The 144,179-nt window shown below is 41.9% G+C and overlaps 1 protein-coding gene across 5 annotated transcripts; it reads right to left on the bottom strand.

The window, feature by feature from the left end:
• Positions 1 to 62,221: 62,221 nt before the first annotated feature.
• On the bottom strand, positions 62,222 to 143,964 carry LOC121282291 (complement component receptor 1-like protein). 5 transcript variants are annotated; one of them, XM_041195935.1, is made up of 22 exons: positions 143,672 to 143,963; positions 139,951 to 140,142; positions 136,656 to 136,752; positions 134,496 to 134,569; positions 133,237 to 133,419; positions 123,697 to 123,888; positions 120,402 to 120,498; positions 118,242 to 118,315; positions 116,982 to 117,164; positions 107,452 to 107,643; positions 104,157 to 104,253; positions 101,997 to 102,070; positions 100,761 to 100,943; positions 93,325 to 93,516; positions 90,031 to 90,127; positions 87,872 to 87,945; positions 86,636 to 86,818; positions 74,967 to 75,063; positions 72,810 to 72,883; positions 66,556 to 66,591; positions 64,255 to 64,278; positions 62,222 to 63,351 (listed from the first exon to the last, which is right to left on the bottom strand). In XM_041195935.1, the coding sequence occupies exons 1-22, from the start codon at positions 143,724 to 143,726 to the stop codon at positions 63,296 to 63,298; spliced, it is 2,526 nt and encodes an 841-aa protein (XP_041051869.1). In that variant the 5' UTR covers positions 143,727 to 143,963; the 3' UTR covers positions 62,222 to 63,295. The 5 variants fall into 5 exon arrangements, with proteins under 5 accessions (XP_041051869.1, XP_041051870.1, XP_041051872.1 ...); XM_041195936.1 differs by lacking the exon at positions 86,636 to 86,818 and having other exon boundaries at positions 143,672 to 143,964; XM_041195938.1 differs by lacking the exon at positions 93,325 to 93,516 and having other exon boundaries at positions 143,672 to 143,964.
• Positions 143,965 to 144,179: the final 215 nt, after the last annotated feature.

Genomic DNA, 144,179 nt, shown 5'->3' with positions numbered 1-144,179 from the left:
TGATATAATATCAGTCTTGCAAAAGACGTTAAAATCTCTGCTGTTTAGCCATTTCTCTGCACATCTGATTGCTGGAAGTAGAAGCATTTACAAGTGTTCCAAAATTGCCAGTATTAAAGAGCTAAAGATGCTTTTGTTACAATTACGAGGTTTATAATATTAGTACATTTTGGGACTGTAGCTTCAAAAGTAGGGTAAATGAAGGATGTCATGTGACCTGTTCTAAAGTCTTCTGAAGCCTGGGTGGTTTGATTGTTAGAGATCAAAGGAAGGCTTAGATTGATTTACTGGAAATAAGGTGCAAGGTGTTTATGCTTTGAGACAATGAGTAAATGCAGTCTTCCAGGATCCCAGAAAGTTGTTGTGGATATCAGGTTGTAAATAGTTGTGCTGTAAACCGTCTATTTACTTCTAAGATGAAAGAAATGCAGTCAAAGATAGCTAATTAGCATTTCCATCTGAATACAAATTTAATATCTTTCATGTTGCCATGGGGAAGAGGGCAGAGGAAGCTATTTTTCAGATCAGATTACAGGCTTCCCTACAAATCAATGAATATTAATGATAGCAGGTTCTGTGTGATCAGCAGAGAGAAGAGAATGCTTGGGTTTGCAAGTTACCATAGCTAGATGCAGAAGGGAGATGGCTCTAGTCAAAGAGACACATTCTGCAGCAATCTAGGGATTCTGTAAGATTTGTCGAGGCATGGCCAGGGGAAGGAATTATCAGTACAAGTTTTATTATTGGTGATGTGTTTGAAGAGCTCTTGGAAAACTGAGAAACGAGCCTGGAAATGGCACACAAAAGTTACTACCTGGCGGAATGGGATACGAAATCTGTTGGAAGGCGGGATCAACTGTGGACTGTTTTCTAAAAGATTTGTAATTCTGTGGAGAGTGCAATGGATGTAAGCATATAAGGGGAACATCACTTTTTGTAGTTTGAAGTATAATTTGCCTACAAAAAGAAATTGTGTTTAGTCAATGTTTTCTTAGACATTTGTTGCAGTAAAAGTTTTAAAACGTGAAATCTTATTCTGTCATTCTTTCGGATAGTAACTGGAAGTTCAAATCTCTTTTTAAAAGTTATCAGTCCCTAAAAAGATTGTAACGCTTTAAGTATAGCTTTCGTATCTCTAGCCACATTTCTCCCGCTGTCAAATTTGAAATGCTTTTTGCAGTGGAGATTCTCCCTAAAAATGTGAAGGGTAGAGAAAGATGAGGTAAGAGTACAAAGGAGGTTGAGGAGAGGGATGAACTAAAGACGAGGCAGGAGAAAGAGTGCAAGAAGGTGGGAAAGACCAGTGATAAAAACAAAAACTGCGGATGCTGGAAATCCAAAACAAAAACAAAATTACCTGGAAAAACTCGGCAGGTCTGCCAGCATCGGCGGAGAAGAAAAGAGTTGACGTTTCGAGTCCTCATGACCCTTCAACAGAACTGAGTGAATATTAGGAGAGGGGTGAAATATTACCTGGTTTAAGGAGTGCAGGGGTGGGGGGGAGAGAAGTTGAGGGGGGGGGTGTGGTTGTAGGGACAGGCAAGCAGTGATAGGAGCAGATAATCAAAAGATGTCACAGACAGAAGAACAAAGAGGTGTTGAAGGTGGTGATATTATCTAAACGAATGTGCTAATTAAGAATGGATGGCAGGACACTCAAGGTACAGCTCTAGTGGGGGTGGGGTGGAAAGGCTAACAGGGCATAAAAGATATAGATTTAAAAATAACGGAAATAGGTGGGAAAAGAAAAATCAATATAAATTATTGGAAAAAAAACAAAAGGAAGGGGGAAGAAACGGAAAGGGGGTGGGGATGAAGGAGGGAGTTCAAGATCTAAAGTTGTTGAATTCAATATTCAGTCTGGAAGGCTGTAAAGTGCCTAGTCAGAAGATGAGGTGCTGTTCCTCCGGTTTGCGTTGGGCTTCACTGGAACAATGCAGCAAGCCAAGGACAGACATGTGGGCAAGAGAGCAGGGTGGAGTGTTAAAATGGCAAGCGACAGGGAGGTTTGAGTCTTTCTTGCGGACAGACCGCAGGTGTTCTCCAAAGAGGTCGCCCAGTTTACGTTTGGTCTCTCCAATGTAGAGGAGACTGCATTGGGAGCAACGAATGCAGTAGACTAAGTTAGGGGAAATGCAAGTGAAATGCTGCTTCACTTGAAAGGAGTCTTTGGGCCCTTGGACAGTGAGGAGAGAGGAAGTGAATGAGCAGGTGTTGCATCTTTTGCGTGGGCATGGGGAGGTGCCATAGGTGGGGGTTGAGGAGTAGGGGGGTGATGGAGGAGTGGACCAGGGTGTCCCGGAGGGAACGATCCCTACGGAATGCCGCCAGGGGGTAAAGGGAAGATGTGTTTGGTGGTGGCATCATGCTGGTTTCATCAAGCCATTGTTTCCAGGACTGCCACTGACCTCATCTCCTCTGGAGATCTTCCTCCCACAGCTTCCAACCTGATAGTTGCCCAACTTCGGACAGCCCGCTTCTACCTCCTACCCAAAATCCACAACAGAACTGTCCCGGTAGACCGATCGTATCAGCCTGTTCCTGCCCCACGGAATTCATTTCTCGTTATCTTGACTCCCTTCTCTCTCCCCTTGTCCAGTCCCTTCCCACCTACATCCGTGATCCCTCTGACACCTTAAGTCACATCAACAATTTCCAGTTCCCTGGCCCCAACCGCTTCCTCTTCACCAAGGACGTCTAATCCCTCTACACCTCCATCCCCCACCAAGATGGTCTGAGGGCCCTTAACTTCTTCCTCGAACAGAGGCCCGAACAATCCCCATCCACCACTACTCTCCTCCGTCTGGCTGAACTTGTTCTCACACTGAACAATTTCTCCTTTAACTCCTCTCACTTCCTCCAAATAAAAGGTGTGGCTATGGGTACCCGCATGGGCCCCAACTATGCCTGTCGCTTTATGGGGTATGTGGAACATTCCTTGTTCCAATCCTACTCCGGCCCCCTCCCACAACTCTTTCTCCGGTACATCTATGATTACTTCAGTGCTGCTTCACACTCTGATCGTGACTTGGAAAAATTTATTAATTTTGCTTCCAATCTCCACCCCTCCATTATTTTCACATGGTCCATCTCTGACACTTCCCTTCCCTTCCTTGACCTCTCTGTCTCAATTTCTGGTGATAGACTGTCCACCAATATCCATTACAAGCCTACCGACTCCCACAGCTACCTCGACTACAGCTCCTCACACCCCACTTCCTGTAAGGACTCCATCCCATTCTCTCAGTTCCTTCGCCTCCGTCACATCTGTTCTGATGATGCTACCTTCAAAAACAGTTCCTCTGACATGTCCTCCTTCTTCCTTAACCGAGGTTTTCCACCCACGGTCGTTGATAGGGCCCTCAACCGTGTCCGGCCCATCCCCTGCGCATTCGCCCTCACACCTTCTCCTCCCTCCCAGAAACATGATAGGGTCCCCCTTGTCCTCACTTATCACCCCACCAGCCTCCGCATTCAAAGGATCATCCTCCGCCATTTCCGCCAACTCCAGCATGATGCCGCCACCAAACACATCTTCCCTTCAGCTCCCCCCCAGCGGCATTCCGTAGGGATCGTTCCCTCCGGGACACCCTGGTCCACTCTTCCATCACCTCCTACTCCTCAACCCCTACCTATGGCACCTCCCAATGCCCATGCAAAAGATGCAACACCTGCCCCTTCACTTCCTCTCTCCTCATCGTACAAGGGCCCAAACACTCCTTTCAAGTGAAGCAGCATTTCACTTGCATTTCCCCCAACTTAGTCTGCTGCATTCGTTGCTCCCTATGCAGTCTCCTCTACATTGGAGAGACCAAACGTAAACTGGGCGACCGCTTTGCAGAACACCTGCAGTCTGTCTGCAAGAAAGACCCAAACCTCCCTGTCGCTAGCTATTTTAATACTCCACCCTGCTCTCTTGCCCACGCCTGTCCTTGGCTTGCTGCATTGTTCCAGTGAAGCCCAACACAAACCGGAGGAACAGCACCTCATCTTCCGACTAGGCACTTTACAGCCTTCCGGACTGAATATTGAATTCAACAACTTTAGATCTTGAACTCCCTCCTCCATACCTACCCCCTTTCCGTTTCTTCCCCCTTCCTTTTGTTTTTTCCAATAATTTATATAGATTTTTCTTTTCCCACCTATTTCCATTATTTTTAAATCTATATCTTTTATGCCCTGTTAGCCTTTCCACCCCACCCCCACTAGAGCTGTACCTTGAGTGTCCTGTCATCCATTCTTAATTAGCACATTCATTTAGATAATATCACCACCTTCAACACCTCTTTGTTCTTCTGTCTGTGACATCTTTTGATTATCTATTCCTATCACTGCTTGCTTGTCCCTACAACCACACACCCACCCCCCCCACTTCTCTCCCGCCACCCACACCCCCCACCTTAAACCAGCTTACATTTCACCCCTCTCCTAATATTTACTCAGTTCTGTTGAAGGGTCATGAGGACTCGAAACGTCAACTCTTTTCTTCTCCGCCAATGCTGGCAGACCTGCTGAGTTTTTCCAAGTAATTCTGTTTTTGTTTTGGGAAAGACCAGTGGGTGGGTGAACAAGAGTCAGCAGGGTGGTGAAAGAGATAGGGAAAGATACTTTGCGATGAGGGGAGGACAAGGGAAATGAGAGGTTTGGAAGACAGAAACAAAGGGAGGAGTAAGCAATTACCAGCAGCAGAAAAAGTGGAGAAAGGCACAGAAAAAGATTCCGAAGAGAGCAAAAGAATCAGATATCGAGGGAATGGTTCCATGGTGGCAAAATAGCAAGTGGCATGGGGACTGCCAGTCAGGCATGATTCCATAACAACAACTTATTTTTATATTTATATAGCTCTTAATGTAATAAAATATCCCAAGGTGTTTCATAGAAGCACTATGCAACTATCAAGGACAATTTAAAAGGTGTTTCCACAAAGTCACTCATGAACAATGTATTTGTATATGAGTGTGTAAAAGAAAAAGGCAGTTTATCTCACGCTGTTGCTCTGGAACTTAAGAATAGATAAAGCTACTAACACACGCACACACTAAGAGTAGCTATAGATGTCACAACTATGTGACATATGCCATGTGGAATATTAATCTTTAATTTCATCAGCTGGTCAGATATATATTGAATTTCTTTAAAAGAACCTTTACCAAGCAAAGACACCGAGTTTTTTTTTAAAAGCTGCTAATTTGTGTCACTGTGTAGCCATATTCCATTCCATGAAAATGGGAAAGATTAATCAATTTAGCTTCCAATTTCCACACCTCTCTCACCTTCACAAGAACCATCTCTGACACTTGTCTTCCCTTCCTTGATTGCCATGACTCTGTTTATGGTGACAGACTGCCTATCAGTATTCATTACAGGTGCAGTAACTTCCAATGCCAAACTCGACTACACCTCACGCCCTGCTTCCTGTAAGGACTCCATTCCATTCTCCCAGTTTCTGTACCTCCATTGCGACTGTTCTGATGATGCTACCTTCCACAAAGTCACTTCTGACATGTCTTCCTTTTTCTTCAGCTGAGGATTCTTCCCTACTGTGGTTGACAGACCCCTCAACCATGTCCAACACATTTCCTGCACTTCTACCCTCATTCCTTTCTCTCCCTCCCAGAACCATGATAGGGCTCACCTTGTTCTCACTTTCCACCCCACCAGCCTCCATATTCAGAGGATCATTCTCCACCATTTCTGCCAACTCCAGCATGATGCCACCACCAATCTTCCCCTCACCTCCTCTGTCGGCACTCCAAAGAGACCATTCCCTCCATGACACCCTGGTCCACTCCTTTATCACACCCAATAGCTCATCTCCTTCCCGTGGCACCTTCTCATGCATTCACAAGGGGTATCACATCTGCATCTTTACCTCCTCCCTCCTCACCATCTAGGGCCCCAAATAGCCCTTTCAAGTGAAGGAGTGAATTACTTGCACTTCTTTCAATTTAGTCCACTGTATTCACTGCTCACAATGCAGTCTTCCCTGTATTGGAGAGGGCAAATACAGACTTTGCGGAACACCTTCACTTAGTCAGCAAGCATGACCTTCCTGTCACTTGCCATTTTAATTCAACATCTTGCTTTCATGCTCACATTTCTGTCTCACGGCCTGCTGCAACGTTCCAGTTAAGCCCAGCACAAGCTGGAGGAGTAGCAGCTCATCTTCCATACATGCACTTTACAGCCTTCTGGAATCGACACTGAGTTCAACAACTTCAGACCATGAACTCTGTCCTCCGTTCTGAATTTTCCCCCCAAGTGCCATCTTCCAATGTTTTTGCTTTTAGACAATGCTGACCCCTTTTCTGCTATTAACACATTCTGCTATTTTTCTTTCAAGCAATGCTGATTTTTATTCTGCTATTAACACCTACTTTAAACCAAAGCTTTAATCTTTAATACTATCATTACCACTCCCTTTGCCTAGTGTTCCATGACACCTTTGTCATTTAAACTCTTCTGTCCTCTAACCTACCCCTGTCCTTCCATTTTGCTCCACCTGGCCCTCCCCACTTTCTAAACAGCATAAAACTAATCACATTTTCGCCTCTCTCCAGTTCCGAAAAAGAGCCATATTGGACTTGAAACGTTAACTCTGTTTCTTTCTCCACAGATGCTGCAAGACCCACTGAGGTTTTCAAGCATTTTCTGTTTCTGTTTTGGATTTCCAGCATCCACACTATTTTGCTTTTATTCCATTCCACGCAGATAGAGACAAAATACCAACATAGATAATCAATTTGGAGAGGTGTTGATGCTTTTCTCTTTGTTTTAACAAAGGTTCCATCTTTGAGCAATGACTCATTCAAGGGTTGATTAACTGAGGCATTAATATTCAATCACTCTATGACTGTCCCAATGGTTAAACAGGATGAAGGAGATTAATCATCTGTCCTGCGGGAGACCTCCCTTGATATTTGGAACTCAATCACTGTCAGGTGGGTCAACGCTATTATCTTTCTCTTTGGGTCATGGCTTTGCAGTGAAGGCCAGTCATATAACACAGCAGATATCTTGCCTGCTGCCAGAGGTATGGAAAAAGCAAAAAAGTAGAATGGCAGTAACAGGAGACTGCAGAATATAACATCACCTCTCTCTCTCCCAGCTATTCTCAAGTTTGGGACTCTGTCTCTGTTACATTAATAGAACACAGAGATGGAGAATTTCAATTGCCATAGCATCCACTTTGGAAAAAGACAGATCAATGTAAAAGAGAATATCTCCAGGAAAAATCCAGATTAGCTGCAACCCCATTGGAATTTCAAGACCAATGAAGAAATGTCAGAACATATATTTCTTCATTTTTTTAAAGGAATTTAAGTCATCATAACTTGCTCTATTTAGTAGGCTAGTGAGTGTGTGTGTGCGTGTGTGTGTGTGTGTATCATGGGTTTCAGGATGTGTTTTTATCTTTGTAATGAATCTTACACTTTTACCTGAGTGAGTTTGTAACAGTAAGACATAAGTCAAGTACAAACAGAATTGAAAAAAAACACAACTTTTTAAAAATTCAAACTCTGTTATAGCCAACCTCAGGATTGGGAAAGAAGAATTTATTCAACCCTCCAGACTTGGCCATAACACAGTTAAAGATAAAAACAATACTTACAACAGTTGAATCAGTTCAGTTTCTGTTGTATGGTGCAGGCCTGGTAGCTTTGACATAGAGAGGTTGCGTTGCCTGAAGTGAATTGGATTGTCTCTGCAACTGCAATGGCTTCCACAGTGACATTGCTGTAGGTTGCATTAACAGGTAAGCTTAGTAGATGGAACCACGTTTACAGAAAGGAGAGAAGGGACCTTACATCTGGTTCTGCATGCACGGCATTTTCAAACAGTCCAGTTAATTACAACAGGACTCTTGGCTGTTTCTGGATGCCTTTTTCTGTCTTCCTCGTTTGCAAGCAGTTTCCTTTCTGATGCTCTGGGGTTGTTTCAAGGTGGATCACCGTGATGGCTATAGGCAGCTTGCTGCCTTTTTCAATACAGCATGATATAAGATGGCTGCTGTCATGCTGAACCACTGTTCTGTATAAGACAAGTGGTAATTCCAGTTAGCAATCTGAAGTCTCCTTACCACTTGCAATGTCCAAAAGGGCCAAAACATTTCACACCTTAAATACCTTATCAGGTAATGCCTTTGTGTTTGAAGGACAGCCACCAAGCTAATGAGTTTCTTTTTATTCTTTTGGAACACTCATTGAATACTCATTCTATTTTTATGTCTGAAAATTCATTCTTGTCTCCCCCTGAGGTAAGAAAAAGATGGTTGAAATCCACAAGAGAAGTCATGTGACCTCAAAGTCTATTTTGACTTACAATCTGTAGTCAAATTTGAAGTTTTTTTTTACAAAGTCTGTAATACCATAACTACACATTGTAACACAAAAAAGTGATAATGAGCCACATAAGGAAGTCTTAAGTCAGATGATCAAAAGATCTGTCAAAGAGGTATGTTTTAAATAGTGTCTGAAAGGGGGAAAATGAGGTAGAGAGGGAGGGAAGGAGAGGATATTCCAGAGTTTAGGAACTAGGCAACTGAAGGCATGGTCATCAATGGTGCAGCAACTGAAATCTTTAGTGGGGAGAATTAGAGCAGCATAGATATCTCAGCAGGTTGTGGAAATGGAGGCAATTACAGAAATAGGGAGGGGCGAGGCTATGCATGGATCTGAAAACGTTGAGAATTTTAAAATCAAAACCTTGCTGGATCATGAACTAGGGTAGATCAGCAAGCACAGGGATGAAAAGGAGACAGACGTTTGTGTGAGCTAAGACATGAGCAGCAGAGTTCTGGATGACCTCTGGTTTATAGAAGGCAGAATGTAGGAGACCAGCCAAGAGTGCATTCAAACAGCCAAGTCTAGAGATAACAAAGGCTTGAAAGAGGAATTCAGCAACAGATGAACTGAAATAGTCCTAAATCGATGGTGTTACAGAGTTGGAAATAGGATGTCTTAGTGATGATGTGCTTATGAGGTTCCAACTCATCTCAGGGTCAAATGTGACACCAATGCTGAGAACAGACTGGCTTAATTTCAAACTGTTGCCAGGGAGAAGGATATAGTCTGTAGCTAGAGAATGAAGTTTGGAAAGGGACCTGTTATGACATGGTAGATGATGTGTGCCAGGTGGATATAACTGTTTTATTTACGGATCTTTTTGCTGTAACTCTACCAAGTGTCTTGAGCTAAACGCCTCAGTTGCATTCTCCCCCATTCTTTTTCTGAACAACCTTACCAAAGATAGTTGTCAGCAAATTGAACTGCAACACATTTTCCCTGTCTTCTAGTCTCCTCCTGTCTCAACTTATGAGTCTGTGATCATGTTACCACACAGTCTGGAAACAAACCAGTCTTTCATATTCCTTGGCTATGGGAGTGGTGTTAGAGCACTATAGGCATGCAAATATTGTATCAGTTACCAAACAATTCCAAAAAACTCAAAAATAGGAAAAGAGACAAGTTAAAGAAAGTTGTTGACAAACCAAAATCACTAAAAATGTGATCAATATTTGAGCCATAATTTGTCCTGTAGATAAAAATTTTGAACAGTTAATTGTGGACTTTCCTCAACAGAGAGATTTAGTTTTACAAATTTGAGTCAAGGTCCACCCACATCTTGTAGTTTCATCCTCAAACTCAAGAAACAGCCACTCACGTTCACAGGTCGGTAGGTGCTGGCACAAATGTGTTATTTTCACTACATTCAATAACATTCTTTCCAACCCTTTTAAAATCTTTATTACATTGATATGTGATAGTGTCCAGATATTTGTATGAAGGCTGAAAACCAGTCACTATCCATCCATTGCTAGGTGTTTCAGGGCGATCACATTGAACAACTACAAAAAGAGCAGTTCAGAGAGAGAGAAAAGATTGAATTATGCAGCGGACTGTTGTCCTTCTGGAATGTGCCTTTTCAGAGAAGGTCTGGAGAAAGGTGCAGTAGTTTTGGTCAAGGTTCATCCCAAGCAGTTCTGTAATGCAGAATTTTGTGCCCTACAGGGCTGTTCTCAGGGACGCTAACAAACACATCCAGCTGCAGCATTATCTTAACTTGGTGAAAGACACTCTTTGGACTGCCCAAAAAACTTGGGTCTTCCAGTGCAAAGAATTGTCCATGACAGTGTTGCAGACTGGCATATTCCAGAGCTCAGGACTATGTGCCAAGGGATGCAATAAAACTTGGGGCAGCCACTGCAGAGGCGCAATGGGGAAAGGTCTTTCTGAGGCCCTTCAAGGGGCTGGAAATTGTATAGAACTCCTTGGGCTATATGATTCGCATTGAACCTACACAGTATATATTACATGTGTCACAATTCAACTACGAGTGTGAAGCATGATCTAAGTAAAAAATTTAAATATCACTGCACTCTGCACAAAATATTTCAAAATGGTTAATGTTCTTTTAGATATTTTTCAAAATAGTTTTTTCATAATCAGTCAGATCTCTATCACAGCCCAATGACAGATTTGTCCAGTCATAATACCTTTCCCACTTACACAGGCTGCTCTCCTTTTGCTATGTTCACAAGCAGCTGGGTGAACTGCCTGCTTAGACTCTTGCCAATTCATAATAGCACAACATAAACTTGCCATGTGGAGGTCATCTCCAGAAACAATTATCATAAAACTCCATGTTGATTCACCACTATTAGGATTGACTATGCAATCACATTAACAATTTTTGAAGTACTATTGTAATATTTCAAAAGTGGCCACACCCAGGTGTACATGCTGATGAGTGTTTCACATTCTGCGTGCAATTGATTGTCTCTATAGAAATAAATATAAGGCACAAGCACACCAATGAACCTGGCTACATAAGGAACAGATAATTAAAGGCTCACAACTGTGAGTAAGCATGCCAATTCCTCCCCATGCCTCCCCATACCCACCCACACCTTCCTCCCATCACCCCCACCCCCACCCTAGGACTAGCATGTAGAAATTAACATGCCCAGTTTGCAAATTGGTGTATGCCCAGTGTCACAAAAGCTAAATAACAACAGTGATATTGTCTATCTGGTGAGAACTTTCAGTTAATTGGAGTTAGTTTTGGCTTGCCTGATGTTTTAGGTGTCAGTATACTTGAAGGTTTTACTTGCAATACCACTGTTCTTCCCTTAGATTTATATTAAAAACAAAAGGGTCCAAAAACTGACCTCTGAAACACAACTATACCTTCCAATTTCTGTCTTAAACCAAATTTCCATCTAGCACAGCATTTTAGCATCTGTGACACTATTCGATTATTCATCAATGTAGAACCATATATTTGTATTTCAGAAAGATTTTGATATCAACTGCATTTGGCCATGTCCATTATATCTGGAACATCTTCAAAAATTACAATTTAGTTAAAGTGAGCTTCGCTGCGGAAAGTTGTGTGTTTCCTCTAACATTGACTCTCCATAAAATTAATCCCATTAATTAGATGCTTGGGAGGCTGAACCATAATGCTCGATTAAGTGTCTTTGAGAAGAGTCACTGGTACCATTGGTGTTGCTGACCCACCCAGATGCCCATGGACCTTAAGGAATGGAAGATGAACCTGGGTTTTTTTTGTATTAAGCTTTACACCTCCTTCGGTCCTCATTTTTACATTCTAATGAATTTCAAACCAACACTTTTACTAACTGTAGTAACTGCAATTTAGAATGCAAAGAAATGGAGTTGGTTGGAGCATAAAAAGTTTCTGTGTAGTACAGGCTAAACAGTTGCAATATATGGGACAGAAATTTATGGTATGTTTTGTGCACACTTAGTTTATAGACATTAGGTGAATTTGTACACCAATCACAAAGCGAGATGCCACCGAAGAGAAATCAAGCATCTATTTTGGGCACATAGTATTAGGTTCAAGCACTGCAGGGCCAAGTCTAGGTCAAGATTCTTCCCCAACATTCGATCTGGTCCAATAATCTATTATAACCTATTTCTGAAATGTTTGATTTCTCACACCAGCCATCCTAGCACATATTTAGTCATGTTGTTAAGTAATGAGTATTCATCACTCAGAAGGTCACAACTAATAGTATCCAACACACATCCAAAGGGATTAGGCTTTCCTTGTCAATCTCACGGGTATCACCTAGACTGTGCCTTCGGCCAGATACAGTTCAATGCACAAATAAGATGATTTGGTAGCAAGGAGAAAAGAAATAGGTCTGAAATGAATAGAGTTTACTTGGTTGACAGGAGCAGAGGGATCTTGATGTGCAGTTTTATAGAGACAAAAGTTGGCCACATAAATAGATAAGACCATAAAAAAGACATTCAAAAACCCTTTGGGCAGGACTCCCCCCCCCCCCACCGTCGTGGGGGGAAGTTGATGGGCACATGCACTTCCGATTGGTACCCCCAATCGAAGGTGTGGCACCATTTTATGTGGGTGGGCCAATTAAGGCCCGTCCAGCGTGATATCCGCAGGGAAGCGCTATGTGCTCCCTGTGCAAGCGGGGGGTTGGGGGGATCCCAAAATTGAGAGAGCACTCTTTCGCGCATTCGCACGAAAGAGCGCACTTATCTCCCTGAGGCTAAGTGCTGCCTCAGGGAGATCGCCTCTACTGTCAACAATACTAAAAATAGAAGAAAAAAAAATGCCCTAACATGTCCCCTCATGTGACGATGTCACATGAGTTGGGACATGTTCATAATTTCAATAACAACTTTATTAAAATTTTTAAAACCTTACATGAAACCCCATCCCATCGGTGGATCAGATTTCATGTTTTTTCTAGTTGCTGCCAGGGCTCCTGGCCTGCCCAACAACCTTAAGGTTGGACGGGCAGGTCCACTAATTACTTTAATTGACCTGTCAATGGCCTCAATTGGCCATTGATAGGTCGGCAGGTGCGTAGCTGATTTTGCTGTGCCCCTACCTTCCTGAAAATTCAAATGAGACACGGTGATGTTGCGAGTTTTGCGTATCATTTTACGCGTCGGCGAGAAGGCCCCGTCCCCTCTTGCTGATGCTAAAATCCTGCCCTTTGTTTTTGTACATAGCGATGTACAATACAAAAGCAAGGAGGTAACAAATGGAGGTTGGGAAAAACTCCGGCAAAAGGTCACCACAAAAGATGCCCTGGGAGCTGGCTAATTGCTTTAATTGATTCCCTCCATTCCCCTGGCTAGTCCTCCTTCACTCCATTGCTTCAAAAGTAGATTAAGTAATTAATGGACTAGATAGTCAGAATGGAATGTAACTATGTTTTAAATTCTAAAAAGTACATTACCCAATACATTCAAAAAGTTTACAGACGGATTCAGATAAAATTATTTAACCAGCTGCCCCCCTGGATTTTAAAATCCCAATTCCTGGCACTCAGTAATCAACCTAGCTTCCATTCCAAGTTGAGAAGCCACAAATAAGAAAATTAATCATTTCACTTCTCCTCTGCTCAACCTTGCTTAACAAGTAACAGATTCTAATGTGGCCAGTTCAGTGAGAAATATACCACTGACATACATCTGGGTTTGGTTGGATTTTAATAGGGTAATAAAAAGCGAAGACAGACTAGGAACAGAAGGGGTATAATTTACCTAAAGGACCATCAAAACTCTTCTTGGTGACTAAAGTTAGAAATGAACTATTACCATGGAACACCCAGTAATTTGACAATGGTAAAGACATCCAAAAGTAAGTCACCTTTCTAGTTTCTGTTTGATTAGTCATTGGTAATGGGTGGACAAAAGGCATATGAAAAGCTTGTTTTTCCATTAACAGCACCCCAATACTCCAGTGTTAGTAACACGCAGAGTAGAACACTAGTGGTTCACAATTGCTGATTAATATCCAATGACCCTTGCTGTATGTTGGGTGAGAAAGTGTTCAAAGCCAAGTTATGTTGCAGCCTATGTTTGAGGCAATCACCATCACCCAATCTCATACAAGAATGGTCACTTGGATGTAGTAATACAAGGCTGCTCGTCCACATGAAAATGTACCCCAGCACAAGTCATTGACTATGAATTAAAATGGACCCGGGGAAATTCAAGCAGGAGGGCAAGGGAAGAGGGGAAATAAAATTGCTCATTACTTATGTCCACAAACAGCCCGCAATGGTGACCAAGTTGAATTTACCCCGCAGTCTTAAATCCCCTTCCTGAAACACATAACTTCAGGAACACGTGTAAGTAACTTTAGTACCCACAGCAAAGGTAGTCAGAGAAATAAATTTATCAGTTAGAGAGCCATTTTCCAATATTGGATGCTTGCTACAGTCACCTTTAAAAAAAAACATCAAGTTCATACTTTCAACAAGTCTCTCTTCCAGTATATCAAGGTCACATGTGGAAGATATCTCCAAATCTAAACTACCTCACATCTTTCAGTCTAATACTAGCATTTGATCTTTTAAACTTGCATTTTGATTTTCTGACCAGTGTCAAATTCACAGATTTTTTTGTTAGCCCCCTTCCTTCTTCATAATGGCATTCCCTTCTATAAATGAGGCCAAATTTACGATTCTCAAGGACCAAAAATAAAACAAGTATGAAATACGAATGATGGTGGCGATGTCCAATACAAGCACTCAAAAACAAATTTAAAAACTTCCTGTGAACACCAAATTACTCATTTAAAAAAAAGTGAAAAGATGATTTGCAAAATATAGTTTCCCAGGAACTGAGCCAGGGAAAGAGAGAGAAACAGAATGGGGAATTTTAATCCTACATACAAGATGGAATCCAGGTGTACAGCAATTAAAATTGCCCTGCAGGCTTGCTCAGATGCAGAGCTCAGTTCATTTGGTCATTTAATTTAACTTGGTCTTTTGCACAGGTGGAAAAAGACACTTTTCTACAACTGCCTTGCCAGTTTCTGAGATTTATCCCAATTCTATCAGGACCTGACTACAAATTTAACTGGCAATCTGAGCCAGAAATCTAGTATGGTATTCTTGGCAGGTACAGTTGTGAAAAGATCCTTTGGGGCTAGAAGTGACCAAACTGGAAAGTTTCATAGTGGGCTTTGGAAAAAAAAATGTTTTTAGGAGGCCAGGAGACATGCTCCATTGGACACATAAGAAATGATCCCATGCTTTTAGGTGTTCTCTTCCTGATCAACATACACTTGCAGAATCCCAAACAGAAGACACAGTACTGGCAAATTTAGCCCTGGCCAGCTGCCACCTAACATTTGCTCTCTCAGGGGACAGCTATTACCCTCCAAGTGTTAACAAAGAAAGAAAGCAAGTGTCTTTCTTTATCCTAATTTTCACCTGGGAGGCAAATATTATCCAGAGTAGGAAGTGAGCAGATGACCTTTGAACAAGCCACAGTTTACAGACAAAGCAAATGAGTTGCCAACAAGGAAGACTGGAGAAATTAAATGTAAACAGTGTCCATAAGTGAGAAAAGCATCGATAGGGTTGAGGGGGGAAGTGGGGGAAGGTAAAAAAAGGGTGGTAGGGCAGAGGTCGGATGTAGTCTTGGCAATGGCTCAGACGTGGGCTTTGGAACATAATGCATCAAACACAATGTTAAGGCTTCACAGAATCTGATTCAGTCTGATTGGCTGATTGGAAGGGAGGAATCCGTGGCAAAAGTAGAGTTCATTCAAGTGAACAGCAACAATGGCCAGAATTTTCTGGCTGACATGTGGATGGCATAGCCCGCACATCAGCACGTAAACTGACGCATGCTGACATCGCGCGAATGTGCCGACGTCAGCGTGTGCCATCACGATATTTTGGTGGGTAGGCGCGATCAGTTTGCCCGCCATTAATTGAAGGGCTCATTAAGCCCCTTAACTTGCCAATTCTCCAGGATTTTGAGGGGCCCATGCAAACTTCAGGTCGGAGCACGGGCCCAGCGAGCAGGCAGGTAGGAGATTATTAAAGAAAACTTTTGCAATGTCAGGATATGTGGACTCAGAGGGGTTGTTCATATTTTACATGAAGTTATAATTGATGAAAGTATTTAAAACTTGCCTGTGTGATTGTTAGTAGTTCTCATCGATGTCCAAGAGGTTTTTGTGTAATTTGAAACCAGTCTGTAGACAGCATTCTTTATCGGCCTTGCAGCTTTCCGGAGGCCTCTATTTAGCCTGGGGCTATGGGTTCTGACCTCTCCAGTGGAGGCAGCTCCCCTGAGGAGGAAGGGAGGGATAGAATAAGGAGGAGGCCAGGACTGAACAATCAGCCTCCAGGGGAGCCACCTTTGGGTCTCCAGGCACAGGCCCAAGGGGCGCAGGGCCAAGAGATTGTCCAAGGTGCAAGGGGCCGCAGACGACGCCACTATCCTGCTGCCAGGGTATACAGGCGGTGAAGCAGCTACCTCAGTACGACTGAGGTGCAGTGCCGAAGGAGCTTTGACTCTCAAGGGAGACAGTCAACTATATCTGTCAGATGATTGGCCCTGAGATCTCTCCTAACTGTGAACCTCTAACTGTGAACCTCTGAAGCTCACAGTTGCCCTCCAATTCTATGCCTCTGGCTCCTTCCAGACTCAGTGGGTGATCTTTACGGTGTCTCCCAATTAGTTGTCCAGACTTGTGTCAAGCAGGTTACAGACGCTCCGTTCAGACAGGTATTGACCTTCATCCATTTCCGCTGCAACCAGGCAAGTCAGGCACAGTGAACCAGAGGCTTTGCAGCCACTGCTGGCTTCCCCCATGTCCAGGGTGCTATAGACTGCACACATGAGGCGATCAAGGCGCCAGCAGGTGAGCTTGGTGCCTTCGTCAACAGGAAGGGCTTCCACTCCATGAACATGCAGATAGTGTATGATCACAGGATGCAGATTTTACAAATCTGTGCAAGGTTACCAGTCAGCTCCCACGATACCTACATCCTCAGACACTTCCAGGTGCCGGGGCTCTTCAGTTCTCTGGCTCGGCTGGATGGTTGGCTGCTGGGTGACAAGGGCTATCCCCTGCGAAGGTGGCTCACGACGCCACTACGCCATCCAAGAACAGAAGCTAAGCAGCAGTACAATAGGAGCCAGAGCACCACAAGGGCTGTAGTGGAGAGAGCCATCGATCTTCTCGAGATGCGCTTCCGTTGCCTTGACCACTCAGGGGGCGCACTTCAGTACCCCCCAGATCACGTCTCTCTGATTGTGATAGTCTGCTGCACCCTGCTCAATCTTGCGCTGGAAAGGGGGGATGCAATTGACAATGAAGACCTTGACACTCTGGATGAGGCTGCACATGATGAATCCAGCAGTGCCTCAAAGGACGAGGAAGCACAGGGCGATGATGAGGGGCACAACGACGACCCGCATTTACACCAAGGAGGCAGGGACACCCAGGACAATTTAATCCAAAGAACCTTCAGCTAGCTCCACACACATGGGTCAGCAGGAACAGCATTGCCGGGAACTTCCACATGTGGCACTTAGGTGCTACATCTTCCACTTTATCAGCTGCAAATAAGGCCTTAGTACAGAAACATCAATCTCCACTCAAGCACTCATGATAATTATACAAAAATGAAAAAAGCACCACAATGAAAAGACCCTCAGCCATGGTAACAAAGGTGGACTTTAGTGTGTCCAAAATTAAAGCACACATGATTATTTCACAATGACAGGAAAATGGGTCCCAATTCTAAGGCCAACACAAAATCACCAGTGACATACCCGGGGAGTGCCTAAGGTGCCTTATGCTTACGTTTCCAGGTGCTATGTCTACATGCCGCCCCATTGCGTGGAGTGGCTTGTGAGACAGCCTGCTGACTCTGCAGTCCTATTGGCCTAGATGACCTTGGCGGGCGTCCTCTGGCCTTTGGAGCCTATGATGGCCCCACCTGGGAGGGAGTGGCCAGTTCCTGAGCTGGCACCTCCCCAGTTGTCGCAGCCTCAACGGAAGAAATGTTGACTGGCAGAGGGGCGGAGGAGCGTAACCCAATCATATTTTGATACTTTCGGTTAAAACCCCTCTCTATAGGAATCGCCAATCTCTCATTGAAGGAAGCCTGAAGCCCTGCCCTGAGGGTGGAATCTTCACATGAACTCTGCCTGGACTCCTCCGTCACAGAGAGCAACTGAACCATTCCCTCATACAACCCTGCCAGATGCAATCGCACTTCCTGCTGCCTGTCCTGCAGCTGCTGCAATGGGGACAACTCCAGAGGCATGTCATCAGTGCCGGACTCAGCATGTGCCTTGTCCCCTGCAGCCCTCTGGCTGCTGGAGCCATCAGCGCTCTCTGCCCCTACCATCTCCTCCAGCGATCATGATGTGCCCTCTCCACTGTGACACGGGACACTAGCCAATGGTAAAGTCCCCACCGAGGTGTGTGTGTCTGCGCTGGTACCTGGCTGGCTGAAATGATGTGCTACAAGTTGCACATGTTGCCCCTCAGGTGTGGAGGGGGGGCGGACATGTGGGTCGCTCTGGTGGTGATGCTGAAATGAATAAGGACAGTGCACCAGTTAGCGTTCATTCACTTCAATCTCTCATCCCTTTCCCCCCCAGCCTCATAAGTCGTTCACCCTTAACGACCCTAACGTGAAGAACATTGGTGAGGTGGAAATGAGTCAAGATGGGCCCCAACCTTTAAACGCACATGCAGACAGGCTGGTCAGATGGCCTCATGAATGCCACATGGCTTGTTATGAACCATAGGAGTGGGGAGAGAGTAGGGGTACCTGATGTGGATGCATTGTTGCCTGGATAGTTACGGGGCTAAGAAAACATCTCAAACAGTTGTGACATTTTCCGCCGAACAGAGAAGATTGACAGGTCACATTATTGACTTTCATACCGTAAGGGGGCATAGAACGGGAGGTCAGAAGGCAACATTTCCCCTTGGCGCAGGAATGAGTAACGTGGTAACATTCATCTAAGTTGAGTGCCATGAGGTTCACAGCTAAGGTGCTGTGGACCTTTTGGGCAAAGTAATGTGGGGCGCACTGGCTGAAAGGGTGCAGGAGGTCCCAAGCCCCCTAGAATGGAATAAGTCTTTGGCTGTGCAGCAGCGATCCAATGGCATGTCAGACCATGGTGATAGTGATCACAAATGCGATACGGTGACTTTGGAAGGTGGTGGAGACGCTATTCCTCAAGGGGACGAGTGTCCCTTCTGTATGACCCAAATGTCAGAATGTCTCATTCTGTGAATGAGCATTGTTGCAGCATTAATAATTGCAGCAACCATCAGTGGTTTGAATGGTGGGCAGATAGAGTAGATGGGACTGTGGACCTCAAATACCTGCCCACTGGACCCCAGCTTAGCCGCCCCCAGCCGCCCTGGCCTCCTGCCCAGCTCCATGGCCTGCTCCTCAAAGGGTGCGAGGCGCTGGAGGAGGGGCCCCGCTCGTCAACAGGGAAATCCTGGCCAATGTTTCTTCAACATTTCGTTCAAACTAAAGTATACGGTGGTGTCAATTGTATTTCATTTACTCCAAGCAGAGGGTTCTTTAAGAAAATTTTATGGTAATGGAAACGAGATGCAAATAGTGAACTTTAGCTGTTGGCTGTTTGTCGGGAGTGACAATCAAGCATTTACCAACATTTCATTCTGGAGCTGCACAGCTCAAATCACACTCCAGCTCATATTTCACTTAATGCAGTACTGAGGGAATGCTGCATCATTGGTCCAAGTAACTCCAAAGCCTACATTTTTAAAAATATTTTTCATTGGACATGAAGCCCTTTTGTGTCAATATGACAGAAAATAATCAAGTGATTTATTTAAGAGCCACTTATTTTTCTTTGTAATTATTTTCAAGTACAGCTAGATGAATTTCAGTATATCATGCATTGCATCATGTGCATATTTGAAAATTTGTTGCTATTGTTTGACTTGTTTAATTTTTATAAAATAAAAATCAGAAGAATTGAACAAATATGGAATGTCCTGAGTACCCATAAAAATGAAGATACCAAACAATTCCAAAAAAACTCAAAAATAGGAAAAGAGAAAAGCTAAAGAAAGGTTGCTGACAAACCAAAATCACTAAAAATGTGATCAATATTTGAGCCATAATTTGTTCTTTGGTTAAAAATTTTGAACAGTTAACTGTGGACTTTCCTCATCAGAGGAGATTTAGTTTTGCAGATTTGAGTAAAGGTCCACCCACATCTTGTAATTTCATCCTCAAGCTCATGAAATGGTTACTCACGTGATTCACAGGTAGTGGTGGTGGCATAAATATGTTATTTTCACTACATTCAATAACACTCTTTCCAACCATTTTAAAACCTTCATTACAGCGATACGTGATAGTGTCCAGATATTTGTATGAAGGTTGAAAAACAGTCACTATCTGTCCATTGCTAGGTGTTTCAGGGCGATCACATTGAACAACTGCAAAAAGAATAATGCAGAAAGAGAGAAAAGATGAAAGTATGCAGCAGGTAATATGACAAGAGCAGATCATCACAAACAATGAGAAATACAATCTCGCATTTGCACTTACACAGCGCAGCTATTTGCATTTTCAGCTCCTCCAATACATTTCTCAACCTTAACCATCAGAATCTCTCAAATATTTAAATCCATTGAATAATTTGGCTGAAGGTTAAGCATTATGTGTGATAACCTTTATTTGAAAACAATGAAACGATTTAGATAAGCTAACAAGTCCTCCTTCAACATCCCTTTCTCCAGACTGCAACACATTTTCTGATCCGTCCACAAAGTTCATTCCTTTTGCATTTGGAACTATTCTTGTTGCTCACGTTTGAATCTGTATGAAGTACAAGCAGCACGGATGAGACAACATTTTACTGACTGTAACACCCAAGTTCTGAACGAGAAGGGATCACCTCAAGTAAACGTCTGAATATTTATCATACGAACAATGAAAAGAGAAAACATTTCAATTTTTAAAAAAAACTTGTTGAAAATGGTGATGTCAGGAAGGATAAGCAGTTTGACAAAGCAGAAGCTGGATATTTGACAAATGGAACCATCTTTACCCATGTCAATCAGTAAAATGACTTGATGCATAAAAGCTGGAAGCTTTTCACACTTGTGTTAGATCTTAGAATGGCTTCCCCCTGCCACATAACCCCATCTCCTTTATACATGTTTCTCTCTTTAATGTAAATTCCATTGTTCCAAGGTGTCTTTGCAACTTTAATCTTCTCATAATATAAATCTTTCATCGTAGTAATTATCAGTAACCTTTAGGAAAAATAAACACCTGTTTGGCTTAACTTATTATGGCTAGGCGTATCACGTCATCTCTTTCAAATTCAACCTATTCTGGTTTATCTAGAAATGCAAGGTTTCCTCACGTCTCACATGCTAAAACATCAGCCATGTTTACGTGTTTAGCATTTCAAACCTATACTGAAAAAGAAAGAATTAGCACAGACATCTCAGGGCAGAGGGGCAAAAAGTTAACATATCATCCACTCTCTGGATAATTTGCTATTCCTGCATGTTAACTCAGTGACAGCATTTCCCAATCTCTTCCCTACCAAAATAAATAACTTGACATTTCTCCGTTATATTCCATTTGCCACAGCCTTGCCCACTCACTTAACATCTCCAAGTCGATCGGGTGTTGCAATCTAGTTAAGGACAATTAACATTTAAAAAGAGATCCAAATACCTTGTTTTAACCAATAGAACTATACCACGAGATTTCTTGTCTTAAAAACAAGAAATCAAAGCTGAAGAACCCTGTTTCAGAAACAACGAAGTAGACTTCATAGTCTTGAGTATATTAACGGCATGTCTTTATTCCCAACTTATAACTATACACATTGTTTATAGTTATAAACTGTATATAAACATACAGTATAGAGGGTATAGGTATGGAGCAGACTCCATCCTAGGTCTTACACATCCCTGTCCATCTCTAGACAGACCCTGGCTCATGTGCCTTCTTGTACTATGGCCTGCACTGTACTCAGTCCCACATCAACCTTTTATGTACCAGATCCTACTACTACAAAACCTTTTCAAATGTAAAAAGGATTAAAACAAAACAAATATACATGTTATGCATGCAGGTTTACTTTTCATTCCCAAGCATTTGCTCATAAATGCTCATCAATCTTAAAGGTGGGGACTACCCATAAATTATGCCAAGGTCCTCTGCAGAATTTACCCTCTCTTAACTGTGGCTGTCTCAGCCCTTTTCCAATATTTCCAAGCTAACCTAGTGGTTACTTGCTTATTGCAATAAGACACTTAAGGCCTACTGTAGCTGCTCCCGCTGGCTTCAAAACAAGCAAGCTTGCAAGTTCTGTTCCCTCAAAAGATTCAAACGAGATCAAGCCTCACCCACATTCCACACCATCAATTTTGACTTTAATTTATTCTGCTTATAGTGCAGGTCTATTCTAACTGTTATTTACTCTGGCTAACTTCCCTCAGAGAGCAGCACACTACATGGATGTCCAGACGGCGACTATACTCAGCAACCACCCAGATAAACTGAAACCAGAGAACTTCCCTGAGCTCCTCCCACCTCCATGACAACATCGCCTGCTCTGGGCTGTCCTCAAAATGATCAAGTTGCTCATTTACAAATTCTTTGAGCTGAAGTAAACACATTTTCACAACCTTTCAAGGTATACTCAATGCTTTTAAATTAATTAAACTCCACCTCCCAAAACAAAACCCTCTCTCTGGACTGCACTACTTTGCAAGCACTGCAGACATCACATCTCCAGTTCTGAAGTAAGCCCAGATGCTGTTTTATAGCTTTCTCTCTCTCTCTCTCCTGACTTAAACTAAACAAAAATGGGTCTCCTCTTGACCTATTATTTACTAATTGCAGCAATCTCCCGGCTTTCAGCAGAGTTGACTCATCAGAGTCTCAGCTAGTAGAAATACAGGGCTCTCAGCACAGATTGCAAATGGAGTGTGGCTTGGCCAGAGTGAACAGCTAGGAGTTTGTTGACTGAGGGAACTTAAATGGTCAAACTCTTTCTAAAAATCTAGTTAAGTACATGCTAAACGCAGACAAAAAAAATGACTATTTAAGTTTAAATTTATTCTGTCTTAAGCAGAGGTAAAGAAACTATTAAAGAGCAACTGTATTTAGCTAATTAGGTAACTGGCTTAATCGAGTTTCTAGCAGACTTGACTCATCAGCGGCTCAGCTAATATAAATACAAAGGTCTCAGTGCAGCTTTGACAGAGTGAGCAGCTTGGCATTTGAGCTAGGAGGTGCTTTTTCTTTTTCCTTTTCTAACTTTTTCAGGTTCTTACTTAGGTACAGAGAAAGAAGCTGACTGGTGAGTAACTGCTCAGTTATTCTACATATAGTAAATAGTTTGTAAAGTTAAGGCATGACAGGGCAGCTCGGTCAAGTGGAATGTATCTCCTGTGGCATATAAGAAGTCATGCACGCACTATGTGCCCTACATAATCACATTTGCGCCAAGTGTCACCAGCTGCAGAAGCTTGAGCTCCAGGTTTTGAAACTTGAGTAGAGACTGGAGTCACTGTGGTACAACAAACAGGCAGAGAATTTTGTCTATAGCACATTTAGGGAGTGGTCACACCACAGGTTAGGAGCATACAAGCAGAGAGGATATGGGTGACCGCTAGGCAGATTAATAGAACCAGGGAGGTAGTGCAGGAGTCTGCAGTTGATCTCACTCACTAACAATTTTCCATTCTGGGTACTGGGGAGGGTGATGGTTCCTCAGAGGAGTGCAGCAAGGTCCACATCAGTGGCACCTCAGGCAGCTCAGCTGCACGGGTGCGGAAGAGCAATAGTGAAAGGGAATTTGCTGGTTAGGGGAACAGGCTTCATGTCTGTGGCCATAGACATGACACCAGAATGGTATATTGCCTCCCTGGGGTCAGGGTCAAGGAGTCACAGGATGGCTGCAGAAACTTCTACTGGTGGAGGATGAACAGCCAGAGGTCGTGGTGCCAATGACATAGTGGGAAGGGAGGATGAAGTCCTGAAAGCAGATTTCAGCGAGTTAAGAAATTAAAAAGGTGATCAAAAGCAATAATCTCCGGATTACTCCCAGTGCCACGTGCTAGTGAGGATAGGAAAAAGAAGATTGAGCGATTGAACACACGACTGGAGAATTCTGTAGGAGGGAGGGCATCAAATTTCTGAGGCATTGGGGCCAGTTCTGGGGCAGGTAGGTCCTGGACAAGATGGACAGGCTGTACCTTTGCAAGTCTGGGACCAACATCGTCACAGGGATATTTGCTAGTGCTGTTAGGGAAGGTTTAAAGTAGAATGGCAGGGAGATGGGAAGCCAGGAGGAAGCTCAGATTGGATAGAAGCAAAACTGGTAAGACAAAGTAGAAAAGTGGTAAGCGAAACTAAAAGGCATAGAAGTGAAAGCAAGCATCAAATAGGATTAGAATGCAAAATAGTGTTAAAAAGACAAAGTTAAAGGCACTCAATGCACTCAGCATTCGCAACAAGGCAGAAATGAGGTGAATGCGCATCACTTAATTGCCATGAGAGGCACGGTTACAAGGTGGCCAAAGTGAATATTCAAAGATATTCCTCATTTCGGAAGAATAGGCAAAAAGGAAAAAGGAGTTAACGTTGTGTTGTTTATAAGGCATCAGTGCATTAGTGAGACAGCGTCTTAGAACAAATCATCACTGTCCAAGGACCCAAACACTCCTTTCAAGTGAAGCAGCATTTCACTTGCATTTCCCCCAACTTAGTCTACTGCATTCGTTGCTCCCAATGTGGTCTCCTCTACATTGGAGAGACCAAACGTAAACTGGGCGACCGCTTTGCAGAACACCTGCGGTCTGTCCGCAAGAATGACCCAAACCTCCCTGTCGCTTGCCATTTTAACACTCCACCCTGCTCTCTTGCCCACATGTCTGTCCTTGGCTTGCTGCATTGTTCCAGTGAAGCCCAACGCAAACTGGAGGAACAACACCTCATCTTCCGACTAGGGACTTTACAGCCTTCCGGACTGAATATTGAATTCAACAACTTTATGTCGTGAGCTCCCTCCCCCATCCCCACCCCCCTTCTGTTTCCCCCTTCCCTTTTTTTTCCAATAAATTATAAAGATTTTCCTTTTCCCACCTATTTCCATTATATAATTAAAAAAAACCCCACTAGAGCTATACCTTGAGTGCCCTACCATCCATTCTTAATTAGCACATTCGTTTAGATAATATCACCAACTTTAACTCTAACACCTATGTGTTCTATTGTACTATTGTCGTTGACATCTTTTGATGATCTGCTTCTATCACTGCTTGTTTGTCCCTACAACCACAACCCCCCCTCCACATCTCTGTCTCTCTATCTCTCCGCCCCCCACACACACACCTTAAACCAGCTTATATTTCAACTCTTTCTTGGACTCGAACTCAAGTTCTGTCGAAGGGTCATGAGGACTCGAAACGTCAACTCTTTTCTTCTCCGCCGATGCTGCCAGACCTGCTGAGTTTTTCCAGGTAATTCTGTTTTTGTTTTGGATTTCCAGCATCCGCAGTTTTTTTGTTTTTAACTAATGGGTCAAAGGAAGTGGCTCATAAGGTTGCCAGAAGTGCTAAGCCCAACGATTGGGAACAATTTAGAATCCAACAAAGGAGCACCAAGAAACTTGTAAAGAAAGGGAAAAGAGAATGTGAGTGAATGCTAGTGAAAAACAAAAGGCTTATTGTAAAAGCTTCTGTAGTTATGAGAAAAGGAGAACTTATAATTGGGAATAGGGAAATAGCAGAGAAACTAAACAAAACAGTCACTTTGGGTGGAATCTTATGGCCCTGTCATGGTGGAAGCAGGGCCAGAAAAAGCAGTGAGCTGCTCAAAAGTCCATGGACTTTAGCAGGACCGGAAAATGCTGCCAGCAGGAGGGGCTGTAAAATTCCACCCTTGTGGAAAGAAAGATACAAAAAATTACCCAGAAATACCGATGGACTTGTGAAAATGATGAACTGAAAGAAATTAGTATCAGTAAAGCTGAAGTACCCAAAATTAATTGGATTAAAGGTAGATAGATCCCCTGGACTTGGTGAGCTACATCCAAGAATGTTGAAGGAGGTGGTTATAGAAATAGTGTATGCATTGGTGGTTACCTTCCAAAATTCTGTAGATTCTGGAAAGGTTCCTTCAGAGTGGAAAGAAGTAAATGTAACCTCACTACTTAAGAAAGGAGAGAGAAAAAGGGGGAACAACAGACCTGTTAGTTTGACTGTCAGTAGTAGGGAAAATGTTAGATTCCATTATAAAGAATGAGATAACTAGGCAGAGTCATATGAGTTATGAAAAAGAAATTATGTTTAATAAACCTGTTGGAATTTTTGGGAAGATGTTACTTGTACCATAGATAAAAGGAGAACCAGTGAAAATGGTGTATTTGGATTTTCAGGAAGCTTTTAATAAGCTCCCACACAGGTTAGTAAACATAATTAGACCACATGGGTTTGGGAGTAATATACTGAATTGGTTAACAGACAGAAAACAGTAGGAATAAACAAATCGGTCTCAGGATGGCGGCCTGTTACCAGTGGGGTACCACAAGGGTCAGAGCTCAGACCACAACTGTTCACAATCTAGATCAATGATTTGTATGTGGGGACCAATTGTAATATTTCCAAATTTACTCTTGACAAAACTAGGTGGGAGTGTAAGTTGTGAGGAGGATGCAAGGAGGCTTCAAGGGCACTTAGACAGGCTTAAGTGAGTGGGCAAGAACATGGTAGGTGGAATATATTGTTAACAAGTGTGAAGTCATCCAATTGGTTAAAAAAAACAAGAAGGCAGAGTATTACTGAAATGGTGAGGGGTTGGGAAGTGTGCTGTCCAAAGCAACTTGGGTGTCCTTGTTCATGAGTCACTAAAAGGCTTGCAGGCAGGTGGAGCAAGCAATGAGGAAGGCAAATGGGATGTTGGCCTTCATTTAAGGGAATTTGAGTACAGGGGTAAGGATGTCTTGCTGCAATTGTATTGAGTCTTGTGTATAGTTTTGATCTCCTTATCCAAGGTAGGATATACTTGCCAAAGAGGAAGTGCAACAGAGGCTCACCACACTTATCTCTGGGATGGCAGGGTTGGCTCATGAGGAGAAATTGAGGAAACTGGGCCCATATTCTAACATTTCGAAGAACGAAAGGTGAGCTCACTGAAATTTACAAAATTCTTAGTGTGTGACAGGATAGATGCAGCTAGGATGTTTCTCCTGGCTTCAGAGTCTTGAACCAAGGGACAGAATCTCAGAATAAAGGGCAGCCCATTTAAGACAGAGATGTGAAATTTTTTTCACTCGGTGAATCTTTGGAATTCTCTACCCTAGAGGGCTGTGGAAGCTCAATCACTGAGCATGTTCAAGATACAAATTGATAGATTTCTAGGTACGAATGACATTAAGGGTTATGGGGATGGGGTGGGAGAGTGATGTTGGAGGTAGATGATCAGCCATGATTTAATTGAATGGTGGAGCAGACTCAAAAGGCCAAATGGTCGACTCCTGCTCCATTAGTTCCCATTTCTAAAGCCCAGCATTTTAATTACCTTACATTTCTAGCTGTTATCCTCTTAAGCCACAAGCTTTAATGCAATAAGCTCCAAGCTTGCTTGAACTGCATTTACCCCATTTTCAGTTCACTTTTAGCTTTAGGAATTACAGTTTATATTCTAAAACACATGAACTATGAACTAGACATATTCGCAACACTGGTACTACACAAGTATCAGTCCTTCTCACAGGTTTTCTACAGGTCCAAATAGAGATAGAATTCCACTTTCCATTTTGTTTTCTCTTTGCAAACAGCTCCAAAAGTCAAAGAAGTTTGTAAAGCAAAAGTTTCACATTCTAAGCCTGTGATGACAGTCTCTTAGCACTTACATAGCAATAACCTAATCTACATTCTGCCCACTATTGGATCTATAATTGCCTGTATCAAATTTATCTCTATTTCAGAAAAGTTCCAGGCTTGAAGCTTTTACTTGATTGCACTGAATACACCTAGTGCAGTTTGCCCAAAAATCAACATAAACAGTGAACAAGATTGGGAATTCCAAGCACAAATTATGTGCTAGTTTAGAAAAGCTAAACATCACACTCAAAGTTGCCTCTGTACACCATATGGGAAATGTGTAGAATTACTTACCATTGGCAATTTCTGCTAATTATGCTTGTTTGCAGGACTAAGGAGGCTTTAAAAATTAAGCTGGATCTTCTGAGCACAAGGAAGCCTAACCAGGTACATTTTAAAAGATCCTAAAAGTATCAAATATCACACCAACATTATTAATAGGCTGATTCAGCCTCAGACACTTGTCAGGGGGAGTGAGGAGTCAGAGACACAGATCTCCTGCCCAATATCTACAGGCTGCATTTAAAGAGGTGATATAGTTTGGCTACAGTAAAGGTACATTCCTACAAGGGGGGAAGAAAAAGTCAAAAACAACCAACAGCAAAGTAATGTGAAAGAGAGGGAGAGATGAAGCAGAAAAAGGGTGCTTGAGGTCAGAAGAGAGATGAGGCTAATGAGGTTATTCTGGTGGACATGGATTTCCAAAAAGCATTTGATAAAGTGCTTCGAACAGGCTTGTCAGCAAAGTTAAAGCCCATGGAATGAAAGAGAGAGTGCAGCATACAAAATTGGCTGAGTGAAAAAGTAGAGGGTAACTGTGAGTGGTTGTTTTCAGACTGCAGGATGGCATGCAGCGAGGCTCCCGGAATCAGTATTAGGGCCACTGCTTTTCTTGGCCTTTATTCCATGACCTAGACTTAGATAAGGGTGTGCAGCGCACAATTTCAAAATTTACAGATGATAAAAATCTTGGAAGTATTGTGAACTGGTGGCTGGAGAATAGTGATAGACATCAAAAGGATGTAGACAGGATGGTTGAATGGGTGGGTGTGTGACAAATGAAATTTAATGCAGACAAAGTTGATAGCGGCAATATGTAAAAACAGCTAAAGGTGCAAGAGCAGAGGGATTGGGGTATATGTGCAAGAATTGTTGAAGGTGACATGGCAGGTTAAGAAAGGTTGATGGCAGTTCATCAACATACATGTGGAAGCAGCAACAACACAAGTCAGTTGAGGGCCAACACGCAGATGAGAAATGGAGGGCCCCAAGGATAGATCCTGAGCTGGTACCGGAGATAATTGTGCAGGACAGACAAGGGAAGTTATTGCAAGAAGGATGGCCTGGTTGGAAAAAGTTGTGGAAGGTATAGCCAGCTAGGACGAATACACTTCAGGGAAGCAGCATCACCCCTCCATTAGTTTTCCTTCAAGGCCATGATGATAATCCAAATCTCCACAATGAGATCATGGATGGCAAGGGCCTTGCTCATAAGGGAGCGGACAATCTGTAGGAGGTGCGAAGGGCAATGGTGATAGCTGATCCACTGGCATTGTGGGGGGTGTTGAAAGGAGGAGATTATCCTACAGTGGGACACACTGGGCAGGAAACACCATGCATTGATGGAGTTAGAAAATAAAATGCCAGTTAGGACTCTGTCTGACTTGTATAGGCAACATCTCTGGCTCCAATTGAATGCTGCAATGGAGTGTAGAGGGCTTTTGGGGAATTCGGGATAGATGAACAATTAATATCACTAACAAAATCAATTGTAAATTCAAAGAAAACCATTCTATTGATAAAACTGCAAATTATTAAAACAGTAGCTTTTAGTGTAACTGGACAATAAACCTCTGATATGCTCAAACTTCTCATTCTGCAACAAAGATGACAATTCTGATCTATAGTTCTGTACCTTGACATCTTGGTGGATCCTTCTTCCACTCTCCATTTGCTGTGCAGGTGATGGTGTCTTCACCAATCAGTGAGTAGTGCCCATTACAGAGATAACTTGCTACACTTCCAAATGTCCTGGACTCTCCGGATGGTGATGAAACTCTCCCATTACTAATATAGGGAGGATCGGGACATGTAACAACTAGAGAAAAATGAAATTCAGTCAGACTGTCAAATCAAATGTCGCAGTGGCAAAGTATTCTAGTTCACCAACACAAATAGGTATTTTCACTTCTTTTCCACAAGCCTATAATGGACAACCAATATTATGTAGTTTGGCTATTGAGGGTGGGGGTGGCAGCAGGGGGTTATGAAGGAATTCCAGCTGCTTTTATATGGTTTCATTTCATATTTGAGATCATTGGATGTGAGCCATCTATATTCTGCTAAAGCAAAGGAGGAAGATCAAAATAAATCTTTTTCATGAAAGCTTTTCCACAGCAAATTAGAATATCCAAACCAACTGCCAAGACAGACTGATGCCTAACAGCAAATGAATATTTTAGACATGGCCCTTCATCAGTTCTCTCATGTGCTGAATAACGTACCATCCTTTTTCAGCACTCTCCTAATTTGAGTTGATCAAAATACCTGACAGTTGTAAAATTTGAACAGTTTGCTCACGAGAAAATTAGTTTCTGAGACACAATAGGATATTTGAATGCCAAAGAAATTCCTCATTGGAATTTACAGTGGTAACTGCACTACTCCATAGCAGAGATGGTGTCACAACTGTGCAATTGGAAACAACCTGAACTCTTAAAAGGTATAAGACTGAATCCAGGTGACAAGTTTCCTACATCAAAATGCATCAGGTTTGGTTTGGCTTGTGTAGCTTCTAAATTCAAGAGGTATAATTCAGTAGTTGCCAAAAGGTTACTGCAATACTCTTGCTTACACAGTATTTCTAATACTTGAAAAATGCTTTTGCTTTTTGTTCCACTCCAGCCAATAATCACTGTGGTATTCAATGACCCTTGAAAGACTGCTCTTGCAGAAGAGATTAGTAAAGAAGCAGAGTCCATACGATAGCAGACTGAATAACAGTTAAGGTACTAGCTTGATTAATTGAATGGTTGTTTCTTCAGATTAAGAATGAAATGTCAAAAATCAAAGTACTAATTATATTGCTGTAGCATAGTTCAATCCTTGGGCACAGAAAAAAACCAAGGCAACCATTCTGTGCCATTTAGAAATCCGAACTTACGTTCACAGTTTGGAACCTGGCCATCCCAACCATCAGCTGTACATATCCGGTAGTCCCGACCAATCATGATGTATCTGGAAAAGGAAAATAAATCAAGAAACTGCTGCAGTAATATAAAAATTTACCCAATATCAAAAACAAAACTGATTTCTTCTGCTCACACCACCTATTCTAAAGGTTATATGGATTAAGATTAATAATGGTAAATAAAATGCTAATTGATTAGCAGTGGAGCAGAGCGGAAAGCAAAATAACTTGCATGGTTACTACAGAACTCCAGCTGGACCATCAGCAGCCTACGTCCCAAGCACTTCACCCCTCCCCCGCACCCCCCCAACAAAACCTTCTACTTTTCTGCCTCAATCCCTTCACCTTTCAGTCAACTTCATTGATGAAACTCTTTGTCAGCTGCCCCAATATCCCCTTTCCTTATTTGACTCAGCAATAAATTTTGACTGGTAATGCTCCTGTGAAGCACCATGGGAATGTTTTATTACAACAGGTGCTGAATGAATGAGCATTGATGTTGCTGGTTTTGTGAAAGAAATCATGTTTGACAGATGTTCTTGAGCATGTAACAAGTAGTGTAAAGGGGAGTCAGTATATGTTGTGTATCAATATTTCGTAAAGACTTCCGGTGCCTCAGTTTCCTCCTGAAGAACTCATAGCATTGGAGGTGATATCTTCGCACAGGTAGAGAATTGGCTAACTAACAGGAAACATTCAGGATAAATGGGTCATTTTCAGGTTGGCAAAATATAACTAGTGGGGTGCCACGGGGATCAGTACTGGGATCAACTATTTGCTACCTATATTAATTACTTGGATGAAGGGACAAAGTGTATTGTAGCTAAATTTGCTGAAGATGCAAGGTAGGTAGGAAAACCTTTGAGAACAATATAAAAAATCTGCAAAGGAATAGTAATAGGTTAATTGAGTGGGCAAAAAAATTGGCAAATGAACTAGAATCTGGAAAGGTGAGGTTGTCCACTTTTGTGGAAAGAATAGAAAAGTAGAATGTTAAATAGAGAGAGACTGCAGAATGCTGAATTACAGAGGCATCTGGATGTCCTTGTACAGTTAGGAAGGCAAATGAAATGTTGGCCTTTATTGCAAGGGGAATGGAGCATAAAAGTGGGGAAGTCTTGCTACATCTGTGCAGGGCATTGGTGAGACCACACTTGGAGTACTGCATACAGTTTTAGTATCCATACTTATGAAGGATATACTGCATTGGAAGCAGTTCAGAGAAGGTTCACTAGGCTGTTTCTTTTGGATGAAAAGGCTTGTCTTAGGAGGAAAGGTTGAGCAGGTTGGGCCTATACTCACTGGAATTTAGAAGAATGAGAGGTAATCTTATTGAAATAAGATTCTGAGGGGTTTGACAGGGCAGATGCTGGGAGCATGTGTCCCCTTGTAAGGGAATCTAGAACTCAGGGTAAAGTGATGGTGGCAGGCAGGAAAGTGGAGTTAACACTACAAACAGATCAGCTACAATCTTATCAAATGGCACAGCAGGCTCAATGGGCTACACCTCCTATTACTCATGATCTTATGCCGGATTTTGGCAGCTTATCATGGAAAGAGTATTCAAGCATCTTGACTCAGTTGAACAGTAGCATCAAATATTTTAAGGAAGTAAGCACCAAGTTTCAATTCTGAACCCTCAGATTTCCTTTTAATAAATTGTCACAGTATCTAGCTGATGAGATTTGGACACTCGATTCAGTAGTTATTGGGTGAAAATATAAGCACATTAACTTTTCATATTGTAAAAAGATAAGACAACCAAGTTATAGAACAGGAAAACTTATTCAAAGACAACACAGGAAATCACCAGAAATAAACTAAGCAAGTGGTTTCCTTCTTGGGGAAGCTACCACGACAGACCTCAACTTAAAATCTGAACAAAATATAATCTTTTACAACAGAGTGAACAACCTCATTCGGTGATTGATAAACTGGACACTTACCCTTCATTGCAATAAAAAGTAACTCTACTTCCAAAAGTGATACTTGATGCATTATAATATCCATTCTGAATATCTCCAGGATTGCCACAGTTTCTTGCTAGAAAAAATAGATGTTAAAATACACCACATTCTCTCATGGGTTTTGAATGCAATTCACAGTTTAACTTTATCAAAACCACTGCATGGCTTAGCTTCAATTATTCTAGGATTTATATTCAAGTTTTCACAGCAATGGAAATTAAAGGTCCTGTCCAATGATACAAAATTTGATAATGTCATGACTTTGCTTTTAATGAAAGCTCAAGGCAATCTCACAAAGAATGTGTTTTACCAGTCAATCCAAACTCAATGAATGATCCTGCTTTATTTTAATAATGGTTGTATCTATTAAGGCCATGGTAGAATATGGCCAGATTAATAAAGAAAATCGCAGATGTGCAGAAGTTCAGCAATTTCCTTGGCAAATTTGTGATCAAGACAGGTAAAGAAATTTAGATAGCCTGTCTTCATTTTTTGTATGAGGGGCAGAATTTTCCCATCAGTGATTTAGGGGCGGGGCCCACTCGCCGACAGGAAAATGACACGGGATGACGTCGTCCCAGTTCATTTAAATATTAAGGAAGGCAGGCGGACAGCAAAATCAGATGTCCGCCGCCGACCTGTCAATGGCCAATTAAGGCCATTGACAGGCTAAATAAGATGATTAAAGAGCCTGCCCATCCAATCTTAAGGCTTAACTCAGTGGGCTCCCCACAATACATGAAACTTCATCCACTGGCAGGATGAGGTTTCATGTCCGTTTTTTTAAAATTTTAATAAAGTTTATGTCCTTTTTATTAACATGTCCCACTTCGTGGGATATTGTTACATGAGGTGAACATGTTAATAATTTTTATATTTTTCTATTTTTAATGTTTGTGACATGGTCAGTAATCTCTCTGAGACAGCACTTAGTCTCAGGGAGCAGTGTGCTCTTACACGCGCATGTGCAAAACATCGCACTTTGACAGAGGGGAATCTCTCATCCCCACCAGCACAGACCGCTGGGCAGACTCAAAACATGGCGGACCCCATTTCGGAGGAGGAGTTCGGCTGCCCACCCACCGCCGAGCCGGTGGGGCCCGCCCGCCCATCAAGGTAAAAATTCTGGCCAAGGTTTCATGTATTATCAGAAGCCCGCTGGGGCTCCTGGCCTGCCCACCAGCCTTAAGGTTGGACGGGCAGGGTCTTTAATTATCTTAATTAGCCTGTCAATGCCCTTAACTCCTCAATACTTAACTGGACCAGGATGACGTCAGGGGTTCCTCCCAACATCATCCTATGTCATTTTCCCGTCGGCGAGCGGGCCCCACCCACAAATCGCCGACAGGAAAATTCTGCTCCCTATTTCTGATACTCAGTAATTAACCTAGCTTCGACTCCAATTTCAGAAGCAATGAAAAAGGAAATTAATCATTTCACCTCACTGCTGCTCAAATTGATTAACAAATGACAACAGATTCTAATATAGCCAGTTCAGCGAGAAATATACTATTGACATACATCTGGATATGGTTGGATTTTAATAGGGTAATGAAAAGGGAAGACAGGCTAGGAACAGGAGGAACACAATTTACCTTAAGGTGACTTCTTGGTGACTAAAGTTAGAAATGACCTATTATCATGGAATAACCAGCAATTTCATGATGGCAAAGACATCCAAAAATATATATATCCAGTTTCAATTGTTAACAGGCTTTTTGTTTGATTACTCATTGGTAGTGTGTAAACATAAGACGTACAAAAGACTTGGTTTTCAAATAACAGCGCCCAATACTCTGATGTCATTAGCACCCAGGGTAGAACACAAGTGGTTCCCATTACTGATCAATATCCAGTGATCCTTGTTGAGATTTTTACTGCATATTGGGTTAGAAATGATTCAAGCCAAACTATGGTGCCGCCTACATTTGAGGCACTCAGACTCACATACAAGAATGGTCACTTAGCTTAGTACCAAAAAACTGCTAGTGTCTACAGAAATGAACCTCAGCACACGTCATTTCCTTTGAGATAATACAGATCAAGGGAAAAAAAGTGAGAGGAAGGGAAGAGGGGAAAAAAAATTGCTCATTACTTACATTCACAAACAGCCCGCAATGGTGACCAAGTTGAATGTACCCCGCAGGTAATATGTCTTGAACCCCCTTCGTGAAACACATAACCTCGGTAACATCTGTAACTAACTTTAGTATCCACAGGAAAGGTGGTCAGAGAAATATATTTATTATCATTTTCCATTATTGGAGGCATGTCACAGTCACCTTAAAAAAAAATCAAGTTCAGTGTTTCAACAAGTCTCTCTTTCGCGAGAGGAATTAGTATGTCACGGTCACATAGAACCATAGAACACTACAGCACAGAAACAGGCCATTCAGCCCTTCTAGTCTGTGCTGAAATATTATTCTGCTAATCCCATTGACCTGCACCCAGTCCATAACCCTTCAGTCCTCTCCCACCCATGTATCTAACCAAATTATTCTTAAAACTTAAGAGTGAGCCCGCGTTTACCACATCAGATGGTAGCTCGTTCCACACTCTCACCACTTTCTAAGTGAATAAGTTCCCCCTAATGTTCCCCGTAACTCTTTCCCCTTTCACCCTAAAGCCATGTCCTTCCGTGTTTATCTCTCCTAATCTAAGTGGAAAGAGCTTACTTGCATTTACTCTGTCTAAACCCCTCAGAATTTTGTAAACTTCTATCAAAACTCCCCTCATCCTTCTACACTCCAAGGAATAAAGTCCTAACCTGCTTAATCTTTCCCTATGACTCAACTCCTTAAGACCCAGCAACATCCTAGTAAATCTTCTCTGCACTCTTTCAATCTTACTGATATCCTTCCCTAGTTGGGCGACCAGAACTGCACACAATACTCCAAAGTTGGCCTCACCAATGTATGATACAACCTCACCGTAACATCCCAACTCCTATACTCAATACTTTGATTTATGAAGGGCAGTATGCCAAAAGCTTTCTTTACAACATTTACATTTACATGCGAAATATATCTCCTTAAATCTAAAATACATCAGTATTTCTTCTCACCTAATGCTGGGATTTTTAGGATCTTTTTAACTCTGCACTTTGGATTTTAAAATGGTAAGAAAAATCACTGATCTTTTTGTTTTAACCACTTTCCACTGCTAAAGAGACTAACTTGTGACTCTACACATTATTCAAAAATAAGACTACAACAACGTATTCATATAACACTAAAAAAAATGCCCCAAGGTGCTTCACAGCATTATTAAACAAAGTGCGACACGGAGCCCAACCAGGAGGTAGTGTTTTAAAGGAAGAAAATGAGATAGAAGGAATAGGGGGATGTAGCGAAGGTATTCCAGAGCATAGGGCCTAAGCAACTGAGAACACAGTCACCAATTAAAACAAGGGAAGGAAAGAGGTCAGAATTAGAGGAGCGCAGATATCTTGGAGAGAGTTATTGGGCTGGAGGAGATTACAGAGAAGCCATGGAGGAATTTAAATACAAGGGTAAGAATTTTACAATCAAGAAAATGCTTGATCAAAAGCTAACATGGGTCATCGAGCAGAGGTGTGCTAGGAGAATAGGAAAATGTGACTTCGTGCAAGACCTTGAGTTTATGCAGGGTAAAATATGAGAGTACGCATGAATGAGGATGGCTAATGTCCAAAATAAAAGTACTTCAATTTTTAAATTTAATACATTTCAATAAACAATTAGATTGTGTTTCTATCTTCAGCATCTTTTAATACCTGAGATATAGTTAGAAAGGGAGACAGAAACTGAAGGGCTCATTTCAACCCAAGACAGTGTAAACAAGGTGGACAGTTAATTAAAATTGCCCTGAAGACTCATCCACTGATTTAGTGCTCTGTTCCCACTGTCTTCTAATTTAAGCTGCTCTTCTGTGTAGGTGGCAAGGACACCCACTAGAAACTGACAGGTCTTTTTTTAAGAAAAGTACAATATGGGTTGAAAAGGTTGGCAGAATTTGACTTAATTTTTAGGTTGCAACCCAACAGAAAGTCGGTATGGTTTTTCTGCCAGTTAAAGGTAGTTAGATATGGACTTGGGGATAGACATGGTCCAAACACAAATCTTCTATGTGAGGCCAAGAGGAGCAAAAGTGCAAGTTGAAGTTTGCACAGATCAAGAATGGGAGGTCAACAAGCAAGACTTTTGAGAAAAAAGCAAAATACTGCGGATGCTGGAAATCTGAAACAAAAACATAAAAAGCTGGAAAAACTCAGGTCTAACAGCATCTGCGGAGAGGAACACAGTTAACGTTTCGAGTCCGTGACTCTTCATCAGAACTAAAGAAATATAGAAATGTGGTGAAGTATAAGCTGGTTGAGGGGGGGTGGGACAGGTAGAGCTGGATAGAGGGCCAGTGATAGGTGGAGGCAAAGAGGAGATTGCCAAAGATGTCATAGAGAAAAGGACAAAGGGATGTTGACGGTGGTGATATTAGCTAAGGAATATGCTAATGGTGACATTAAGGGTAGAAAGCAGGACAAGCTAGTGGCAGATGGCCCTGGTGGGAAGAAGGGACCGAAATGGGCTAAAAGGTGGACATAAAACAAAAGATTTAAAAATAGGTGGGAAAAGAAAAATATATTTAAAAAATAAAAGTTATTTGAAAAGGGGGGGATTGGAAAGGGAGTGGGGATGGAGGAAAGAGTTCATGATCTGAAGTTGTTGAACTTAATGTTAAGTCCAGTAGGCTGTAGAGTGCCTAGTCGGAAGATGAGGTGCTGTTCTTTCAGTTTGGGTTGAGCTTTACTGGAACATTGCAGCAGACCAATGACAGGCATGTGGGCTTGAGAGCAAGGTGGTGCTTTGAAATGGCAAGCGACAGGGAGGTCTGGGTCATGCTTACTGACAGACCGAAGGTGTTCCGCAAAGTGTTCACCCAGTCTACGTTTCGTCTCTCCAATGTAGAGGAAACCGCATTGGGAGCAGCGAATGCAGTAGACTAAATTGGGGGAAGTGCAAATGAAGTGCTGCTTCACTTGAAAGGAGTATTTGGGCCCTTGGATAATGAGGCGGGGGAAGTAAAGGGGCAGGTGTAACACCTTATGCAGTTGCATGGGAAAGTGCTGTGGGAGGAGGTTGAGGTGTAGGGGGTGATGGAGGAGTGGACTAAGGCATCCCGGAGGGAACAATTCCTGCAGAATGCTGCTGGGGGGGATGAAGGGAAGATGTGTTTGGTGGTGGCATCATGCTGGAGTTGGCAGAAATGGCAGAGGCTGGAGCGGTGATAAGTGAAGACAAGGGGGGACCCTATCACGGTTCTGGGAGGGAGGAGTGAGGGCGGATGCGCAGGAGATGGGCCAGACACGGTTGAGGGCCCTGTCAACCACCCTCAGTTAAGGAAGAAGGAAGACATGTCAGAAGAACTGTTTCAGAAAGTAACATCATCAGAACAGATGCGACGGAGGCAAAGGAACTGAGAGAATGGGATGGACTTCTTACAGGAAGGGGGTGTGAGGAGCTGTAGTCGAGGTAACAGTGGGAGTCAGTAGGCTTCTAATGAATATTGGTGGACAGTCTTTTTGAGAAATCAAGTTTAAAGCTGACAAAAAATTAGGTGGTAGGGAGAATAAAATACATTTATAAGTAGCCTTGGCAACAACTAGGATGTGGGACTTGAAACTCAGCACCTCAAACAAGACTCCAAAGTTTCTCGCAGCCTGATTCAATGCGAATGACAGCAGAATGCGATGGAATCAGAAGTAAAATGTCACGTTTATTGCAAATGTCAGTAACAATAGTCTTCCTGACATTAATACCAAACCCCACACTGTGTAGAGTGTAGAGCTGCTCTATCCCATTGACATTAATACCAAACGCTACACTGTGTAGAGCTGCTCTATCCCATTGACATTAATACCAAACCGTACAGTGTAGAGTGTAGAGCTGCTCTATCCCACTGACATTAGTACCAAACCCTACACTGTGTTGAGTGTTGGACTGCTCTATCCCATTGACATTAATACCAAACCCTACACTGTGTAGAATGTAGAGCTGCTCTAACCCATTGACATTAATACCAAACCTACACTGAGTAGAACTACTCTATCCCATTGACATTAATACCAAACCCTACACTCAGTAGAGCTGCTCTATCCCATTGATATTAATACCAAACCCTACACTGTAGAGAGGTGCTCTGTCCCACTGACATTAATATCAAACCCTACACTCTGTAGAGTGTAGAACTGCTCTATCCCATTGACATCAATACGAAACCCTACACTGAGTAGATAAAAGCAAAATACTGCAGATGCTGGAAATCCGAAACAAAAACAGAATTACCTGGAAAAACTCATAAGGTCTGGCAACATCGGCGGAGAAGAAAAGAGTTGACGTTTCGAGTCCTCATGACCCTTCAACAGAACTGATCTTTCTTTACAAGGAGAGGGAAATATAAGCTGGTTTAAGGTCGGGGGGGTGTTGTGGTTAGGATAGGAGCAGATCATCAAAAGATGTCACAGACAAAAGAACAAAAGAACACAGAGGTGTTGAAGTTGGTGATATTATCTAAACGAATGTGCTAATTAAGAATGGATGGTAGGGCACTCAAGGTATAGCTCTGGTGGGGGTGGGGGAGCATAAAAGATTTAAAAATAATGGAAATAGGTGGGAAAAGAAAAATCTATATAAATTATTGGGAAAAGAAAACAAAAGGAAGGGGGAAGAAACAGAAAGGGGGTGGGGATGGAGGAGGGAGCTCAGGATCTTGGACAGTGAGGAGAGAGGAACTGAAGGGGCAGGTGTTACATCTTTTGCGTGGGCATGGGGAGGTGCCATAGGTGGGGGTTGAGGAGTAGGGGGTGATGGAGGAGTGGACCAGGGTGGCCCAAACACTCCTTACAAGTGAGGTAGCATTTCACTTGCATTTCCCCCAACTTAGTCTACTGTATTCGTTGCTTCCAATGTGGTCTCCTCTACATTGGAGAGACCAAACGTAAACTGGGCGACCGCTTTGCAGAACACCTGCGGTCTGTCCGCAAGAATGACCCAAACCTCCATGTCGCTTGCCATTTCAACACTCCACCCTGCTCTCTTGCCCACGTCTGTCCTTGGCCTGCTGCATTGTTCCAGTGAAGCCCAACACAAACTGGAGGAACAGCACCTCATCTTCCAACTAGGCACTTTACAGTCTTCCGGACTGAATATTGAATTCAACAACTTTAGGTCTTGAGCTCCCTCCTTCCTCCCCACCCCCTTTCTGTTTCTTCCCCCTTCCTTTGGCTTTTTTTTCCAATAATTTATATAGATTTTTCTTTTCCCACCTATTTCCATTATTTTTAAATCTTTTATGCTCCCCCACCCCCACTAGAGCTATACCTTGAGTGCCCTACCATCCATTCTTAATTAGCACATTTCTTTAGATAATATCACCAACTTCAACACCTGTGTTCTTTTGTTCTTTTGTCTGTGACATCTTTTAATGATCTGCTCCTATCCAAACACCCCCCCTCCACTTCTCCCCCCAACCAACCCATATCAACACCTTAAACCAGTTTATATTTCCCTCTGCTTGTAAAGAAAGATCAGTTCTGTTGGAGTGTCATGAGGAATCGAAACGTCAACTCTTTTCTTCTCCGCTGATGCTGTCAGACCTGCTGAGTTTTTCCAGGTAATTCTGTTTTTGTTTTACTACACTGAGTAGAGCTGCTCTATCCCATTGATATTAATATCAAATCCTACACTGTGTAGAGTGTAGATCTGCTCTATCCCATTGACATTAATACCTAACCCTACACTGTGTAGAGTGTAGGGCTGCTCTATCCCATTGACATTAATACCAACCCCTACACTGTGTAGAGTGTAGAGCTGCTCTATCCCATTGACATTAATACCAAACCCTACAGTGTGTAGAGTGTAGAGCTGCTCTATCCCATTGACATTAACACCAAACCCTACACTGTGTAGAGCGTAGAGCTGCTCTATCCCATTGACATTAATACCAAACGCTACACTGTGTAGAGCGTAGAGCTGCTCTATCCCATTGACAATACCAAACCCTACAGTGTGTAGAGTGTAGAGCTGCTCTATCCCATTGACAATACCAAACCCTACAGTGTGTAGAGTGTAGAGCTGCTCTATCCCATTGACATTAATACCAAACCCTACACTGTGTAGAGTGTAGAGCTGCTCTATCCCATTGATATTAATACCAAACCCTACAGTGTGTAGAGTGTAGAGCTGCTCTATCCCATTGACATTAACACCAAACCCTACACTGTGTAGAGCGTAGAGCTGCTCTATCCCATTGACATTAATACCAAACGCTACACTGTGTAGAGCGTAGAGCTGCTCTATCCCATTGACAATACCAAACCCTACAGTGTGTAGAGTGTAGAGCTGCTCTATCCCATTGACATTAATACCAAACCCTACACTGTGTAGAGCGTAGAGCTGCTCTATCCCATTGACATTAATACCAAACCCTACAGTGTGTAGAGTGTAGAGCTGCTCTATCCCATTGACATTAATACCAAACGCTACACTGTGTAGAGCGTAGAGCTGCTCTATCCCATTGACAATACCAAACCCTACAGTGTGTAGAGTGTAGAGCTGCTCTATCCCATTGACATTAATACCAAACCCTACACTGTGTAGAGTGTAGAGCTGTTCTATCCCATTGACATTAATACCAAACCCTACAGTGTGTAGAGTGTAGAGCTGCTCTATCCCATTGACAATACCAAACCCTACAGTGTGTAGAGTGTAGAGCTGCTCTATCCCATTGACAATACCAAACCCTACAGTGCGTAGAGCTGCTCTATCCCATTGACATTAATACCAAACCCTACACTGTGTAGGGCTGCTCTATCCCATCCGGCCTCTTTCAGTAAAACCCCGAGCACTTGCTGTAAATCGGCCCCGTCACTGATCTAAAACCCCTCCTGAAACAGCAGTAAGGAGCCAAAGCGCTGCTTACCCGTCACCCGGGCCACCCAGATGGCCATTAGAGCGAGGATCAGTCTCTCCGCCATTCCCCAGTTCTCTCGACCTTTAATATTCGGGGAAATTTTCTCTCCGCCGGGGTGAGAAATTTAAAGAAAGCTCTAGAATGTTCCCTCCCGTTAGACTTTAATCCGGTTTATTGACCTTCGTCAAAAGTGACGAGGGTCCCGCATGCATTAATGTGCTGAGGTTTTATTAATCGCTCAGTCTCCGATCCGTTAATTTTCCGTTGAATTTTCACTCTCCTCGTGCCGGGAATCTCCCGCCATTTCCCTGGCAGCTGACACGCATGCGCGCGCCCAAACTGCCAGGGCGGCCTGTGCAGGTCAGCTGGAAGCTCAGAGCTCATGTGGAGAAACAGGTCCATGGGAATCAGGGTAACCTTTCTCCCTCATGTGCCTTTCCAGCCTGCCCTTAAAATCATCTATATTATTTACCACAACCACTCCCAGTAGCCGAGAACCATATTCTCACCACCTTCTGGGTAAAGGAGGTTATTTTGAACTCCTTATTTGATTTCTCAAACGTCTTTTTGGAAATCCATGTACACCACGTCAACCACATGAACCTTGTTAGCCCTTTCTGTTCCTTCACAAAACTCAAATTATTTAAACAGGATTTACCCCTAACAGGTCCAAACTGATTTCCTTAACCCACATTTGTCCAAGTCACTGCCAATTTCGTCCTGGATTATTGTTTCTATTGCTTCCTCACCACTAAGATCAAACTGACTGGCCTGTGGTTGCTGGATTTATCCTTACACCTTTTTTTTTGAATAAGGAAGTACCATTTGAAATTCTCCAGTCATCTGGCGTCAGCCCTATATCTGAGGAAATTTGGAAGATTAAGGTAGGCAGCCTGATGTAGCTGCTATCAGACTATCAGGACAAGCAGTGATAAAGCCTCAGCAATCCCACCAGGGGAGGTAGGCGCTTCTAAGCAAGGTCGGTGAGCAAGGGAGCACCTCCAACCATTGGAGTCGTATGTGAAAAATTGAAGATAGTAGAGGATCGATTAACAGACAGGAAGCAGAGGCTGGGGATAAATGGGGCATTTTCAAGTTGGCAGGCAGTGCCTAATGGAGTGCTGCAATGATCAGTGCTATTTACAAGATACATTATTCTTGGTCTATTTGTCTAAGTTTGCTGACAATACAAAGCTAGGTGAGGAAGACAAAAAGAAGCTGCAAAGAGATGTAGACAGGTTAAGTGAGTGGGGAGTGCAAGGTTGTTCAATTTTGTCATAAGAATGGAAAAGTAGAATATTTTTTGAAGGCATGAAACTTGTAGATGTTGATGTTCAGACGCACTTGGGCATACTCGTACAAGTAAAACAAGGTGAGCATGCAGATACAGCAAGCAATTAAGAAGCTTTATTTCAAGAGAATTGGAGTACAAAAATAAGGAAGTATTGCTGAGATTGTATAGGGTTTTTGTGATGCCATACCTGGAGTAATGTATGCAATTTTGCTCTCCATATTTGAAGCAAGGATATACTTGCATTTGAGGTGGTGCAGCAAAGATTCACTAATTGGTGCTGGGATGAGGGGGTTGTCCTTTGACAAGAGGCTGAGTAAATTGGGCCATTACACTCTGGAGTTTAGAAAAGTAATGTGAACTCATCAAAAATTACAAGTTTCCAAAGTGAGTTGATAGGGTAGACACAGAGGTTGTTTCCTCTGGCTTGGGAATCCAGGATATTGTGGTACAGTCTCAGGATAAGAGATTGATCATTTAGGACTGAGATGAGGAGAAATTTCTTCTCTCAAAGAGTTGAGAATCTTTGAAATTCACTATCCCAAAGGGTTATGGATGCAGCATCGTTGAATATATCTAACATAAATAGATTTTTGGCGTCACAGTGAATCAAAATATATGGGGAGCAGGTGGGAAATTGGAGGTAAGGCTGATGATCAACCATGAGCATATTGAATGGTGGAGCAAGCTCAAGGGTCTCTATTGTCGACACCCACTCTTATTTCTTTTTTGTGTTCATTGATGGATTTGGGTGTCGCTGGCTTGGCCAGCATTAATTACCCATCCCTTGAGAAGGTGGTGGCGTAAGGGAGGGAGTTCCAGGATTTTGACTCAGCGACAGTGAAGGAACGGCAATATAGTTCCAAGTCAAGATGGTGTGTGGCTTGGAGACGAACTTCCAGATGTTAGTGTTCCCATGTATCTGCTGCCCTTGTCCTCCTAGATGATAGTGGTAGTGGGTTTGGAAGGTGCTGCCTTGATGAGTTCCTGCAATGCTTCTTATGGATAGTACATACTGCTGCCACTGTGGTTGGTGGTGAAGGAAGAAAATGTTTGTGGATTGGGTGCCAGTCAAGTAGGCTACTTTGTCCTGAGATGGCGTCAAGCTTCTTAAGTGTTGTTAGAGCTGTACTCATCCAGGCAGGTGGAGAGTATTCCATCATACCCCTGACTTATGCCTTGTAGATAGTGGCTAGGCTTTGGGGAGTCAAGAGGTTAGTTACTTGCCACAAGATTCCTAGCCTCTGGCATGGTCTTGTAGCCACAGTATTTTTATGCCTAGTCTAGTTCAGCTTCTGGTCAATGGTAACTCTCAGGGTGTTTTAGTGGGGTTTCAGCGATGGCACTACCTTCGAATGTCAAGGGGCGATGGTTAGATTCTCTCTTGTTGGAGATGGTCATTGCCTAGCACTTGTGTAAGGTGAATGTTACTTGCCACTTGCCAGTCAAAGCCTGGATATTGTCCACATCTTGCGGCATTTGGACATGGATTGCTTCAGGTGCTGAACAATGTGCAATCATCAATGAACATCCCCACATCTGACCTTACAATAGAAGGAATAGCAGCTGAAGATGGTTGGACCTAGGAAACTATCATGAGGAATTTCTGTAGTGATGTCCTTGAACTGAGAAAAGTGACCTCCAACAACCACAACCATCTTCCTCTGTGCTAGGTATGACTCGAACCAGTGGAAAGTTTGCCCCCTGATTCCCATTGACTTCAGTTTTGTTAGGGCTCCTTGATGTCACACTAATTCAAATTCTGCCTTGATGCCTGACGCTCTCACCTCACCTTGGGATTTTAGCTCTTTTGTCCATGTTTGAACCAAGGCTGTAATGAGGTCAGGAGCTGAGTGGCCCTGGCAGAATCCAAATTAAGCATCAGTGATCATGTTATTACTAAGCAAGTGCCGCTTGATAGCACTGTTGATGACCCCTTCCATTACTTTACTGATGATTGAGAGTAGACTGATGGGGGGAGGACGATAATTAGCCAGGTTGGATTTGTCCTGCTTTTTATGTGCAGGACATACATGGGCAATTTTCCACATTACTGCGTAGCTGCATGTGTTGTAGCTGTACTGTTTTTATGTTCTTGAAGTCACATGAACCAAGCAAACAGGCACCTCTCGAAGGCCTTCCCTGCCCACAAACCCATTTGGGACAAGAGGCTTACCACTCCAGTGACCACCCACCAAACCCACCCCCACCATGGCTGCAAAAAGTTCACCTCCATGAAGCTGGTGACCAGCCCACGTTCTGGAAGAATCGCCCCTAATAGTACTGTAATTATTTAATTTGGCTGTCTTCCTTTGTTCCCGCCATTGGGAAATATCCACTGTCATCAGGAGAAGTAATTGTGTATCCCCTCACCCAGAGTTGAGACCACAGTCAGATCAGCCATGATCTTATTGAATAGCAGAGTAGGCTTGAGGGGCAAAATGGCTTACTCCTGTTCTTAATTCGTATGTTTGTAGGGCCCATTTCTGCACTGTATATCCTATATAATCTTATGTAAAGTAATATTCTAACCAGAAAGCCTAGAAATTATATCTGGCATAAGATGCTCACTGATAACAAAAGTATGAATTTTCCAGACCCAAACAATAAACCCTGGTAGAAAAGACAAAACGAGCAATGCAGCAGAAACCAAATTTTAATGCAGTCAGAGGCTATAAATTACAATACTCCCACATGGCTCCCAATTGACAGAAAACAGATGCTGGAACCTATCCAGAACTGTCCTCTTCCCTTTCTGTCATACCTCCACTCTCCTTCCCTTCCCTCATATACTTTCACCCCCATTCTCCTGTCCCATTCCTGCCCCTTTTCTGTTCTCCTCTTCCTAACATTAGTTGGGTTTAAACAAACATTAATAGTTTAAAAATCATGGTAACAGCTGATTCTTATTAGAGTTTGAACAGCAATGTGGAATGAGCGTCTTTTCAGATTAAGTTTTTAAATTGGACCTCTGACATTAAAAGATAAGTCAGCCACAGACTGCTTCAGTTTCTGAGGAGTTGCAAACAATACTGAACATGATGCAATTGTCAGTGAACATGCACACTGCTGCAAAACAAAAACAGAATTACCTGGAAAAACTCAGCAGGTCTGGCAGCATCGGTGGAGAAGAAAAGAGTTGACGTTTCCTTGAAGAAATGCACGCTGCTGACCTTATTTATGATGGAAGGAAGCTCAATGATGGAACAGCTGAAGATGGTTTAACAAAGGTCATTACCCTGAGGAACTTCTGCAGTGATGTCTTGGAACTCAGATGAATGCCTCCAACAACCGCAGCCAACTTCCTCTGAGCTTGATATGACTCTAACCAGTGGAGTTTTCCCTTGATTTCCACGGACTTCAATTTTGCTAGGGCTATTTGATGTCACACTTGGTAGAAATGCTACCTTGATGTCAAGGTCAGTCATTCGCACCTCATCTCCACTGTTTCCATGTTTGGAAAAAGGCTGTAATAATGTCTGGAAACAAGTGGTCCTGGTGGAACCCAAACTGAACATCGATCAGCAGGTTATTGCTGAGGAATTGCCACTTGAAAGCACTATCAACAACACCAGCTATGGCTTTGCTGATGATTGAGAACAGGCTGATTTGAGGTGGGGGTGCTGGTGGGTGTACAGACAGGTCATAGCTGGGCAATTTTCTACATTGATGGGTTGATGCCTGTGTTTGTGTCTGTTCTGTTCTCTAGAACTCTTTCCCCTGGTTGGGAAGTCTGGAATCTGGGGACACAATTTCAAAATGAGGGGGAAACTGTTTAAAGCTCAGAAGAAGAGATTTTTTATTTACTCAGAGAGTTGTGAATCTTTGGAATTCTCTACCCCAGAGGGTTGTGGAAGATCAGTCATTGAATATGTTTAAAGCAGAGATTGACAGATTTCTAAATACCAATGACATAAAGGGATATGGGGATAGTGTACGAAAAAGGCATTGATGTGGATAATCAGCCATGATAAGACTGAGTGGCAGAGCAGGTTCATGGGCTGAATGGCCGCATCCTATTCCTATGTTCCTATTGGAACAGCTTGGCTTAAGATACAGCTAATTCTGGAACTCAGGTCTTCAGTAGAGTAGCTGCTATGTGTAAGGGCCTTCAGCCATTTCTTGATATTATTTGGAGTGACATTGAATTGGCTGAAGACTGGTAGCTGTGATGCTGGAGACCTCAGGAGGTCAAGATGGATCATCCATTCAGCACTTCAGACTGAAGATGGCTGCAAGTGCTTCAGCCTTATCTTTTGCACTGACATACTGGGCTCTGCCATAATTGAAATTTGGGATGCTTGTGGAGACTCCTCTTCCAGTTAGTTGTTTAATTGTTCACCATCAGTCACAACTGGATGTGATAGTATTTGGCATTTGGAAGAGATTCTACTCCCTCAACGTTTAGTTCTGTTTTCATCACCTGAAGGTTATTGTGCATATCTGTGCAAACTAACATGAAAGCTACCATGATTCCTTCATTCTGTGACAGTCACATATTCCGTAGGTTTTTGAATTACCACATAGGTTGAGTGGGTGGTTCCTTGGAGGCAAAGGCTATCCCTGAGAATCTAGCTAATGACTTCTGCGAGGAACGCTACCACTGATGCAGAGAAGGGGCGCAAGAAGAGCTGCATGACCTCAGGTACAATTATTGAGCAAGCCATTTGGTTACTGAAGTTGCAATTCAGGTGTCTGGACAGAACTGGGGATGTGCTGAAGTATGCCACAGCAGTGATCTCCAGAATGGTTACAGTCTATTGTGCCTTGCACAACATTGTGCTGAGAGAGGAATGGAGCTGCAGGTAGAAGAATTGCAGAGCACTCCAAGAAGTGATATGTGTCTTAAGGCCTATGCAGCCACTTTCCATCCATCTGACCCAGATTTTGCGGTCAACAACTTACACTTACTCACCAACTTTTTATGTGCTTTTGCACATGAACTTGCTATGATTAGAAATCCAAAATGAAATGACACCTTCGACATCTTCTGGGACTTGTGTGAATAGAGCAAGAAAATGTACATCTCCTTACCCAGACTGATTGAAGAATTACTACTTTAGGCATGCAAGACTGAACCTGTAAATGTCAATTGGAATAGATAAATGAATGCTGAGTAATACAAAGAAAGTAAAATAAAGAGGGAAAATGAGATGAGATTAAGCAAGAGAAAGAAAAGGGACAGAGTTAAAAATATCTACATTTTAAATTTTTTTAAATATCCAATAATAATCAAAGTTTGAAAGGATGAGACTTCATACTGGTAAAAGTTAATTTTCAAGGCCAGTATTTAAGACTGATCGGAATGTTAAAAATTGAATTATACCAGAATGGAGTAGAATCTTAAAACCTCATAGCGCTGCAACTTTCAGAGACAAAACTTTAGAGCAACCTGATTGGCTTGAGTTGTTGATCACAGATTGATAAATTTGAGAAAAATATACCATTTCATTCATTTCCTAAACTACTTTGTGTGGCATCATCTCTTTCCTTCAAAAGGTCAATAGCAGGATGTATCCTAGGTTAATGAGCGAAATAAGAGTGGAAATTGCAGCAGTTCCAGCCACAGTTGTCCAATACTCCTTAGATATGCGAGAGGTGTCACAGGAATGCAAATGCTACACCCCTGCTCAAAAAAGGGGAGAATGACAAGCCTGGCAATTACAGGGCAGTCTGTTTAATGTTTACAGCATGGTGGGGGAAAGGTTGAAACATTGGGTAGGATATTCCCTTCGTTGGTTGGGTAGGGCAGGCGGGCCCTGAAACGGACTGCCGCCCTTGATCGGGCCTGACCATGATTTTGTGTGACCAGCGTTAAACACGGCTCTGCATTGGCCGGGGAGGGCCGAGCAGGGACAGGGGCCTGTTGGCCACCCCTGACAATGGAAGACTACCGGGCATCATTTGCACTTGCATCACACCCACTCGCTGCGCAGGCGCCAGTGCAGATACCAGCGCCTCGGTAGGCATTAGAGCAGCAGCTAGTATATCGGTGCACATTGGTGAGGGCACTTCACAACCGTTTGAGGTGCAGGCGGAAGCTGAGAGTAACCAGGGCAACAACAGTTGCAGATCTGCTGGGAATCAGGATAATGTTCCATCGAAGGCTGATGATGAGTCTCTGGAATCATCCGTTAGACGGCAGATGCTGGATGTCCAGTGAGATGCACGGGAGGATCTGCTGGAGAGCCATGTGGGTCTGCGTACCATGGTCGCCTTGATGGAGGAGTCCATGTGGAGCATAAGCACTGCATTGACCGTCATGGCTGAGTGCACTGCCTTCTCCATGGAGAGAGAGGCGACTCTCATGGTGAGGCAGCTCCAGGGACATAATGAGGGGTTCCTGAGTTTGCACTCAGACCTGCAAGCCCTCACACAGGCACTGACCTCAGTTGGTCAGGGTCAGTGCGGGAGATGGATGAAGCACCCAGTATCCCAGTTAGGTGCCCATCCATCAATGGTGAGCAAGGACGTCCATAGAGACCTCAAGTTGGCGCATGAGCTGCCTGTTGTCTCTGCAGGCTTGTCTCAGGGCACTCTAGATGAGGCAGCAGCTCCTCCACCCCTCTGCCAGTGACCATGGCAACTGATGAGGCTGCGGTGACTGGAGAGCTGCCAGCCACGGCACTGCCGCTCCGTCCCAGGTGGGGCCAGCACAGGCTCCACTGGCCAGAAGACCACCGCCAAGATCATCAATGCTAACAAGACAGCAGAGTCAGCAGGCTGTCGCCAATGTTGGTGTCAGAGAGGAGGGAACAACTAGACGTAGCACTTGCAAACGTAAGTTAAAGGCACCATGAGCAGAAGAGGAGTGGGTCATGGGTGATTTTATGTTCATTTTTGTTAACTTTATATATACTGGTCCAATGTTGCATACCAGAAACATTTCTGTTAACATTATTGAATTGTCAGAATGATATAAATTGTGTTTTTGTCTTTATGGCCTCAGTATGCTTCACCTTTTTATTTCATTGGTGTGGGGAAAGCCAGTATGTAATGCTGGACGTGGGTGGTTCTGAACTTTATTACAAAGGCACTGAGTGTTCTTTGTGTTCAAATGAAAGGGTCCTTTTGGACATCCAGGATGGAGGCAACAGCCCTGGCATGAGTTTGATCTTTGGTAACCTAGCTGAAGGAGGTTTGGATCAAGGCGTCCCAGGTGTCCCTACCTCCCTGCAGGTTACTGAGGTCTGGGTCCATGCCCTCAGCGTTGTCCTCACCATGCTCCTCTTCAGACTCACTACTGGACTCATAATCTGTTTTCTCTGCAGCTGCCTCAAGATCCTCTTCCTTCAGTGGGTCGCCCCCTTGCTAGTGCCAGATTGTGGAGAGCACAGCATGCAACCACAATCAGTGTCACCTGCTCTTGGGGATATTGTAGTGATCCCCCTGAATGGCAGGATAATGGCATCTTCTGTGGCTCCTACATCTTGGACTAGCTGCTGGCCCTGCGCCCCTTGTGCCTGCGCCTCTCCTCCCACAGTTCCCTCCACTGGAAGCTGCATTGGGACACCTGGCCTCCTCTCCCTCTGCCCCTCTCTTCCTCCTCAGAGGAGGTGTCTCCAGCAGAGACCCCAATTCCCGTTACCAGGGTAAGGGAAGGCTATCTGATACCTGAAAGGGTCCCCACAGTCTGAATCCCCCGGGAGCCTGGCAGATAGCAATGAGTCTTGAAATTAAGCCTGGAAATGTTAAGAATGAAGCCCCAAACAGGGATGAAGTTAACAAGTACCAATAAGCAACCTGCTGCAAACTATCCCCAAAACTCCTGACTACTCACAGAGGCAATGATGCTGACCCTTTTTATCCCACCCTTGGATGAGGTTTATGAAATTGTCGGCTGGCCACCTGCCTGTTTTGCCTCTGTGATGAGCATAAAGTCGCACAGGCAAAGAAAAATCACAGTCAATTGGACTGTTAAGGACCTTAAGTGGCCACTCAATTAATGGAGGATGCAGCTCTGGCCCGTGCATACTGGCCGAGTGAAATACCGCACGAATGCGCGATGACACCGGGACGCTCACCTGACGTCATGGCGCACTATTTTACTCCCATTCGGGTCGGGCACACAGGATGAACATTTCTGCTCATTAATACAACACAAAAGTAATTGGCATTTGGAAAAATATGGGTTAATAAATGAAATGGAATTAAGTAATGTAAAACCAATCCGGAGAGGCAAATCATATTTGAATAACTTGACTGAGTTCTTTGCTGAGGTAACAATAAAATGTTGATGAGGGCATTGCAATGATTCATAAGCAACTGCAGTTTGGGAAACATGTACTTCTGGATCCCCCTTCCTCTGCCACCAAACACAACTCTGATGTAATATTGGGGCCTTGGAGTCCAAAACCATGGAAGTTACAGTAAACCTTTATAAATCATTATTTAGACTTCAGCTCAAGTATTATAGCCAATTCTGGGCACCGCAAGTTAGGAAGGACAAAAAGACTTTGGGAATGTTACAGAAGAGATTTACTAGAATGGTACCTATGATGAAAGACTTCAATTACTTGGAGAAACTGGAAAAACAGGGGTTGTTCTCCCTAAAGTGAAGGGAGATTTATTAGATGTGTTACCAAAATCATGAAGGATTTTGGTATAGTAAATAAAGAGAAACTGTTTTTGGTAGCAGAAAGGTCAGTAACCAGAGGACCTAGATTTAAGGCAATTTGAATAGAAAACAGGCAACATCAGGATAAGAATTTACACAGCAAGCCATCAATAACCTGAAATGCACTATACAAAAGGGAGGAGGAAGTTGCAAGTTGCTTGTGTATTCCTCAATTGGGATTACTATATTCAAAAGCTATATTCCACTACACCATATGTACTTTTGATGATTGAACACTGTCAGTATATTTACTTCTGGATTCTTCTCCTCCTCGAATTTTCTGACCATAGGCAGGTCTTTGGTGATTATTTGCTGAATGGTGGCAAAGTGCTGTGACCTTTTTACTACAGATAAGGCAAGGATGCAGGCCCCAGGTCCACCTCAACCGTAATGGGAATTGGAACCCGTGCTGTTGGTGCATTAATCTGATCTACGTGCTAACCATCTAGCCAACTAAACTAACTGTACCCCCACCCCACTATGGATTAACTCATAAATTATGGAAACTTTAAAAATAATTTCTTCATAACTAACTTCATTCATTCATTCAAATCTGAGAAGACTAAAGTTTGGGTGATGAAAGCTTGGGTAGCAAGATCAAATGTTACGAATGCAGAAGCAAAGTTTATGCAGGCAATGAGTTTAGTATCCATTCTTTATGAATTCCACTAACAATCAATTGATATCCTAGATGTGATATATACATTTTAAACTGTGGCATGGATTACGTGCAAGACCTTTAATTAGAAGCAACTTGTATAGTACCTTTGTCATGCAAAAACATCTTAAGGTGCTTCACAGGAACATAGACAAAAATGGACACTCTTAAAAGAAAGAGATATTAGGAGGGATGTTCAAAGGGATTGTCTTTAATGAAAAAAAGGTGAACGGAGGTTTCAGCTAATGAAATCCACAGCATTCAGCAAAGACAGATGAAAGCATGACCGGCAATGTTACAGCAAAAGACCATAAGACATAGGAACAGAAATTAGGCCATTCAGCCCATCGAGTCTGCTCCGCCATTCAATCATGGCTGATAAGTTTCTCAACCCCATTCTCCCGCCTTCGCCCCGTAACCTTTGATCCCCTTACCAATCAATAACCTATCTATCTCGGTCTTAAATACACTCAATGATCTGGCCTCCACGGCCTTCGGTGGCAATGAATTCCATAGATTCACCACTCTCTGGCTAAAGAAGTTTCTTCTCATCTCTGTTCCAAAAGGTCTTCCCTTTACTCTGAGGCTGTGCCCTCGGGTCCTAGTCTCTCCTACTAATGGAAACATCTTCCCCATGTCCACTCTTTCCAGGCCTTTCAGTATTCTGTAAGTTTCAATCATATCCCCCCTCATCCTTCTAAACTCCATCGACTATAGACCCAGAGTCCTCAAACGTTCCTCATATGTTAAGCCTTTCATTTCTGGGATCATTCTTGTGAACCTCCTCTGGACCTTCTCCAGGACCAGCACATCCTTCCTGATATACGGGGCCCAAAATTGCTCACAATATTCTAAATGTGGTCTGACCAGAACCTTTTAAAGCCTCAGCAGCACATCCCTGCTTTTATATTCTAGTCCTCTCGAAATAAATGCCAACATTGCATTTGCCTTCCTAACTACCGCATCAACCTGCAAATTAACCTTAAGAGAATCCTGGACTAGGACTCCCAAATCCCTTTGCACTCCAGATTTCTGAATTCTCTCCCCATTTAGAAAATAGTCTATGCCTCTTTTCTTCTTACCAAAGTGCATGACCTCACACTTCCCTATGTTATATTCCATCTGCCACTTCTTTGCCCATTCTCCTAACCTGTCCAAATCCTTCTGCAGCCGCCTCCCCCCCACCCCCAGCCCTTCTCAATACTACCTGTCCCTCCACCTATCTTTGGATAATCTGCAAACTTAGCCAGGATGCCCTCAGTTCCTTCATCTAGATCATTAATGTATAAAGTGAAAATTTGTGGTCCCGACACTGACCCCTGCGGAACTCCATTAGTCACCGGCCGCCATCCTGAGAAAGACCCCCTTATCCCCACTCTCTGCCTCCTGCCAAACAGCCAATTTTCTATCCATGCTAGTACCTTGCCTCTAATACCAGGGACTCTTATCTTACTGAGCAGTGTCCTGTGCGGCACCTTGTCAAAGGCCTTCTGGAAGTCCAAGTGGATAACCTCCATTGGCTCTCCTTTGTCTAACCTACTCGTTACCTCCTCATAGAATTCTAACATAGTTGTCAAGCATGACCTCCCCTTGATGAAACCATGCTGACTTTGCCCGACTTTACCATGCACTTCCAAGTATTCTGAAATCTCCTTAATAATGGACTCTAAAATCTTACCAATGACTGAGATTAGGCTAATCTGCCTGTAATTTCCCATATTTTGCCTCACTCCTTTCTTAAACAGGGGGGTTACATTAACGATTTTCCAGTCCTCTGGGACCCTCCCTGACTCCAGTGATTCCTGAAAGATCACCACTAACGCCTCCACTATCACTTCAGCCATCTCCTTCAGAACTCTGGGGTGTAATCCATCTGGTCCAGGTGATTTATCTACCTTCAGACCTTTCAGTTTTCCTAGCACCTTCTCCTTGGTAATGGCCACCATACTCACCTCTGCCCCCCGACTTTCTTGAACTTTGGGGATATCACTCGTGTCTTCCACTGTGAAGACTGACGCAAAGTACCTATTTAGTTCCTCCGCCATTTCTTTGTTCCCCACCACCACTTCTCCAGCGTCATTTTCCAGCGGTCCAATGTCCACTTTTGCCTCTCTCTTACCCTTTATATATCTAAAAAAACTCTTGCAATCTTTTTTTATATTACTAGCTAGTTTACCCTCATATTTAATCTTCTCCCTCCTTATTTCTTTTTTAGTTGTCCTCTGTTGGTCTTTGTAGGCTTCCCAATCCCCTGGTTTCCCACTGCTCCTCGCCGCATTGTATGCTTTCTCTTTAGCTTTTATGCTGTCCCTGACTTGCCTTCTCAGCCATGGTTGCCTCATCCTCCCTTTAGTATGCTTCTTCTTCCTAGGGATGAATTTTTGCTGTGTCTCCCAAATTACTTCCAGAAACTCCTGCCATTGCTGTTCCACTGTCTTTCCTGCTAGGCTCATCTCCCAGTCAATTCTGGCCAGCTCCTCCCTCATGCCTCTGTAGTTGCCTTTATTCAACTGTAATACCGTTACATCTGATTCCAGCTTTTTCCTCTCAAATTGCAGGGTAAATTCTATCATATTATTGTCACTTCCTCCTAAGGGTTCCTTCACCTTAAGCTTCCTTATCAAATCTGCCTCATTACACTTCACTAAATCTAGAATTGCCTGTTCCCTAGTGGGCTCCACCACAAGCTGCTCCAAAAAGCCATCTCGTAGACATTCCATGAATTCCTTTTCTTGGGATCTACTACCAACCTGATTTTCCCAGTCTACCTGCATATTGAAATCCCCCATGATCACTGTAACCTTGCCTTTCTTACATACCTTTTCTATCTCCTGGTGTATCTTGTGCCCCACATCCTGACTACTGTTCGGAGGCCTGTACATAACTCCCATTATGGTTTTTTTTACTTTTGCGGTTCCTCAACTCTACCCACACAGGTTCTACATCATCTGACCCTACATCATTTCTTGATATCAATTTAATTTAATTTCTTACTAACAAAGCAACCCCACCACTCTGCCAACCTGCCTATCTTTTCGATAGATGTATATCCTTGGATATTTAGCTCCCAGTCCTGATCCCCTTGCAGCCATGTCTCCATGATGCCCACTACATCATACCTGCCAATTTCAATCTGCGCCACAAGCTCATTTACCTTATTTCGTATACTGTGTGCATTCAGATACAACACCTTCAGTCCTGTATTTCCCGTCCCCTTTCTCATTGTTGTCCCTTTATCTGATGTGCTTGAAGTTAGATTCCTAGCCCTTTCCAAACACTCTGTCCTATTTTGTGTTCTGGAGACTTTAATAACCTCTCCTGGGTTCTCCTTTCTTTTCAGTTTTTTCATAATTTTCCATGAAGTTGAATCCACCCCCCCACCCCCGCCCCCGCCACCCCCCCCCCCCCCCCCCCCCCCCCCAACCCCCAACCCCCCCACACGCTAACCTGCTGCTTTGTTTCTCATTAGTCATACTTCTTGGAGTTTTAGCCTTCCCTCTCCACCCCCCGACTTTCTAGTTTAATGTCCTGTTGACCACCCTACTTACCCTTTTCGATAGAACATTGATCCCAGATCGGTTCAGCTGGAGACCATCCCACCAGTACAGATCCCTCCTGTTCCAATACTGATGCTAGTGCCCCACGTAATGGAACCCCTCTTTCCCACACCACTCCTTTAGCCATGTGTTTACTTCCCTTATTCTTGCGTCCCTATGCCAATTTGCACTTGGCTCACATAGTAATTATAACCCTTGAGAACCTGTTCTTTAATTTAGTTCCTAGCTCCTGATAATCCCTAAACAGGTCCTCTTTCCTAGTCTTACCTGTGTTATTTGTCCCGACGTGGACCACAATAACTGGATCCTCCCCCTCCCTCTCCAATAATCTTTCAAGCCAGTCAGAGATGTCCTTCACCCTGGCACCGGGCAGGCAACATACCATGCGGGACTCTTGAACCTGCTTAGAAAGGAAGCTATCAACTCCCCTAATTATAGAATCCCCTACAACTACCACTTGTCTTTTTGCTACCCCCTCGTGAATGGCCACCTGTGTCACGGTGCCATGGTCAGCTGTCTCATTCTCCCTACAGCCCTCTTCCTCATCCACACAGGGAGCAAGTACCTCGTACCTGTTGGGCATGGTCAAGAACTGAGGCTCCTCTGTTCCTGAACACAGGATCCCTCTACCTGCCTCACTTGCAGTCACACCCTGCAGAAGGAGGCAGAAACACGTAATAGGCCATAATAGGAGCCTTGGGAGAGTTGCAGAATTGGATGAGATTAAAAAAGATTTAAAGGCAAAGATGAGAATTTTAAGTTAGAGGATTTGTGGGGCTGAAATAGACTTAAAGCCAATGAAGACAGGAATGATGAGTGATTGGACCTGTTGTGGAATAGGATATGGGCGACAGGATTTTGAGACCTGAAAGATGGAGGACAAGAGGCTAACCAGTAAAGCATTTGAATAGTCAAGTCTGTAGATGATGAAGGGGCAGGTGAATGTTTTGCAAGCAGATTGCCCATCTCTGCCTCTGTTTCAGTGTATCTTACAGGGATTGAAGTTGGTGATCCTTGTGGCAGAGAGGATGTGGTTAGAAGCTGAGTTCCGGATCGAATAAGATGTCAAGTTTGTCTGGTTCAACCTGAAACTGTAATCAGTGAGAGAAATGGCATCATTGACAAGAATATGGAGCTCATTGACAATAAAACCCCATCATTGCAATTTGGTCATTGCACTGATGGGTGGCTATGGGGTTTGGGGAGGTATCTACTATGGAGCCATCAGTTGATGTACAGAAATTTCTCCTTTCCCACTTACATTGCTGTTAGGAACTCGCTAAGAAGTCACACTTTGTTCAATAAGGTGTAATTGGATCCTTAACAGTGAGCCCAGTATCTCTTAAGCAGGAATGGCTCTGGGAAAAAAAGTGGTGTCAAATATCTCCATCATAATTAATTACTGGATTTTGTGTCCATTTCCAAATTCACCCATGTATATATTCAAATTTTTATTTGTATAAAATGCTTGTGATTTGCTTTTCCTTTCATGATTACCCATTTAGACAGCTTGATGAGATCACTGCAGCTCCAAACTGGGTATTCCCATCAAAAACACAGCAATCTACTGCACCGAGGGAATAAAAGTCTCACCACAGATAACTAGGAGCTGTAACTTCTGGCAGAGAGGCAATGGAGTCAGATTGTCACTCTAGTCTTTGATTCTTACCATAAAACGAAGCCACTCCTGTGTCACCCAGCCTTCCGACTCAGGCCGGGCAAGATCACTCCAGGGCAGCAGATTCCTGAGGCCTATAGCCGAGGGCAGTTCAGTAGAAGGTAAGCACGCCCACGTCTACCTCCTACACTTTCATTGAAGTTTAACATTTTACTTGAGCATGTTACAGCCTTCTGCAGACATAATTGCAGAGCTTAACCTCTGCCTTCACTTTTTTTTTTGGATGGCGGCTGTTAGCAATGATTCTACTGTTCCATTTACAACTCTGAAGTCATCTTTGTTTCTTCAGTTGCCCTATTATCATCTCATTTTGCCTTGCACCATGATCCGTCTTGTTATTTAACCTCTCCTGCCTTCCACCCTACTAGACTATCCCTTTTGTTATTTTCCAACCCATCCCTTGGCTTCTGTACCTGCTCAACTAATTGGAAGTGTTAACTCTTTCTCTCTCTCCACAGATGCTGTCAGGCTGGAGTATTTCTAGTGTTCTAGGAGTATCCTGGAAATTTACTTAAGTCATTAGAAGCCTTAGTACCTTTTGAAAAATGATCAGCCTTTTTTCATTTATTGTGAATGGATTCAAATAAAACTACATGAAGTGTTAGGAAATAGAGATAGTTAAGTTATATTGGGTGTTAGGAATGAGTTTTAGCTTTAATGTTTAAGCTTGATTTGTATTTCTGTATTTGTGTATTAAGTCAAATGAAGATTTAGTTTCACTTTAACAAGGTGCTTGCATTTCTAATGAGTTTTATAACTACTAAAACAAATAAAAGTTAGGGGGGAGAATTTTCTCCCCGTTGGGCAGGCTAAGCAGGAGCGCAGCCGATCACCGCCCGTGATCAGCGGTGCGCCACCATTTTACATGGGTGGGCCAATTAAGGCCTGCCCAGCGTGACATGCACTCAGCGGACAGGAGGAGGGGGGTAAGAGTCGGGTCCTGAACTGCCTCGGAGATTAATTCAATTGTTAAAAATGGAGAAAAAATATTATTCATACATGTCCTCTCATGTGACAGTGTCACAGGAGCTGGGATATCTATGAATTTTAATAAAATGTTTTATTAAAGTTATAAACCCTTCATGAAACCTCATCCTGCCTGTGGATGAGGTTTCATGAGAAATACGAAGGCCGCCTGGGCTCTTTGCCTGCCTGCCAACCTTAAGGTTGGACTGGCAGCCCAGACAGTTTAATTAGCTAATTAATAGCCTTAGGCCTTTGACAGTTCCGACTTTGGTGCACATCCGCCGAACTGAAGATCGGACTGACGTGCGGTGACACCGGGACGAATGCCCAATGTTACCATGTGTCATTTTACGTGTCAGCGGGCGGGGCCAACTCCCATACGCTGAATGGAAGATTCTGTCCAGGATCCATCAAGCTGGGATCAGACTTGTCCAGGTGTAACCACAGCTGGGGATCATAACAACTTCTAACTTAATAGAAAAATCAAAATGCAATTTATTTTTCAAGTTGGGTTATTTCACACAGCACCTGCTTTGAGGTGGTGCATGACTATAGTCTGAATGTTCAAAAGGTAATTAAAACAGACATTCCATCATCTGATGACTGTGTTCAAACTGGTTGTAGTAACACCCATTGCCCAGGCCATAATTTTCCCCAGCTGTTACTACTGGACAAGCCTGATCCCAGGTTGGAACCTAGCTTCATAGATCCTACCTTTTATTGTTTTTAAGATATGTGGAGAGTGGCCACTGAACAGATCCACAGTCAGCCGATAAACTTTCAACAAAAGAATAAGACATTAAACAAGAAAAGATGAATTGTATTACAATACTCCTTTACCCACAACTATAGAGATTTGGAAGGATAACCCAAGTTGCAAAAGCTATCTTACACTTTAATGTTCACAGTAAGTATATAATCCATGCAAACCAATAGGCAACCTGTGGTCAAGCACACCACACTCTGAAACCAAGTGACGGATGCCACACATCTCAACTACACCGCCCCCCAACCAGATGCTTGTTACACTGAGCCAACCAGTCTCACTGAACTCAGTCTTTCTTACGAGGGTTTCCAATCTCCACTCTCCAAGAAGTTGCTTTGGAATCTTCTCCCACACCAATACTTGCTCTGGGACGCATTTCGCAAGGGTCCACCTCCAGGGTTTCAAACTCTGCTTCTGATGTTCCTCTCCCCTGGATCACCATGTGCATTCAAGCTTCCTTCCACACACTGACTCAGCCATCAACAGGACACCGCTGCTTCACATGCACATAGTAAAAAGTACAGAACTTCAGTTGCCTCCTCGAACATTCTGGCTTCTCTAATCCCTTTAAATCTGCTTCTTGCAGCTTTCTGCCTTTAAGGCTTAAGTTTGGAACTTTCATCTCTGCTCCTGTCACTTCCACAGAACAGGACCTTTTCCAGACTCCTGTTTTTCCTTTGACTAGAAAATCTTCTTGGGGTGTCTCCTTTTTATCTACTCCTTATCTTGAGACCTTTCAGTTCTTTTTGGGAAATCTGCTCTCTGCCGTTCCCCCTCCTAGCATCCAGTCTCTCTGGAATCTTAGCTTCAAGTTCAGTTTGGAACTTGCTATCTATCCCCCTGCTGTGCAGTCTCTTTAGTAGCTGCTTCCAACTGAACTCAAGCAGCTTTTTTTGTTTTTTCTGTCTGTGTGGGAGTGGGGCCTCCCTGTTGCTAGGCAACAGCAGTTTTTTTCTCTACGCTTGTCGGCTTTAACTCTCCTTCACGAGTTGTAAAAATCTCATTAGAAATGCAGGTATACAAATAGAGCTTTAGACCTGCTGTCTCCACTCAAAAATGAAACTAGATCGCAGGTGTTATCTTTTGACCCACAAATGGAAAAAATATAAATTGAACTTAAACTTAAAAGATATACTTTATTTCTAACACACCCAAGTACTCATAACTTACTTAAACTCTTCTCTGTTTCCTAAGTTTCCTGAGTTTCTTCCTCAGTTCAACTGCTTATGGCAGCATCTCAGTATCAGAATCTGCATCCTGGCCCAACCACAATTCAAGTAGGGTTGGGCACCATCAAAAAATAAATCTATAGTCACACTTACTATACACAACAATCATCATTGCATGTTTTGTAGTGACAGAGGAGAGAAAATTGTGTCACATCAACTGTGTCTTTATTTGAGAACAGAAACAATTTAAATCCATTTCCTGCAGCATTTAACATGGCAAGTGTATTTGCAATACCATTTGCATTTTATAATCAAATGAAGAATACAGGAAAGAGATCCTTAAGGCACAAAGTACATTATGGTTATTTTGCCACTTGGCTTTTGAAGTATTTATTACTATTTAAATATGCTCATTATCAGTGCAACATTCAAAACATAGATTTGTCATCTACTGTCTTACAGGGCTATGACCATTTAAAAAATATTATAATTGGACACAATGCAAAGATGTGTGATTAGCTGAAGCTTTCCAATTACAAGAAACCGGGTTAAAAAAAATTCCAATCATACAGTTCTAAGAGTGCATATAATATATACATTTTAATGTTCAATTCTGACTATTTCATAATCGTTCAGGTTCATTAAAATTAATGAAAAGTCTCAACTGTAAATATTAAAAGAATAAGTGACCACATTTTGATTTGTACAGAATCCAAAAGAAGGTTCTGTTGTATTTGGTTCAGGATTGCACACAAGACAAATACACCAGAATTGATCAATGTGAAGTGCGAAAACTTGAATCTAGCGACGCTAAAATACTGACTTTAGCAATAGAATACAGCCAAAAATCAGTCTCTGGGCAGCAATAGTAGCAAAACACAAAAATCTGGGGCAGAATTTTGCCCTTGATGGGCGGGCGGGCCCTACCGGCTCGGTGGCGAGCAGGCAGCCGATTGCGGCCACCGAAACGGGCCCCGCCGCCATTTTGAGTGGGTGGGCCAATTAAGGCCCGACCAGCGGCCTGCCAAACGGGAAGTGCTATGTGCTTCCTGTGCTTGGTGGGGGTGGTGGGGGGGAGGGGGGCAGAGGGGCGGAGATTCCCCAACTGTCGAAGTGTGAAAGAGCGCACATCTCCCTGAGACTAAGTGCTGTCTCAGGAAGTGCTCTGAAAGTCTAAAACTTCAAAAATAGATAAATAAAACAATTATTAACATGTCCCCCTCATGTGACAATGTCACATGAGATGTTAATAAATATCACAAACGTTATTAAAAAATTTTTAATAACTTAAAAATGAGATCTCATCCCGCCAGTGGATGAGGTTTCATGTATTATCAGAAGCCAACTGGGGCTCCTGGTCTGCCCGCCAGCCTTAAAGTTGGACGGGCAGGGCCTTTAATTGGCTTAACTACCCTGTCAATGGCCTCAAGTGGTGGGCGGACAGCCGATTTCCCTGTCAACCCGCCTTCCTGAATATTTAAATGGTGCGGGATAACGCTGGGGGGTTCCCCCGATGTCATCCCACGTCGGCGAGCGGGTCCAGCCCCCAACTCGCCGATGGAAACATTCTGGCCCTGATGTCTGCTGAATTGATAAAATTCAGGCACAAAGGGGAATGTTAAAATGAATTTGGTATTTTTAAATAGCTAAAAACCATGTATCCTTTCTTCATGTCCTTAAAACTGAAGCATGAATTGCCTTCAAAACAATAAATAAGTTAAATTGGTGTGAAAAGTAGTTACAGACAAGTTTATTCTTTCTTAAAATGTGCAAAAAAAACCTGAGAATATTCACTTTAGTAAAGAATTACCCTATGCAACACATTTGGATCCACAGTAAAGATCAGTTTAACTTCCAACATTGATAAAAATCAACACATTCCCTTCATTTTCCCTCTTTTAAAGGGGCTTTGAACCAGTTACATTCAGAAAAAAAGCACCAAACGTGAATAACTGGTCATACCTATTTGCACTGGATAACCCATTTCATTAGCTTCAAAGTTTTTCCAAATTTACATGTTAAGCAGTTGTATTATTGTTGTGGTGAGTGAGCATAGTGAAGGTGAAATTTTAAAAAGACAATACCATTTTAGGTTCTCATGTTAGTTTTGATGCCTTTTATAATATAACTTTGTAAGTGGAAAAATAAATTGGCTTTTAAATTTTATGATTAGGTTATCGGTATAACAGGTAGGCCAGTATAACAGGCAGGCTATTATGAATGCTTTCAATCATTTTTACTTTGAGAATTGAATATACATGAGTAGAAATTCAAATGATGGATCACCTACAGATGTTTAAACATACTGTACAAAGACTGATCAGGTATCATTACTTAAAACCTGAACAATGACTTAAATTAATTAAAACAAAGCATTCTCTTAAATCTCATTCAGCTCAACTAAACCAAGTTCCAGTACACATTAATACAGAACATTCAGGTGTACAAAATTAACATTAGCTCAACTAAACCAGGTTCCATTACACATTACAGAACATTCAGATGTACAAAGTTAACATTAGCCAGTAACTCTGAAGTTACTTAATTTAAATTAGAATAGACTCTACATTTTTTAAGCATTAAATACAATTGCTAAGTTTGCTTCAGTTTTAATAACAGTCTTTTTTAGAAAACCCTAGTCAAGTGCTCAAATATACATAACCTGTATCCATCCAGAGGACATTTTTGCAGCATAGCATCCACTTCACTGATTTCCAAAATTAAATCAACTGAGATTTTCCCACACATACTGTACGAAGGCTGATCATGAGAAGTGCTTCGGTCCAGTTCCTTTATAGGCAGGACCAAATTAGGACATCAGAAATACAATGAAACCCAGGACGAGGAGCAGTTCAAACTGTTGACCTACAAAGGAAATTTGAAGGTTAAAAATTCAGACAAATAACAAAATTAGTCATTGGTGCCTTTTTCTAAGTGATCAATATTTAACCTTACAATTGTTAAAATGACAAAGTTCACCAGTAACTGTTAGGATTCTCATTTAATTTTTGTACACGCTAAGTTCACTCAAGCTTCTTTCAAAAATATTGAAAATTGTGGCTAATTCTGCCTATTAGGCAGAACAGCAGGATGGCAACACTTCCAATTAAGGACTGCACTCTGGCTGGCAAAAGATGCTGCTCAATTTTTTAAAAAATAAATCTCCAGCAATTGCAAAGTTAACCAAACAGATCAAGTACTCTTTAAAGACTAAAGAAACAAATAATTGGAGAAAACAGCCCATACAACATGCATTTATTAAAGCAAAATTTGGATGCAAATTGATAAATTTGACCCAGGGAAAATTATTCATACTGACGGTATATTGAGGGTTTTAGAAGTAAAAATCCAGGGATGAGGAGGGAGTTAAAGGTAACATACTGGTAAATAAGTTTTTTTTTGCTGTGTGCCTGGGAAATTGGCCTACAGTGATAGTTCAAAGGAAAATAGAGCAGATACTCATTACATCAGGTCCCTATTCCTGTTTTGCATCCCTTGGGTTTTTCTCACCCAAAGCATTCATGGGCCTCGAACTGTAGTAAGATAGGTCTAGTGAGGGCCATCATATTTGTAAACCTATTTGGTTGCATTAAACTGCATAACATACAATGAGCATGAACTATTTGGTGTACCCATTATTTTGAATATTTGGAATTTTGTTTGCATTTACCATTTAGTTTTTAAGTTAGAAAATGCTAAAATGAACTGTACAAACATTTGATAATATCAGCAAAAAAAAGTTTGTACGACCCAGTTCTCCATACTCACCAATACTTCTTCCTACAGATCCGCCTGTTGAGAAATTAAACAAATTAGAAAAAACTTAAAACTGGTAATGCACAAAATCACAATGTACATAATGTACAGCATAGGGCAGTTGAATCCTTTAATCACAAGAGTAACAAGTCTCCCTAGTAAAGAGGAAGCTTTTTGAAAACTCTACCAAAGGGGTAGAAGAGATGGAGGCAACACTTCTACTTTGACTTTTGAAATGTTTCCTTTCGCAAAATTTGACCACAAGTAATTGTTGGGATTGGTCACTGATGATGTTGTGTTCCTTTATAAAGGATAGCTAGGGCCCTTTGACAAATGCAAAATGATACATGCTGATACATAATTAACAGAACATGCTTACTAACATTGATTTAAAACTAGTTTGAGTCCAACAATTCCTCAATGAAAAACATTCATGCAAACACAGTTCAATATTTCTACTCAAGAAATAAAATTTGCATTTAGAATCATTCCATCCATCAGGGAGTTGTAATGCACTTATACACTCACTTAGGACTTTTGAAGCTTGGTAACTGTTATCGTCTGAGTGACCAATGCAGCCATCTTGCATATAGAAAATGTCCCACAACCATTCTGCCAGTGACCTCTGTTGCAAGTTAAAACTGACCCTAGAGTGTTTTATGTCATATTGTTGTGCCTACAGCAACAGATACAAGACTAGAAACTTGCTGCTTACATTTTAGGGGCATTGATAGTTCAGAATTAAAAATTTTGCTTTTCAAATTGAAGGTTCTATTCAATTCTTGGCTAGAGGAGGAAAGCAGTTTAAGGAGACGAGAAGTAAAATTGTTATTGACAGTGGAAGTAGAAAGTTGAATGGCTGAATGGCCTTCTATGTTCCAAGCTTTCTGATAAGTTCTAAGTTATTATACATTTAAATTCTTAGTTCTGGCAGGAAGTGCAAACTGCATTGCTTTATAGAATTTGGTCGACCATTCATCCTCCATTTTTAAAATAATCACCAATGGGATCACACAGCTACAACAGTTGTTAGATAGGAGCACCAAATCTTCAAATTCTACATACAAAACTGTTTTAAATGGTATAATACATTTGTCTAGTATAGAGATTGGAGAATAGCAGCAATGGCAGTGGGGGAAAGGGGGGGCAGGGTGCTAAAGTTCAATTAACAGCATTGATCCTTTTGGAATTTAAAAGGGTCCATACAATGGCACAAGCATCACTACAAGCGCATGCCCCACACCTCTGAAAACACTGGTTTTGGTGAATTCTTAGGATATTACATAGCATGCAAGAGGGCAAGATGTTTTCTGAATACTCCACCCTCCCTCCGCATGGGGAGTGAGTAGTCAATATGGTGGATTTTTTTTTGTAAACTTTTAGTAGTCTAGACCACTTTACTGGTGCAAATTGGATCTAGCTATTTCAAACGTATTAGGAGTTTCATCTCTCAGGAGATAACTTCCTTTGAAGACAGAATTTTAGCATCTCAATTCCAGCACTACCACCTCTTGCGTTTGCTAACTTCCATGCCAAGGATTTTCCCACAGCCATTCTTGACCTTACTGTTCATTCGGATCAGACACAAATCTGAAGTAAGCTATTTGGTCCTGTGAGTCTACTCTACCATTCAAGCTAAAGGTTGATTTTCTACCTCTAATCCACCTTGCTCCAATAGTCCTATATCCCTTAGTATGTAAATTTTATCAACCTCTTATCTTGAATATACTCAGACTGCGCATCAGCGCTCTCTGGGGTGAAGAATGCCAAAGATATACAACCCAATTTTTCATCTCCATCCTAAACAACCAACTGCTAATTTAAGCCTGTGATCCTTAGTTTTAGACAGGGGAAAACATCCTCCCAGCATTTTTTTTTCTAAATATTTGCTCATGGGGTGTGGGCGTTGCTGGCTAGGTGATCATTTATTGCCCATAAGAAGCTGGTATGCAGAGATACCCACCTAAAATGAGCAATTTTAACAGTTAATGGGATTTGGCAAAATCTCCATTGCTATCAATTTCACTTGGAAACACAAGATACTAAAGATTTTTAATATTAAATGTTACAATGGGAAATAAATAGTACGGTATGCATGATGTCAGAATGTTATTTTGGAAGCAAAGTGAACAAAGGTGTATACAATTTCCCCTTCCTTTGATAGTAAGCATGACCCTGAATAACTGAAGAGTGACTTTATATTAAACGTGGCATAAGACAAAGAACTCAGTGGTCTCCTTCATACTATGAAGTAGTACACATGAATGTTTAAGGCCATAACTTGAGGAACTTTAAGGCATAGTAAATACTTACCACTAGGAGTAGTAGAAATGATGTCAGCATTTCTGGCTAATGGGAAAGAAAAAAAAAATGTTCAACTGACTCAATAGAACAGCAACTATAAGAATGCTTCTCAAAGTATGGGCCTGGTATAATGAAAATGCATCCTCCAGTACATGAATTCAAAAGAATGTGCATACCAATAGTAATAGAGCCAATTACGGTGTTTGCAAAGCAATAATATTGTTAATCACCAACTCAAGGGAAATAATTACTATAAATAAAAAATCCACAAACCATGGGTCATCCGCATGAATAGGCTAAGTAAGGGCAATGCTCTGCTTATAACTTAATTTGCGTTATTGCAACAAATGTAAAGAACTATGTTTATCTGAGTGGTGGGCTGCAAAAGTTTGTTTTTAAAAGTAGGACACAACCTGAAACAGTTAGAGAACAATTGCTGTAAAATAAACATTACAAGCTTACTTACTCCTGTAAGATGTTTACTTGTTTTTGGAGAGTCATGGCTGGTGTCTAAAAGCATAGCTCATGACCACAAAGGGAATGGCAGTTAAACACTGTCAGGCACGTACCCACATTTGCTTTATGATATATCCAATGTTTGATGTCTCAAAAAAAATTAGCGGTTCAGATCACTCAAAGATGATATGCAAAATGAAGTGCTCAGACCACTTAGGCTGAGAGAGTTCGCTATCCTCAAAGCACCTATAATCACCAAAAGCTGCCTTTCAACAACACCCAAAAAAAAAATCAGGGAGGCAAGATATTCCATGGCCAGAATTTTCTGTTTGGTGTGCGGGGGCGGGACCTACATACCGATGCGCAAAGTGGCACACGGTGACGTTGGGCATACGTCATTCCGACCTTCCATTTGGTGGGCACACACCGGAGTCAGCTGCACGGTTACCAAACTGTTATGGCCATTAATCAACTAGTTAATCTAATTGTCAGGGCTGCCCGTCTAACCTTAAGGTTGGCGGGCAGATGAAGAGCCCAGGCGGCCTTCGCATTTTTACTTCGCATTTCATCCCACCCCTGGATGAGGTTTCATGAACGTTTTATTAACTGAATAAAAATTTGCATGAAAATTCAAATATGTCCCAGTGTCTGAATTTTATTTTCCCCCCCGAAATTTCATTGTAATCTTAAATCCGAGGCAGCTACATGCATCAGAGATTTCTGCACTCTTTCGCATGCATGTGCGAAAAAGCACAGGCCCGGACTTTCTCCTCCCGCACAGGTAGCGCTGAGCACTACCGGGCACGTGTCACACTGGGCGGGCCTTAATTGGCCCACCCACTTAAAATGACAGTGCGCAGCCGATCGCAGGCAGCAATCAGCTCCACACCTGCTCCCGACCGATGGGGAGAATATTCTGCCCCATGTTTAACCTGAAGTGATTTAACTGTATCCTCAAAGTACTATATACACTTAGCTATATTCACTTTATTAAACACTGCAATTACTTGACTGTTAAACATCTGAGGAATAGACAGAACATCTAGATCAGAAATAACTGCATCTTCCAAAAGCGGTATGTCTATTTGAAGTACAGTAAGGACTACCGCATAAAGTATTCCAAGGATAATATGAATTTGTAGAAAAGTTGGGTATGATAATAATTAGTTTGTAGTTTGGTTATGGTAAGTCACATGACTAGGCCCCTGGTAAAACTGTGAAGCAACTGCAAGATTCCATACAATTAGTCAGAACTAGCTTAATCTTTTTAACTTATAGTATTATAAATATGTAACTATCTTTGGCTTTAAGTTTAGAATCAAATCCTGTAATCAGTTTTTGTGACTTGTATTCTTTATGAACCTGTGATGTATTGGGCTATACCTTGTATCTGTACATGTTACCTTAAGTTTAACACAACTGTCATCTTTAGGTACAGATTTTTATACGTATTTATGTAGACTTTATGCAATATCTGTAAGACTATGCACCATTCTGTACTTTTGCTATATTTTAGTTACTGCTTATGCTTTGTACATGTTAAGAATTATAAAAGACACCGAGACATCAATAAAACATTTGAGTTCTGAGCCTAAATGTTAATCAATTGTGCTCTAAACTCGAATAATCAAACACTGAAACTAAAAGCAGACAAATGAGATAATAGGAAAGGCTATGCATAATTAATACAATTAGATAATCATCCATCACCCAAACCAAATCAGAAACTGATTGAGCACCACTCGAGCCAACCAAATTCCAAAAACAGGAGAAGTCATGCACATGGGTTACAATTTGGAAAGAGTTAAAAAGTAACAAGTTTGAGGGAACAGGCATGCTGAATCTGAAACAAAAGCAGAATTACCTGGAAAAACTCAGCAGGTCTGGCAGCATCGGCGGAGAAGAAAAGAGTTGACGTTTTGAGTCCTCATGACCCTTTTCTTCTCTACCGATGCTGCCAGACTGCTACGTTTTTCCAGGTAATTCTGTTTCTGTTTTGGATTTCCAGCATCCGCAGTTTTTTGTTTTTATCTATGTTTTTGTTTTTATATTTATGCCGAATCCGAAGATTGTTTTCCAGCTCGCGCAGAAAATCACAACACTCCAGAGATAAAAAGAGAAGACCATGTGTTGCTTCATGCTTCCCAATTGAGCATAGGGCAAGAACCTTATTAAGTTAGTAAAATTGCTGCCTAGCTTTGTTAAGTATCAATTTTCTTGCCTGTTTCCTGTGTTACATCACTAGATTTGTGTCCTATTGTCTGAATGGTAGTCACAAAAGAACAAATTAAGATTGAGTAAGTGGATTTAGAGCTTAAACACCCCCAAAAACTAGTCTAACTACTGCATTGTAAAGTCTCGCCTGGAACTTGGGAGGTTTATAACACATTTTTGTAGCCATACATCCAAATCATTTACTTTTTAATTGTTTCCTATATTGCAAATATTGGCTGTGACAGATATGTCACTAAAAAGTTCCTTGAACAAATCGTTTGTGATACACACACGCTGTTCATTCTTTCTGCTGACATGCAATATCCTGCACTTGTAAGTAATAATTATCATGTCCCAAGTCCTTTTGCAAAAATGTAAAAGTATCTATATCTGTTGCCCTATTTAAATATCAACAGTACATTTTATACCCTTACCATCAGTTTCTGCACCAGGTAATTTATTTTGTTAAATAAAGGTCCTAAACACCAAGCTGCTGTATGACACTTCACCCAACAGGCACGACTATACTCAAGACACACACACAGATTTACATTTGATCAGCAGTCATGTGGCAACTTAAAAAGGTTCAAGAGAGTTCTGCCTTTTCTACAATATTCCCAAAATTCAAAAACATTTGTTAAACAGTTTTCAAGTTGTAAACCCACATTGGCAGTCTCCAAGGAATCCATTATTTTAAACTTACAACTGATGCTACCTGAATGAGTTTACAATTGGCTTGACCATTTGAATTTCCAGGACCATTTTAATCTCCAGGCTCTTATCATACCATGTTTGTTCATCATTATTTCTACATAATTTTTCTTGAAGAAAGTGAATGTTCTGTATCCCATTAACATGTTGAAAGTCAGTGCCCTACAGGTTTCATCCATAATCTCTTTCCACACACAAGAATGTAGTTATCTGGCCCATGAATGCATCTTCAATCCACTTCACAAGTAATTTTTTTGTGCCCATCTCAAAATCCTACAGGGGGCTGTGCCTACACAATTATTGTGGTACCATCTAGGTATGATTAGCCAAGATTTTGAAACATCACCACCATGCCATTGATTTATGTGCAGACTCAAGTTTGTGCAGCAGAATCATTTAACAAAAGTTGACCCTGATGAACAAGAGAATTTCCACGAGAGCTCCAGTCTACATATTTGCTATGGCAACATTCCACACACACAGATAACCAAGATAAATACATATCTTTCCTGTACAATTTTGACTTTGCAAGAATAGAGTTTAAAGAATACAAAGAATAGAAAAGACAATCTGGATGATGGCTTATTTAAATGAAGAACCAATGAAAGATGGACCAAATGAAGAAATAAATGAATTTATCAAAAACTTCATAGTCATGGTCTGGATTTGGTAGCCATTTAAACTACTGGAAAGGATAAAAAACATTGCCATATGCAAGTATTCTGCATGATATTTACTTGCATTAGAAGGTTTGGCCCTTGTTTACAGGTAAAAACAAACATCATAGTCCACAAAGATATCTGGTTGGGAAATGGAAGGGAAAAAAGAAAAATCAGACTGGTACAGTAAGGGATACTGCACCAAGGTACACAGTGTCCTAGGGACACAGAAAAGGGAGCCTTATAGTGTATTAGACCATGGTTGGTAACACTGACTGACATGTGTTCACTATTTCTATTTTGTATCCAAAAAGTGTAAGCCAGCTGGGCTCTGATAGTGAAAATACCAATTGGATGCTACAATGGAGGACATGGGGAGACTGTGGGGAATTCTGGATACATGAAGAAGTGAAATTGCCTTGGTTATCTGTAATTATCTTGGGATCTTGTAAATGGGTCTAGAAGATTTATAACGTAGCTGAAGCAATAATAAAATGCTGAAAACAAACAGCAGATCGGTTAGCATCTGAACAGAGATCAGACAAATTGTGCGTTGGTTGTAGCCCTTCAGGACCATGGACAAGCCAACAGCTTCCACCATTGAAGTGAAGCTCCAACTATAACATAGGGAAACATGACAGCCAATTCACACACAGAAAGATCCCACTAATAGCAATGAAATAAAATTAGCTCACCCACTCTAACCTGTCTCTTTCTGAACTTGCCGCACTCTATTCTCTCGGGTCCAACCCTGACTTTGTCATCAAACCCGCTAACAAGGGTGGTGCTGTCATTGTCTGGTGCACTGACCTTTACCTCGCAGAGTCTGAACGTCAATGCGCAGACACTTCCTCCTACCTCCCCCTGGACCATGACCCCACCACTGAACATCAAGCCATTGTTTCTAGGACTGTTACTGACCTTATCTCCTCTGGAGATCATCCTTCCACAGCTTCCAACCTGATAGTCGCCCAACCTTGGACGGCCCGCTTCTATCTCCTACCCAAAATCCACAAACAGGACTGTCACGGCAGACCGATCATGTCAGCCTGTTCCTGCCCCACGGAACTCATTTCTTGCTATCTTGACTCCATTCTCTCTCCCCTTTTCCAGTCCTTTCCCACCTATAACCGTGATTCTTCTGACACCCTACATCATATCAACAATTTCCAGATCCTTGACCTCCTCTTCACCATGGACATCCGATCCCTTTACACTTCCATCCCCCACAAGGATGGTTTGATCGTACTCCGTTGTTGGAGCTAATATTATGTAGATTGGTTATTAAGGGTGGGGGTGGCAGCAGGGGTTATGAAGGAATTCCAGCTGCTTTTATATTGATGTGATTTCATTTCATATTTGAGATCATTGGATGTGAAACATCTATATTCTGCTAAAGCAAAGGAGGAAGGTCAAAACAAATCCTTTTGATGGAAGCTTTTTCCACAGCAAATTAGAATATCCAAACCAACAGTCAAGACAGACTGATGCCAACAGCTAACCCTAACCCCTATTTTAGACATGGCCCTTCATCGGTTCTCTCATGTGCTGAATAACCTGCCGTCCATTTTCAGCACTCTCTCCTAATTTGAGTTGATCAAAATACCCGACGATTGTGAAAATTGGACATTTTGATCACGAGAAAATAAGTTTCTGAGACACAATAGGATACTTGAATGTGAAAGAAATTCCTCATTGGAATTTCCAATGGTAACTCCACTACTCCGTGGCAGGGATGGTGTTAGACTGTGCATTGCAAACAACCTGAACTCATTAAAAGGTATATGACTGAATCCAGGTGACAAGTTTCCTACATCAAAATGCATCAGGTTTAGTTTGGTTTGTGTAGCTTCTAAATTCAAGAGGTATAATTCAGTAGTTGCCAAAAGGTTACTGCAAAACTCTTGCTTACACAGTATTTCTAATATTTGAAGAATGTTTCTGCTTCTTGTTCCACTCCAGCCAATAATCACTGTGGTATTCAATGACCCTTGAAAGACTGCTCTTGCAGAAGAGATTAATAAGGAAGCAGAGTCCATATGATAGCAGAGACTGAATAACAGTTAAGATACTAGCTTGATTAATTGAATGGTTGTTTCTTCAGGTTAAGAATGAAATGTGAAAAATCAAAGTACTAATTATATTGCTGTAGCATAGTTCAATCCTTGTGCACAGAAAAAAAACAAGGAAACCATTCTATGCCATTTAGAACTCTGAACTTACGTTCACACTTTGGAATCTGGCCATCCCAACCATCAGCTGTACATATCCGGTAGTCCATACCAACCATGATGTATCTGGAAAAGAAAAAGAAATCAAGAAACTGCTGCAGTAATATAAAAAATTACCTAATATCAAAAATGAAACTGATTTCTTCTGATCACACCACCTGTTGTAAAGGTTATATGGATTAAGATTTATAATGACAAATGACATGCTAATTGATTAGCAGTGGAGCGGAGTGAAAAGCAAAATAACTTGCATGGTTACTACAGAACTCCAGCTGGACCATCAGCAGCCTACGTCCCAAGCACAACACCCCTCTCCCGCAGCCCCCAACAAAACATTCTACTTTTCTGCCTCAAACCCTTCACCTTTCAGTCAACTTCTTTGATCAAACTCCTTGTCAGCTACCCCAATATCCCCTTTCCTTATTTGGCTCAGCAATAAATTTTGCCTGGTAATGCTCCTGTGAAGCACCATGGGAATGTTTTATTACAACAGGTGCTAAATGAATGAGCATTGATGTTGCTGGTTTTGTGAAAGAAATCATGTTTGACAAATGTTCTTGAGCATGTAACAAGCAGGGTAAAGGGGAGTCAGTATATGTTGTGTATCTATATTTCCTAAAGGCATAAGGTGCCTCAGTTTCCTGCAGAAGAACTCATAGCATTGGAGGTGATATTTTGCCATAGATAGAGAATTGGCTAACTAACAGGAAACATTCAGGATATATGGGTCATTTTCAGGTTGGCAAAATATAACTAGTGGGGTGCCACGGGGATCAGTGCTGGGGTCAACTATTTACAAGCTATATTAATGACTTGGATGAAGAGTATTGCAGCTAAATTTGCTAAAGATACAAGATAGGTAGGAAAACCTTTGAGAACAATACAAAAAATCTGCAAAGGAATAGTGATAGGTTAATTGAGTGGGCAAAAAAATTGGCAGATGAACTATAATCTGGAAATGTGAGGTTGTCCACTTTTGTGGAAAGAAAAGTAGAATGTTAAATAGAGAGAGACTGCAGAATGCTGCAGTACAGAGGCATCTGGATGTCCTTGTACATGAATCACAAAAAAAATTACTTACCCTGCAGGTACAGCAAGCAATTAGGAAGGCAAACGAAATGTTGGCCTTTATTGCAAGGGGAATGGAGCATAAAAGTGGGGAAGTCTTCCTACATCTGTACAGGGCACTGGGGAGACCACACCTGGAGTACTGCATACAGTTTTAGTATCCATACTTATGAAAGATATAATTGAATTCCAAGCAGTTCAGAGAAGGTTCACTAAGCTGATTCTTTGGATGAAAACGGTTGTCTTAGGAGGAAAGGTTGAGCAGGTTGGACCTACAATCATTGGAATTTAGAAGAATGAGAGGTAATCTTATTGAAAGAAGATTCTGAAGGGACTCGACAGGGGAGATGCTGGGAGGATGTGTCCCCTTGTAAGGGAATCTAGAACTAAGGTTGGAGTTCCAAATTTGGACATCTCATTTAAGACAGATGAAGAGGAATTTCTGATCAACAATCAATGGAATTCTTTGCACCAGAGAGCAGTGGAGACAGAGTCATTGAATATATTCAAAGCTGAGGCCAACTGATTGTCCAGGGAGTCAAGGGTGATGGTGGCAGGCAGGAAAGTGGAGTTAACACTACAAACAGATCAGCTACAATCTTATCAAATGGCACAGCAGGCTCAATGGGCTTCTCCTCCTATTACTCATGATCTTATGCCGGGTTTTGGAAGCTTATCGTAGGAAGAGTTTTCATGCATCTTAACTCAGTTGAACAGTAGCATCAAATATTTTAAGGAAGTAAGCACCAAGTTTCAATTCTGAACCCTCAGATTCTGTATTTCTTTTTAATAAATTGTCACGGTATCTAGCTGATGGAATTTGGACACTTGATTCAGTTGTTATTGGGTGAAAATATAAGCACATTAACTGTCCATAATGTAAAATGATAAGACAACCAAGTTATAGAACAGGAAAATTTATTCAAAGGCAACACAGGAAATCACCAGAAATAAACTGAGCAAGTGGTTTCCTTCTTGGGGAAGCTACCACGACAGACCTCAACTTAAAATGTGAACAAAATATAATCTTTTACAACAGAGTGAACAACCTCATTCAGTGATTGATAAACTGGACACTTACCCTTCATTGCAATAAAAAGTAACTCGACTTCCCAAAGTGGTACTTGATGCATTATAATATCCATTGAGAATATCTCCAGGATTGTCACAGCTTCTTGCTAGAAAAAAAATGTTAAAATACACCACATTCTCTCATGGGTTTTGAATGCAATTCACAGTTTAACTTTATGAAAACCACTGCATGCGTTAGCTCCAATTCTTCTAGGATTTATATTCAAGTTTTCACAGCAATGGAAATTAAAGATCCTGTCCAATGATACAAAATTTGATAATGTCATGACTTTGCTTTTAATGTAAGCTCGAGGCAATCTCATAAAGAATGTGTTTTACCAGTCAATCCAAACTCAATGGAATGATCCTGTTTTATTTTAATAATGGTTGTATCTATTAAGGCCATGGTAGAATATGGCCAGATTAATAAAGAAAATCGCAGATGTGCAGAAGTTCAGCAATTTCCTTGGCAAATTTGTGATCAAGACACGTAAAGAAATTAAGACAGCATCTCATCACTTTACACGTGAAGCACTTTGGGTGTTTGTGAGCAATGACGTACTCTGATGTGCAGTCACTGTTATTTAAGTAAATATGGTAATCATTCTACACAATGAATGAAAGCTCCCACAGCAGCAGTGAGGTGAGTGACTCATTAATCAATTTATAATAAAGGAAATATGTTGACCTGGACACTGACAAAAACAATTTCAACATGAAAACAAACTATTGGAAACACTGAACAGGTCTGGCAGCACCTGTGGTGAGAGAAACAAATGTAATGTTTCAGGTTCAAGTGCAACCCTAGGTTATTTGCTTGCATCCTGCTGTGAAAGGTGAATATGAAACATTAACTCAGTCAACAAAGCCATCCACGGCCCTGTTCAGCATTTCTGGTCTACAATTCACCACAGAGTGAGAGGTTTCATATATCTTTAGGACCAACAACAAGAACTGTGCATCAGTCAGATCTCCATCACAGCCCAATGGCAGGCTTGTTCAGGCACGAGTATCTTTCCCACTTACACAGGCTGCTCTGCTTTTGCTTCACCCATGAACAACTGGGTGAATTAACTGGCTCACACTCTTGCCAATTCTTAACAGCACAGCTTAAACCTGCCATGTGGAGGTCATCTCCAGGAGCAATCATAACACCCATATTGCACCATGATTAGGGTTGACTATGCAAATCACAATTTTTCAGTGACTGTTGCAGTATTTGAGAGCTGGCCACACCCAGGTGTACATGTTGATAAGTGCTTCACATTCTCTACACTCAGTCGAAGTCTTAAGACACTATGAAGAAACTATTAGAAACATTGAACAGGTCTGACAGCACACGTGACGAGAAAAACAAACTTAATGGGCAGAATTTTCTGCCAGTCGGGCGGGCGGGCCCGACCCAATCTCCGGTGGGCGGGGAGACGATTCCCGATGGAGAAAAGGCCCCGCCGCCATTTTATGTGGACGGGCCAATTAACACACGCCCAGTGTGATGTCCAGCGGGAAGCGCTGTGTGCTTCTTGTGTGGGCAACGGGGGATTCCCCAAAAGCGAGAGTGCGCTCTTTCGCGCATGCGCACAAAAGAACGCACATCTCCCTGATGCTAAGTCGCTTCCACGTTGAATAATATTAAAAATTTAAAAAAAATTCCCGAACGCCCCTCCCTCATGTGACAATGTCACATGTGATCGAAAATGTTCATAATTTGCATAATAACTTTATTAAACTGTTTAAAACCCTGCATGAAACTTCATCCTGCCGCTGGATGAGGTTTTGTGTTTTCTCTATTTGCCGCCGGGGATCCTGGCCGACCCACCAACCTTAACGTTAGACAGGCAGGTACCTTAATTATATAAATAATCCTGTCAATGGCCTCAATTGGCCATTGACAGACGAGCAGGCCCGCTGCTGATTTTGCTGCGGGCCCGCCTTCCTGAAAATTTAAATGGGGCAGGATGATGTTGGAGGTTCCACCCAACGTCATCCCGTGTCATTTTACGCCTCAGCGAGCGGGCCCCACCCCCTGCTCGCCGACAGCAAAATTCTGCCCAATGTTTCAGGTTGAAGTGCAACTCTAGGTTATTTGCTTGTATCCTGCTGTGAAAGCTGAACATGAATCATAGCCTCAGGGAGATGAGTGAGTCAAAATGCTGCCTCTACTTTCAACAATATTAAAAATATAGAAGAATATTCCCTTACATGTCCCCTTCATGTGACATGAGTTGTGACATGTTCATAATTTCCATAACAACTTTATTAACATTTTTAAAACCCTACAGAAACCTCATACTGCTGTTTTTCCAGTTGCCGCTGGGGATCCTGGCCTGCCCGCCAACCTTAAGGTTGGACGTGCAGGTCCTTTAATTGCTTAATTGATCCTGTCATCGGCCTCAATTGGCCATTGACAGGTTGGTGGTCGCGCAGCTGATTTTGCTGAACCCCCGCCTTCCTGAAAATTTAAATGGGGTGCGGTGATGTCGGGAGATCTGCCCGACGTCATCCTGCGACATCTTACGTGTCGATGAGTGGGCCCCGCCCCCCAAAGTTAAACTCCTGCCCCCTATTTCTGATACTCAGTAATTAACCTAGCTTCTGTTCCAATTTCAGAAGCAACAAAAAAGAAAATTAATCATTTCACCTCACTGCTGCTTAACCTTGATTAACAAATGACAACAGATTCTAATATAGCCAGTTCAGCGAGAAATATACTATTGACGTACATCTGGATATGGTTGGATTTTAATAGGGTAATAAAGAAAGGGAAGACAGGCGAGGAACAGGAGGAGCACAAATTTACCTAAAGGACCATTAACACCCTTCTTGGTGACTAAAGAAATGACCTATCATGGAATAACCAGCAATTTCATGATGGCAAAGACATCCAAAAATATATATCCACTTTCAATTGTTAATAGGCTTTTTGTTTGATTACTCATTGATAGCGTGCAAACATAAGATGTACAAATGACTTGGTTTTCAAATAATAGCGTCCAATACTCTGGTGTCATTAGCACCCAGGGTAGAACACAAGTGGTTCCCATTACTGATCAATATCCAGTGATCCTTGTTGAGATTTTTACTGCATATTGGGTTAGAAATGATTCAAGCCAAACTATGGTGCCGCCTACATTTGAGGCACTCAGACTCACATACAAGAATGGTCACTTGGCTTAGTACCAAAAAATTGCTTGTCTCTAGAGAAATGAACTCCAGCACAAGTCATTTCCTTTGAGAGAAAACTGATCAAGGGAAAAAAAAGTGAGGGCAAGGGAAGGGGGGAAATAAAATTGCTCATTACGTACGTTCACAAACAGCCTGCAATGGTGACCAAGTTGAATCGGCCATGAAGGTAACAAGTCTTGAACCCCCTTCCTGAAACACATAACATCTGTAACTAACTTTAGTACCCACAGGAAAGGTGGTCAGAGGAATAAATTTATCATCTGGAGTGCCATTTTCCAATGTTGGAGGCTTGCCACACTCACCTTTAAAAAACATCAAGTTCATAGTTTTAACAAGTCTCTCTTCCAGTATATCAAGGTCACATGTGGAAGATATCTCCAAATCTAAACTACCTCACGTCTTTCAGTCTAATACTAGCATTTGATCTTTTAAACTTGCATTTTGATTTTCTGACCAGTGTCAAATCCACTGATTTTTTTTCTTAGCCACCTTCCTTCTTCATAATGGCATTCCCTTCTATAAAATGATTCCAAATTTACAATTCTCAAGGACCAAAACTAAAACAAGTATGAAATACAAATGATGATGGCGATGTCCAATACAAGCACTCAAAAACAAATTTAAAAACTTCCTGTGCACACCAAATTACTCATTTAGAATAAAGTGAAAAGATGATTTGCAGAAGATAGTTTCCCAGGAACTGAGCCAGGGAAAGAGAGAGAAACAGAATGGGGAATTTTAATCCTACATACAAGATGGAATCCAGGTGTACAGCAATTAAAATTGCCCTGCAGGCTTGCTCAGATGCAGAGCTCAGTTCATTTGGTCATTTAATTTAACTTGGTCTTTTGCACAGGTGGAAAAAGACACTTTTCTACAACTGCCTTGCCAGTTTCTGAGATTTATCCCAATTCTATCAGGAACTGACTGCATATTTAACTGGCAATCTGAGCCAGAAATCTAGTGTGGTACTCTTGGCAGGTACAGTTGCGAGAAGGTCCTTTGGGGCTAGAAGTGACCAAACAGGAAAGTTTCAAGGACAAAAAAAAAAAAATTTTTTTAGGAGGCCAGGAGACATGCTCCAGTGGACACTTAAGGAATGATCCCATGCTTTTAGGTGTTCTCTTCCTGATCAATATACACTAGTAGCATCCCAAACATAAGACAGAGTACTGGCAAATTTAGCCCTGGCCAGCTGCCACCTAACATTTGCTCTCTCAGGGGACAGCTATTACCCTCCAAGTGTTAACAAAGAAAGAAAGCAAGTGTCTTTCTTTATCCTAATTTTCACCTGGGAGGCAAATCTTATCCAGGGTAGGATGTGAGCGAGTCACAATTTGCAGACAAAGCAAATGAGTTGCCAACTAGGAAGACTGGAGAAATTAAATGTAAAAGGTGTCCATAGTGAGAAAAGCATCGATAGGGTTGAGGGGGGAAGTGGGGGAAGTAAAAAAAAAGGGCGGTAGGGCAGAGGTAGGACGTAGTCTTGGCAATGGCTCAGATGTGGGCTTTGGAACATAATGCATCAAACACAATATCAAGGCTGCACAGAATCTGATTCAGTCCGATTGGAAGGGAGGAATCTGTGGCAAAAGTAGAGTTCGTTGCGGTCAACAGCAACAATAGCTCTAGTCTCCCTGATGTTCAATTGTTGGAAAATTTCACTCATCCACAACTTCATGTCAGACAGATTGACAGCATCGCTAGTGAGAGATTGAGGAAAATGGAGAGGTACAGCAATGGGCAGAGTTTCCCCACTGTTGGGGGTGGGGGGGAAAGAGAGCTTAGGAGCAGGCACGGAGGCATACCTCTGATCTGTGCTGCCATTTTACATGGGCAGGCCAATCAAGCACGAAAGAGCGCACTCATCTCCTTGAGGCTAAGTGCTGCCTCAGGAAGATCGGTACCACACTAAAAAAATCTTAAAAACAGAAAAAAATAAATTTCCCTGACATGTCCCCTCATGTGACACTGTCACATGAGTTGGGACCTGTCCTTCACTTTCAAAGACACTGTTATTACATTTTTAAAAACCTACATGAAATCTCGTCCCACCCGTGGATGAGTTTTCATACTTTCTCATGCTTCCAGGGCTACCGGCCTGCCCACCAACCTGAAGGATGGACGGTCACGTCTACAAATGACTTTAATGAGTTTGTCAATAGCCTCAATTGGCCATTGACAGGTCGGCGGGCGCACAGCTGATTCTGCTGGGACCCCACCTACCTGAAAATTGAAGTGGGGCGGGGTGACGTCGGGAGTTCCGCCCAACGCCATTCCGCGTCATTTTATGCGTCGGAGAGTGGGCCCCACTCGCCGACCGGGAAATCTTGGCCAATGTTTCTTCAACATTTCATTCAAACTAGAATATACAGTGATGTCAACTGTATTTCATTTACTCCAAGCAGAGGGTTCTTTGAGAAAAGTTTATGGTAATGGCAGCGAGATGCAAACTGTGAGCTTTAACCGTTGGCTGTTCCTTGGGAGTGACAATCAAGCATTTACTAACATTTCATTCTGGAACTGCACAGCTCAACTCACACGCCAGCGCAGTACTGATGGATTGCTGCATCATTGGTCCAAGTAACTCCAATGCCTACACTTTAAAAAATATTTTTCATTTAAAAAGAGATCTGACTGGAACTATACCACAAGATTTCTTGTTTTAAAAACAAGAAGTCAAAGCTGAAGAACCCTGTTTCAGATACTACGAAGTAGGCTTCGTAGTCTTCAGTATATTAATTTATTCCCAATTTATAACGGGAGCGGAAGAGCAATAGTGAAAGTGAATTTGCTGGTTAGGGGAACAGGCTTCATATCTGTTGCTGTAGACATGACACCAGAATGGTATATTGCCTCCCTGGGGTCAGGGTCAAGGAGTCACAGGATGACTGCAGAACCTTCTACTGGTGGAAGATGAACAGCCAGAGGTCATGGTGCACATTGGTACCAATGACATAGTAGGAAGGGAGGATGAGGTCCTGAAAGCAGATTTCTGGGAGTTAAGAAATTAAAAAGGAGATCAAAAGCAGTAATCTCAGGATTACTCCCAGTGCCACGTGCTAGTGAGGATAGGAAAAAGAGGATTGAGCGATTGAACACATGACTGGAGAATTGTGTAGGAGAGAGGGCATCAGATTTCTGAGCATTGGGGACCTGTACAACATGGACATGCTGCACCTTTGCAAGTCTGGGACCAACATCTTCACAGGGAGATCTGCTAGTGCTGTTGGGGAGGGTTTAACAAAAACAAAAGGCTTATAGTAAAAGCTTCTTTAGTTATGAGAAAAAGAGAATTTATAATTGGGAATAGGGAAATATCAGAGAAACTAAACTAAACAATCGCTTTGGGTGGATATTTACGGCCCTGTCATGGTGGAAGCAGGGCCAGAAAAAGCATGAGCTGCTCAAAAGTCCATGGACTTTGGCAGGACTGGAAAATGCTGCCAGCGGGAGGGGCCATAAAATTCCACCCTTGTGTCTGTCTTCACAAAGGAAGATACAGAAAATTTCCCAGAAATATGAGGAACCGAGGGACTTGTGAAAATGATGAACTGAAAGAAGTTTGTCTCAGTAAAGATGTAGTACTCAAAATTAATTGGATTGAAGGTAAATAAATCCCCTGGACTTGATGAGCTACATCCCAGAGTGCTGAAGGAGGTGGTTATAGAAATAGTGGAAGCATTGGTGGTTACTTTTCAAAATTCTATAGATTCTGGAAAGGTTCCTTCAGAGTGGAAAGAAGCAAATGTAACCTCCCAATTTAAGAACGGAGGGAGAGAGAAAGAGAGGGAACTACATACCTGTTAGTTTGACTGTCAGTAGTAGGGAAAATGTTAGATTCCATTATAAAGGATGAGATAACTAGGCAGAGTCATATGGATTTATGAAAAAGAAATCATGTTTGATAAACCTGTTGGAATTTTTGGGAAGATGTTACTTGTACCATAGATAAAAGGAGAACCAGTGAAAATGGTGTATTTGGATTTTCAGGCAGCTTTTGATAAGCTCCCACACAGGTTAGTAAACATAATTAGATCATTGGGGGTAATATACCGAACTGGTTAACAGACAGAAAACAGTAGGAATAAACAAATCGGTCTCAGGATGGCGGCCTGTTACCAGTGGGGTACCACAAGGGTCAGTGCTCAGACCACAGCTGTTCACAATCTAGATCAATGATTTGTATGTGGGGGCCAATTGTAATATTTCCAAATTTGCTGATGACAAAACTAGGTCAGAATGTATGTTGTGAGGAGGATGCAAGGAGGCTTCAAGAGGACTTAGACAGGCTTAAGTGAGTGGGCAAGAACATGGCAGGTGGAATATAATGTTAACAAGTGTGAAGGCATCCACTTGGTTAAAAATAACAGGAAGGCAGAGTATTTCTGAAATGGACAGGGTTTGGGAAGAGCGCTGTCCTTGTTCATGAGTCACTAAAAAGCTCGCTAGCAGGTGCAGCAAGCAATAAGGAAGGCAAATGGTATGCTGGCCTTCATTTAAGGGAATTTGAGTACAGGGGTAAGGATGTCTTGCTGCAATTGTATAGAGTCTTGGTGAGAATGCACTGTGTATAGTTTTGATCTCCTGATCCAAGGTGGAATATACTTGTCAAAGAGGAAGTGCAACAGTGGCTCACCACACTTATCTCTGGGATGGCAGGGTTGGCTCATGAGGAGAAATTGAGGAAACTGGGCCCATATTCTAACATTTCAAAGAACGAAAGGTGAGCTCACTGAAATTTACAAATTTCTTAGTGTGTGACAGGGTAGATGCAGATAGGATGTTTCTCCTGGTTTCAGAGTCTTGAACCAAGGGACAGAGTTTCAGAATAAGGGGCAGCCCATTTAAGACAGAGATGTGGAATTTTTTCACTCGGTGAATCTTTGGAATTCTCTACCCTACAGGGCTGTGGAAGCTCAATCACTGAGCATGTTCAAGATACAAATCGATAGATTTCTAGATACTAATGACATTAAGGGTTATGGGGATCAGGTGGGAGAGTGACGCCAGAGGTAAATGATTAGCCATGATTTAGTTGAATGGTGGAGCAGGCTTGAATGGCCAAATGGTCGACTCCTGCTCCTTCGTTCCCATTTCTAAAGCCCAGCATTTTAATTACCTTACATTTCTAGCTGTTAATCTCTTAAGCCAGAACCTTCAATGCAATAAGCTCCAAGCTTGCTTGAATTGCATTTACGCCATTTTCAGTTCACTTTTAGCTTTAGGAGTTACAGTTTTTTTTCTAAAACACGTGAACTATGAACTAGATATATTCGCAACACTGGTACTACACAAGTACCATTCCTTCTCAGATGTTTTCTGCAGGTCCAAATTGAGAGATAATTCCATTTTCCATTTTGGGTTTTTTGCAATCAGCTCCAAAAGTCAAAGAAGTTTGTAAAGCAAACGTTCCACATTCTAAGCCTATGATGACAGTCTCTTAGCACTTACATAGCAATAACCTATTCTACATTCTGCCCACTATTGGATCTATAATTGCCTGTATCATATTTATCTCCATTTCAGAATAGTTCCAGGCTTGAAGCTTTTACTTGATTGCACTGAATACACCTAGTGCAATTTGCCCAAAAATCAACATAAACAGTGCAAAAGATTGGGAATTCCAAGCACAAATTGTGTGCTAGTTTAGAAAAGCTAAACATCACGCACAAAGTTGGTCCTACACACCAAATGGGAAATGGGTAAAATTACTTACCATTGGCAATTTCTGCTAATTAAGCTTGTTTGCAGGACTAAGGAGGCTTTAAAAATTAAGCTGGATCTTCTGAGCACAAGGAAGCCTAACTAGGTATATTTTATAATATCCTAAAAGTATTTTTTTTTTAAACTTAACTAAGATCTGAAGATGCACCCAATCAGACAACAGATTTATCAGGATTTTAATACTGACTTAAGTAGTCAACATTGGTGAAGTAGATACAGGGGCAGACATGGATTCTATTTAACATCGTTCCAAATGATGGTGCCTGCGGCAGTGCACCACTACCAGCCTTTGTTTTTGTGCTTCAAGTCCTGAAGTGGGACTCGAACCTGCATCCTTCTGGTTAAGATGCTAGTGCGACCAGAGGCATGGCTACTGACAATCTACTCCAGAGGTAACAAAGACATGATTAAGCAAATGAGCAGGGGCCAGATTTGGGTGAAGGAGGTGCAACTAGGCTGTTGTGATTATGACAACATGTGGCTGGAAGTTCACTTCGGGGTCAAATATTAACACCAACATTGTTAATAGGCTGATTCAGCCTCAGACACTTGTCGGGGGAGTGAGGAGTCAGCGACACAGGTTTCCTGCCCAATATCTATAGGCTACATTTAAAGAGGTGATATAGTTTGGCTACTGTAAAGGTACATTCTGACAAGGGGGGAACAAAAACACAAAAAGAATCAACAGCAGAGTAATGTGAAAAAGAGGGAGAGATGAAACAGAAAAAGGGTGCTTGAGGTCAGACGAGAGATGAGGCTAATGAGGTTATTCTGGTGTACATGGATTTCCAAAAAGCATTTGATAAAGCGCTTCAAACAGGCTTGTCAGCAAAGTTAAAGCTGAGTGAAAAAGTAGAGGGTAACTGTGAATGGTTGTTTCAGACTGCAGGATGACATGCGCCAGGGCTCCTGGAGTCAGTATTAGGGCTACTGCTTTTCTTGGCCTTTATTCCATAACCTAGACTTGGATAAGAGTGTGCAGCGCACAATTTCAAAATTTACAGCTGATATAAATCTTGTAAGTATTGTGAACTGGTGGCAGGAGAATAGTGACAGACATCAAAAGGACATAGACTGGATGGACGAATGGGTGGATGTGTGGCAAAGGAAATTTAATGCAGACAAAGTTGATAGCGGCAATATGTAAAAACAGCTAAGGGTGCAAGAGCAGAGGGATTGGGGTATATGTGCAAGAATTTTTGAAAGGTGGCATGGCAGATTAAGAAAGGTTGAAAGAAAGGTAAAGAAAGGTTTGTCGACTGCATTCGCTGCTCCCAATGCAGTCTCCTCTACATTGGAGAGACCAAACGCAGACTGGGTGACCACTTTGCGGAACACCTTCGGTCTGTCCGCAAGCATGACCCAGACCTCCCTCTCGCTTGCCATTTCAACACACCACCCTGCTCTCATACCCACATGTCCGTCCTTGGCCTGCTGCAATTTTCCACTGAAGCTCAACGCAAACTGGAGGAACAGCACATCATTTTCTGACTAAGCACTTTACAGCCTTCCGGACTTAATAGTCAGTTCAACAATTTCAGATCATGAACGCCCTCCTCCATCCCCACCCCCTTTCCGTTCCCCCTTTTTCCAATAATTTATCATTTTTTTTACAAATATATTTTTCTTTTCCCACCTATATTTAAATTTATTTCAATCTATTGTTTTATCTCCACCTTTTAAACCATTTCAATCCCTTCCCCCACCCCACCCTCACGAGGGCCATCTGCCACTAGCATGTCCTGCTTGCTACCCTTAATGTCCCCATTAGCACATTCCTCAGATAATTTCACCACCGTCACCACCCCTTTGTCCTTTTGTCCATGACATCTTTGGCAATCTCTTCTTTGCCTCTACCTATCATTGGCCCCCTATCCAGCTCTACCTGTCCCACCCCCCTCAACCAGCTTATATTTCACCTCATTTCTCTATTTCCTTAGTTCTGATGAAGAATCTTACGGACTCGAAACGTCAACAATATTCCTCCCTGCAGATGCTGTCAGACCTCCTGAGTTTTTCCAGGTATTTTTGTTTTTGTTTCAGATTTCCAGTATCCGCAGTATTTTGCTTTTATTTAAGAAAGGTTGATGGCAGGTCATCGACATACATGTGGAAGCAGCAACAACACAAGTCAGTTGAGGGCCAACATGCAGATGAGAAATGGAGGGCAGCAAGGAGAGATCCCGAGCTGGTACCGGAGATAATAGTGCAGGACAGACAAGGGAAGCCATTGCAGCAATTCTACAACTATCATTAAATACAGAATAATGAAACCAGCATGAGTGCAGTCCCACTCAGCTGGACAACAAATGCTGTATTAAGGGGGTGGTATAGTTAGCCATGTTAAACGGTTGCAGACAAGTCAAGGAGGATGGCCTGCTTGGAACAAGTTGTGGAAGGTATAGCCAGCTAGGAAGAATACACTTCAGGGAAGCTGCATCACCTCTCCCTTAGTTTTCAGTCAAGGCCATGATGATAATCCAATCCTGCACAATAAGATTATGGATGGCAAGGACCTTGCTCATAACGGGGCGGACAATCTGTAGGAAGTGCAAAGGGCAATGGTGATAGTTGATCCACTGGCATTGTGTGGGGTGTTGAAAGAAGAAGATTATCCTACAGTGGGGTACACTGGGCAGGAAGTACCATGCATTGATGGAATTAGAAACTACAATGACAGTTAGGACTCTGACTTGGATAGGCAACATCTCTGGCTCCAACTGAATGCTGCAGGAAAGTTGACAATTCTGAACAATAGTTCTGTACCTTGACATCTTGGTGGATCCTTGTCCCATTCTCCATTTGCTCCACAGGTGATGGTGTCTTCACCAATCAGTGAGTAGTCCTTATTACAGTGATACTTTGCTACACTTCCAAATGTCCAGAACTCTCCAGATGGTGATGAAACTGTCCCATTACTAATAGAGGGAGGATCGGGACATGTGACAACTAGGGAAAAATGAAATTCAGTCAGACTGTCAAATCAAATGTCTCAGTGGCAAAACATTCAAGTTCACCAACACTTCTTTTCCACTAGCCAATAACTCAATGGACAACCAATATTATGTAGATTGGTTATTGAGGGTGGGGGTGGCAGCAGGGGGTTATGAAGGAATTCCAACTGCGTTTACATTGATGTGATTTCATTTCATATTTGAGATCATTGAATGTGAGCCATCTATATTCTGCTAAAGCAAAGGAGGGAGATCAAAACAAATCTTTTTGATGGAAGCTTTTTCCACAGCAAATTAGAGAATCTAAACCAACAGCCAAGACAGATTGATGCTTAACAGCAACTGAATATTTTAGACATAGCCCTTCATCAGTTCTCTCATGTGCTGAATAACATACCATCCATTTTCAGCACTCTCTCCTAATTTGAGTTGATCAAAATACCCGACAATTGTGAAATTTGAACATTTTGCTCATGAGAAAATTAGTTTCTGAGACACAATAGGATACTTGAATGTCAAAGAAATTCCTCATTGGAATTTACAGTGGTAACTGCACTACTCCATAGCAGGGATGGTGTCAGAGCTGTGCAAATGCAAACAACCTGAACTCGTTAAAAGGTATATGACCGAATCCAGGTGATACGTTTCCTACATCAAAATGCATCAGGTTTGGTTTCCTTTGTGTAGCTTCTAAATTCAAGAGGTATAATTCAGTAGTTGCCAAAAGGTTACTACAAAACTCTTGCTTACACAGTATTTCTAATACTTTGCTTCTTGTTCCACTCCAGCCAATAATCACTGTGGTATTCAATGACCCTTGAAAGACTGCTCTTGAGAAGAGATTAATAAGGAAGCAGAGTCCATGTGATAGCAGAGACTGAATAACAGTTAACGTACTAGCTTGATTAATTGAATGGTTGTTTCTTCAGGTTAAGAATGAAATGTGAAAAATCAAAGTATTAATTATATTGCTGTAGCATAGTTCAATCCTTGGGCACAGAAAAAAACCAAGGCAACCATTCTGTGCCATTTAGAAGTCCGAACTTACGTTCACACGTTGGAACCTGGCCATCCCAACCATCAGCTGTACATATCCGGTAGTCCCTACCAACCATCTTATATCTGGAAAAGAAAAAGAAATCAAAAAACTGCTGCAGTAATATAAAAAAATTACCCAATATCAAAAATGAAACCAATTTCTTCTGATCACATCACCTGTTCTGAAGGTTATATGGATTAAGATCTATAATGATAAATAACATGCTAATTGATTAGCAGTGGAGCAGAGCGAAAAGCAAAATAACTTGCATGGTTACTACAGAACTCCAGCTAGACCATCAGCAGCCTACGTCCCAAGCACAACACCCCACCCTCACACCCCCCAACAAAACCTTCTACTTTTCTGCCTCAAACCCTTCACCTTTCAGTCAACTTCTTTGATCAAACTCCTTGTCAGCTACCCCAATATCCCCTTTCCTTATTTGGCTCAGCAATAAATTTTGCCTGGTAATGCTCCTGTGAAGCACCATGGGAATGTTTTATTACAACAGGTGCTAAATGAATGAGCATTGATGTTGCTGGTTTTGTGAAAGAAATCATGTTTGACAGGTGTTCTTGAGCATGTAACAAGCAGGGTAAAGGAGAGTCAGTATATGTTATGTATCTATATTTCCTAAAGGCATAAGGTGCCTCAGTTTCCTGCAGAATAACTCATAGCATTGGAGGTGATATCTTAGCATAGACAGAGAATTGGCTAACTAACAGGAAACATTCAGGATAAATGGGTCACTTTCAGGTTGGCGAAATGTAACCATGGGGTGCCACAGGGATCAGTGCTGGGGTCAACTATTTACAACCTATATTAATGACTTGGATGAAGGGACAAAGTGTATTGCAGCTAAATTTGCTGAAGGTACAAGATAAGTAGGAAAACCTTTGAGAACAATACAAAAAATCTGCAAAGGAATAGTGATAGGTTAATTGTCTGGGCAAAAAAATTGGCAAATGAACTGGAAATGTGAGGTTGTCCACTTTTGTGTAAAAAGAAAAGTCGAATGTTAAAGTGAGAAAGACTGCAGAATGCTGAATTACAGAGGCATCTGGATGTCCTTGTACATGAATCCCAAAAAAATCACTTACCCTGCAGGTACAGCAAGCAATTAGGAAGGCAAGTGAAATGTTGGCCTTGATTGCAAGGGGAATGGAGCATAAAAGTGGGGAAGTCTTCCCACATCTGTGCAGGGCACTGGGGAGACCACACCTGGAGTACTGCATACACTTTTGGTCTCCATACTTATGAAGGATATACTCGCATTCCAAGCAGTTCAGAGAAGGTTCACTAAGCTGATTCTTTGGATGAAAACAGTTGTCTTCGGAGGAAAGGTTGAGCAGGTTGGACCTACACTCATTGGAATTTAGAAGAATGAGAGGTAATCTTATTGAAAGAAGATTCTGAAGGGACTCGACAGGGGAGATGCTGGGAGGATGTGTCCCCTTATAAGGGAATCTAGAACTAAGGTTGGAGTTCCAAATTTGGACATCTCATTTAAGACAGATGAAGAGGAATTTCTGATCAACAATCAATGAAATTCTTTGCTCCAGAGAGCAGTGGAGACAGAGTCATTGAATATATTCAAAGCTGAGGCCAACTGATTGTCCAGGGAGTCAAGGGTGATGGTGGCAGGCAGGAAAGTGGAGTTAACACTACAAACAGATCAGCTACAATCTTATCAAATGACACAGCAGGCTCAATGGGCTACTCCTCCTATTACTCATGATCTTATGCCGGATTTTGGAAGTTTATCGTGGGAAGAGTTTTCATGCATCTTAACTCAGTTGAACAGTAGCATCAAATATTTTAAGGAAGTAAGCACCAAGTTTCAATTCTGAACCCTCAGATTCTGTATTTCTTTTTAATAAATTGTCACAGTATCTAGCTGATGGGATTTGGACACTTGATCCAGTTGTTATTGGGTGAAAATATAAGCACATTAACTGTCCATAATGTAAAATGATAAGACAACCAAGTTATAGAACAGGAAAATTTATTCAAAGGCAACACAGGAAATCACCAGAAATAAACTGAGCAAGTGGTTTCCTTCTTGGGGAAGCTACCACGACTGACCTCAACTTAAAATCTGAACAAAATATAATCTTTTACAACAGAGTGAACAACCTCATTCAGTGATTGATAAACTGGACACTTACCCTGCATTGCAATAAAAAGTAACTCGACTTCCCAAAGTGGTACTTGATGCATTATAATATCCATTGAGAATATCTCCAGGATTGTCACAGCTTCTTGCTAGAAAAAAAATGTTAAAATACACCACATTCTCTCATGGGTTTTGAATGCAATTCACAGTTTAACTTTATGAAAACCACTGCATGCGTTAGCTCCAATTCTTCTAGGATTTATATTCAAGTTTTCACAGCAATGGAAATTAAAGATCCTGTCCAATGATACAAAATTTGATAATGTCATGACTTTGCTTTTAATGTAAGCTCGAGGCAATCTCATAAAGAATGTGTTTTACCAGTCAATCCAAACTCAATGGAATGATCCTGTTTTATTTTAATAATGGTTGTATCTATTAAGGCCATGGTAGAATATGGCCAGATTAATAAAGAAAATCGCAGATGTGCAGAAGTTCAGCAATTTCCTTGGCAAATTTGTGATCAAGACACGTAAAGAAATTAAGACAGCATCTCATCACTTTACACGTGAAGCACTTTGGGTGTTTGTGAGCAATGACGTACTCTGATGTGCAGTCACTGTTATTTAAGTAAATATGGTAATCATTCTACACAATGAATGAAAGCTCCCACAGCAGCAGTGAGGTGAGTGACTCATTAATCAATTTATAATAAAGGAAATATGTTGGCCTGGACACTGACAAAAACAATTTCAACATGAAAACAAACTATTGGAAACACTGAACAGGTCTGGCAGCACCTGTGGTGAGAGAAACAAATGTAATGTTTCAGGTTCAAGTGCAACCCTAGGTTATTTGCTTGCATCCTGCTGTGAAAGGTGAATATGAAACATTAACTCAGTCAACAAAGCCATCCACGGCCCTGTTCAGCATTTCTGGTCTACAATTCACCACAGAGTGAGAGGTTGCATATATCTTTAGGACCAACAACAAGAACTGTGCATCAGTCAGATCTCTAACACAGCCCAATGGCAGGCTTGTTCAGGCACGAGTATCTTTCCCACTTACACAGGCTGCTCTGCTTTTGCTTCACCCATGAACAACTGGGTGAATTAACTGGCTCACACTCTTGCCAATTCTTAACAGCACAGCATAAACCTGCCATGTGGAGGTCATCTCCAGGAGCAATCATAACACCCATATTGCACCATGATTAGGGTTGACTATGCAAATCACAATTTTTCAGTGACTGTTGCAGTATTTGAGAGCTGGCCACACCCAGGTGTACATGTTGATAAGTGCTTCACATTCTCTACACTCAGTCGAAGTCTTAAGACACTATGAAGAAACTATTAGAAACATTGAACAGGTCTGACAGCACACGTGACGAGAAAAACAAACTTAATGGGCAGAATTTTCTGCCAGTCGGGCGGGCGGGCCCGACCCAATCTCCGGTGGGCGGGGAGACGATTCCCGATGGAGAAAAGGCCCCGCCGCCATTTTATGTGGACGGGCCAATTAACACACGCCCAGTGTGATGTCCAGCGGGAAGCGCTGTGTGCTTCTTGTGTGGGCAACGGGGATTCCCCAAAAGCGAGAGTGCGCTCTTTCGCGCATGCGCACAAAAGAACGCACATCTCCCTGATGCTAAGTCGCTTCCACGTTGAATAATATTAAAAATTTAAAAAAAATTCCCGAACGCCCCTCCCTCATGTGACAATGTCACATGTGATCGAAAATGTTCATAATTTGCATAATAACTTTATTAAACTGTTTAAAACCCTGCATGAAACTTCATCCTGCCGCTGGATGAGGTTTTGTGTTTTCTCTATTTGCCGCCGGGGATCCTGGCCGACCCACCAACCTTAACGTTAGACAGGCAGGTACCTTAATTATATAAATAATCCTGTCAATGGCCTCAATTGGCCATTGACAGACGAGCAGGCCCGCTGCTGATTTTGCTGCGGGCCCGCCTTCCTGAAAATTTAAATGGGGCAGGATGATGTTGGAGGTTCCACCCAACGTCATCCCGTGTCATTTTACGCCTCAGCGAGTGGGCCCCACCCCCTGCTCGCCGACAGCAAAATTCTGCCCAATGTTTCAGGTTGAAGTGCAACTCTAGGTTATTTGCTTGTATCCTGCTGTGAAAGCTGAACATGAATCATAGCCTCAGGGAGATGAGTGAGTCAAAATGCTGCCTCTACTTTCAACAATATTAAAAATATAGAAGAATATTCCCTTACATGTCCCCTTCATGTGACATGAGTTGTGACATGTTCATAATTTCCATAACAACTTTATTAACATTTTTAAAACCCTACAGAAACCTCATACTGCTGTTTTTCCAGTTGCCGCTGGGGATCCTGGCCTGCCCGCCAACCTTAAGGTTGGACGTGCAGGTCCTTTAATTGCTTAATTGATCCTGTCATCGGCCTCAATTGGCCATTGACAGGTTGGTGGTCGCGCAGCTGATTTTGCTGAACCCCCGCCTTCCTGAAAATTTAAATGGGGTGCGGTGATGTCGGGAGATCTGCCCGACGTCATCCTGCGACATCTTACGTGTCGATGAGTGGGCCCCACCCCCCAAAGTTAAACTCCTGCCCCCTATTTCTGATACTCAGTAATTAACCTAGCTTCTGTTCCAATTTCAGAAGCAACAAAAAAGAAAATTAATCATTTCACCTCACTGCTGCTTAACCTTGATTAACAAATGACAACAGATTCTAATATAGCCAGTTCAGCGAGAAATATACTATTGACGTACATCTGGATATGGTTGGATTTTAATAGGGTAATAAAGAAAGGGAAGACAGGCGAGGAACAGGAGGAGCACAAATTTACCTAAAGGACCATTAACACCCTTCTTGGTGACTAAAGAAATGACCTATCATGGAATAATCAGCAATTTCATGATGGCAAAGACATCCAAAAATATATATCCACTTTCAATTGTTAACAGGCTTTTTGTTTGATTACTCATTGATAGCGTGCAAACATAAGATGTACAAAAGACTTGGTTTTCAAATAACAGCGTCCAATACTCTGGTGTCATTAGCACCCAGGGTAGAACACAAGTGGGTCCCATTACTGATCAATATCCAGTGATCCTTGTTGAGATTTTTATTGCATATTGGGTTAGAAATGATTCAAGCCAAACTATGGTGCCGCCTACATTTGAGGCACTCAGACTCACATACAAGAATGGTCACTTGGCTTAGTACCAAAAAATTGCTTGTCTCTAGAGAAATGAACTCCAGCACAAGTCATTTCCTTTGAGAGAAAACTGATCAAGGGAAAAAAAAGTGAGGGCAAGGGAAGAAGGGAAATAAAATTGCTCATTACTTACGTTCACAAACAGCCTGCAATGGTGACCAAGTTGAACCTGCCATGCAGGTAACAAGTCTTGAACCCCCTTCCTTAAACACGTAACCTCGGTAACATCTGTAACTAACTTTAGTACCCACAGGAAAGGTGGTCAGAGGAATAAATTTATCATCTGGAGTGCCATTTTCCAATGTTGGAGGCCTGCCACATTCACCTTTAAAAAAAAAAACATCAAGTTCATAGTTCTAACAAATCTCTCTTCCAGTACATCAAGGTCACATGTGGAAGATATCTCCAAATCTAAACGACCTCACGTCTTTCAGTCTAATACTAGCATTTGATCTTTTAAACTTGCATTTTGATTTTCTGACCAGTGTCAAATCCACTGATTTTTTTCTTAGCCCCCTTCCTTCTTCATAATGGCATTCCCTTCTATAAATGAGTCCAAATTTACGATTCTCAAGGACCAAAACAAGTATGAAATACAAATGATGGTGGCAATGTCCAATACAAGCACTCAAAAACAAATTTAAAAACTTCCTGTGCACACCGAATTACTCATTTAGAATAAAGTGAAAAGATGATTTGCAGAAGATAGTTTCCCAGGAACTGAGCCAGGGAAAGAGAGAGAAACAGAATGGGGAATTTTAATCCTACATACAAGATGGAATCCAGGTGTACAGCAATTAAAATTGCCCTGCAGGCTTGCTCAGATGCAGAGCTCAGTTCATTTGGTCATTTAATTTAACTTGGTCTTTTGCACAGGTGGAAAAAGACACTTTTCTACAACTGCCTTGCCAGTTTCTGAGATTTATCCCAATTCTATCAGGAACTGACTGCATATTTAACTGGCAATCTGAGCCAGAAATCTAGTGTGGTACTCTTGGCAGGTACAGTTGCGAGAAGGTCCTTTGGGGCTAGAAGTGACCAAACAGGAAAGTTTCAAGGACAAAAAAAAAAAAATTTTTTTAGGAGGCCAGGAGACATGCTCCATTGGACACTTAAGGAATGATCCCATGCTTTTAGTTGTTCTCTTCCGGATCAACATACACTAGCAGCATCCCAAACATAAGACAGAGTACTGGCAAATTTAGCCCTGGCCAGCTTCCACCTAACATTTGCTCTCTCAGGGGACAGCTATTACCCTCCAAGTGTTAACAAAGAAAGAAAGCAAGTGTCTTTCTTTATCCTAATTTTCACCTGGGAGGCAAATCTTATCCAGGGTAGGATGTGAGCGAGTCACAATTTGCAGACAAAGCAAATGAGTTGCCAACAAGGAAGACTGGAGAAATTAAGTGTAAAAGGTGTCCATAGTGAGAAAAGCATCGATAGGGTTGAGGGGGGAAAGTGGGGGAAGTAAAAAAAAAAGGGCGGTAGGGCAGAGGTAGGACGTAGTCTTGGCAATGGCTCAGATGTGGGCTTTGGAACATAATGCATCAAACACAATATCAAGGCTGCACAGAATCTGATTCAGTCCGATTGGAAGGGAGGAATCCGTGGCAAAAGTAGAGTTCGTTGCGGTCAACAGCAACAATAGCTCTAGTCTCCCTGATGTTCAATTGTTGGAAAATTTCACTCATCCACAACTTCATGTCAGACAGATTGACAGCATCGCTAGTCAGAGATTGAGGAAAATGGAGAGGTACAGCAATGGGCAGAGTTTCCCCACTGTTGCGGGTGGGGGGGGAAAGAGAGCTTTATTCCCAATTTATTCCCAATTTATAACGGGAGCGGAAGAGCAATAGTGAAAGGGAATTTGCTGGTTAGGGGAACAGGCTTCATATCTGTTGCTGTAGACATGACACCAGAATGGTATATTGCCTCCCTGGGGTCAGGGTCAAGGAGTCACAGGATGACTGCAGAACCTTCTACTGGTGGAAGATGAACAGCCAGAGGTCATGGTGCACATTGGTACCAATGACATAGTAGGAAGGGAGGATGAGGTCCTGAAAGCAGATTTCTGGGAGTTAAGAAATTAAAAAGGAGATCAAAAGCAGTAATCTCAGGATTACTCCCAGTGCCACGTGCTAGTGAGGATAGGAAAAAGAGGATTGAGCGATTGAACACATGACTGGAGAATTGTGTAGGAGAGAGGGCATCAGATTTCTGAGCATTGGGGACCTGTACAACATGGACATGCTGCACCTTTGCAAGTCTGGGACCAACATCTTCACAGGGAGATCTGCTAGTGCTGTTGGGGAGGGTTTAACAAAAACAAAAGGCTTATAGTAAAAGCTTCTTTAGTTATGAGAAAAAGAGAATTTATAATTGGGAATAGGGAAATATCAGAGAAACTAAACTAAACAATCGCTTTGGGTGGATATTTACGGCCCTGTCATGGTGGAAGCAGGGCCAGAAAAAGTATGAGCTGCTCAAAAGTCCATGGACTTTGGCAGGACTGGAAAATGCTGCCAGCGGGAGGGGCCATAAAATTCCACCCTTGTGTCTGTCTTCACAAAGGAAGATACAGAAAATTTCCCAGAAATATGAGGAACCGAGGGACTTGTGAAAATGATGAACTGAAAGAGGTTTGTCTCAGTAAAGATGTAGTACTCAAAATTAATTGGATTGAAGGTAAATAAATCCCCTGGACTTGATGAGCTACATCCCAGAGTGCTGAAGGAGGTGGTTATAGAAATAGTGGAAGCATTGGTGGTTACTTTTCAAAACTCTATAGATTCTGGAAAGGTTCCTTCAGAGTGGAAAGAAGCAAATGTAACCTCCCAATTTAAGAACGGAGGGAGAGAGAAAGAGAGGGAACTACATACCTGTTAGTTTGACTGTCAGTAGTAGGGAAAATGTTAGATTCCATTATAAAGGATGAGATAACTAGGCAGAGTCATATGGATTTATGAAAAAGAAATCATGTTTGATAAACCTGTTGGAATTTTTGGGAAGATGTTACTTGTACCATAGATAAAAGGAGAACCAGTGAAAATGGTGTATTTGGATTTTCAGGCAGCTTTTGATAAGCTCCCACACAGGTTAGTAAACATAATTAGATCATTGGGGGTAATATACCGAACTGGTTAACAGACAGAAAACAGTAGGAATAAACAAATCGGTCTCAGGATGGCGGCCTGTTACCAGTGGGGTACCACAAGGGTCAGTGCTCAGACCACAGCTGTTCACAATCTAGATCAATGATTTGTATGTGGGGGCCAATTGTAATATTTCCAAATTTGCTGATGACAAAACTAGGTCAGAATGTATGTTGTGAGGAGGATGCAAGGAGGCTTCAAGAGGACTTAGACAGGCTTAAGTGAGTGGGCAAGAACATGGCAGGTGGAATATAATGTTAACAAGTGTGAAGGCATCCACTTGGTTAAAAATAACAGGAAGGCAGAGTATTTCTGAAATGGACAGGGTTTGGGAAGAGCGCTGTCCTTGTTCATGAGTCACTAAAAAGCTCGCTAGCAGGTGCAGCAAGCAATAAGGAAGGCAAATGGTATGCTGGCCTTCATTTAAGGGAATTTGAGTACAGGGGTAAGGATGTCTTGCTGCAATTGAATAGAGTCTTGGTGAGAATGCACTGTGTATAGTTTTGATCTCCTGATCCAAGGTGGAATATACTTGTCAAAGAGGAAGTGCAACAGTGGCTCACCACACTTATCTCTGGGATGGCAGGGTTGGCTCATGAGGAGAAATTGAGGAAACTGGGCCCATATTCTAACATTTCAAAGAACGAAAGGTGAGCTCACTGAAATTTACAAATTTCTTAGTGTGTGACAGGGTAGATGCAGATAGGATGTTTCTCCTGGTTTCAGAGTCTTGAACCAAGGGACAGAGTTTCAGAATAAGGGGCAGCCCATTTAAGACAGAGATGTGGAATTTTTTCACTCGGTGAATCTTTGGAATTCTCTACCCTACAGGGCTGTGGAAGCTCAATCACTGAGCATGTTCAAGATACAAATCGATAGATTTCTAGATACTAATGACATTAAGGGTTATGGGGATCAGGTGGGAGAGTGACGCCAGAGGTAAATGATTAGCCATGATTTAGTTGAATGGTGGAGCAGGCTTGAATGGCCAAATGGTCGACTCCTGCTCCTTCGTTCCCATTTCTAAAGCCCAGCATTTTAATTACCTTACATTTCTAGCTGTTAATCTCTTAAGCCAGAACCTTCAATGCAATAAGCTCCAAGCTTGCTTGAATTGCATTTACGCCATTTTCAGTTCACTTTTAGCTTTAGGAGTTACAGTTTTTTTTCTAAAACACGTGAACTATGAACTAGATATATTCGCAACACTGGTACTACACAAGTACCATTCCTTCTCAGATGTTTTCTGCAGGTCCAAATTGAGAGATAATTCCATTTTCCATTTTGGGTTTTTTGCAATCAGCTCCAAAAGTCAAAGAAGTTTGTAAAGCAAACGTTCCACATTCTAAGCCTATGATGACAGTCTCTTAGCACTTACATAGCAATAACCTATTCTACATTCTGCCCACTATTGGATCTATAATTGCCTGTATCATATTTATCTCCATTTCAGAATAGTTCCAGGCTTGAAGCTTTTACTTGATTGCACTGAATACACCTAGTGCAATTTGCCCAAAAATCAACATAAACAGTGCAAAAGATTGGGAATTCCAAGCACAAATTGTGTGCTAGTTTAGAAAAGCTAAACATCACGCACAAAGTTGGTCCTACACACCAAATGGGAAATGGGTAAAATTACTTACCATTGGCAATTTCTGCTAATTAAGCTTGTTTGCAGGACTAAGGAGGCTTTAAAAATTAAGCTGGATCTTCTGAGCACAAGGAAGCCTAACTAGGTATATTTTATAATATCCTAAAAGTATTTTTTTTTTAAACTTAACTAAGATCTGAAGATGCACCCAATCAGACAACAGATTTATCAGGATTTTAATACTGACTTAAGTAGTCAACATTGGTGAAGTAGATACAGGGGCAGACATGGATTCTATTTAACATCGTTCCAAATGATGGTGCCTGCGGCAGTGCACCACTACCAGCCTTTGTTTTTGTGCTTCAAGTCCTGAAGTGGGACTCGAACCTGCATCCTTCTGGTTAAGATGCTAGTGCGACCAGAGGCATGGCTACTGACAATCTACTCCAGAGGTAACAAAGACATGATTAAGCAAATGAGCAGGGGCCAGATTTGGGTGAAGGAGGTGCAACTAGGCTGTTGTGATTATGACAACATGTGGCTGGAAGTTCACTTCGGGGTCAAATATTAACACCAACATTGTTAATAGGCTGATTCAGCCTCAGACACTTGTCGGGGGAGTGAGGAGTCAGCGACACAGGTTTCCTGCCCAATATCTATAGGCTACATTTAAAGAGGTGATATAGTTTGGCTACTGTAAAGGTACATTCTGACAAGGGGGGAACAAAAACACAAAAAGAATCAACAGCAGAGTAATGTGAAAAAGAGGGAGAGATGAAACAGAAAAAGGGTGCTTGAGGTCAGACGAGAGATGAGGCTAATGAGGTTATTCTGGTGTACATGGATTTCCAAAAAGCATTTGATAAAGCGCTTCAAACAGGCTTGTCAGCAAAGTTAAAGCTGAGTGAAAAAGTAGAGGGTAACTGTGAATGGTTGTTTCAGACTGCAGGATGACATGCGCCAGGGCTCCTGGAGTCAGTATTAGGGCTACTGCTTTTCTTGGCCTTTATTCCATAACCTAGACTTGGATAAGAGTGTGCAGCGCACAATTTCAAAATTTACAGCTGATATAAATCTTGTAAGTATTGTGAACTGGTGGCAGGAGAATAGTGACAGACATCAAAAGGACATAGACTGGATGGACGAATGGGTGGATGTGTGGCAAAGGAAATTTAATGCAGACAAAGTTGATAGCGGCAATATGTAAAAACAGCTAAGGGTGCAAGAGCAGAGGGATTGGGGTATATGTGCAAGAATTTTTGAAAGGTGGCATGGCAGATTAAGAAAGGTTGAAAGAAAGGTAAAGAAAGGTTTGTCGACTGCATTCGCTGCTCCCAATGCAGTCTCCTCTACATTGGAGAGACCAAACGCAGACTGGGTGACCACTTTGCGGAACACCTTCGGTCTGTCCGCAAGCATGACCCAGACCTCCCTCTCGCTTGCCATTTCAACACACCACCCTGCTCTCATACCCACATGTCCGTCCTTGGCCTGCTGCAATTTTCCACTGAAGCTCAACGCAAACTGGAGGAACAGCACATCATTTTCTGACTAAGCACTTTACAGCCTTCCGGACTTAATAGTCAGTTCAACAATTTCAGATCATGAACGCCCTCCTCCATCCCCACCCCCTTTCCGTTCCCCCTTTTTCCAATAATTTATCATTTTTTTTACAAATATATTTTTCTTTTCCCACCTATATTTAAATTTATTTCAATCTATTGTTTTATCTCCACCTTTTAAACCATTTCAATCCCTTCCCCCACCCCACCCTCACGAGGGCCATCTGCCACTAGCATGTCCTGCTTGCTACCCTTAATGTCCCCATTAGCACATTCCTCAGATAATTTCACCACCGTCACCACCCCTTTGTCCTTTTGTCCATGACATCTTTGGCAATCTCTTCTTTGCCTCTACCTATCATTGGCCCCCTATCCAGCTCTACCTGTCCCACCCCCCTCAACCAGCTTATATTTCACCTCATTTCTCTATTTCCTTAGTTCTGATGAAGAATCTTACGGACTCGAAACGTCAACAATATTCCTCCCTGCAGATGCTGTCAGACCTCCTGAGTTTTTCCAGGTATTTTTGTTTTTGTTTCAGATTTCCAGTATCCGCAGTATTTTGCTTTTATTTAAGAAAGGTTGATGGCAGGTCATCGACATACATGTGGAAGCAGCAACAACACAAGTCAGTTGAGGGCCAACATGCAGATGAGAAATGGAGGGCAGCAAGGAGAGATCCCGAGCTGGTACCGGAGATAATAGTGCAGGACAGACAAGGGAAGCCATTGCAGCAATTCTACAACTATCATTAAATACAGAATAATGAAACCAGCATGAGTGCAGTCCCACTCAGCTGGACAACAAATGCTGTATTAAGGGGGTGGTATAGTTAGCCATGTTAAACGGTTGCAGACAAGTCAAGGAGGATGGCCTGCTTGGAACAAGTTGTGGAAGGTATAGCCAGCTAGGAAGAATACACTTCAGGGAAGCTGCATCACCTCTCCCTTAGTTTTCAATCAAGGCCATGATGATAATCCAATCCTGCACAATAAGATTATGGATGGCAAGGACCTTGCTCATAACGGGGCGGACAATCTGTAGGAAGTGCAAAGGGCAATGGTGATAGTTGATCCACTGGCATTGTGTGGGGTGTTGAAAGAAGAAGATTATCCTACAGTGGGGTACACTGGGCAGGAAGTACCATGCATTGATGGAATTAGAAACTACAATGACAGTTAGGACTCTGACTTGGATAGGCAACATCTCTGGCTCCAACTGAATGCTGCAGGAAAGTTGACAATTCTGAACAATAGTTCTGTACCTTGACATCTTGGTGGATCCTTGTCCCATTCTCCATTTGCTCCACAGGTGATGGTGTCTTCACCAATCAGTGAGTAGTCCTTATTACAGTGATACTTTGCTACACTTCCAAATGTCCAGAACTCTCCAGATGGTGATGAAACTGTCCCATTACTAATAGAGGGAGGATCGGGACATGTGACAACTAGGGAAAAATGAAATTCAGTCAGACTGTCAAATCAAATGTCTCAGTGGCAAAACATTCAAGTTCACCAACACTTCTTTTCCACTAGCCAATAACTCAATGGACAACCAATATTATGTAGATTGGTTATTGAGGGTGGGGGTGGCAGCAGGGGGTTATGAAGGAATTCCAACTGCGTTTACATTGATGTGATTTCATTTCATATTTGAGATCATTGAATGTGAGCCATCTATATTCTGCTAAAGCAAAGGAGGGAGATCAAAACAAATCTTTTTGATGGAAGCTTTTTCCACAGCAAATTAGAGAATCTAAACCAACAGCCAAGACAGATTGATGCTTAACAGCAACTGAATATTTTAGACATAGCCCTTCATCAGTTCTCTCATGTGCTGAATAACATACCATCCATTTTCAGCACTCTCTCCTAATTTGAGTTGATCAAAATACCCGACAATTGTGAAATTTGAACATTTTGCTCATGAGAAAATTAGTTTCTGAGACACAATAGGATACTTGAATGTCAAAGAAATTCCTCATTGGAATTTACAGTGGTAACTGCACTACTCCATAGCAGGGATGGTGTCAGAGCTGTGCAAATGCAAACAACCTGAACTCGTTAAAAGGTATATGACCGAATCCAGGTGATACGTTTCCTACATCAAAATGCATCAGGTTTGGTTTCCTTTGTGTAGCTTCTAAATTCAAGAGGTATAATTCAGTAGTTGCCAAAAGGTTACTACAAAACTCTTGCTTACACAGTATTTCTAATACTTTGCTTCTTGTTCCACTCCAGCCAATAATCACTGTGGTATTCAATGACCCTTGAAAGACTGCTCTTGAGAAGAGATTAATAAGGAAGCAGAGTCCATGTGATAGCAGAGACTGAATAACAGTTAAGGTACTAGCTTGATTAATTGAATGGTTGTTTCTTCAGGTTAAGAATGAAATGTGAAAAATCAAAGTATTAATTATATTGCTGTAGCATAGTTCAATCCTTGGGCACAGAAAAAAACCAAGGCAACCATTCTGTGCCATTTAGAAGTCCGAACTTACGTTCACACGTTGGAACCTGGCCATCCCAACCATCAGCTGTACATATCCGGTAGTCCCTACCAACCATCTTATATCTGGAAAAGAAAAAGAAATCAAAAAACTGCTGCAGTAATATAAAAAAATTACCCAATATCAAAAATGAAACCAATTTCTTCTGATCACATCACCTGTTCTGAAGGTTATATGGATTAAGATCTATAATGATAAATAACATGCTAATTGATTAGCAGTGGAGCAGAGCGAAAAGCAAAATAACTTGCATGGTTACTACAGAACTCCAGCTAGACCATCAGCAGCCTACGTCCCAAGCACAACACCCCACCCTCACACCCCCCAACAAAACCTTCTACTTTTCTGCCTCAAACCCTTCACCTTTCAGTCAACTTCTTTGATCAAACTCCTTGTCAGCTACCCCAATATCCCCTTTCCTTATTTGGCTCAGCAATAAATTTTGCCTGGTAATGCTCCTGTGAAGCACCATGGGAATGTTTTATTACAACAGGTGCTAAATGAATGAGCATTGATGTTGCTGGTTTTGTGAAAGAAATCATGTTTGACAGGTGTTCTTGAGCATGTAACAAGCAGGGTAAAGGAGAGTCAGTATATGTTATGTATCTATATTTCCTAAAGGCATAAGGTGCCTCAGTTTCCTGCAGAATAACTCATAGCATTGGAGGTGATATCTTAGCATAGACAGAGAATTGGCTAACTAACAGGAAACATTCAGGATAAATGGGTCACTTTCAGGTTGGCGAAATGTAACCATGGGGTGCCACAGGGATCAGTGCTGGGGTCAACTATTTACAACCTATATTAATGACTTGGATGAAGGGACAAAGTGTATTGCAGCTAAATTTGCTGAAGGTACAAGATAAGTAGGAAAACCTTTGAGAACAATACAAAAAATCTGCAAAGGAATAGTGATAGGTTAATTGTCTGGGCAAAAAAATTGGCAAATGAACTGGAAATGTGAGGTTGTCCACTTTTGTGTAAAAAGAAAAGTCGAATGTTAAAGTGAGAAAGACTGCAGAATGCTGAATTACAGAGGCATCTGGATGTCCTTGTACATGAATCCCCAAAAAAATCACTTACCCTGCAGGTACAGCAAGCAATTAGGAAGGCAAGTGAAATGTTGGCCTTGATTGCAAGGGGAATGGAGCATAAAAGTGGGGAAGTCTTCCCACATCTGTGCAGGGCACTGGGGAGACCACACCTGGAGTACTGCATACACTTTTGGTCTCCATACTTATGAAGGATATACTCGCATTCCAAGCAGTTCAGAGAAGGTTCACTAAGCTGATTCTTTGGATGAAAACAGTTGTCTTCGGAGGAAAGGTTGAGCAGGTTGGACCTACACTCATTGGAATTTAGAAGAATGAGAGGTAATCTTATTGAAAGAAGATTCTGAAGGGACTCGACAGGGGAGATGCTGGGAGGATGTGTCCCCTTATAAGGGAATCTAGAACTAAGGTTGGAGTTCCAAATTTGGACATCTCATTTAAGACAGATGAAGAGGAATTTCTGATCAACAATCAATGAAATTCTTTGCTCCAGAGAGCAGTGGAGACAGAGTCATTGAATATATTCAAAGCTGAGGCCAACTGATTGTCCAGGGAGTCAAGGGTGATGGTGGCAGGCAGGAAAGTGGAGTTAACACTACAAACAGATCAGCTACAATCTTATCAAATGACACAGCAGGCTCAATGGGCTACTCCTCCTATTACTCATGATCTTATGCCGGATTTTGGAAGTTTATCGTGGGAAGAGTTTTCATGCATCTTAACTCAGTTGAACAGTAGCATCAAATATTTTAAGGAAGTAAGCACCAAGTTTCAATTCTGAACCCTCAGATTCTGTATTTCTTTTTAATAAATTGTCACAGTATCTAGCTGATGGGATTTGGACACTTGATCCAGTTGTTATTGGGTGAAAATATAAGCACATTAACTGTCCATAATGTAAAATGATAAGACAACCAAGTTATAGAACAGGAAAATTTATTCAAAGGCAACACAGGAAATCACCAGAAATAAACTGAGCAAGTGGTTTCCTTCTTGGGGAAGCTACCACGACTGACCTCAACTTAAAATCTGAACAAAATATAATCTTTTACAACAGAGTGAACAACCTCATTCAGTGATTGATAAACTGGACACTTACCCTGCATTGCAATAAAAAGTAACTCGACTTCCCAAAGTGGTACTTGATGCATTATAATATCCATTGAGAATATCTCCAGGATTGTCACAGCTTCTTGCTAGAAAAAAAATGTTAAAATACACCACATTCTCTCATGGGTTTTGAATGCAATTCACAGTTTAACTTTATGAAAACCACTGCATGCGTTAGCTCCAATTCTTCTAGGATTTATATTCAAGTTTTCACAGCAATGGAAATTAAAGATCCTGTCCAATGATACAAAATTTGATAATGTCATGACTTTGCTTTTAATGTAAGCTCGAGGCAATCTCATAAAGAATGTGTTTTACCAGTCAATCCAAACTCAATGGAATGATCCTGTTTTATTTTAATAATGGTTGTATCTATTAAGGCCATGGTAGAATATGGCCAGATTAATAAAGAAAATCGCAGATGTGCAGAAGTTCAGCAATTTCCTTGGCAAATTTGTGATCAAGACACGTAAAGAAATTAAGACAGCATCTCATCACTTTACACGTGAAGCACTTTGGGTGTTTGTGAGCAATGACGTACTCTGATGTGCAGTCACTGTTATTTAAGTAAATATGGTAATCATTCTACACAATGAATGAAAGCTCCCACAGCAGCAGTGAGGTGAGTGACTCATTAATCAATTTATAATAAAGGAAATATGTTGGCCTGGACACTGACAAAAACAATTTCAACATGAAAACAAACTATTGGAAACACTGAACAGGTCTGGCAGCACCTGTGGTGAGAGAAACAAATGTAATGTTTCAGGTTCAAGTGCAACCCTAGGTTATTTGCTTGCATCCTGCTGTGAAAGGTGAATATGAAACATTAACTCAGTCAACAAAGCCATCCACAGCCCTGTTCAGCATTTCTGGTCTACAATTCACCACAGAGTGAGAGGTTGCATATATCTTTAGGACCAACAACAAGAACTGTGCATCAGTCAGATCTCCAACACAGCCCAATGGCAGGCTTGTTCAGGCACGAGTATCTTTCCCACTTACACAGGCTGCTCTGCTTTTGCTTCACCCATGAACAACTGGGTGAATTAACTGGCTCACACTCTTGCCAATTCTTAACAGCACAGCATAAACCTGCCATGTGGAGGTCATCTCCAGGAGCAATCATAACACCCATATTGCACCATGATTAGGGTTGACTATGCAAATCACAATTTTTCAGTGACTGTTGCAGTATTTGAGAGCTGGCCACACCCAGGTGTACATGTTGATAAGTGCTTCACATTCTCTACACTCAGTCGAAGTCTTAAGACACTATGAAGAAACTATTAGAAACATTGAACAGGTCTGACAGCACACGTGACAAGAAAAACAAACTTAATGGGCAGAATTTTCTGCCAGTCGGGCGGGCGGGCCCGACCCAATCTCCGGTGGGCGGGGAGACGATTCCCGATGGAGAAAAGGCCCCGCCGCCATTTTATGTGGACGGGCCAATTAACACACGCCCAGTGTGATGTCCAGCGGGAAGCGCTGTGTGCTTCTTGTGTGGGCAACGGGGGATTCCCCAAAAGCGAGAGTGCGCTCTTTCGCGCATGCGCACAAAAGAACGCACATCTCCCTGATGCTAAGTCGCTTCCACGTTGAATAATATTAAAAATTTAAAAAAAATTCCCGAACGCCCCTCCCTCATGTGACAATGTCACATGTGATCGAAAATGTTCATAATTTGCATAATAACTTTATTAAACTGTTTAAAACCCTGCATGAAACTTCATCCTGCCGCTGGATGAGGTTTTGTGTTTTCTCTATTTGCCGCCGGGGATCCTGGCCGACCCACCAACCTTAACGTTAGACAGGCAGGTACCTTAATTATATAAATAATCCTGTCAATGGCCTCAATTGGCCATTGACAGACGAGCAGGCCCGCTGCTGATTTTGCTGCGGGCCCGCCTTCCTGAAAATTTAAATGGGGCAGGATGATGTTGGAGGTTCCACCCAACGTCATCCCGTGTCATTTTACGCCTCAGCGAGCGGGCCCCACCCCCTGCTCGCCGACAGCAAAATTCTGCCCAATGTTTCAGGTTGAAGTGCAACTCTAGGTTATTTGCTTGTATCCTGCTGTGAAAGCTGAACATGAATCATAGCCTCAGGGAGATGAGTGAGTCAAAATGCTGCCTCTACTTTCAACAATATTAAAAATATAGAAGAATATTCCCTTACATGTCCCCTTCATGTGACATGAGTTGTGACATGTTCATAATTTCCATAACAACTTTATTAACATTTTTAAAACCCTACAGAAACCTCATACTGCTGTTTTTCCAGTTGCCGCTGGGGATCCTGGCCTGCCCGCCAACCTTAAGGTTGGACGTGCAGGTCCTTTAATTGCTTAATTGATCCTGTCATCGGCCTCAATTGGCCATTGACAGGTTGGTGGTCGCGCAGCTGATTTTGCTGAACCCCCGCCTTCCTGAAAATTTAAATGGGGTGCGGTGATGTCGGGAGATCTGCCCGACGTCATCCTGCGACATCTTACGTGTCGATGAGTGGGCCCCACCCCCCAAAGTTAAACTCCTGCCCCCTATTTCTGATACTCAGTAATTAACCTAGCTTCTGTTCCAATTTCAGAAGCAACAAAAAAGAAAATTAATCATTTCACCTCACTGCTGCTTAACCTTGATTAACAAATGACAACAGATTCTAATATAGCCAGTTCAGCGAGAAATATACTATTGACGTACATCTGGATATGGTTGGATTTTAATAGGGTAATAAAGAAAGGGAAGACAGGCGAGGAACAGGAGGAGCACAAATTTACCTAAAGGACCATTAACACCCTTCTTGGTGACTAAAGAAATGACCTATCATGGAATAATCAGCAATTTCATGATGGCAAAGACATCCAAAAATATATATCCACTTTCAATTGTTAACAGGCTTTTTGTTTGATTACTCATTGATAGCGTGCAAACATAAGACGTACAAAAGACTTGGTTTTCAAATAACAGCGTCCAATACTCTGGTGTCATTAGCACCCAGGGTAGAACACAAGTGGGTCCCATTACTGATCAATATCCAGTGATCCTTGTTGAGATTTTTATTGCATATTGGGTTAGAAATGATTCAAGCCAAACTATGGTGCCGCCTACATTTGAGGCACTCAGACTCACATACAAGAATGGTCACTTGGCTTAGTACCAAAAAATTGCTTGTCTCTAGAGAAATGAACTCCAGCACAAGTCATTTCCTTTGAGAGAAAACTGATCAAGGGAAAAAAAAGTGAGGGCAAGGGAAGAAGGGAAATAAAATTGCTCATTACTTACGTTCACAAACAGCCTGCAATGGTGACCAAGTTGAACCTGCCATGCAGGTAACAAGTCTTGAACCCCCTTCCTTAAACACGTAACCTCGGTAACATCTGTAACTAACTTTAGTACCCACAGGAAAGGTGGTCAGAGGAATAAATTTATCATCTGGAGTGCCATTTTCCAATGTTGGAGGCCTGCCACATTCACCTTTAAAAAAAAAAACATCAAGTTCATAGTTCTAACAAATCTCTCTTCCAGTACATCAAGGTCACATGTGGAAGATATCTCCAAATCTAAACGACCTCACGTCTTTCAGTCTAATACTAGCATTTGATCTTTTAAACTTGCATTTTGATTTTCTGACCAGTGTCAAATCCACTGATTTTTTTCTTAGCCCCCTTCCTTCTTCATAATGGCATTCCCTTCTATAAATGAGTCCAAATTTACGATTCTCAAGGACCAAAACAAGTATGAAATACAAATGATGGTGGCAATGTCCAATACAAGCACTCAAAAACAAATTTAAAAACTTCCTGTGCACACCGAATTACTCATTTAGAATAAAGTGAAAAGATGATTTGCAGAAGATAGTTTCCCAGGAACTGAGCCAGGGAAAGAGAGAGAAACAGAATGGGGAATTTTAATCCTACATACAAGATGGAATCCAGGTGTACAGCAATTAAAATTGCCCTGCAGGCTTGCTCAGATGCAGAGCTCAGTTCATTTGGTCATTTAATTTAACTTGGTCTTTTGCACAGGTGGAAAAAGACACTTTTCTACAACTGCCTTGCCAGTTTCTGAGATTTATCCCAATTCTATCAGGAACTGACTGCATATTTAACTGGCAATCTGAGCCAGAAATCTAGTGTGGTACTCTTGGCAGGTACAGTTGCGAGAAGGTCCTTTGGGGCTAGAAGTGACCAAACAGGAAAGTTTCAAGGACGAAAAAAAAAAAATTTTTTTAGGAGGCCAGGAGACATGCTCCATTGGACACTTAAGGAATGATCCCATGCTTTTAGTTGTTCTCTTCCGGATCAACATACACTAGCAGCATCCCAAACATAAGACAGAGTACTGGCAAATTTAGCCCTGGCCAGCTTCCACCTAACATTTGCTCTCTCAGGGGACAGCTATTACCCTCCAAGTGTTAACAAAGAAAGAAAGCAAGTGTCTTTCTTTATCCTAATTTTCACCTGGGAGGCAAATCTTATCCAGGGTAGGATGTGAGCGAGTCACAATTTGCAGACAAAGCAAATGAGTTGCCAACAAGGAAGACTGGAGAAATTAAGTGTAAAAGGTGTCCATAGTGAGAAAAGCATCGATAGGGTTGAGGGGGGAAGTGGGGGAAGTAAAAAAAAAAGGGCGGTAGGGCAGAGGTAGGACGTAGTCTTGGCAATGGCTCAGATGTGGGCTTTGGAACATAATGCATCAAACACAATATCAAGGCTGCACAGAATCTGATTCAGTCCGATTGGAAGGGAGGAATCCGTGGCAAAAGTAGAGTTCGTTGCGGTCAACAGCAACAATAGCTCTAGTCTCCCTGATGTTCAATTGTTGGAAAATTTCACTCATCCACAACTTCATGTCAGACAGATTGACAGCATCGCTAGTCAGAGATTGAGGAAAATGGAGAGGTACAGCAATGGGCAGAGTTTCCCCACTGTTGCGGGTGGGGGGGGAAAGAGAGCTTAGGAGCGGGCACGGAGGCATACCTCTGATCTGTGCTGCCATTTTACATGGGCAGGCCAATCAAGCACGAAAGAGAGCACTCATCTCCTTGAGGCTAAGTGCTGCCTCAGGAAGATCGGTACCACACTAAAAAATCTTAAAAATAGAAAAAAATAAATTTCCCTGACATGTCCCCTCATGTGACACTGTCACATGAGTTGGGACCTGTCCTTCACTTTCAAAGACACTGTTATTACATTTTTAAAAACCTACATGAAATCTCGTCCCACCCGTGGATGAGTTTTCATACTTTCTCATGCTTCCAGGGCTACCGGCCTGCCCACCAACCTGAAGGATGGACGGTCACGTCTACAAATGACTTTAATGAGTTTGTCAATAGCCTCAATTGGCCATTGACAGGTCGGCGGGCGCACAGCTGATTCTGCTGGGACCCCACCTATCTGAAAATTGAAGTGGGGCGGGGTGACGTCGGGAGTTCCGCCCAACGCATTTTATGCGTCGGAGAGTGGGCCCCACTCGCAGACCGGGAAATCTTGGCCAATGTTTCTTCAACATTTCATTCAAACTAGAATATACAGTGATGTCAACTGTATTTCATTTACTACAAGCAGAGGGTTCTTTGAGAAAAGTTTATGGTAATGGCAGCGAGATGCAAACTGTGAGCTTTAACCGTTGGCTGTTCCTTGGGAGTGACAATCAAGCATTTACTAACATTTCATTCTGGAACTGCACAGCTCAACTCACACACCAGCGCAGTACTGATGGATTGCTGCATCATTGGTCCAGGTAACTCCAATGTCTACACTTTAAAAAATATTTTTCATTTAAAAAGAGATCTGACTGGAACTATACCACAAGATTTCTTGTTTTAAAAACAAGAAGTCAAAGCTGAAGAACCCTGTTTCAGATACTACGAAGTAGGCTTCGTAGTCTTCAGTATATTAATTTATTCCCAATTTATAACGGGAGCGGAAGAGCAATAGTGAAAGTGAATTTGCTGGTTAGGGGAACAGGCTTCATATCTGTTGCTGTAGACATGACACCAGAATGGTATATTGCCTCCCTGGGGTCAGGGTCAAGGAGTCACAGGATGACTGCAGAACCTTCTACTGGTGGAAGATGAACAGCCAGAGGTCATGGTGCACATTGGTACCAATGACATAGTAGGAAGGGAGGATGAGGTCCTGAAAGCAGATTTCTGGGAGTTAAGAAATTAAAAAGGAGATCAAAAGCAGTAATCTCAGGATTACTCCCAGTGCCACGTGCTAGTGAGGATAGGAAAAAGAGGATTGAGCGATTGAACACATGACTGGAGAATTGTGTAGGAGAGAGGGCATCAGATTTCTGAGCATTGGGGACCTGTACAACATGGACATGCTGCACCTTTGCAAGTCTGGGACCAACATCTTCACAGGGAGATCTGCTAGTGCTGTTGGGGAGGGTTTAAAGTACAATGGCAGGTAGATGGGAGCCCAGGAGGGAGCTCAGATTGGACAGAAGCAAAACGGGTCAGACAAAGTAGAAAAGTAATAAGCAAAACTAAAAAGCATAGAAGTGAAGGCAAGCAGCAAATAGGATTAGAATGTAAAATAATGTTAAAAAGACAAAGTTAAAGGCACTCAATAAACTCGGCATTCGAAACAAGCCAGAAATGAGGGAAATGTGCATCATTTAATTGCCATGAGAGAGACTCAGTTACAGGATGACAGAAGTGAATATTCAAGGATATTCCTCATTTCGGAAGAATAGGCAAAAAGGAAAAAGGAGTTGATGTAGCGTTGTTAATAAGGACGATATCAGTATATTAGTGAAACAGCTTCTTAGATCAAAGCATCAAGATGTAATATCGATTTGGATGGAGTTAAGAATCATAAAGGGGGAAGAAACAGCAAGGGGAAACATTGATGGGAGCTGTTTATAGGCCCAACTGTAGTTGCAACATTGGGCACAGTATGAATCAGGAAGAGCTACAGGTAACATGAGTAATACAATCATAATGAGTCACTTCAATTTACATAGGTTGGGTAAACCTATTTGACAATTAATGCTATGGAGGATTAATTCCAGGATTGCACAAGGGATGAGTTTCTGAAACATTACATTGAAAAATAAACTGAGGAAACAGGCAGTGTTAGATTATGTAATGGAGAAAGGGCTAATTAATAATTTTGCTGTAATGGAGCCTTTAGGAAATACTGACCATATTAAGTCAGTAATTTCACATTAAGTTTGAAAGTGATATAGTTCATTCTGAAACTAGAGTCTTAAGTCTGAACAAAGGAAATTTTGAAGGTATGAGGGACAAATTGGCTATGGTGGATTGGGACAATACATTAAAATTTGACAGGAGACAGGCAATGGCTCGTATTTAGCGAAGTATTACATGGTTTACAAGAAATATATATTCCTCTCATATACAAAAACCCAAACAAGAAACGTGAATCAACCATGGCAAACAAAAGAATTTAAAGATTGCATTAGATCAAAGGAAGTGGCTCATAAGGTTGCCAGAAGTGCTAAACCCAACGATTGGGAGCAATTTAGAATCCAACAAAGGAACACCAAGAAACTTGTAAAGAAAGGGAAAAGAGAATATGAATGAATGCTAGTGAAAAACAAAAGGCTTATAGTAAAAGCTTCTTTAGTTATGAGAAAAAGAGAATTTATAATTGGGAATAGGGAAATATCAGAGAAACTAAACTAAACAATCGCTTTGGGTGGATATTTACGGCCCTGTCATGGTGGAAGCAGGGCCAGAAAAAGCAGTGAGCTGCTCAAAAGTCCATGGACTTTGGCAGGACTGGAAAATGCTGCCAGCGGGAGGGGCCATAAAATTCCACCCTTGTGTCTGTCTTCACAAAGGAAGATACAGAAAATTTCACAGAAATATGAGGAACCGAAGGACTTGTGATAATGATGAACTGAAAGAAATTTGTCTCAGTAAAGATGTAGTACTCAAAATTAATTGGATTGAAGGTAAATAAATCCCCTGGACTTGATGAGCTACATCCCAGAGTGCTGAAGGAGGTGGTTATAGAAATAGTGGAAGCATTGGTGGTTACTTTTCAAAATTCTATAGATTCTGGAAAGGTTCCTTCAGAGTGGAAAGAAGCAAATGTAACCTCCCAATTTAAGAACGGAGGGAGAGAGAAAGAGAGGGAACTACATACCTGTTAGTTTGACTGTCAGTAGTAGGGAAAATGTTAAGACTCCATTATAAAGGATGAGATAACTAGGCAGAGTCATATGGATTTATGAAAAAGAAATCATGTTTGATAAACCTGTTGGAATTTTTGGGAAGATGTTACTTGTACCATAGATAAAAGGAGAACCAGTGAAAATGGTGTATTTGGATTTTCAGGCAGCTTTTGATAAGCTCCCACACAGGTTAGTAAACATAATTAGATCATTGGGGGTAATATACCGAACTGGTTAACAGACAGAAAACAGTAGGAATATACAAATCGGTCTCAGGATGGCGGCCTGTTACCAATGGGGTACCACAAGGGTCAGTGCTCAGACCACAGCTGTTCACAATCTAGATCAATGATTTGCATGTGGGGGCCAATTGTAATATTTCCAAATTTGCTGATGACAAAACTAGGTCGGAATGTATGTTGTGAGGAGGATGCAAGGAGGCTTCAAGGGGACTTAGACAGGCTTAAGTGAGTGGGCAAGAACATGGCAGGTGGAATATAATGTTAACAAGTGTGAAGGCATCCACTTGGTTGAAAAAAAGCAGGAAGGCAGAGTATTTCTGAAATGGACAGGGTTTGGGAAGAGCGCTGTCCTTGTTCATGAGTCACTAAAAAGCTCGCTAGCAGGCGCAGCAAGCAATAAGGAAGGCAAATGATATGTTGGCCTTCATTTAAGGGAATTTGAGTACAGGGGTAAGGATGTCTTGCTGCAATTGTATAGAGTCTTGGTGAGAATGCACTGTGTATAGTTTTGATCTCCTGATCCAAGGTGGAATATACTTGTCAAAGAGGAAGTGCAACAGAGGCTCACCACACTTATCTCTGGGACGGCAGGGTTGGCTCATGAGGAGAAATTGAGGAAACTGGGCCCATATTCTAACATTTCAAAGAACGAAAGGTGAGCTCACTGAAATTTACAAATTTCTTAGTGTGTGACAGGGTAGATGCAGATAGGATGTTTCTCCTGGTTTCAGAGTTTTGAACCAAGGGACAGAGTTTCAGAATAAGGGACAGCCCATTTAAGAGAGCAATGTGGAATTTTTTCACTTGGTGAATCATTGGAATTCTCTACCCTACAGGGCTGTGGAAGCTCAATCACTGAGCATGTTCAAGATACAAATCGATAGATTTCTAGATACTAATGACATTAAGGGTTATGGGGAAGGGGTGGGGGAGTGATGTTGGAGGTAGATGATCAGCCATGATTTAATTGAATGGTGGAGCAGGCTCGAAAGGCCAAATGGTCTACTCTTGCTCCTTTGTTCCCATTTCTAAAACCCAGCATTTTAATTACCTTGCATTTATAGCTGTTAACCTCTTAAGCCACAACATTCAATGCAATAAGCTCCAAGCTTGCTTGAATTGCATTTACCCCATTTTCAGTTCACTTTTAGCTTTCGGAATTACAGTTTATATTCGAAAACACGTGAACTATGAACTAGATATATTCACAACACTGGTACTACACAAGCACCATTCCTTCTCAGATGTTTTCTGCAGATCCAAATAGACAGAGAATTCCATTTTCCATTTTGGGTTTTTTTGCAATCAGCTCCAAAAGTCAAAGAAGTTTGTAAAGCAAACGTTCCACATTCTAAGCCTATGATGACAGTCTCTTAGCACTTACATAGCAATAACCTAATCTACATTCTGCCCACTATTGGATCTATAATTGCCTGTATCAAATTTATCCCCACTTCAGAATAGATCCAGGCTTGAAGCTTCTACTTGATTGCACTGAATACACCTAGTACAATTTGCCCAAAAATCAACATAAACAATGCACAAGATTGGGAATTCCAAGCACAAATTGTGTGCTAGTTTAGAAAAGCTAAACATCACGCTCAAAGTTGGCCCTATACACCAAATGGGAAATGGGTAAAATTACTTACCATTGGCAATTTCTGCTAATTAAGCTTGTTTGCAGGACTAAGGAGGCTTTAAAAATTAAGCTGGATCTTCTGAGCACAAGGAAGCCTAACTAGGTACATTTTATAATATTGCAAAAGTACTTTTTTTAAAACTTTACTAAGATCTGAAGATGCACCCAATCAGACAACAGGTTTATCAGGATTTTAATACTGACTTAAGTAGTCAACATTGGTGAAGTAGATACAGGGGCAGACATGGATTCTATTTAACATCGTTCCAAATGATGGTGCCTGCGGCAGTGCACCACTACCAGCCTTTGTTTTTGTGCTTCAAGTCCTGAAGTGGGACTCGATCCTGCATTCTTCTGGCTAGAATGCTAGTGCTACCAGAGGCATGGCTGCTGGCAGTCAGCTCCAGGGGTAACAAAGACATGATTAAGAAAATGAGCAGGGGCCATATTTGGGTGAAGGAGGTGCAACCAAGCTGTTGTGATTATGACGACATGGGGCTGGAAGTTCACTTCGGGGTCAAATATCACACCTACATTGTTAATAGGCTGATTCAGCCTCAGACACATGTCGGGGGAGTGAGGTGTCAGCGAAACAGGTTTCCTGCCCAATATCTATAGGCTGCATTTAAAGAGGTGATATAGTTTGGCTACAGTAAAGGTACATTCCCACAAGGGGGGAAGAAAAAGACAAAAACAACCAACAGCAAAGTAATGTGAAAGAGAGGGAGAGATGAAGCAGAAAAAGGGTGCTTGAGGTTAAAGGAGAGATGAGGCTAATGAGGTTATTCTGGTGTACATGGGTTTCCAAAAAGCATTTGATAAAGCGCTTCGAACAGGCTTGTCAGCAAAGTTAAAGCTGAGTGAAAAAGTAGTGGGTAACTGTGAACGGTTGTTTCAGACTGCAGGATGACATGCGCCAGGGCTCCCGGAGTCAGTATTAGGGCTACTGCTTTTCTTGGTCTATATTCCATGACTTAGGTTTGGATCTGGGTGTACAGTGCACAATTTCAAAATTTACAGATGATAAAAATCTTGTAAGTATTGTGAACTGGTGGCAGGAGAATAGTGATAGACATCAAAAGGACATAGACTGGATGGACGAATGGGTGGATGTGTGGCAAAGGAAATTTAATGCAGACAAAGTTAATAGCGGCAATATGTAAAAACAGCTAAGGGTGCAAGAGCAGAGGGATTGGGGTATATGTGCAAGAATTTTTGAAAGGTGGCATGGCAGATTAAGAAAGGTTGAAAGAAAGGTAAAGAAAGGTTTGTCGACTGCATTCGCTGCTCCCAATGCGGTCTCCTCTACATTGGAGAGACCAAACGCAGACTGGGTGACCACTTTGCGGAACACCTTCGGTCTGTCCACAAGCATGACCCAGACCTCCCTCTCACTTGCCATTTCAATACACCACCCTGCTCTCATACCCACATGTCCGTCCTTGGCCTGCTGCAATGTTCCACTGAAGCTCAATGCAAACTGGAGGAACAGCACCTCATCTTCTGATTAGGCACTTTACAGCCTTCCGGACTTAATAGTCAGTTCAACAATTTCAGATCATGAACTCTCTCTTCCATTCCCTTTCCGTTCCCCCTATTTCCAATGATTTATCATTTTTTTTTAGAGATATATTTTTCTTTTCCCACCTATTTTTAAATTTATCTCAATCTATTGTTTTATCTCCACCTTTTAAAACATTTCAATCCCTTCCCCCACCCCACCCTCACGAGGGCCATCTGCCACTAGCATGTCCTGCTTGCTACCCTTAATGTCCCCATTAGCACATTCCTCAGATAATATCACCACCGTCACCATCCTTTTGTCCTTTTGTCCATGACATCTTTGGCAATCTCTTCTTTGTCTCTACCTATCATTGGCCCCCTATCCAGCTCTACCTGTCCCACCCCCCTCAACCAGCTTATATTTCACCTCATTTCTCTATTTCCTTAGTTCTGATGAAGAATCTTACGGACTCGAAACGTCAACTGTATTCCTCCCTGCAGATGCTGTCAGACCTCCTGAGTTTTTCCAGGTATTTTTGTTTTTGTTTCAGATTTCCAGTATCCGCAGTATTTTGCTTTTATTTAAGAAAGGTTGATGGCAGGTCATCGACATACATGTGGAAGCAGCAACAACACAAGTCAGTTGAGGGCCAACACGCAGATGAGAAATGGAGGGCACCAAGGAGAGATCCCGAGCTGGTACCGAAGATAATAGTGCAGGACAGACAAGGGAAGCCATTGCAGCAATTCTACAACTATCATTAAATACAGAATAATGAAACCAGCATGAGTGCAGTCCCACCCAGCTGGACAACAAATGCTGTATTAAGGGGGTGGTATAGTTAGCCATGTTAAACGGTTGCAGACAAGTCAAGGAGGATGGCCTGCTTGGAACTAGTTGTGGAAGGTATAGCCAGCTAGGAAGAATACACTTCAGGGAAGCTGCATCACCTCTCCCTTAGTTTTCAATCAAGGCCATGATGATAATCCAATCCTGCACAATAAGATTATGGATGGCAAGGACCTTGCTCATAACGGGGCGGACAATCTGTAGGAAGTGCAAAGGGCAATGGTGATAGTTGATCCACTGGCATTGTGTGGGGTGTTGAAAGAAGAAGATTATCCTACAGTGGGGTACACTGGGCAGGAAGTACCATGCATTGATGGAATTAGAAACTACAATGACAGTTAGGACTCTGACTTGGATAGGCAACATCTCTGGCTCCAACTGAATGCTGCAGGAAAGTTGACAATTCTGAACAATAGTTCTGTACCTTGACATCTTGGTGGATCCTTGTCCCATTCTCCATTTGCTCCACAGGTGATGGTGTCTTCACCAATCAGTGAGTAGTCCTTATTACAGTGATACTTTGCTACACTTCCAAATGTCCAGAACTCTCCAGATGGTGATGAAACTGTCCCATTACTAATAGAGGGAGGATCGGGACATGTGACAACTAGGGAAAAATGAAATTCAGTCAGACTGTCAAATCAAATGTCTCAGTGGCAAAACATTCCAGTTCACCACCACAAATAGGTATTTTCACTTCATTTCCACTAGCCTATAACTCAACTGGACAACCAATATTATGTAGATTGGTAAATGAAGGGGGGGGGGGGGCGGTGGCAGCAGGGGTTATGAAGGAATTCCAGCAGCTTTTACATTGATGTGATTTCATTTCATATTTGAGATCATTGAATGTGAGCCATCTATATTCTGCTAAAGCAAAGGAGGGAGATCAAAACAAATCTTTTTGATGGAAGCTTTTTCCACAGCAAATTAGAGAATCTAAACCAACAGCCAAGACAGATTGATGCTTAAAAGCAACTGAATATTTTAGACATAGCCCTTCATCAGTTCTCTCATGTGCTGAATAACATACCATCCATTTTCAGCACTCTCTCCTAATTTGAGTTGATCAAAATACCCGACAATTGTGAAATTTGAACATTTTGCTCATGAGAAAATTAGTTTCTGAGACACAATAGGATACTTGAATGTCAAAGAAATTCCTCATTGGAATTTACAGTGGTAACTGCACTACTCCATAGCAGGGATGGTGTCAGAGCTGTGCAAATGCAAACAACCTGAACTCGTTAAAAGGTATATGACCGAATCCAGGTGATACGTTTCCTACATCAAAATGCATCAGGTTTGGTTTCCTTTGTGTAGCTTCTAAATTCAAGAGGTATAATTCAGTAGTTGCCAAAAGGTTACTACAAAACTCTTGCTTACACAGTATTTCTAATACTTTGCTTCTTGTTCCACTCCAGCCAATAATCACTGTGGTATTCAATGACCCTTGAAAGACTGCTCTTGAGAAGAGATTAATAAGGAAGCAGAGTCCATGTGATAGCAGAGACTGAATAACAGTTAAGGTACTAGCTTGATTAATTGAATGGTTGTTTCTTCAGGTTAAGAATGAAATGTGAAAAATCAAAGTATTAATTATATTGCTGTAGCATAGTTCAATCCTTGGGCACAGAAAAAAACCAAGGCAACCATTCTGTGCCATTTAGAAGTCCGAACTTACGTTCACACGTTGGAACCTGGCCATCCCAACCATCAGCTGTACATATCCGGTAGTCCCTACCAACCATCTTATATCTGGAAAAGAAAAAGAAATCAAAAAACTGCTGCAGTAATATAAAAAAATTACCCAATATCAAAAATGAAACCAATTTCTTCTGATCACATCACCTGTTCTGAAGGTTATATGGATTAAGATCTATAATGATAAATAACATGCTAATTGATTAGCAGTGGAGCAGAGCGAAAAGCAAAATAACTTGCATGGTTACTACAGAACTCCAGCTAGACCATCAGCAGCCTACGTCCCAAGCACAACACCCCACCCTCACACCCCCCAACAAAACCTTCTACTTTTCTGCCTCAAACCCTTCACCTTTCAGTCAACTTCTTTGATCAAACTCCTTGTCAGCTACCCCAATATCCCCTTTCCTTATTTGGCTCAGCAATAAATTTTGCCTGGTAATGCTCCTGTGAAGCACCATGGGAATGTTTTATTACAACAGGTGCTAAATGAATGAGCATTGATGTTGCTGGTTTTGTGAAAGAAATCATGTTTGACAGGTGTTCTTGAGCATGTAACAAGCAGGGTAAAGGAGAGTCAGTATATGTTATGTATCTATATTTCCTAAAGGCATAAGGTGCCTCAGTTTCCTGCAGAATAACTCATAGCATTGGAGGTGATATCTTAGCATAGACAGAGAATTGGCTAACTAACAGGAAACATTCAGGATAAATGGGTCACTTTCAGGTTGGCGAAATGTAACCATGGGGTGCCACAGGGATCAGTGCTGGGGTCAACTATTTACAACCTATATTAATGACTTGGATGAAGGGACAAAGTGTATTGCAGCTAAATTTGCTGAAGGTACAAGATAAGTAGGAAAACCTTTGAGAACAATACAAAAAATCTGCAAAGGAATAGTGATAGGTTAATTGTCTGGGCAAAAAAATTGGCAAATGAACTGGAAATGTGAGGTTGTCCACTTTTGTGTAAAAAGAAAAGTCGAATGTTAAAGTGAGAAAGACTGCAGAATGCTGAATTACAGAGGCATCTGGATGTCCTTGTACATGAATCCCCAAAAAAATCACTTACCCTGCAGGTACAGCAAGCAATTAGGAAGGCAAGTGAAATGTTGGCCTTGATTGCAAGGGGAATGGAGCATAAAAGTGGGGAAGTCTTCCCACATCTGTGCAGGGCACTGGGGAGACCACACCTGGAGTACTGCATACACTTTTGGTCTCCATACTTATGAAGGATATACTCGCATTCCAAGCAGTTCAGAGAAGGTTCACTAAGCTGATTCTTTGGATGAAAACAGTTGTCTTCGGAGGAAAGGTTGAGCAGGTTGGACCTACACTCATTGGAATTTAGAAGAATGAGAGGTAATCTTATTGAAAGAAGATTCTGAAGGGACTCGACAGGGGAGATGCTGGGAGGATGTGTCCCCTTATAAGGGAATCTAGAACTAAGGTTGGAGTTCCAAATTTGGACATCTCATTTAAGACAGATGAAGAGGAATTTCTGATCAACAATCAATGAAATTCTTTGCTCCAGAGAGCAGTGGAGACAGAGTCATTGAATATATTCAAAGCTGAGGCCAACTGATTGTCCAGGGAGTCAAGGGTGATGGTGGCAGGCAGGAAAGTGGAGTTAACACTACAAACAGATCAGCTACAATCTTATCAAATGACACAGCAGGCTCAATGGGCTACTCCTCCTATTACTCATGATCTTATGCCGGATTTTGGAAGTTTATCGTGGGAAGAGTTTTCATGCATCTTAACTCAGTTGAACAGTAGCATCAAATATTTTAAGGAAGTAAGCACCAAGTTTCAATTCTGAACCCTCAGATTCTGTATTTCTTTTTAATAAATTGTCACAGTATCTAGCTGATGGGATTTGGACACTTGATCCAGTTGTTATTGGGTGAAAATATAAGCACATTAACTGTCCATAATGTAAAATGATAAGACAACCAAGTTATAGAACAGGAAAATTTATTCAAAGGCAACACAGGAAATCACCAGAAATAAACTGAGCAAGTGGTTTCCTTCTTGGGGAAGCTACCACGACTGACCTCAACTTAAAATCTGAACAAAATATAATCTTTTACAACAGAGTGAACAACCTCATTCAGTGATTGATAAACTGGACACTTACCCTGCATTGCAATAAAAAGTAACTCGACTTCCCAAAGTGGTACTTGATGCATTATAATATCCATTGAGAATATCTCCAGGATTGTCACAGCTTCTTGCTAGAAAAAAAATGTTAAAATACACCACATTCTCTCATGGGTTTTGAATGCAATTCACAGTTTAACTTTATGAAAACCACTGCATGCGTTAGCTCCAATTCTTCTAGGATTTATATTCAAGTTTTCACAGCAATGGAAATTAAAGATCCTGTCCAATGATACAAAATTTGATAATGTCATGACTTTGCTTTTAATGTAAGCTCGAGGCAATCTCATAAAGAATGTGTTTTACCAGTCAATCCAAACTCAATGGAATGATCCTGTTTTATTTTAATAATGGTTGTATCTATTAAGGCCATGGTAGAATATGGCCAGATTAATAAAGAAAATCGCAGATGTGCAGAAGTTCAGCAATTTCCTTGGCAAATTTGTGATCAAGACACGTAAAGAAATTAAGACAGCATCTCATCACTTTACACGTGAAGCACTTTGGGTGTTTGTGAGCAATGACGTACTCTGATGTGCAGTCACTGTTATTTAAGTAAATATGGTAATCATTCTACACAATGAATGAAAGCTCCCACAGCAGCAGTGAGGTGAGTGACTCATTAATCAATTTATAATAAAGGAAATATGTTGGCCTGGACACTGACAAAAACAATTTCAACATGAAAACAAACTATTGGAAACACTGAACAGGTCTGGCAGCACCTGTGGTGAGAGAAACAAATGTAATGTTTCAGGTTCAAGTGCAACCCTAGGTTATTTGCTTGCATCCTGCTGTGAAAGGTGAATATGAAACATTAACTCAGTCAACAAAGCCATCCACGGCCCTGTTCAGCATTTCTGGTCTACAATTCACCACAGAGTGAGAGGTTGCATATATCTTTAGGACCAACAACAAGAACTGTGCATCAGTCAGATCTCCATCACAGCCCAATGGCAGGCTTGTTCAGGCACGAGTATCTTTCCCACTTACACAGGCTGCTCTGCTTTTGCTTCACCCATGAACAACTGGGTGAATTAACTGGCTCACACTCTTGCCAATTCTTAACAGCACAGCATAAACCTGCCATGTGGAGGTCATCTCCAGGAGCAATCATAACACCCATATTGCACCATGATTAGGGTTGACTATGCAAATCACAATTTTTCAGTGACTGTTGCAGTATTTGAGAGCTGGCCACACCCAGGTGTACATGTTGATAAGTGCTTCACATTCTCTACACTCAGTCGAAGTCTTAAGACACTATGAAGAAACTATTAGAAACATTGAACAGGTCTGACAGCACACGTGACGAGAAAAACAAACTTAATGGGCAGAATTTTCTGCCAGTCGGGCGGGCGGGCCCGACCCAATCTCCGGTGGGCGGGGAGACGATTCCCGATGGAGAAAAGGCCCCGCCGCCATTTTATGTGGACGGGCCAATTAACACACGCCCAGTGTGATGTCCAGCGGGAAGCGCTGTGTGCTTCTTGTGTGGGCAACGGGGGATTCCCCAAAAGCGAGAGTGCGCTCTTTCGCGCATGCGCACAAAAGAACGCACATCTCCCTGATGCTAAGTCGCTTCCACGTTGAATAATATTAAAAATTTAAAAAAAATTCCCGAACGCCCCTCCCTCATGTGACAATGTCACATGTGATCGAAAATGTTCATAATTTGCATAATAACTTTATTAAACTGTTTAAAACCCTGCATGAAACTTCATCCTGCCGCTGGATGAGGTTTTGTGTTTTCTCTATTTGCCGCCGGGGATCCTGGCCGACCCACCAACCTTAACGTTAGACAGGCAGGTACCTTAATTATATAAATAATCCTGTCAATGGCCTCAATTGGCCATTGACAGACGAGCAGGCCCGCTGCTGATTTTGCTGCGGGCCCGCCTTCCTGAAAATTTAAATGGGGCAGGATGATGTTGGAGGTTCCACCCAACGTCATCCCGTGTCATTTTACGCCTCAGCGAGCGGGCCCCACCCCCTGCTCGCCGACAGCAAAATTCTGCCCAATGTTTCAGGTTGAAGTGCAACTCTAGGTTATTTGCTTGTATCCTGCTGTGAAAGCTGAACATGAATCATAGCCTCAGGGAGATGAGTGAGTCAAAATGCTGCCTCTACTTTCAACAATATTAAAAATATAGAAGAATATTCCCTTACATGTCCCCTTCATGTGACATGAGTTGTGACATGTTCATAATTTCCATAACAACTTTATTAACATTTTTAAAACCCTACAGAAACCTCATACTGCTGTTTTTCCAGTTGCCGCTGGGGATCCTGGCCTGCCCGCCAACCTTAAGGTTGGACGTGCAGGTCCTTTAATTGCTTAATTGATCCTGTCATCGGCCTCAATTGGCCATTGACAGGTTGGTGGTCGCGCAGCTGATTTTGCTGAACCCCCGCCTTCCTGAAAATTTAAATGGGGTGCGGTGATGTCGGGAGATCTGCCCGACGTCATCCTGCGACATCTTACGTGTCGATGAGTGGGCCCCACCCCCCAAAGTTAAACTCCTGCCCCCTATTTCTGATACTCAGTAATTAACCTAGCTTCTGTTCCAATTTCAGAAGCAACAAAAAAGAAAATTAATCATTTCACCTCACTGCTGCTTAACCTTGATTAACAAATGACAACAGATTCTAATATAGCCAGTTCAGCGAGAAATATACTATTGACGTACATCTGGATATGGTTGGATTTTAATAGGGTAATAAAGAAAGGGAAGACAGGCGAGGAACAGGAGGAGCACAAATTTACCTAAAGGACCATTAACACCCTTCTTGGTGACTAAAGAAATGACCTATCATGGAATAATCAGCAATTTCATGATGGCAAAGACATCCAAAAATATATATCCACTTTCAATTGTTAACAGGCTTTTTGTTTGATTACTCATTGATAGCGTGCAAACATAAGACGTACAAAAGACTTGGTTTTCAAATAACAGCGTCCAATACTCTGGTGTCATTAGCACCCAGGGTAGAACACAAGTGGGTCCCATTACTGATCAATATCCAGTGATCCTTGTTGAGATTTTTATTGCATATTGGGTTAGAAATGATTCAAGCCAAACTATGGTGCCGCCTACATTTGAGGCACTCAGACTCACATACAAGAATGGTCACTTGGCTTAGTACCAAAAAATTGCTTGTCTCTAGAGAAATGAACTCCAGCACAAGTCATTTCCTTTGAGAGAAAACTGATCAAGGGAAAAAAAAGTGAGGGCAAGGGAAGAAGGGAAATAAAATTGCTCATTACTTACGTTCACAAACAGCCTGCAATGGTGACCAAGTTGAACCTGCCATGCAGGTAACAAGTCTTGAACCCCCTTCCTTAAACACGTAACCTCGGTAACATCTGTAACTAACTTTAGTACCCACAGGAAAGGTGGTCAGAGGAATAAATTTATCATCTGGAGTGCCATTTTCCAATGTTGGAGGCCTGCCACATTCACCTTTAAAAAAAAAAACATCAAGTTCATAGTTCTAACAAATCTCTCTTCCAGTACATCAAGGTCACATGTGGAAGATATCTCCAAATCTAAACGACCTCACGTCTTTCAGTCTAATACTAGCATTTGATCTTTTAAACTTGCATTTTGATTTTCTGACCAGTGTCAAATCCACTGATTTTTTTCTTAGCCCCCTTCCTTCTTCATAATGGCATTCCCTTCTATAAATGAGTCCAAATTTACGATTCTCAAGGACCAAAACAAGTATGAAATACAAATGATGGTGGCAATGTCCAATACAAGCACTCAAAAACAAATTTAAAAACTTCCTGTGCACACCGAATTACTCATTTAGAATAAAGTGAAAAGATGATTTGCAGAAGATAGTTTCCCAGGAACTGAGCCAGGGAAAGAGAGAGAAACAGAATGGGGAATTTTAATCCTACATACAAGATGGAATCCAGGTGTACAGCAATTAAAATTGCCCTGCAGGCTTGCTCAGATGCAGAGCTCAGTTCATTTGGTCATTTAATTTAACTTGGTCTTTTGCACAGGTGGAAAAAGACACTTTTCTACAACTGCCTTGCCAGTTTCTGAGATTTATCCCAATTCTATCAGGAACTGACTGCATATTTAACTGGCAATCTGAGCCAGAAATCTAGTGTGGTACTCTTGGCAGGTACAGTTGCGAGAAGGTCCTTTGGGGCTAGAAGTGACCAAACAGGAAAGTTTCAAGGACGAAAAAAAAAAAATTTTTTTAGGAGGCCAGGAGACATGCTCCATTGGACACTTAAGGAATGATCCCATGCTTTTAGTTGTTCTCTTCCGGATCAACATACACTAGCAGCATCCCAAACATAAGACAGAGTACTGGCAAATTTAGCCCTGGCCAGCTTCCACCTAACATTTGCTCTCTCAGGGGACAGCTATTACCCTCCAAGTGTTAACAAAGAAAGAAAGCAAGTGTCTTTCTTTATCCTAATTTTCACCTGGGAGGCAAATCTTATCCAGGGTAGGATGTGAGCGAGTCACAATTTGCAGACAAAGCAAATGAGTTGCCAACAAGGAAGACTGGAGAAATTAAGTGTAAAAGGTGTCCATAGTGAGAAAAGCATCGATAGGGTTGAGGGGGGAAGTGGGGGAAGTAAAAAAAAAGGGCGGTAGGGCAGAGGTAGGACGTAGTCTTGGCAATGGCTCAGATGTGGGCTTTGGAACATAATGCATCAAACACAATATCAAGGCTGCACAGAATCTGATTCAGTCCGATTGGAAGGGAGGAATCCGTGGCAAAAGTAGAGTTCGTTGCGGTCAACAGCAACAATAGCTCTAGTCTCCCTGATGTTCAATTGTTGGAAAATTTCACTCATCCACAACTTCATGTCAGACAGATTGACAGCATCGCTAGTCAGAGATTGAGGAAAATGGAGAGGTACAGCAATGGGCAGAGTTTCCCCACTGTTGCGGGTGGGGGGGGAAAGAGAGCTTAGGAGCGGGCACGGAGGCATACCTCTGATCTGTGCTGCCATTTTACATGGGCAGGCCAATCAAGCACGAAAGAGAGCACTCATCTCCTTGAGGCTAAGTGCTGCCTCAGGAAGATCGGTACCACACTAAAAAATCTTAAAAATAGAAAAAAATAAATTTCCCTGACATGTCCCCTCATGTGACACTGTCACATGAGTTGGGACCTGTCCTTCACTTTCAAAGACACTGTTATTACATTTTTAAAAACCTACATGAAATCTCGTCCCACCCGTGGATGAGTTTTCATACTTTCTCATGCTTCCAGGGCTACCGGCCTGCCCACCAACCTGAAGGATGGACGGTCACGTCTACAAATGACTTTAATGAGTTTGTCAATAGCCTCAATTGGCCATTGACAGGTCGGCGGGCGCACAGCTGATTCTGCTGGGACCCCACCTATCTGAAAATTGAAGTGGGGCGGGGTGACGTCGGGAGTTCCGCCCAACGCATTTTATGCGTCGGAGAGTGGGCCCCACTCGCAGACCGGGAAATCTTGGCCAATGTTTCTTCAACATTTCATTCAAACTAGAATATACAGTGATGTCAACTGTATTTCATTTACTACAAGCAGAGGGTTCTTTGAGAAAAGTTTATGGTAATGGCAGCGAGATGCAAACTGTGAGCTTTAACCGTTGGCTGTTCCTTGGGAGTGACAATCAAGCATTTACTAACATTTCATTCTGGAACTGCACAGCTCAACTCACACACCAGCGCAGTACTGATGGATTGCTGCATCATTGGTCCAGGTAACTCCAATGTCTACACTTTAAAAAATATTTTTCATTTAAAAAGAGATCTGACTGGAACTATACCACAAGATTTCTTGTTTTAAAAACAAGAAGTCAAAGCTGAAGAACCCTGTTTCAGATACTACGAAGTAGGCTTCGTAGTCTTCAGTATATTAATTTATTCCCAATTTATAACGGGAGCGGAAGAGCAATAGTGAAAGTGAATTTGCTGGTTAGGGGAACAGGCTTCATATCTGTTGCTGTAGACATGACACCAGAATGGTATATTGCCTCCCTGGGGTCAGGGTCAAGGAGTCACAGGATGACTGCAGAACCTTCTACTGGTGGAAGATGAACAGCCAGAGGTCATGGTGCACATTGGTACCAATGACATAGTAGGAAGGGAGGATGAGGTCCTGAAAGCAGATTTCTGGGAGTTAAGAAATTAAAAAGGAGATCAAAAGCAGTAATCTCAGGATTACTCCCAGTGCCACGTGCTAGTGAGGATAGGAAAAAGAGGATTGAGCGATTGAACACATGACTGGAGAATTGTGTAGGAGAGAGGGCATCAGATTTCTGAGCATTGGGGACCTGTACAACATGGACATGCTGCACCTTTGCAAGTCTGGGACCAACATCTTCACAGGGAGATCTGCTAGTGCTGTTGGGGAGGGTTTAAAGTACAATGGCAGGTAGATGGGAGCCCAGGAGGGAGCTCAGATTGGACAGAAGCAAAACGGGTCAGACAAAGTAGAAAAGTAATAAGCAAAACTAAAAAGCATAGAAGTGAAGGCAAGCAGCAAATAGGATTAGAATGTAAAATAATGTTAAAAAGACAAAGTTAAAGGCACTCAATAAACTCGGCATTCGAAACAAGCCAGAAATGAGGGAAATGTGCATCATTTAATTGCCATGAGAGAGACTCAGTTACAGGATGACAGAAGTGAATATTCAAGGATATTCCTCATTTCGGAAGAATAGGCAAAAAGGAAAAAGGAGTTGATGTAGCGTTGTTAATAAGGACGATATCAGTATATTAGTGAAACAGCTTCTTAGATCAAAGCATCAAGATGTAATATCGATTTGGATGGAGTTAAGAATCATAAAGGGGGAAGAAACAGCAAGGGGAAACATTGATGGGAGCTGTTTATAGGCCCAACTGTAGTTGCAACATTGGGCACAGTATGAATCAGGAAGAGCTACAGGTAACATGAGTAATACAATCATAATGAGTCACTTCAATTTACATAGGTTGGGTAAACCTATTTGACAATTAATGCTATGGAGGATTAATTCCAGGATTGCACAAGGGATGAGTTTCTGAAACATTACATTGAAAAATAAACTGAGGAAACAGGCAGTGTTAGATTATGTAATGGAGAAAGGGCTAATTAATAATTTTGCTGTAATGGAGCCTTTAGGAAATACTGACCATATTAAGTCAGTAATTTCACATTAATTTCACATTAAGTTTGAAAGTGATATAGTTCATTCTGAAACTAGAGTCTTAAGTCTGAACAAAGGAAATTTTGAAGGTATGAGGGACAAATTGGCTATGGTGGATTGGGACAATACATTAAAATTTGACAGGAGACAGGCAATGGCTCGTATTTAGCGAAGTATTACATGGTTTACAAGAAATATATATTCCTCTCATATACAAAAACCCAAACAAGAAACGTGAATCAACCATGGCAAACAAAAGAATTTAAAGATTGCATTAGATCAAAGGAAGTGGCTCATAAGGTTGCCAGAAGTGCTAAACCCAACGATTGGGAGCAATTTAGAATCCAACAAAGGAACACCAAGAAACTTGTAAAGAAAGGGAAAAGAGAATATGAATGAATGCTAGTGAAAAACAAAAGGCTTATAGTAAAAGCTTCTTTAGTTATGAGAAAAAGAGAATTTATAATTGGGAATAGGGAAATATCAGAGAAACTAAACTAAACAATCGCTTTGGGTGGATATTTACGGCCCTGTCATGGTGGAAGCAGGGCCAGAAAAAGCAGTGAGCTGCTCAAAAGTCCATGGACTTTGGCAGGACTGGAAAATGCTGCCAGCGGGAGGGGCCATAAAATTCCACCCTTGTGTCTGTCTTCACAAAGGAAGATACAGAAAATTTCACAGAAATATGAGGAACCGAAGGACTTGTGATAATGATGAACTGAAAGAAATTTGTCTCAGTAAAGATGTAGTACTCAAAATTAATTGGATTGAAGGTAAATAAATCCCCTGGACTTGATGAGCTACATCCCAGAGTGCTGAAGGAGGTGGTTATAGAAATAGTGGAAGCATTGGTGGTTACTTTTCAAAATTCTATAGATTCTGGAAAGGTTCCTTCAGAGTGGAAAGAAGCAAATGTAACCTCCCAATTTAAGAACGGAGGGAGAGAGAAAGAGAGGGAACTACATACCTGTTAGTTTGACTGTCAGTAGTAGGGAAAATGTTAAGACTCCATTATAAAGGATGAGATAACTAGGCAGAGTCATATGGATTTATGAAAAAGAAATCATGTTTGATAAACCTGTTGGAATTTTTGGGAAGATGTTACTTGTACCATAGATAAAAGGAGAACCAGTGAAAATGGTGTATTTGGATTTTCAGGCAGCTTTTGATAAGCTCCCACACAGGTTAGTAAACATAATTAGATCATTGGGGGTAATATACCGAACTGGTTAACAGACAGAAAACAGTAGGAATATACAAATCGGTCTCAGGATGGCGGCCTGTTACCAATGGGGTACCACAAGGGTCAGTGCTCAGACCACAGCTGTTCACAATCTAGATCAATGATTTGCATGTGGGGGCCAATTGTAATATTTCCAAATTTGCTGATGACAAAACTAGGTCGGAATGTATGTTGTGAGGAGGATGCAAGGAGGCTTCAAGGGGACTTAGACAGGCTTAAGTGAGTGGGCAAGAACATGGCAGGTGGAATATAATGTTAACAAGTGTGAAGGCATCCACTTGGTTGAAAAAAAGCAGGAAGGCAGAGTATTTCTGAAATGGACAGGGTTTGGGAAGAGCGCTGTCCTTGTTCATGAGTCACTAAAAAGCTCGCTAGCAGGCGCAGCAAGCAATAAGGAAGGCAAATGATATGTTGGCCTTCATTTAAGGGAATTTGAGTACAGGGGTAAGGATGTCTTGCTGCAATTGTATAGAGTCTTGGTGAGAATGCACTGTGTATAGTTTTGATCTCCTGATCCAAGGTGGAATATACTTGTCAAAGAGGAAGTGCAACAGAGGCTCACCACACTTATCTCTGGGACGGCAGGGTTGGCTCATGAGGAGAAATTGAGGAAACTGGGCCCATATTCTAACATTTCAAAGAACGAAAGGTGAGCTCACTGAAATTTACAAATTTCTTAGTGTGTGACAGGGTAGATGCAGATAGGATGTTTCTCCTGGTTTCAGAGTTTTGAACCAAGGGACAGAGTTTCAGAATAAGGGACAGCCCATTTAAGAGAGCAATGTGGAATTTTTTCACTTGGTGAATCATTGGAATTCTCTACCCTACAGGGCTGTGGAAGCTCAATCACTGAGCATGTTCAAGATACAAATCGATAGATTTCTAGATACTAATGACATTAAGGGTTATGGGGAAGGGGTGGGGGAGTGATGTTGGAGGTAGATGATCAGCCATGATTTAATTGAATGGTGGAGCAGGCTCGAAAGGCCAAATGGTCTACTCTTGCTCCTTTGTTCCCATTTCTAAAACCCAGCATTTTAATTACCTTGCATTTATAGCTGTTAACCTCTTAAGCCACAACATTCAATGCAATAAGCTCCAAGCTTGCTTGAATTGCATTTACCCCATTTTCAGTTCACTTTTAGCTTTCGGAATTACAGTTTATATTCGAAAACACGTGAACTATGAACTAGATATATTCACAACACTGGTACTACACAAGCACCATTCCTTCTCAGATGTTTTCTGCAGATCCAAATAGACAGAGAATTCCATTTTCCATTTTGGGTTTTTTTGCAATCAGCTCCAAAAGTCAAAGAAGTTTGTAAAGCAAACGTTCCACATTCTAAGCCTATGATGACAGTCTCTTAGCACTTACATAGCAATAACCTAATCTACATTCTGCCCACTATTGGATCTATAATTGCCTGTATCAAATTTATCCCCACTTCAGAATAGATCCAGGCTTGAAGCTTCTACTTGATTGCACTGAATACACCTAGTACAATTTGCCCAAAAATCAACATAAACAATGCACAAGATTGGGAATTCCAAGCACAAATTGTGTGCTAGTTTAGAAAAGCTAAACATCACGCTCAAAGTTGGCCCTATACACCAAATGGGAAATGGGTAAAATTACTTACCATTGGCAATTTCTGCTAATTAAGCTTGTTTGCAGGACTAAGGAGGCTTTAAAAATTAAGCTGGATCTTCTGAGCACAAGGAAGCCTAACTAGGTACATTTTATAATATTGCAAAAGTACTTTTTTTAAAACTTTACTAAGATCTGAAGATGCACCCAATCAGACAACAGGTTTATCAGGATTTTAATACTGACTTAAGTAGTCAACATTGGTGAAGTAGATACAGGGGCAGACATGGATTCTATTTAACATCGTTCCAAATGATGGTGCCTGCGGCAGTGCACCACTACCAGCCTTTGTTTTTGTGCTTCAAGTCCTGAAGTGGGACTCGATCCTGCATTCTTCTGGCTAGAATGCTAGTGCTACCAGAGGCATGGCTGCTGGCAGTCAGCTCCAGGGGTAACAAAGACATGATTAAGAAAATGAGCAGGGGCCATATTTGGGTGAAGGAGGTGCAACCAAGCTGTTGTGATTATGACGACATGGGGCTGGAAGTTCACTTCGGGGTCAAATATCACACCTACATTGTTAATAGGCTGATTCAGCCTCAGACACATGTCGGGGGAGTGAGGTGTCAGCGAAACAGGTTTCCTGCCCAATATCTATAGGCTGCATTTAAAGAGGTGATATAGTTTGGCTACAGTAAAGGTACATTCCCACAAGGGGGGAAGAAAAAGACAAAAACAACCAACAGCAAAGTAATGTGAAAGAGAGGGAGAGATGAAGCAGAAAAAGGGTGCTTGAGGTTAAAGGAGAGATGAGGCTAATGAGGTTATTCTGGTGTACATGGGTTTCCAAAAAGCATTTGATAAAGCGCTTCGAACAGGCTTGTCAGCAAAGTTAAAGCTGAGTGAAAAAGTAGTGGGTAACTGTGAACGGTTGTTTCAGACTGCAGGATGACATGCGCCAGGGCTCCCGGAGTCAGTATTAGGGCTACTGCTTTTCTTGGTCTATATTCCATGACTTAGGTTTGGATCTGGGTGTACAGTGCACAATTTCAAAATTTACAGATGATAAAAATCTTGTAAGTATTGTGAACTGGTGGCAGGAGAATAGTGATAGACATCAAAAGGACATAGACTGGATGGACGAATGGGTGGATGTGTGGCAAAGGAAATTTAATGCAGACAAAGTTAATAGCGGCAATATGTAAAAACAGCTAAGGGTGCAAGAGCAGAGGGATTGGGGTATATGTGCAAGAATTTTTGAAAGGTGGCATGGCAGATTAAGAAAGGTTGAAAGAAAGGTAAAGAAAGGTTTGTCGACTGCATTCGCTGCTCCCAATGCGGTCTCCTCTACATTGGAGAGACCAAACGCAGACTGGGTGACCACTTTGCGGAACACCTTCGGTCTGTCCACAAGCATGACCCAGACCTCCCTCTCACTTGCCATTTCAATACACCACCCTGCTCTCATACCCACATGTCCGTCCTTGGCCTGCTGCAATGTTCCACTGAAGCTCAATGCAAACTGGAGGAACAGCACCTCATCTTCTGATTAGGCACTTTACAGCCTTCCGGACTTAATAGTCAGTTCAACAATTTCAGATCATGAACTCTCTCTTCCATTCCCTTTCCGTTCCCCCTATTTCCAATGATTTATCATTTTTTTTTAGAGATATATTTTTCTTTTCCCACCTATTTTTAAATTTATCTCAATCTATTGTTTTATCTCCACCTTTTAAAACATTTCAATCCCTTCCCCCACCCCACCCTCACGAGGGCCATCTGCCACTAGCATGTCCTGCTTGCTACCCTTAATGTCCCCATTAGCACATTCCTCAGATAATATCACCACCGTCACCATCCTTTTGTCCTTTTGTCCATGACATCTTTGGCAATCTCTTCTTTGTCTCTACCTATCATTGGCCCCCTATCCAGCTCTACCTGTCCCACCCCCCTCAACCAGCTTATATTTCACCTCATTTCTCTATTTCCTTAGTTCTGATGAAGAATCTTACGGACTCGAAACGTCAACTGTATTCCTCCCTGCAGATGCTGTCAGACCTCCTGAGTTTTTCCAGGTATTTTTGTTTTTGTTTCAGATTTCCAGTATCCGCAGTATTTTGCTTTTATTTAAGAAAGGTTGATGGCAGGTCATCGACATACATGTGGAAGCAGCAACAACACAAGTCAGTTGAGGGCCAACACGCAGATGAGAAATGGAGGGCACCAAGGAGAGATCCCGAGCTGGTACCGAAGATAATAGTGCAGGACAGACAAGGGAAGCCATTGCAGCAATTCTACAACTATCATTAAATACAGAATAATGAAACCAGCATGAGTGCAGTCCCACCCAGCTGGACAACAAATGCTGTATTAAGGGGGTGGTATAGTTAGCCATGTTAAACGGTTGCAGACAAGTCAAGGAGGATGGCCTGCTTGGAACTAGTTGTGGAAGGTATAGCCAGCTAGGAAGAATACACTTCAGGGAAGCTGCATCACCTCTCCCTTAGTTTTCAATCAAGGCCATGATGATAATCCAATCCTGCACAATAAGATTATGGATGGCAAGGACCTTGCTCATAACGGGGCGGACAATCTGTAGGAAGTGCAAAGGGCAATGGTGATAGTTGATCCACTGGCATTGTGTGGGGTGTTGAAAGAAGAAGATTATCCTACAGTGGGGTACACTGGGCAGGAAGTACCATGCATTGATGGAATTAGAAACTACAATGACAGTTAGGACTCTGACTTGGATAGGCAACATCTCTGGCTCCAACTGAATGCTGCAGGAAAGTTGACAATTCTGAACAATAGTTCTGTACCTTGACATCTTGGTGGATCCTTGTCCCATTCTCCATTTGCTCCACAGGTGATGGTGTCTTCACCAATCAGTGAGTAGTCCTTATTACAGTGATACTTTGCTACACTTCCAAATGTCCAGAACTCTCCAGATGGTGATGAAACTGTCCCATTACTAATAGAGGGAGGATCGGGACATGTGACAACTAGGGAAAAATGAAATTCAGTCAGACTGTCAAATCAAATGTCTCAGTGGCAAAACATTCCAGTTCACCACCACAAATAGGTATTTTCACTTCATTTCCACTAGCCTATAACTCAACTGGACAACCAATATTATGTAGATTGGTAAATGAAGGGGGGGGGGGGCGGTGGCAGCAGGGGTTATGAAGGAATTCCAGCAGCTTTTACATTGATGTGATTTCATTTCATATTTGAGATCATTGAATGTGAGCCATCTATATTCTGCTAAAGCAAAGGAGGGAGATCAAAACAAATCTTTTTGATGGAAGCTTTTTCCACAGCAAATTAGAGAATCTAAACCAACAGCCAAGACAGATTGATGCTTAAAAGCAACTGAATATTTTAGACATAGCCCTTCATCAGTTCTCTCATGTGCTGAATAACATACCATCCATTTTCAGCACTCTCTCCTAATTTGAGTTGATCAAAATACCCGACAATTGTGAAATTTGAACATTTTGCTCATGAGAAAATTAGTTTCTGAGACACAATAGGATACTTGAATGTCAAAGAAATTCCTCATTGGAATTTACAGTGGTAACTGCACTACTCCATAGCAGGGATGGTGTCAGAGCTGTGCAAATGCAAACAACCTGAACTCGTTAAAAGGTATATGACCGAATCCAGGTGATACGTTTCCTACATCAAAATGCATCAGGTTTGGTTTCCTTTGTGTAGCTTCTAAATTCAAGAGGTATAATTCAGTAGTTGCCAAAAGGTTACTACAAAACTCTTGCTTACACAGTATTTCTAATACTTTGCTTCTTGTTCCACTCCAGCCAATAATCACTGTGGTATTCAATGACCCTTGAAAGACTGCTCTTGAGAAGAGATTAATAAGGAAGCAGAGTCCATGTGATAGCAGAGACTGAATAACAGTTAACGTACTAGCTTGATTAATTGAATGGTTGTTTCTTCAGGTTAAGAATGAAATGTGAAAAATCAAAGTATTAATTATATTGCTGTAGCATAGTTCAATCCTTGGGCACAGAAAAAAACCAAGGCAACCATTCTGTGCCATTTAGAAGTCCGAACTTACGTTCACACGTTGGAACCTGGCCATCCCAACCATCAGCTGTACATATCCGGTAGTCCCTACCAACCATCTTATATCTGGAAAAGAAAAAGAAATCAAAAAACTGCTGCAGTAATATAAAAAAATTACCCAATATCAAAAATGAAACCAATTTCTTCTGATCACATCACCTGTTCTGAAGGTTATATGGATTAAGATCTATAATGATAAATAACATGCTAATTGATTAGCAGTGGAGCAGAGCGAAAAGCAAAATAACTTGCATGGTTACTACAGAACTCCAGCTAGACCATCAGCAGCCTACGTCCCAAGCACAACACCCCACCCTCACACCCCCCAACAAAACCTTCTACTTTTCTGCCTCAAACCCTTCACCTTTCAGTCAACTTCTTTGATCAAACTCCTTGTCAGCTACCCCAATATCCCCTTTCCTTATTTGGCTCAGCAATAAATTTTGCCTGGTAATGCTCCTGTGAAGCACCATGGGAATGTTTTATTACAACAGGTGCTAAATGAATGAGCATTGATGTTGCTGGTTTTGTGAAAGAAATCATGTTTGACAGGTGTTCTTGAGCATGTAACAAGCAGGGTAAAGGAGAGTCAGTATATGTTATGTATCTATATTTCCTAAAGGCATAAGGTGCCTCAGTTTCCTGCAGAATAACTCATAGCATTGGAGGTGATATCTTAGCATAGACAGAGAATTGGCTAACTAACAGGAAACATTCAGGATAAATGGGTCACTTTCAGGTTGGCGAAATGTAACCATGGGGTGCCACAGGGATCAGTGCTGGGGTCAACTATTTACAACCTATATTAATGACTTGGATGAAGGGACAAAGTGTATTGCAGCTAAATTTGCTGAAGGTACAAGATAAGTAGGAAAACCTTTGAGAACAATACAAAAAATCTGCAAAGGAATAGTGATAGGTTAATTGTCTGGGCAAAAAAATTGGCAAACGAACTGGAAATGTGAGGTTGTCCACTTTTGTGTAAAAAGAAAAGTCGAATGTTAAAGTGAGAAAGACTGCAGAATGCTGAATTACAGAGGCATCTGGATGTCCTTGTACATGAATCCCAAAAAAAATCACTTACCCTGCAGGTACAGCAAGCAATTAGGAAGGCAAGTGAAATGTTGGCCTTGATTGCAAGGGGAATGGAGCATAAAAGTGGGGAAGTCTTCCCACATCTGTGCAGGGCACTGGGGAGACCACACCTGGAGTACTGCATACACTTTTGGTCTCCATACTTATGAAGGATATACTCGCATTCCAAGCAGTTCAGAGAAGGTTCACTAAGCTGATTCTTTGGATGAAAACAGTTGTCTTCGGAGGAAAGGTTGAGCAGGTTGGACCTACACTCATTGGAATTTAGAAGAATGAGAGGTAATCTTATTGAAAGAAGATTCTGAAGGGACTCGACAGGGGAGATGCTGGGAGGATGTGTCCCCTTATAAGGGAATCTAGAACTAAGGTTGGAGTTCCAAATTTGGACATCTCATTTAAGACAGATGAAGAGGAATTTCTGATCAACAATCAATGAAATTCTTTGCTCCAGAGAGCAGTGGAGACAGAGTCATTGAATATATTCAAAGCTGAGGCCAACTGATTGTCCAGGGAGTCAAGGGTGATGGTGGCAGGCAGGAAAGTGGAGTTAACACTACAAACAGATCAGCTACAATCTTATCAAATGACACAGCAGGCTCAATGGGCTACTCCTCCTATTACTCATGATCTTATGCCGGATTTTGGAAGTTTATCGTGGGAAGAGTTTTCATGCATCTTAACTCAGTTGAACAGTAGCATCAAATATTTTAAGGAAGTAAGCACCAAGTTTCAATTCTGAACCCTCAGATTCTGTATTTCTTTTTAATAAATTGTCACAGTATCTAGCTGATGGGATTTGGACACTTGATCCAGTTGTTATTGGGTGAAAATATAAGCACATTAACTGTCCATAATGTAAAATGATAAGACAACCAAGTTATAGAACAGGAAAATTTATTCAAAGGCAACACAGGAAATCACCAGAAATAAACTGAGCAAGTGGTTTCCTTCTTGGGGAAGCTACCACGACTGACCTCAACTTAAAATCTGAACAAAATATAATCTTTTACAACAGAGTGAACAACCTCATTCAGTGATTGATAAACTGGACACTTACCCTGCATTGCAATAAAAAGTAACTCGACTTCCCAAAGTGGTACTTGATGCATTATAATATCCATTGAGAATATCTCCAGGATTGTCACAGCTTCTTGCTAGAAAAAAAATGTTAAAATACACCACATTCTCTCATGGGTTTTGAATGCAATTCACAGTTTAACTTTATGAAAACCACTGCATGCGTTAGCTCTAATTCTTCTAGGATTTATATTCAAGTTTTCACAGCAATGGAAATTAAAGATCCTGTCCAATGATACAAAATTTGATAATGTCATGACTTTGCTTTTAATGTAAGCTCAAGGCAATCTCATAAAGAATGTGTTTTACCAGTCAATCCAAACTCAATGGAATGATCCTGTTTTATTTTAATAATGGTTGTATCTATTAAGGCCATGGTAGAATATGGCCAGATTAATAAAGAAAATCGCAGATGTGCAGAAGTTCAGCAATTTCCTTGGCAAATTTGTGATCAAGACACGTAAAGAAATTAAGACAGCATCTCATCACTTTACACGTGAAGCACTTTGGGTGTTTGTGAGCAATGACGTACTCTGATGTGCAGTCACTGTTATTTAAGTAAATATGGTAATCATTCTACACAATGAATGAAAGCTCCCACAGCAGCAGTGAGGTGAGTGACTCATTAATCAATTTATAATAAAGGAAATATGTTGGCCTGGACACTGACAAAAACAATTTCAACATGAAAACAAACTATTGGAAACACTGAACAGGTCTGGCAGCACCTGTGGTGAGAGAAACAAATGTAATGTTTCAGGTTCAAGTGCAACCCTAGGTTATTTGCTTGCATCCTGCTGTGAAAGGTGAATATGAAACATTAACTCAGTCAACAAAGCCATCCACGGCCCTGTTCAGCATTTCTGGTCTACAATTCACCACAGAGTGAGAGGTTGCATATATCTTTAGGACCAACAACAAGAACTGTGCATCAGTCAGATCTCCAACACAGCCCAATGGCAGGCTTGTTCAGGCACGAGTATCTTTCCCACTTACACAGGCTGCTCTGCTTTTGCTTCACCCATGAACAACTGGGTGAATTAACTGGCTCACACTCTTGCCAATTCTTAACAGCACAGCATAAACCTGCCATGTGGAGGTCATCTCCAGGAGCAATCATAACACCCATATTGCACCATGATTAGGGTTGACTATGCAAATCACAATTTTTCAGTGACTGTTGCAGTATTTGAGAGCTGGCCACACCCAGGTGTACATGTTGATAAGTGCTTCACATTCTCTACACTCAGTCGAAGTCTTAAGACACTATGAAGAAACTATTAGAAACATTGAACAGGTCTGACAGCACACGTGACGAGAAAAACAAACTTAATGGGCAGAATTTTCTGCCAGTCGGGCGGGCGGGCCCGACCCAATCTCCGGTGGGCGGGGAGACGATTCCCGATGGAGAAAAGGCCCCGCCGCCATTTTATGTGGACGGGCCAATTAACACACGCCCAGTGTGATGTCCAGCGGGAAGCGCTGTGTGCTTCTTGTGTGGGCAACGGGGGATTCCCCAAAAGCGAGAGTGCGCTCTTTCGCGCATGCGCACAAAAGAACGCACATCTCCCTGATGCTAAGTCGCTTCCACGTTGAATAATATTAAAAATTTAAAAAAAATTCCCGAACGCCCCTCCCTCATGTGACAATGTCACATGTGATCGAAAATGTTCATAATTTGCATAATAACTTTATTAAACTGTTTAAAACCTTGCATGAAACTTCATCCTGCCGCTGGATGAGGTTTTGTGTTTTCTCTATTTGCCGCTGGGGATCCTGGCTGACCCACCAACCTTAACGTTAGACAGGCAGGTACCTTAATTATATAAATAATCCTGTCAATGGCCTCAATTGGCCATTGACAGATCAGCAGGCCCGCTGCTGATTTTGCTGCGGGCCCGCCTTCCTGAAAATTTAAATGGGGCAGGATGATGTTGGAGGTTCCACCCAACGTCATCCCGTGTCATTTTACGCCTCAGCGAGCGGGCCCCACCCCCTGCTCGCCGACAGCAAAATTCTGCCCAATGTTTCAGGTTGAAGTGCAACTCTAGGTTATTTGCTTGTATCCTGCTGTGAAAGCTGAACATGAATCATAGCCTCAGGGAGATGAGTGAGTCAAAATGCTGCCTCTACTTTCAACAATATTAAAAATATAGAAGAATATTCCCTTACATGTCCCCTTCATGTGACATGAGTTGTGACATGTTCATAATTTCCATAACAACTTTATTAACATTTTTAAAACCCTACAGAAACCTCATACTGCTGTTTTTCCAGTTGCCGCTGGGGATCCTGGCCTGCCCGCCAACCTTAAGGTTGGACGTGCAGGTCCTTTAATTGCTTAATTGATCCTGTCATCGGCCTCAATTGGCCATTGACAGGTTGGTGGTCGCGCAGCTGATTTTGCTGAACCCCCGCCTTCCTGAAAATTTAAATGGGGTGCGGTGATGTCGGGAGATCTGCCCGACGTCATCCTGCGACATCTTACGTGTCGATGAGTGGGCCCCACCCCCCAAAGTTAAACTCCTGCCCCCTATTTCTGATACTCAGTAATTAACCTAGCTTCTGTTCCAATTTCAGAAGCAACAAAAAAGAAAATTAATCATTTCACCTCACTGCTGCTTAACCTTGATTAACAAATGACAACAGATTCTAATATAGCCAGTTCAGCGAGAAATATACTATTGACGTACATCTGGATATGGTTGGATTTTAATAGGGTAATAAAGAAAGGGAAGACAGGCGAGGAACAGGAGGAGCACAAATTTACCTAAAGGACCATTAACACCCTTCTTGGTGACTAAAGAAATGACCTATCATGGAATAACCAGCAATTTCATGATGGCAAAGACATCCAAAAATATATATCCACTTTCAATTGTTAACAGGCTTTTTGTTTGATTACTCATTGATAGCGTGCAAACATAAGACGTACAAAAGACTTGGTTTTCAAATAACAGCGTCCAATACTCTGGTGTCATTAGCACCCAGGGTAGAACACAAGTGGGTCCCATTACTGATCAATATCCAGTGATCCTTGTTGAGATTTTTATTGCATATTGGGTTAGAAATGATTCAAGCCAAACTATGGTGCCGCCTACATTTGAGGCACTCAGACTCACATACAAGAATGGTCACTTGGCTTAGTACCAAAAAATTGCTTGTCTCTAGAGAAATGAACTCCAGCACAAGTCATTTCCTTTGAGAGAAAACTGATCAAGGGAAAAAAAAGTGAGGGCAAGGGAAGAAGGGAAATAAAATTGCTCATTACTTACGTTCACAAACAGCCTGCAATGGTGACCAAGTTGAACCTGCCATGCAGGTAACAAGTCTTGAACCCCCTTCCTGAAACACGTAACCTCGGTAACATCTGTAACTAACTTTAGTACCCACAGGAAAGGTGGTCAGAGGAATAAATTTATCATCTGGAGTGCCATTTTCCAATGTTGGAGGCCCGCCACATTCACCTTTAAAAAAAAACATCAAGTTCATAGTTCTAACAAATCTCTCTTCCAGTACATCAAGGTCACATGTGGAAGATATCTCCAAATCTAAACGACCTCACGTCTTTCAGTCTAATACTAGCATTTGATCTTTTAAACTTGCATTTTGATTTTCTGACCAGTGTCAAATCCACTGATTTTTTTCTTAGCCCCCTTCCTTCTTCATAATGGCATTCCCTTCTATAAATGAGTCCAAATTTACGATTCTCAAGGACCAAAACAAGTATGAAATACAAATGATGGTGGCAATGTCCAATACAAGCACTCAAAAACAAATTTAAAAACTTCCTGTGCACACCGAATTACTCATTTAGAATAAAGTGAAAAGATGATTTGCAGAAGATAGTTTCCCAGGAACTGAGCCAGGGAAAGAGAGAGAAACAGAATGGGGAATTTTAATCCTACATACAAGATGGAATCCAGGTGTACAGCAATTAAAATTGCCCTGCAGGCTTGCTCAGATGCAGAGCTCAGTTCATTTGGTCATTTAATTTAACTTGGTCTTTTGCACAGGTGGAAAAAGACACTTTTCTACAACTGCCTTGCCAGTTTCTGAGATTTATCCCAATTCTATCAGGAACTGACTGCATATTTAACTGGCAATCTGAGCCAGAAATCTAGTGTGGTACTCTTGGCAGGTACAGTTGCGAGAAGGTCCTTTGGGGCTAGAAGTGACCAAACAGGAAAGTTTCAAGGACGAAAAAAAAAAATGTCCAAAATAAAAGTACTTCAATTTAACATATTTCAATAAACAATTAGGTTGTGTTTCTATCTTCAGCATCTTTTAATACCTGAGATACATTTAGAAAGGGAGACAGAAACTGAAGGGCTCGTTCCAACTCAAGACAGTGTATACCAGGTGGACAGTTAATTAAAATTGCCCTGAAGACTCATCCACTGATTTAGTGCTCTGTTCCCACTGTCTTCTAATTTAAGCTGCTCTTCTGCGTAGGTGGCAAGGACACCCACTAGAAACTGACAGGTCTTTTTTTAAGAAAAGTACAAATATGGATTGAAAAGGTTAGCAGAATTTGACTCAATTTTTAGGCTGCAACCCAGCAGAAAGTCGGTATGGTTTTTCTGCCAGTTACAGGCAGTTAGATATGGACTTGGGGATAGACGTGGTCCAAACAGGTAAGTTTTTAAACACAAACTTTCTGTGCGAGGCCAGGAGGAGCAGAAGTGCAAGTTGACATTTGCACAGATCGAGAATGGGAGATCAACAAGGAAGATTTTTGAGAAATCATGTTTAAAGGTGACAAGTAATCAAGTGGTGGGGAGAATAAAGGTAAAACACACATATATACATAATAAGTAGCCTTGGCAATGACTAGGATGTGGGACTTGAAACTCAGCACCTCAAACAAGACTCCAAAGTTTCTCGCTGCCTGATTCAATGCGAATGACAGCAGAATGCTAAGGAATTAGAAGTAAAATGTCACGTTTATTGCAGATGCCAGTAACAACAGTCTTCCTGACATTTAGTAACCCCCCCCCCCCCCCAACCAACTTAATACAAATCTGACAATCTGCTAACAGAGGTCGTCAGGAATTTCGAGAGAAACTGAGATGATGTACAATACAGTTTCCTCAGCATATATATGAACACTGACTTCATGCTGGGGAGCGTGATACGAAGGAGCAGTACATGATAAAGGAAGGTCGGATTTAGTTTTAATGCTGTGTGTATAACTAGCTAATTAACACCAACTTTACGTTCGAGTGGATTAAGCCAGACCAGCAATAAAAACAGAAAAAGCTGGAAATACTCAGCAGGTTAGGTAGCTGGATGCTACAGAGAGAATCAGTTAACATTTCTGGTTGCTAATGCTCGACCTTTCAACAGAACAGACCAGCAATGGAACAAAGTTCTGAGTCATGTGTCTTTGGGTGTACTTCTATTCCAAGTTTGGTATCGGTGAAAAACGATTTTAAATTTATTCTAAATTAAACCTGGGCGTTAAAATTCGCATTGATTTCCAAGTAGTGTTAGACTCCCTCTTCTAGAGTATGATACTCCACGTGGTCAGGGTTGACCCTGACTACAGATTCATGTTGTACTTACACTAACTACAGAGTCGGGTCAATTGCTTTCAAATTTTGCAATTGGGACTTTAAAGCACCTTTAAGCTTATACAAAAACACAGGTCAGAATGGCTGGTAATACGCTCGACAGGTGGAAGATATCCGTGGATATTTTTACTGACAAGGTTTAATTCCGTGTCCTGCAAAGCTGCTCTATCCCATTGACATTAATACCAAACCCGACACTGTAGAGTGTAGAGCTGCTCTATCCCATTGACATTAATACCAAACCCTACACTGTGTAGAGTGTAGAGCTGCTCTATCCCATTGACATTAATACCAAACCCTACACTGTGTAGAGTGTGGAGCTGCTCTATCCCATTGACATTAATTCCAAACACTACACTGTGTAGAGTATGGAGCTGCTCTATCCCATTGACATTAATTCCAAACCCTACACTGTGTAGAGTGTAGAGCTGCTCTAACCCATTGACATTAATACCAAACCCTATACTGTGTAGAGTGTAGAGCTGCTCTATCCCATTGACATTAATACCAAACCCTACACTGTAGAGAGGTGCTCTATCCCATTGACATTAATTCCAAACACTACACTGTGTAGAGTGTGGAGCTGCTCTAACCCATTGACATTATTACTAAACCCTATACTGTGCAGAGTGTAGAGCTGCTCTATCCCATTGACATTAATACCAAACCCTACACTGTAGAGAGGTGCTCTATCCCATTGACATTAATTCCAAACACTACACTGTGTAGAGTGTGGAGCTGCTCTATCCCATTGACATTAATTCCAAACACTACACTGTGTAGAGTGTGGAGCTGCTCTATCCCATTGACATTAATTCCAAACCCTACACTGTGTAGTGTGTGGAGCTGCTCTATCCCATTGACATTAATTCCAAACCCTACACTGTGTAGAGCTGCTCTATCCCATTGACATTAATTCCAAACCCTACACTGTGTAGAGCTGCTCTATCCCATTGACATTAATTCCAAACCCTACACTGTGTAGAGCTGCTCTATCCCATTGACATTAATTCCAAACCCTACACTGTGTAGAGCTGCTCTATCCCATTGACATTAATTCCAAACCCTACACTGTGTAGGGCTGCTCTATCCCATTGACATTAATTCCAAACCCTACACTGTCTAGAGTATCGAGCTGCTCTATCCCACTGACATTAATACCAAACCCTACACTGTGTAGAGCTGCTCTATGCCAACTCACTCAAGTTCTGTCGAAGGGTCATGAGGACTCGAAACGTCAACTCTTTTCTTCGCCGACGCTGCCAGACCTGCTGAGTTTTTCCAGGTAATTCTGTTTTTGCTCTATCCCATCCGGACTCTTTCAGTAAAACCCCGAGCACTTGCTGTAAATCGGCCCCATCACTGATCTAAAACCCCTCCTGAAACAGCAGTAAGGAGCCCGAGCCAGAGCGCTGCTTACCCGTCACCCGGGCCACCCAGATGGCCATTAGAGCGAGGATCAGTCTCTCCGCCATTCCCCAGTTCTCTCGACCTTTAATATTCAGGCAGACTTCCTTCTGCAGAGCACTGAAACTTGGAGTCGCTACAGTTTTTCTCTTGGGAAATGTTAGTGCGGTTTTCCACGAATTTTCTAAGCTCCCGTCCCGTAGTTAACTACGGATCTTGCACCAAACGCGCTGATTTATGACTGTTCTGGAACAAGCCACCACTTTCTCAATTCCCACCCACTGACTCTAAAGACGCAAATAATGACGTACACAAGATGTCATCCTTTCACCCAGCCATGGAGTCCAATCATCACATTGCTGGGTTCTTCAGCTGGAATTTATTTTAAACAAGTTTGAAGCATAATACAGTAAAACCATAACAAGGTCTAAATTAAAACATAAAATAGCTCACAAGTGGATGTTGTTTCGCTTGCATTATATTTTCTCCAAGTGGGGAATTCTTTGAGAAATTACATAGGA

The sequence above is a fragment of the Carcharodon carcharias genome, chromosome 9 (genome assembly GCF_017639515.1).
Source record: "Carcharodon carcharias isolate sCarCar2 chromosome 9, sCarCar2.pri, whole genome shotgun sequence".
NCBI lineage: Eukaryota > Metazoa > Chordata > Chondrichthyes > Lamniformes > Lamnidae > Carcharodon > Carcharodon carcharias.
This window is presented reverse-complemented; position numbering and strand designations above follow the sequence as displayed.

Excerpts from the sequence above, each read along its gene's own strand:
- LOC121282291 (XM_041195935.1), bottom strand. The coding sequence starts at position 143,726 with ATGGCGGAGAGACTGATCCTCGCTCTAATGGCCATCTGGGTGGCCCGG. Across the intron at positions 134,570-136,655 it reads ACTTTTTATTGCAATGCAGG|ATATAAGATGGTTGGTAGGG; the intron begins GTAAGTGTCCAG and ends TTTCTTTTCCAG. Across the intron at positions 100,944-101,996 it reads CCAGGTTCCAACGTGTGAAC|TTGTCACATGTCCCGATCCT; the intron begins GTAAGTTCGGAC and ends ATTTTTCCCTAG.